This window comes from Eutrigla gurnardus (genome assembly GCF_963514095.1).
Source record: "Eutrigla gurnardus genome assembly, chromosome: 22".
Lineage (NCBI taxonomy): Eukaryota > Metazoa > Chordata > Actinopteri > Perciformes > Triglidae > Eutrigla > Eutrigla gurnardus.
The window spans coordinates 19,301,908-19,446,086 of NC_139933.1; the positions used below are offsets into that span (position 1 = coordinate 19,301,908).

The window sequence follows — 144,179 nt, forward strand, 5'->3', positions numbered from 1 at the left end:
AGCCTAAATACTGGACTCCACCTTCACTGATTGGTCCCGCAGCAACACCTGGAGTACAGGATAGGAGGAGGAGAAAACCAGGAACGGAGCGAAGGGAGCCCCTGCCTCAAAGGAAGGGGCCACCGGCCCTAGGGCCGTAACAATACTCACCCTGTTGATGGCCATGACTTCAACTACTGCCGATGACGATCCATGGCAAGTTGATTCCATCGCTGGCACCCAGCCATCGCAGCTACAACCAGACCAATATGAGGAAGCTTCTCCGGATGACAACACCGCCACCGCCGTCTGTCGATGCTCCCAGCTGGTGAGTAAAGATCCAAATGCTCCCAGCCTCAGTGATTGGCCTGTATCCAAAATACTGGGAACTTTGTTTAAACACCACATATTTTAAACATACAAATTCTTTCTGGCCCAAGCGTACCTCCGCCCAGTGACCCAGTGCTTGAGGCACTGTTCAGCATCCAATCCTCCCTCTGCGATTTGAATGACATGATTTCAATGCTGGAAAACAACGCCAGGCCTGCATCTTCGTCGACCACTCCATCAGCATCCACTTCTGCAGATGTCTCCGTCGCACACGAACGCGAACAGCAACACCACCAGGCCCCGTATGATGACGTCATTCCCGAGTTCACTCCTAGGAGGACCCTGGCGACTGCCGTAACTGTAGCCACAAGCTCGCCTTTCTTCCCATCATCGGCTGCCATCTCTCATCATCTGAGGAGCCAGATATTAGCAGGTAACAACATTAATCTTGTTAAGATTCTGCTGTGCTCTGAGCTGTGTGACAGGCGCGTCGTGGACTGTGGCGACATATCCGTCGCATTAAAAGTTGCAGACCCTAGACTTTCCAAGACTCTGACTTTTGCCGAGTTCAGTGTAGCCTTTGGTGTATACATGGAAGTTATATGTGAAGTCTATACGGCTCGCAGAGCTGAACTCGATACGCATCTTGCCATTATTGCAGACCTAGCTGTATCTTATGGCGGAACACTTTTCTATGAGTATCAGAAGTCGTTTTCAGCAAAGGCTGCTATGTTCATTCAATGCTTTAACCAAAACTGGTCCGTGGTCAACCTCGCGCTGATAAGTAGACACTTCACAGGCCACCAAGTCCTGTCCTGCTCCATCTGTGGCTCTCTCGCACACTCTACTGCCCTGTGTTCCAAAGCTAGCACTCGTTCGTCAAACCTTGACCCAAGCCGTAGGCCTGCCCCCAGGTGAACACTCCTAATACTCCTCTTTGTTATAATTTCAATGAAAATATTTGTAGAATGTATAACTGTAAATATCTTCATGCCTGTAGCTATTGCAGGGATGCCCACCCCAAGTCTGTGTGCCCGAGAAGAACCCACTTCATGAAAGCAGAATTAAATAAAGCCGTCTTCTCCCATCAATGTTCCCAGGCTGTGACGAGCATTGAAGAAGCATCCAAATCGTTGTTTTGTCAATTATTTATTGACTGGTCTTGTTCAAGGTTTCTTTGCTGGACTGTTACATTTACCTGCTGTGTCTTTTACTTGTAGAAACGTATTGTCTGCGATAAAGGAGCCTGAAATAGTGGATGCCTTGTTGGAAAAAGAGGTTAAAAAAGGTTTCATGATAGGTCCATTCGATAAGTCTCCTTTTTCTATTTTTAGGATAAATCCCATCAGGATAGCCACTCGGAAATATTCTGGCAAAAAACGTTTGTCAAGTAAAAAATTTATTTTTGCCGTTAATGAAACACAATACATCTTTTGATAATTTTGTTTAAAAAAAAAGTTCAGACAGAATAATCAAGAATAATCACGCCAGCAGCTCGTGGTTTTTCGGTTGACACAGGACACAGCGCATACGCCATGAGATTCTCTGAATCTTCTGAAGCGTCGCTGTCGGCAATACTCAGTGTATAAATGTAGGGAGTAAAAGTAAAAAGTCATCAGAAAAATAAATACTCAAGTAAAGTACAGATACCTGAAAAATCTACTTAAGTACAGTAACGAAGTATTTGTACTTCGTTACTTGTCACCTCTGGCAATAGCATATTTAGAAATATAGTACATTTCAGAAATTCAGGTAGCCTGTAGGTAGGTAGACCTTCTATAAACTAACTGTAAAATAACACTTTGTTTTTTTAAGTAAAACACAATACTTTTAAGTACATTCAGAACATTGGAAACCCTGACTATTAGAAAACCTCTCTGTTGGCGAGGGTTAACCCTCTGACGCTAGCTACCACGCTAGCACCCACGCTAGCTGCTATATGTTTTGCATTGAGGTGATACTTGAGGCTCGATGTGCTGCGGTGATATGCTAATTCCTTGTTGCATAGCTTGTACACAACCATGCTCTTATCAACGCTTAAATCCGCTCGTTTTTTAATAAAAGAATTTCCCATCCACGGGGCTAACCAAAGCGGTCTCATCAGCTACTTCGTTGATGTTCACTGTGGTTTGTTGTTGTTGTTGTCATGAACGCTAGTTGGTGCTCCAGTATAGTCGGTTCGCCTGAAACTCATCCAGTGAGAAACGTTCCGCGGTGCAGAAATAAGTGCGATTAAAATGTGTCAATTTAAAAAAAAAATGTAATCTTAATTAACGCGTTAAAGTCCCGGCCCTAATGTATACATATATGTTTATATATATATATATATATATTAGGGCTGTCAAAGTTAACGCGTTAATAACGCGTTAATAACGCGTTAACGCAACATCCTCTTAACGCCGTTAATTTTTTTAACGCGCGATTAACGCTCGGTATTTAAAAAAAAAAAAAAACGCGCATTGTATGATTTATGGCCGTCGGTGGCACCTGTAGTCTTGATCCAGAGGGAAGGTGCCTGTCCACAGGCAGCGGTGTTTCCCCGCGTCCCATTCATTGTCTATGTGAAAAGCCGTGCAATGCATTCTGGTGGCGTTGCGGCGAATGTCGAGAGACGGCGCGCGAGTTGGCCGCTCCTCATTTGCCTAAAGTTGAAGTCGAATCTACTTTATGCTAATCAGAGGCGCCGGGCTCGACTCGCCGCCTCGGGAACGCTCGCGAACGCTCGCAAAAAGTTGTTGTTTAAAGGAGAGCGCCTGTCAATCATCCTCTAGTGGCAGCCCGCCAAGCGTGCAATACTGGGAAGCGGCGCGTCCACTCGCGTTTAAAATCGATTTGTGAACGGCAAATTCACCTTCAAAAGACTGCCAGATGGTTCAGTCGATAAGACCAAAGTCATCTGCGCGTACTGTGGGTATGAAATGAGCTACCATAGAAATACGTCCAGTCTGAGATATCACTTGCAAGCCAATGCACTTATATCCTAACTGTACTTATCTCCTGTTACACTATCTCCTGTGACATGTTCACTTTAATTGTTTGTGATATATTCTTATAACCCTGTTTTGATCCCATGTTTTGGTAAGGGGATATTTGAAGTGTTAAATAAACATTTTCATAAATCAAGTATATTTGCCCTTATGTTGTTAAAAGTATTAAGAATATGAAAAAAATACATTAAGGGTACATTTAGAAGAAGAAAAAAAAATGTGCCAAAAAATGCGATTAATTTGCGATTAATCGCGAGTTAACTATGGACAAAATGCGATTAATCGCGATTAAAAAAATCAATCTTTTGACAGCCCTAATATATATATATATATATATGTGTGTGTGTGTGTGTGTGTGTGTATCTATATACACTCACCGGCCACTTTATTAGGTACACCTGTCCAACTGCTCGTTAACGCAAATTTCTAATCAGCCAATCACATGGCAGCAACTCAATGCATTTAGGCATGTAGACATTGTCAAGACGATCTGCTGCAGTTCAAACCAGCATCAGAATGGGGAAGGTGATTTAAGTGACTTTGAACGTGGCATGGTTGTTGGTGCCAGATGGGCTGGTCTGAGTATTTCAGAAACTGCTGATCTACTTGGATTTTCACGCACAACCATCTCTAGGGTTTACAGAAAATGGTCCGGAAAAGAGAAAATATCCAGTGAGCGGCAGTTCTGTGGACGCAAATGCCTTGTTGATGCCAGAAGTCAGAGGAGAATTCTGTGGACGCAAATGCCTTGTTGATGCCAGAAGTCAGAGGAGAATGGCCAGACTGGTTCGAGCTGATAGAAAGGCAACAGTAACTCAAAAAACCACTCGTTACAACTGAGGTATGCAGAAGAGCATCTCTGAACGCACAACACGTCGAACCTTGAGGCGGATGGGCTACAGCAGCAGAAGACAACACTGGGTGCCACTCCTGTCAGCTAAGAACAGGAAACTGAGGCTACAATTCGCACAGGCTCACCAAAATTGGACAATAGAAGATTGGAAAAACGTTGCCTGGTCTGATGAGTCTCGATTTCTGCTGCGACATTCGGATGGTAGGGTCAGAATTTGGCGTCAACAACATGAAAGCATGGATCCATCCTGCCTTGTATCAACGGTTCAGGCTGGTGGTGGTGGTGGTGGTGGTGTAATGGTGTGGGGGATATTTTCTTGGCACACTTTGGGCCCGTTAGTACCAATTGAGTATCGTGTCAACACAACAGCCTACCTGATTATTGTTGCTGACCATGTCCATCCCTTTATGACCACAGTGTACCCATCTTCTGATGGCTACTTCCAGCAGGATAACGCGCCATGTCATAAAGCGCGAATCATCTCAGACTGGTTTCTTGAACATGACAATGAGTTCACTGTACCCAAATGGCCTCCACAGTCACCAGATCTCAATCCAATAGAGCACCTTTGGGATGTGGTGGAACGGGAGATTCGCATCATGGATGTGCAGCCGACAAATCTGCAGCAACTGCGTGATGCTATCATTTTAATATGGACCAAACTCTCTGAGGAATTTTTCCAGTACCTTGTTGAATCTATGCCATGAAGGATTAAGGCAGTTCTGAAGGCAAAAGGGGGTCCAACCCGGTACTAGCAAGGTGTACCTAATAATAAAGTGGCCGGTGAGTGTGTATATACAATGTGTATATATATATATATATGCAGTTTTGTTCAATCATTATTTTGGTAAGTGTCATTTCTTTATGCATGTTACATTGTACAGGCACCGAGAATGGTGTTTAATTTTGTGCGTGAAGTCAAAACGATGGGGTCTAATTGTGAGTTAAATAAATCTGTTATTGAGTACAACTTGATCCTCTTTATTCATAGGTGTTCATGTTCTTTGTGATCAGAGCCCCTGAAGTCTGGGGGCCAACACTGCAAGACATTTTTTATTCTCCCAGCAGATCTCAGCATAGTCTAGCAAAGGTGCTGCTCAGTGGCAACTGAATTAACTCCTCCGATATGGTTCATACATGTATGTAGTATATAGCCTATGTGTATTTACTGTATATCACATGCCATAGTGTAAACATACTCTTACAAGTAAAAGTTCTGCATTTGAAATCTGATTGAAGTAAAAGTACACTGGCATTGACATCATGGTAATGTAATGTATTGTGATGCTAATGTCAAATACATTTATTTGACACCTTTTTAGAGAAGGGGTTGTAGCCGATTCCGTCTGTCCAGGGACCATGGTCTCTGGCACGGACCAGTGGTCACAACCACTAGGGGCACTAAAGACACTGGTCCTGACCAGCTCCTCAGTGGTCACGACCAGTAGCTCTGTGGCACGGACCAGCTGGTCTCTGGCACGGCCAGTGGTCACAACCACTAGGGGTGCTAAAGATACTGGTCCTGACCAGCTCCTCAGTGATCTGCCCTGTGGTCCCTGTGGTCTGTGAAGCAGCTTTAGTATTTTCTCCCCTTTCAAGTCGTTTTGGCAGCACTGTTAGCTGGATAAATGTCAGAGATCATAATCTTTTGTCTATAAAATACACTATATCAGAATTATTATGATTAATATTGTTATTATTATTGATTATGAAGATCCGTGTGGTCAGGACCAGCTGGTCTCTGGCACGGACCAGTGATCACAACCACAAGGGGCGCTAAAGACACTGGTCCTGGCCAGTGGCACAGTAGTCATGACCAACTGCTCTGTGATCTGTTCTGTTGTTTGGACCAGCTGAGTCATCTGTGGAGTGTTTGTTTGTTTGTATTTATTTTTTATACAACTTTTCCCTTTTCTCACTGTGTTAGCAGAATAGCCTGAATGTGAGAAGCCATAATCGTTTGTCTATCCAATGTTATTGATCACTTTTAATAATCATAAATCATAATAACAATGATTAAATTATTATTATTAGTCGTAGTTGTATGAGTAGTACTTTCAATTATGCAGGTCCGTGTCAATCGATCAGGACCACTTAGTCTAACTCCTTATTGGAGAGAACTGAAGATTCATTTTCAGTTGGTTTTTCGATCATGCCATGGCTGCATGATCACTGCCTCTAAACCAGGGGTGCCCAACCCCGGTCCTGGAGAGCCCCTGTCCTGCATGTTTTAGGTTTCTCCCTACTCTAACACACCTGATTCGAACGATTTTCAAACCTGTGACAAGCTTCAGTTGCTTGATAACGAGCGCATCATTAGAATCAGGTGTGTAAGAGCAGGGAGAAACCTAAAACATGCAGGACAGGGGCTCTCCAGGACCGGAGTTGGGCACCCCTGCTCTAAACCAATGAAATGAAGGAAACGGTTGGTGATTAAGTTCCTGGCCAATCAGGAGCAATTTCCAATTTTGTGCCAGGTGTGATCATATGCCATATGCTCGTTCTAAATCCACGAAGAGCAAATATGGTCTTGGATATCTATTCACTTGGATTCCCAGGCCCATTCTGTCACGCCGGTGAGGTAATGTCTCGTCTTGGGTTTTTGTCTTGTCATTTCCTGTCTTATTTTGAAAATAACTCCCTTCTCGTTTCAGGTCACTTGCCCTTCCTCATGTGTTCCCTGGTCTTATGTCATCCCTGGTCCCTGATTGTTGTCACCTGTTGCTCGTTATCCCTCTGTGTATTTAAGTCTGCGTCTCCCCTTGTCTTGTGCCAGTTCGTTCCTGTCTCCAGTCACGTCATGTTCCTCGTCACCTCCAAAAGTTAAGTTGTTTTTTTGTAGTTTAGGTGAAGTCATGTTTTCCTCCCAGTGAGTGATTTTTTGTTCATTTTTATTTTAGAAATAAAGCCTTTTTCCTGCCACTGCCCTGCATCTGAGTCCTCCCTCCATGCCCCAGGTGTGACAGAACGAACTGGCCAGTAAGGACCCAGCAGAGCAGCAGCAGCAGCTAAGAAACATGGACCCAGCCACCTCCCTTATGGAGCTCAATGAGGTTGTGGACAACCTCCAGTACCTCCAAGCCTGCCACGACTTGGCAGACACCAAGGAGGAGAGGAGGATTGTCCGGAAGGAGGCTAGGGAGCTGGTTTCCTTCAGGCGGTGGCTCAGGGGCTCTCTGCCTGACTGGGTTATACACCTGGTTTCCGCCCCTGAACCCCGGCCATCCTCGGCTCCAGCCATGCCACCAGCCCAGGCCTCAGCCACAGCCAAGCATCCAGTCCAGGCCACAGCCAAGCATCCAGTCCAGGCCTCAGCCACAGCCAAGCATTCAGTCCAGGCCTCAACCACAGCCAAGCATCCAGTCCAGGCCTCAGCCACAGCCAAGCATCCAGTCCAGGCCTCAGTCACAGCCAAGCATCCAGTCCAGGCCACAGCCAAGCATCCAGTCCAGGCCTCAGCCACAGCCAAGCATTCAGTCCAGGCCTCAACCACAGCCAAGCATCCAGTCCAGGCCTCAGCCACAGCCATGCATCCAGTCCAGGCCTCAGCCACAGCCAAGCATCCAGTCCAGGCCTCAGCCACAGCCAAGCATCCAGTCCAGGCCTCAGTCACAGCCAAGCATCCAGTCCAGGCCACAGCCAAGCATCCAGTCCAGGCCTCAGCCACAGCCAAGCATCCAGCCCAGGCCTTAGCCACAGCCAAGCATCCAGCCCAGGCCTTAGCCACAGCCCAGCATCCAGCCCAGGCCTTAGCCACAGCCAAGCATCCAGCCCAGGCCTTAGCCACAGCCAAGCATCCAGCCCAGGCCTTAGCCACAGCCAAGCATCCAGCCCAGGCCTTAGCCACAACCAAGCATCCAGCCCAGGCCTTAGCCACAACCAAGCATCCAGCCCAGGCCTTAGCCACAGCCAAGCATCCAGCCCACGCCTCGGTCACAGCCAAGCATCCAGCCCACGCCTCGGTCACAGCCCTTGTCTCGGCCTGTGGTCTTCAGTCGGCGGCTCGGCCGACACCTGCCAGTGGTCTTCAGTCGGCGGTCCGGTCGACACCTGCCAGTGGTCTTCAGTCGGCGGTCCGGTCGACACCTGCCAGTGGTCTTCAGTCGGCGTTCCGGTCGACACCTGCCATTGGTCTTCAGTCGGCGGTCCGGTCGACACCTGCCAGTGGTCTTCAGTCGGCGGTCCGGTCGACACCTGCCAGTGGTCTTCAGTCGGCGGCCCGGTCGACACCTGCCAGTGGTCTTCAGTCGGCGGTCCGGTCGACACCTGCCAGTGGTCTTCAGTCGGGGATCCGGTCGACACTCTCCAGTGGTCTTCAGTCCGCGGCCCGTCCGTCACCAGTCCCGGCGGAGGATCGTCCGGCACCAGCCCAGACAGGGGACCGTCCCACACCTGCTCCTCGCAGCCTATTGGGGGTTCGCCTGTCACCAGTTCCTGTTCCGACGGGGGACCGTCCCGCGCCTGCTCCACGCAGTCTTCGGGAGGTCCGCTCGTCGCCCGTTCCTGTTCCGACGGGGGGCCGTCCTACGCCTGCTCCGCGCAGCCTCCGGGAGGTCCGCTCGTCACCTATTCCTGTTCCGACGGGGGTCCGTCCTACGCCTGCTCCACGCAGTCTTCGGGAGGTCCGCTCGTCACCCGTTCCTGTCCAGACGGGGGGCCGTCCGACGCCTGCTCCACGCAGTCTTCGGGAGGTCCGCTCGTCACCCGTTCCTGTTCCGACGGGGGGCCGTCCTACGCCTGCTCCGCGCAGCCTCCGGGAGGTCCGCTCGTCACCCGTTCCTGTCCAGACGGGGGGCCGTCCTACGCCTGCTCCACGCAGTCTTCGGGAGGTCCGCTCGTCGCCCGTTCCTGTTCCGACGGGGGGCCGTCCTACGCCTGCTCCGCGCAGCCTCTGGGAGGTCCGCTCGTCACCCGTTCCTGTTCCGACGGGGGTCCGTCCTACGCCTGCTCCACGCAGTCTTCGGGAGGTCCGCTCGTCACCCGTTCCTGTCCAGACGGGGGGCCGTCCGACGCCTGCTCCACGCAGTCTTCGGGAGGTCCGCTCGTCACCCGTTCCGACCGGTGGTCGTCCTATGCCTGCTCCACGTCGCCTTCCTGAGCGGCCACGTCAGCTAGGTCGTCCTCAGGCCCGGCCTCCTGAGCGGTCCCGCCCGCTAGGTCGCCCTCATGCCCGGCCTCCTGAGCGATCCCGCCCGCTAGGTCGCCCTCATGCCCGGCCTCCTGAGCGGTCCCGCCCGCTAGGTCGCCCTCATGCCCGGCCTCCTGAGCGGTCCCGCCCGCTAGGTCGCCCTCATGCCCGGCCTCCTGAGCGACCCCGCCCGCTAGGTCGCCCTCATGCCCGGCCTCCTGAGCGACCCCGTCTGCTGGGTCGCCCTCATGCCCGGCCTCCTGAGCCCCTCCTCCTGGCCCCCTCCACCCGCCCTACGTATCATGGACCATAGGGACATCTGGGATCCGTCCCTTAAGGGGGGGGTACTGTCACGCCGGTGAGGTAATGTCTCGTCTTGGGTTTTTGTCTTGTCATTTCCTGTCTTATTTTGAAAATAACTCCCTTCTCGTTTCAGGTCACTTGCCCTTCCTCATGTGTTCCCTGGTCTTATGTCATCCCTGGTCCCTGATTGTTGTCACCTGTTGCTCGTTATCCCTCTGTGTATTTAAGTCTGCGTCTCCCCTTGTCTTGTGCCAGTTCGTTCCTGTCTCCAGTCACGTCATGTTCCTCGTCACCTCCAAACCTAAGTTAAGTTGTTTTTTTGTAGTTTAGGTGAAGTCATGTTTTCCTCCCAGTGAGTGATTTTTTGTTCATTTTTATTTTAGAAATAAAGCCTTTTTCCTGCCACTGCCCTGCATCTGAGTCCTCCCTCCATGCCCCAGGTGTGACACATTCCAACGATCTGTGTAAGTAATCTTTGACTTTTATTATGTTTTCATTGTTATTCGTCGAGATATGCTTCCGTGATTAGACTTTTTTTAGATTTGAGCCATCTTGTGTGTCTTTGACTATAGCCTAACTGAAATTTATAAACAGTAAATGTCAAACCAGTGTTCTTAACAGATGTCATTCTTAAAGGAATTGAAAGAAATGCTGGACAGTGGGGAGAGGAAATCCAACAGGATGTTCCTTTGGCAGAACCCTGGGAAACATGTAAGTTATATTTTTTTTAAGTAATTTCTTAAAAGTGGTAATTTTGTCAGTGTATGATTAAATGTTTTTTTACCCTTACTATGTCCAACAGATGAATGACCTCATTGATGTGATAAAGCCAACATTGTCGTTGGATTACAGCCTCCTACCAACCATTGACTTCATCATTGATGTCATGGTGCCAGAGGTATGTTCCAATTTTAGTTGAACAAAGACAGAGGGCCCTAGTTTCGTAGACCAGGCGCAGTCAGTGCGCAGCGCACCTGCGCCACGCCAACGGGGTGTGTCCGCCTGGACTTTGCAAGTTTCGTGCACCGCGCAGTCTAGAGCAGGCACGCCTCCCGTCACTCCCACCTGCGCAAGTGGGAAAGAGGGAGGAGACGAAGGCGTGAGTGGGAGACTAGGAGGAGACAAGGCATGGAGTGGGATTAACACAGCCGATTCAGATCTTCACCAATCAAATGAGCTCCTCTCCTCACCTTTAATGCGCCAGGCGAGGTTCAGTGCAAGTTTCGTCACTTGACAACCCAATGACAGAAGCAGCGCCGCCGCACCCACCACGCTCATCACGTGCTGTGCGTGCGTATAGTCATAATAAATATAATGCCGATATTATATCACTATAGAAATTGTAGGCACATTTTAGGCATGTCTATCACAAAACAGGGTCGCAGCAGGAGACATAATAGACGAGCCGGCCGGGCCATTCATCATCATCATCACCGTCTTCATCATCTGTGCTCCACAGCTGCACCGGATTCCCCGTCCAACATCAGAACGGCGGGACACCGGGACCTCACATGCCGCTCAGACCAGCTGCAGCCCCAATTCCGGTTCGAGCTCGCTGTTTCTCCACGGACACAGAGGCTGCGGAGGTGCGAGACCAGGCACGAGCTGCTGTATTTTTTTTCAGAGAAAAGATTTTTTCAGGCATCGACGCATTTTATTAGGAGTTGATAGATATGAAAAACAGGAGAGAGACAGGGAGGTGTTTTGGTCCGAGATGTCCAAGTTTCAGCTGTGTTAATGCAGTCACGCTGAGTTTCCGTTCCGTGTGCCATCCACCTTTGATCTGACGTCAGATGTGACGGGACAATCTATATAGATATAAATGCACGTGTTGATTCAATTAGTTGCATTAAATAGTGTTTGTTGTGATTATTTATTGCAGTTGAATGTGCCTGGAACTATGGAAACCTGCCTGTGAGGTCTTGGTGACGTGAGCCAAACTGCCACTCCGCCAGCTGTAATTCACCTTATGCCAAGAGTAGACCAGGTTGGAACTGGCGGGCTTTCGGCGCAGTCTCTTTCTTTCTCTTTCTTTTTGCCACAAAACTGCCACAGCGCCAAGCTGAATCTGTGACGCCTCCCCCTGCGCAGGCGATCCACCAAACTGCCAAACTGACTAGGGTTCTCAACGGGTCAGGTCGGCCCGACAAACCCGACGGGAACCGCGGGTTCGGGTCTAAAATATAAGTGACTCGGGTCGGGTCGCACCTCGGGCTTAATTTTTTCCGCTCAGTGAAAAAAAAAAAAAAAAGTATTAATCATCGCTGCTGTTCACCGTAAAGTCTGGCTGCTGCGTGTAACGTGCATCATGGAGATGGGCGGGGGCAGACCTGACGCCGCTGCGTGCACGCCTTGAGCCTGGAGAAGTAGATGGAGTTGGTGAAAAGTAAACTTGCCGCAGGTGAATTCACTGTCAGGCCGCGAGCCGGGTTCGGGTCCGGGCTTTAAAAGCCACGGGCCGGGTTGGGTCGTAATTTTCAGGCCCGTTGAGAACTCTAAAACTGACCATGCGTGTTAAATGTTGTGATTTGATGGCGCCCTTACTTTGTATGTTACGGTACCTTATTGTGGCATTCTGATCTTTACGGTACGCACAGGATGTGACGTAACCACGCTCTCTGAAGCGCCAGTTCTACCTCTCCAGGCGGGAGTGAATGTAAAAACGAGAATAAATATGCCAGCAAGCTAAAGACATTACAGCGACTACCTCTTGCTTTTTCTCCACTACGCAAGGCTGTGTACTAAATGCTTGACAGGTTATGGGCCCAGGCAAAGTTGGACACATGGACAGCGTGTCGGAAGAAGTTTAGAGTTAAAGTGAGTAAAGCTCGAAGAAGTTTCTTTTTTCGATGACTAACAGAATGGCAGCGCCGGCTCCACAACTTCTTTTTGACGGCTCAGAAGACAGATATGACCTGTGGGAAACGAGGTTCATTGGTCATCTACACATTCTAAAATTCTTTAGACTTCTGAAAGAGACTATTTTGAATGAGCTAACCGGCGGCAATGCAGATCAGATAGCAGCGGACAGAAGGAAGAATACTGACTGCTATGCTGAGCTGATCCGACTGATTGATGACATAGGCCTGTCCATAATAAGACACGAAGCAGCGGATGATGGCAGAAAGGCCCTGAAAATACTGAGGGAACACTACTCGGGGAAAAGTAAGCAAAGGATCATCAACCTCTACACGTCATTCACCAAGCTACACATGGCAGAAGGTGAGAGTGTTACAGATTACATCATAAGGGCAGAGAACATAATGATGGCCCTGAAAGATGCTGGTGAAACCATGAGTGATGGATTAACTGTAGCCATGGTACTAAATGGGCTACCAGACTCCTTCAAACCCATAGCAGTTCATGTTACACAAAATGAAGACAATGTGACATTTGCAGACTTTAAAAGGAGACTGCCGGTTTATGAAGAGAGTGAGAAAATGAGTAAGACAGAGTCTACCGATAATGTGATGAAGACACATGTTAAACAACAAGGCAGAGGTCCACCCAAGGCACACGCTGGCAACAGGAAGGATGAAGATGCCAATGTGACGTGCTACAGGTGCGGAATAAAGGTCCACAAAGCGAGAAAGTGTACCAGAAAAGTGTGGTGTGGTTACTGTAAAAGTAATACACACGAAGAATCCCTGTGCAAGAAAAAGGGGGAACGAGACGGCGCAAGAAAGGTCCAAGAGGAGCGGGACAGCGACCAGGAGGACCATTTCTTCAAGGCAAAGAACACAAAGAGTGAGAGACCACCAGGCAACGTGAAGATGAAAGGCATCATGGTGGACGGAGGTGCCACGTCACACATTGTGAATGACATAGAGAAGTTTAAGAGTTTTGATGACAATTTTCAACCTGACTCTCATTCAGTGGAGTTAGCTGATGCAACAAAGTGCACGGGAATAGTACAGAGAAGAGGAACGGCGATGATCTGTCTGCAAGACAGCGCGGGACGACAGCACAGAGCACAGCTGCGGGATGCTCTATACATGCCTTCTTACCTGCATGACATCTTTTCGGTGGCGAGAGCCACAAATGGAGGAGCGACGATCACCTTCCAGAAAGGGGACAATTGCATGGTCACAAGGGACGGTAGCAGGTTCGACATTCACGAAAGTGGTAATTTGTATTACTTGCCTACTGTTCAAGATGATGTTGATCAATGTAAAGTATGTCATGATGTACAAACCTGGCACGAAATCTTGGGGCATTGTAATTATGAAGATGTGCAGAAATTACAAGGTGTAGTGAGAGGCATGGAGATAAGGGGGAGTGTGGCTAGACCAGCACAGTTATGTGAAGTGTGCACAAAGGGCAAATTCACGCAGATGAGAAACAGGGAGCCTGACAGGAGGGCTAAGAAACCCTTAGAATTAGTCCACACTGGACTAATTGCCGGTCCCATGCAAACACCTAGCATAGATGGTCACAAATATGCTCAAATCTTTACTGATGACTACTCAGGTACTATGCTGGTGTACTTTCTAAAGTCCAAGAGTGATGCAGTGCAAGCAACAGAACGGTTTTTAGCAGATGTAGCACCAATCGGTGAAGTCAGGTGCATCAGGTCCGATAATGGGACTGAGTACACAAGCAGAGAGTTCGAAGCACTGTTAATCAAGAATAGGATTAGACATGAGACGTCTGCACCCTATTCACCGACCAAAATGGCACGGCCGAGAGAGGGTGGCGGACCCTTTATGAGATGGGTAGATGTTTACTGTTGGAGAGTAACTTACCTAATAAGCTATGGAACCACGCTGTACAGCAGCTTATGTGAGGAACAGATGCTATTGTAGGCACACGCAGAAAACGCCATACGAGCTGTTCACAGGGAAAGAACCAAACATTTCCAAAATGCAAAAATTTGGATCAGTGTGCTATGCTTATCAGCAGCAAGCAAAAAGGAAGCTAGGTCTAGCTAGCTTTTCCCTAGGTGTGAGCAAGGTGTTTTTGTGGGCTATGATAAAAACAGTCCAGCCTACCTGGTGTACTACCCAGAGAAAGAGAAGGTTCAGAAACACAGATTGGTTAAGTTTACAACCAAAACGGTAACAGAAAAGGAAACACAAACATGTGAGTCATACATGGGGTATGGTGATGGGGGGCCACACCCCAGGGTAAATGACAGAGACATTTCTGTTGGTGATGATGACAATGTTGAAAATGTACCGGGTAGAGTCACAGAGACTGTAAACAGAAGGAACCCACCGAGAAATAGGAGGAGACCTGTTCACTTACAGGAGTTTGAGACTGAGGATACAGTGGACAAACTGCAAACATGCGTGGACTCTTGCTACAGAGCAGTATGTGACATTCCTCAAACATACAAACAGGCCATGTTGTCAAACAGGTCAAGGCAATGGAAAAATGCCATGGATGATGAGGTGAAATCACTGGAGGAGAACGAGACCTTCACCCTCACCCAGTTGCCACCGGGCAAACAGACAGTGGGGGGAAAATGGGTCTATGCACTTAAAAGTGACATTGATGGTTCGGATAAATACAAAGCGAGGTTCGTAGCGAAAGGCTACAGTCAGAAACAAGGGACTGACTACGAGGAGACATTCTCACCCACAGCAGACATGACGAGTGTGAGAGTGATCATGCAAAAGGTGGCACAAGAGGAGTTAGTGCTGCACCAAATGGATGTAAAGACAGCCTATTTGCACGCACCGATTGATTGTGAAATATACATAGAGCAACCAGAAGGCTATGAGAAAGAGTCAGCCACAGGCGAAAAGCTTGTGTGCAAATTGCACAAGTCTCTCTATGGCTTGAAGCAGCCCGGTAGAAATTGGAATGCAATGTTGCACACATGTTTAACTGAGAATGGTTTTGTACAGAATCCCGCTGATCATTGTGTGTATTCAAGAGAGAAACATGATGAGAAGGTGATGTTAATTGTATGGGTTGACGATCTCATCATAGCAGCTAGCAACAAGGGTGTACTCAACAGAGTAAAAATGATGCTCACTGAAAGATTTCAAATGAAGGATCTAGGAAAGTTGAATCATTTTCTGGGAATCGATTTTGATTCCCAGAAAATTGAAATTTGAACAGATGGTAAAGTCAAAATGTCTCAAAAGAAATATGTTAACACAATTCTAGAGAGATTTGAAATGCAGGATTGCAGGTCCAGAGAGACTCCATGTGAGCCTAAACTAGAGTACACAGAGGATGCAGAAAAATCCTAGAAGGTTCAGGGAGGCAGTGGGTAGCCTGATTTACTTATCCACCTGTACTCGACCAGACATCAGTTTTGTGGTTAGTAAGCTATCCCAACACTTTAATGAACCAACACTAGAACACTGGAACACAGTGAAACTGTCAGGTTTAAGTTTTCAGTGGACCCGAAGGCAGAGACCGGAGACTGAATGTCTGGGAGCAAAAGGTTTATTGCACAGAAGTGGTTGTTGGTTAGTGCAGGCGAGGAGGCCAGGCAGGCAGGCAGGCAGGCAAGCAGGAAAACTGAGTGGAGGCGCACCGGAGATTCTCTGGAGGATGAGCCAGAAACAACAGGAATTAGAATGAGCAAAAAGTACAACAGCGTACGTAGATACTTAGATACGTGGTACCAGCGATCACCGTGATAGACGGAATAATCTGGCGCTGAAGTTGTGGAGAGACCGGGTTGATATAGTCGGGTGATGATGATGATGAGGGACAGGTGCGCCGCTCTGCTACTGCCGCCGCCACGCCCGCCGGACACACACAGGGAAGGAGCTGGTGAGGGAGGAAAAGGAAGGGGGAAAACAGACAGGGAAAACACAGACAACCAGTCTGCCACAGCGGAACCGTGACAGTACCCCCCCCCCTAACGGGTGCCTCCGGGCACCCTACCAGGCTTGTCTGGAAACTGTCGGTAAAAGTCACTGAGCAGGGTGTTGTCCATATTAAATGAGCGAGAAACCCAGGAGCGCTCTTCGGGACCATAACCCTCCCAGTCCACCAGGTACTGGAACCCGCTCCGGAACCTGAAGCCCGCTCCGTCTGTCCGTTCGATTGAGGGTGATAGCCTGATGTGAGGCTAACCGATGCTCCGATGGCTGAGCAGAAAGCCTTCCAGACCTGGGAGATGAATTGTGGGCCCCGGTCTGACACAATGTCCAGGGGGAGACCATGGAGTTTAAACACATTCAGGACCAGGTGGTTAGCGGTCTCCAAGGCTGAGGGGAGTTTGGGTAGGGGAACATAATGGACAGCCTTAGAGAAACGGTCCACAATAGTAAGAATGACAGTGTTACCCTCAGAGGGAGGCAGTCCCGAGACGAAGTCCACGGCAATGTGTGACCAGGGTCGGTGAGGAACAGGGAGTGGTCGCAGTAAGCCGGCTGGAGCACGATGAGAGGCTTTACTGCGGGAACAGACGGAGCATGCAGAGACGAACTCCTTAGTGTCAGCATAAAGCGTGGGCCACCAAAACCGCTGACGGACGAGAGATAACGTTCTCAAAAAACCAGGATGGCACGCCAGCTTGGACGAATGTCCCCATTGGAGGACCCGGGACCTGGAGGGATCCGGGACAAACATCCTGTTGGGCGGACAGCCGTCTGGGGGAGGGTGGATGCGCTGTGCCGCTCTGACGGAGCGCTCAATGTCCCATCTGGCAGCAGCCACAACCCACTGTGAGGGAATGATGGACTCGTCAGCGCCCTGCTCGTCGGAGGGGGAAAACTGGCGAGAGAGAGCGTCGGGCTTAGTGTTCCTGGAGCCCGGGCGGTAGGTGAGGGTAAAACGGAATCGTCCCAGAAACAACGCCCAGCGAGCCTGGCGCGAGTTTAACCGCTTAGCCGAGCGAAGATAGGTGAGGTTGCGATGATCGGTCCAGATGAGGAAAGGAACAGCCGCTCCCTCCAGCCAGTGCCTCCATTCCTGGAGCGCTAGGACGACGGCCAGCAGTTCCCGATTCCCCACATCGTAATTACGTTCAGCTTGAGAGAGGCGACGGGAGAAAAAGGTGCAGGGATGAAGCTTTTGGTCCAGGGGAGATCGCTGCGACAGCACAGCTCCAACCCCGGAGTCCGAGGCATCCACCTCTACGACGTACTGGAGGCCCGGATCCGGGTGTACCAGCACCGGAGCCGTGGAGAACAGCTCCTTCAAACGGGCAAACGCCGCCTCCGCTTCAGGTGACCAGCAGTAAGGGAGCTTGGTGGAGGTGAGCCGAGTGAGTGGAGCAGCCTCCCGGCTGTAGTTCCGAATGAAGCGGCGGTAGAAGTTTGCAAATCCCAGGAAGCGCTGGAGCTGTTTCCGGCTCTCGGGAACAGGCCAGTCGGTCACCCCCTGCACCTTGGAAGGATCTGCCCTCAGCTGCCCCTGCTCGACCACAAAGCCCAGGAACTCCACGGAGGTTGAGTGGAAGAGGCATTTCTCCGCCTTGACAAACAGTTTATTCTCCAAAAGTCTTTGCAAAACGGTCCGGACATGCTGAATGTGCTCCTGCAGGGAGCGGGAAAAAATCAGAATATCGTCAATATAGACAAAAACAAAACGACTCAGCATGTCGCGGAGAACGTCATTCACCAGCACCTGAAACATTGCTGGGGCGTTGGTAAGTCCAAAAGGCATAACCAAATACTCGAAATGTCCCAGGGGAGTATTAAATGCCGTCTTCCACTCATCATTCTCTCGTATGCGTAGCAGGTGATAAGCACTACGTAAATCCAGCTTGGTGAAGATTGTGGCCTGGTGAAGGGGACCAAAAGCAGAGTCAATGAGGGGTAGAGGATACTTGTTTTTAATAGTAATGTCATTCAAACCTCTGTAGTCAATGCAGGGACGGAGCGATCCATCCTTCTTTCCCACGAAGAAGAAACCTGCTCCCACAGGCGATGAAGAGGGACGGATGAGTCCTGCGGCGAGAGAGTCCCGAATGTAAACCTCCATGGCCCCCCGCTCCGGCCAGGAAAGATTGTAGAGACGACTGGACGGAAGTGTGGCACCGGGAAGTAAGTCTATTGCACAGTCATACGGACGGTGAGGTGGGAGGGACCGTGCACGGTCCTTGCTGAAAACCTCACCCAAGTCATGGTAGGGAGGAGGAACCGAGGTGAGGTCAGCAGGTGTCGGACAGGGAAGGGGTACTTGGGCGCCAGAGGGGGCAGCAGAGTGGAGGCAGTTGGAATGACAGTGCACACTCCAGCCCCTGATCCTCGATGTAGACCAGTCAATTTGGGGATTGTGCAATCTCAACCATGGGAGGCCGAGAACTAGAGGCGACTGGGGTGAGGGGATTACAAATAACTGAATCCTCTCACTGTGGTTGCCGGACAGGAGAAGTGTCAGAGGGACAGTACGGTGCGTTACCTTAGCCAACAGTCTGCCGTCGAGTGCGAAAACCTCCTTAGGTACAGGAAGAGGGAGTGTGGGGATGTGAGCCTGATCCACTGTGTCCAAGTCGATAAAGTTGTCGTCGGAGCCCGAATCGATGAGCACTGACAGGGAGAGGGTTTGAAGAGACCAGGAGAGGGTGCTCTGAAGCAGGATACGAGAGGGGGGAGGTGGTAGCAGTGGTGGTTCGGCTCATCAGCGCTCCCCTGCCGCGTGATGAGCCCCGGCTTTTGGTCGAAGGGGGCAGAGGAAGAGGCCATGACCGGCCTCTCCACAATATAGGCAGAGCCCGTCCACAAGTCGGCGTTGGCGCTCAGCTGGGGCGAGATGCATCCGGCCAAGCTGCATTGGCTCCTCCGCCATCGGGGCTGGGGGGGAGTGAGTAGCAGCGGGACGGGAAGGCACAGCTGGGGGGTTTCTGGGCTGAGGGGAAGCAGGAAGGGACCTAAGGGATCGTTCCCTATGTCTCTCTCTAAGCCTATTATCTAACCGGATAGCTAACGAAATTAATTCCTCTAGCGATGAAGTGTCATCACGGGCAGCCAACTCATCCTGGATGTTGTCGGCCAATCCCCGTAAAAACACTCCCTGAAGCGCAGCCTCATCCCACCCCGTCTCCGCAGCCAATATCCTGAAATTAACAGCGAAGTCGGCTACAGAATCTACTCCTTGCTTGAGAGCTAACAACCGATTAGAGACCTCCCTTCCCCGTACTGGTTGATCAAAAATCTTGAGTAGCTCGGCTGAAAATAGGCTAAAGGAGTGACAAAAAGGGGCCTGAGATTTAGAGGCAGCTACAGCCCACTGGGATGCCCTGTCAGCTAATAAACTCTTAACAAAAGCTATCTTAGCGCGATCAGTAGCATATGTGCTGGGCTGCTGGTCGAAAACTAGGGAACATTGATGTAGAAACTGCCCACACTGACCTAACTCCCCGGAATATCTTGCTGGAATGGGAATGAAAGGCTCACGAGTAGAAGGGGAAATATTCACCGGGGCAGGTCGAGAATCAGTTGGTAGCGGCAGGGGGTTAGCTCCTGAAGCGACGTCCGATAGCTGGCTACACACTTGGTCCAGGCGAGTGCCAAGATGAGTCACACTGGTGGTCAGCCCACGTAGTGCCTCCATAATCTCACGGAGAGCCTGCTCATGTTGGCCGACCATTATTCCCTGAGCCGAAAGGGCGTTGCGGAGGTGCTCGGTCTCTGCCGGATCCATTTGGCCAGATTATTCTGTCAGGTTTAAGTTTTCAGTGGACCCGAAGGCAGAGACCGGAGACTGAACGTCTGGGAGCAAAAGGTTTATTGCACAGAAGTGGTTGTTGGTTAGTGCAGGCGAGGAGGCCAGGCAGGCAGGCGAGCAGGAAAACTGAGTGGAGGCGCACCGGAGATTCTCTGGAGGATGAGCCAGAAACAACAGGAATTAGAATGAGCAAAAAGTACAACAGCGTACGTAGATACTTAGATACGTGGTACCAGCGATCACCGTGATAGACGGAATAATCTGGCGCTGAAGTTGTGGAGAGACCGGGTTGATATAGTCGGGTGATGATGATGATGAGGGACAGGTGCGCCGCTCTGCTACTGCCGCCGCCACGCCCACCGGACACACACAGGGAAGGAGCTGGTGAGGGAGGAAAAGGAGGGGGGAAAACAGACAGGGAAAACACACACAACCAGTCTGCCACAGCGGAACCGTGACAGAAACATGTTTTCAGATACCTCAAAGGTACAGCAGATCAGGAGTTATGTTTCAAAAGAAATGAGACAGAAAAACTAGGTTTGAGAGTATACAGTGATGCTGACTGGGCGTCAGATGTGGCAGACAGGCGAAGCACATCAGGGTATTGTGCCAGTCTAAGTGAAGGGAGTTCTCTGATCTCATGGAAAGCAAGAAAGCAAGCAACTGTTGCTTTATCTACATGCGAGGCAGAGTACATGTCTCTGGCTTCAGCCATGCAAAAATGTATCTACCAAGAGCAGTTACTAAAAGGCATTGATAAATACCCATATGCACAAACAAAGGTGTTCGAGGATAATCAAGGCACTATTGCACTAGCCAAAAATTGTTTACAAATGAGAAAGGGAAACCATTTGGTCCCTATTGTATTTTCTTTTTCTTGTATTGAATTGTATTTTCCTGCAAGGTAACCTATTTGAGCTGTGGGGGTGTTAAATGTTGTGATTTGATGGCGCCCTTACTCTGTATGTTACGGTACCTTATTGTGGCATTCTGATCTTTACGGTACGCACAGGATGTGACGTAACCACGCTCTCTGAAGCGCCAGTTCTACCTCTCCAGGCGGGAGTGAATGTAAAAACGAGAATAAATATGCCAGCAAGCTAAAGACGTTACAGCGACTACCTCTTGCTTTTTCTCCACTACGCAAGGCTGTGTACTAAATGCTTGACAATGTGCAAGGCTGCGCTGATCGAAACTTGCATTACGCAGGCTGCGCCACCCTGCACTGCGCCACGAAACTAGGGCCCATAAAGGTATCCATAAATGTCACCATTCTAACAGAATGTAGCTTACTGTTACTTGATCACCCATACATATAATTACATCTGTTAATTTAACATTAATGAAGCTGGTAATGTGTCCTCTTGTTTGTTTGTTTTTTCCTATGTTGTCCTGAACTAAAATGTTTTATTTTATGCAGACGACAATTGACATCCTGCTGAGATTGGAGGGTTTTTCCAGGGTTTATGCAGAAAAAATCCTTGGAATGATCATTGAGTGATTAGGTGCTGGATCAATCAAAAAAATTCAACTCTTACTTTTGTTACTGTACTGTAGGCTACTTAAGTTGAATTTTTAATTAAACTTTTACATTTTTGTATTTCCCATTGCTGTTGCTTTGTCACTCAACTCTACATTTTTTTCCCTCCACTACATTTATTTGACATTAGTTTCTAGATCAAGATTTGATACAAAGGGTAATGTGACAAGCTAAAATGCAACACATTGGTAAAGTTTAAACCAGTCAGGAAGACACAAACCTGCATAATCGATAGTAGTAGTCCTACAACTACGACTAATAATTTAATCATTGTTACTCTGCCATCAGGAAGAAGACTCCGTATGCCAGACTGAAGTTATCATTTGTCCTGACTTCAATCAAGCTGTTGAACAACTTAACTGTTAAAATGTAGTGTGTTCCATATTTTGAGATGTTTTTATAATTGTTTTTTTGTGTGTGTTGTTTCTGTGAAGCAACAAATTATAGCACTGTGCCCAAGGCAAATTTCCCTTCGCGGACAATAAAGTTATTTCTATTCTATTATGATTTCTATTAATATTAAAAATATTTGTCAGACAAAATTATTATTTTTATTTATTTTTACATTTATTCAGCACAGTGTTGCCAACACAATGAGAAAAGGGAGAAGGTGTATTAAATGTACAATAACTACTCCAAAGACCACTCGGTAAGACAACAGGCAGATGACAAGGACCACAAGTGTCTTTAGCGCCCCTAGTGGTTGTGACCACTGGTCCGTGCCAGAGACCAGCTGGTCCCGACCACACGGATCTTCATAATCAATAATAACAATATTAATCATAATTATTCTGATATAGTTTATTTTATAGACAAGAGATTATGATCTCTGACATTTATGCTGCCAAAACGACTGGAAAGGGGAGAAAATACTAAAGCTGCTTCACAGACCACAGGGACCACAGGGCAGATCACTGAGGAGCTGGTCAGGACCGTTATCTTTAGCGCCCCTAGTGGTTGTGACCACTGGCCGTGCCAGAGACCAGCTGGTCCGTGCCACAGAGCTACTGGTCGCGACCACTGAGGAGCTGGTCAGGACCAGTGTCTTTAGTGCCCCTAGTGGTTGTGACCGCTGGTCCGTGCCAGAGACCATGGTCCCTGGACAGACCACGGAATCGGCTACAACCCCTGCTGTGTCATAATCCCATCTTGGCAGCCCTGCCCCTTTTCGTGTGTGTGTGTGTTCCCCTGTGTCCCCTCCCCCGTCTGTTCGGTGCATGTGGGCGTGGTCTTCCCTCCACAGGCAGCAGGCAGGTGAAACCACTTGCAATCAACGCCCTTCAAGAGCTCTGGATTCCCTCCTGTTCGCCGCCAGATCGTTTCGTCAGTCTACGTGGTTGTACTCATTCCTGGCTTACTCAGTTTCCAAGTTCCTGTTGTTGCCTCCGTGTCCAATTCCAGCTTGTGTAGCTAATGCCTCTGTGCCTCTCCTGCTCTACCCCAGATCACCGTGCCGACGTAGTCGCTGTGGTTCGAACGGCCTACTTACCTGCAGATTAAACCTGCATGCCATCTCATCCGGGATCACGGACTTCACGATACCTTCACCCTCATCACTCCTCGGGACCCTGGGACCTCGCACCACTCACCTTCCCCTCGCACTATTTTTGCACCTGGCTGTTCATTAAAGAGACTTTGTTTTACTATAATTCGTGTTTGAGTCGTGCACTTGGGTCCAGATCCATGCAGTTCATAACATGCTGCCTTTTAAAGTGGGGTAAAAATAAAGTACTTACAGTGTTTTACTTCCAAAATGGTTTAAAGTAGCATATAAATGGAAAACCACAAGCACCTCATTGAGGCGGATCTACAGGGGGGCAAGGGGGGGCAGCTGCCCCCCTGCTGTAGAGCCTTGCCCCCCCCCAGCTGCCCCCCTAACTTTTGGGTTCTTAAAACTGTACTTGTAAAAACAAACCGCCACTATGTCCAAAAGCTTTTCAAAGCATTGAAACAAACAATAAATTGGCCAAAAGTGAATAATTGTAAATATAATCTTAGGCCCCTGCCCCACTTAGCTACGGCCCTGCATCAAACGTGCGGAGCAGCGTTCGCAGTCCGTCTCACACAGCGAGTCTGCTGCGGTGGAAAGAGTGGAGCGACTGCGCTGCCCCCGAGCATCTGAAGGTAGTTTCCCCTGCTGAAGTTTTAACACGCCAATTTAACCTAAAGTTACATTTGTAATGAATGTCATGTATGCTAAAGCCTTTAGCACTATGTTGGGTCCTCAACATAGTGCTTTTAAAGTAGGCGGTACAGTACTTGAGTAAATGTAGTTTTGTTGGTTATGCTTCACCACTAATTTGGGGCAAAGTTTTAATTGCAGCGTGTATCGTTCAGCTAGTATGAAGTGTTGTCGTTAGCCTGATACTCCGCGCGTCTCCGTCTCCACAACAACGTGTACGCACGCGCACTCGCATACAACGCGGAGCAGCAGGACGGCGGAGAGGAGCGAGTACAGACGGGGGAAGTGACTGTAGCAGGTGGGCCACTGCCAGTGTTACCCACCGCCTCTCTCTCTCGGCGGACCGTTGACACTTTAGAAAGAGATAACTCGCAGGAACTGGTAGCAAAACGAGAGGACATCACGTGAGGACGACACGACGCCAGGTTTAGCTCGGCAGTACTAACCTTTACAACGGCGCCAGGAGTCCATTACTTGTTGAGGGTGCGCGTGTGTGCGTGCGTGCGCAGGTGTTTTCTTCAGTGGAGGTGGCATGCAGGTACCGACATGGAGGAGGATGGTCCAGTGTCCCGTTTGCCGTTGACACTGTTTGACGTTCTTCTTCACTCTTGACTGCGGTGACCATGAAGGACACGGGGGAATCCAAGGACCACCAACTAACGGTGAGTTCACTCTGCACCCATGTAGCGTTCAAGGTTGCTTCTGACTTGTGTCCAATTGTTAATATCGCCACATGAGTAAACATAAAAACTCTCTATCTTGGAAGGCGAAGAAAAATGGAATCAGATTTAAAAAAAAAAAAAAACCCAGAAAGAACAGACTCAAGACCATAACGATGCAGTCCAGTACTAGACCAGCACCCACTAAGACCCCATTTCCAACATTATAACAACATTTAGACATCACAAAAGCAGAACTTTTGGCTGAACAGTTTGCATTTCATTGTAAATGTGTACCTAATAAAGGGTATTATTCTGTTTCTAAAAAAATATATTTATTTAAATTTATATTTATTTAAAAAATATTTGATGTTTCTTTTTATATTCCTTTAAAAAAAAAAATTTTTTTTTAATGTTTTTATTCATTTGACAGGTAAAAGTACATACAATGAAAAATAAGCTTTTTTTCCAAAAACAACAACCACTTATTCCCTCCCTTTCCCAACCCTCCCCAATCCTACAAAATTTTGTTACAGATCAGTAATAACACACATCCTTCCTTCTTACCTTTCTTTTTATATTCCTAACTGTGTCCATTGTTGGTGTTGTATTTTCGATTCCCCGGCTTTACACGATTTGCACTTCAGTGTTCGTGCAGCTCATATCTGAATAATTGAAGTGGCTTTTTCGGTTGCCCGGCCTCTCCCTTGTCCAGCATGTAATACACTTTCTACAGGGTGTTGACGCTTATTATGCCCTCGCATTCCCCGTTTAACTGCACACGCATGTCAGCCTGTTCTTGGAAAGAAACCCTACAGGATAAGGACATATAACAGAAGGGTGGCCGTGCATTAGTGTATTCATGTCATATTAATATATTGTTAGTGGATTTTATATATGCCAAATAGTGTTCTTAAGGGAAGGATCATTTCCCCTCTGAAATTACAGGTGTCTGTTTGAGTGCACTCCAATTACTTTCTTTCATTTTTGGAGGAGAGATTGACATTAATCAGCCATGAAGTGATTAAAAGCGGGATATGGAGTTTAATTGGATAGTCAGTCTTCACCCATCTATATTCCATTCCTACACCTATTAATCACATTGAAGGTGGTGGTAATGACTTATTGTAGCATGTGCTCGACAGAAGGCAGTCTCCAGTCCGCACACATACGCACATTTATACCTGCAGTTGCATCTATGGTAGTTGGAATATGGTATAGTTGTTATCATTTACCTAACTTGCATGTGTGACCTGTGGGACTGAAAACAAGAAAGAGAAAAACATGTGAAAACCAGGATAATATGCAAAAATGCCTGGCAGTTAATAGGATTGGGTTAAGCCCAGGGCATACTTCATTATCTAATCTTATATCCTGTGCTTGACATTCAGAAATGTACCAAAAATGTGCATCGTTTGTATCGTTTGTATTGTATTGTGCTTCCATGAATTTGTGCTTCTTGTTCAATGAGGATATAGACGGTTATTCCTTACTCTGGATGAAGCTTCAATTAGATTGGATCCGTAGTGTATTTTTTTAATAAACCTTCCCAACCTGGTTATATGCCTCACTTTCAAATTCTAAATCTGCCTTTTTTGTACTGCATTTTGTAATAAATCTCAAACTAAAATAATCTTGATGTAATCCTGAAGAAGGGCTATATCCTAAGACTTGACCAAGCGACTTCAGGCCACAGCAGACGTTATTCACCTAGTTTTCACAATTTGTCAACAGATTCAAATTATTGGACTTCCTCTTCAAGAAAACTGCATGTTTCAAGAATGTCACACAATTACTGCAACTAAAAAATAAACCCCATTTTTCTCCTGTACCACACTTTCTTTCAGCTCAGAACAGGTCTAAAAACAAATATATGTACATATTCAATTACAACTCTAGCAAGAAGCTAGTGCTGTTAAGGCTGTCACTGTTGTTCCAACCCATCAAGGATAAGGTCATTCATTTTCTAAATGGTCATTTCAATAAATAGAACATGTTTGTGATTAATAAATTGAAGGAGGAGGACTAAATTCCCACTATGTGCCACAGGTTGCCTTGAGGATCCGACCGCTCAATGATGCAGAGCAGGAGGAGGCAGCTACGATCATGGCCCACAGAGTGGACGACCAGGTGAGCCAGCCGTCCATTATTTTTTTGTCCGTGTCAGTAACCTGTTTACCTCTCTGTGCATACAGTATGCATGCACCAGAGTGACGGGGTCAGCGTGCATGCTCATGTCGGCTGTCTCTGTTTCAGAGCCCTCTTCCTGCCCGTCACAGGGTCGCACAGATAAGGTGTCTGCTGGGACCTCGCTAAAGCTTAAAAAAAAAAAACTCATTTGTAAAGCTCAAATGTCACATTGCATTTGTAAATGAAAGCCAGATGACTCAGACCTGTAGCAGAGAGAGTGACCTTTCTAAAGAAATTCTTTGGTAAGCAGATGACTGAAAGCTTCGCCATAGTGAATGCCCGGGTTTTAATTGGACTGCAGAGCTGCGTGATGCTTTCGACCAAACAAAAAATCTTGTGCTGATGGTAGTTCGGTCTCCTCGTGTTTGTCGGACTTGTATAATAACAAAGGGCAGCAAGTGGTTATCATCACTGTTATGGATTCACAGCACAATTATGCCACAATTTTCTCTCAGTTAATTGTTTGAAAGAGTGCTGCGTCGTTTTAGTGCCGCTTGTCCGTAACACTGTCAGACTCGCATTAAGCAGTTCCAAAAAATGGAATGGATGCAGCAGAACCAGGATGATTGGCGCATTACCCACAATGCAACTTGACCAGCGGCAGTTCTGTTCGTAATGAAATTGTATTATGCTAGATAGACAGACAGACTGACTGACTGACTGACTGACTGACTGACTGACTTTATTGATCCCAAGCTGGGAAATTAAATTAAAGTGTAGCAGCAGCATTACACACAGTGTAACTAAAGATAAAGAGCACAATAGGTAAAGAAACAATATATAAAAAAGAGCAATATAAAATGTATAAAGTGTATAAATGGCAGTAAATTAAAGTGCAAATTGAAAAGTGAAAAAATCAGGTGCAGTGAACAGATAAACATAATAAGCTAAGGGGCTTGAGGACTGTATTATTATGAATGAACAGAGTTTTAGCTGTTATTGTAGAGTGTGATGGCATGTGGCAGGAAAGATTTCCTGTATCTGTCCCTTCGACAGCGGAGCTGGAGCAGCCTGTGGGAGAAGGTGCTCCGCTGTTTGACCACTGTGTGATGGAGAGGGTGCTGATCATTGTCTATGATGGATAACAGTTTATTCAGCGTTCTCCTCTCCACCACGGACTCAAAAGACTTCAGCCTGAGACCAAGTACAGAGCCAGCCTTCTTGATGATTTGATCAAGTCTGTTGGTGTCGCTGGCTCTGATGCTGCTGTCCCAACACACAGCAGCAAAGAAAATGGCGCTGGAAACAACAGACTGGTAGAAGATCTCCAACATCTTGCTGCACACGTTGAAGGATCTCAGCTTCCTCAGGAAATAAAGTCTGCTCATCCCCTTCTTGTACACAGCCTCTGTGTTAGATTTCCAGTCCAGTCTTTTGTCAATCACCACTCCCAAGTATTGATAGTCCACCACCTCCCCCCTGATCCGTAGTAGCTGTGAAGGCATCCTCTTCTTCCTCCCAAAGTTGTTCACCATCTCTCTGGTCTTGTTGACATTCAGCCGCATTTAATTCTGTTCGGACCACTCCTCAAAGTTGTCTACCAGTGTCCTGTACTCACCCTCATCTCCCCCCGTTATACACCCGACAACAGCTGAGTCGTCAGAAAACTTCTCCAGGTGACATGACTCAGAGTTGTACTGAAAGTCAGTGGTGTACAAGGTGAAGAGGAAGGGAGAAAGCACAGTTCCCTGTGGAGCTCCTGTATCACTGACCACCACATCAGACAGGACACTGCCCAGACAGACAAACTGTGGCATGCTTGTCAAGTAGTCAGTAATCCAGGAGATCACAGAGTCGTCAAGACCCACCACCTTCTTACCCATTAGCAGAGGCTGAATGGTGTTGAAAGCACTGGAGAAATCAAAGAATGTGATCCTCACAGTGCTTCCCCCACCATCCAGATGCATATGGTCTCGTTGTAGCAGGTAGATGACAGCATCATCGACTCCTAAATGGGGCTGATAGGGAAATTGCAAAGGGTCCAGAAACGTCCTCACCTGTGGCTTAAGCTGGGCTAAGACCAGTCTCTCCAGGACCTTCATCACATGCGATGTTAGTGCGACTGGTCTGTAGTCTGCTTGGTTGGATGGCTTCGGTTTCTTGGGGACTGGGACCAAAGTAACTTGGACTGCTAGTAACAGCTGATGTAGTCTCAATGAAGAGCAGCTACAGAGCTCTAGTGACTTCTTTGTAGTTGGACACCACCAAACATTTTCAAACTTGACGTTGTCTGCCCAAACTGACAACTGAGGCAGTTTGTCAGATCCACGCAGCTCTCTCCGGAGCCACACAAGGCTGTTCACAGACTTTGATGTGTTAAGTCTTAAGAGTGAAATGACTGTTGTGCTTTCCCGTTGAAGCACAACAGTCATTTCACTCAAACTGTCAAGCTTTCGGATTTATTGCCATTTCTGACAGCAAGGTTTGCTCTAAGAGCATATTTCAGAGCTTTGGGAGGAAAATCGTGTCTTGAAATGTGTTGCAGCAAAGACATTTATGGACAGACAAATGCCCAGTTGCAGTTGGATGATAGTGATGTATTCTGTTGATGCTTTTAACTCCATTTCAATGGCTATTGCCCCTAAGCGCATTGCTAGCTTAAACACACCAACATTCCACCATTTATTATTCATTTCACGACATTACTGTTGCTAACTTATTATTGTTGCTATTTATGCTGCTGTAGTCACCACTACATTGCTCTCTGGAACTCCACCCATATGATACACAATATAAGCTGATTGGAGGACTATTAGTGAAATGAGTGCCCTATCTGTTTGCTTCCACATTTAACACCCGTCACTTTTCCACCGGACTCAGACTGGACACAGGCATTTTTTAACATTGCTGAGAAAATCACTTATAGCTGCCCTATGAGAGTCACAGTTTTACACACAGGTGCATGTACCAGGAACCTATTCACTATTAATGTTCAATCTCAAAATTTCAGCTCCAACTATGCCTCAGTGTCAATTCCTAAACATTTTGAATTTCCTTGCAAAGGAATCTGGGGCTTAATGACTCATTAATAATAATAATCGGTGTCTACAGACCTCCTTCTGCCCCTTCAGAAGCCCCAACATAATCTTGCCAACCTCAGCATCTAATTACCTTAAAAAACTGTTTTACAATCTTAATTTAAGAGGAAAACAACTTCAAACATCGTGGTCAGAAGAACTGAATGAACTTTATTTGAACTGATTACTTAATCAATTAATTGATCAAGTGTTTCTGCAAAATTTGTGATGGTTTACCTCAGTAGTTTTCTGACATTCTACAAACCAATCGATCTATGAATCAAGAACATAATCAGCAGATTAAATAGATAATGAAAATACCTAATCACCAAACCTGTCCTAAATCCACTAATATGTTGACATGTGAAAATAGGTAATACTAACAAAATGATGCCCGACTCTGTTCACTCTACAGTCTTGTTCTGTTTTCCCTCCAGTCAATATAAGATGGCTATCTAATTTATTTGGCAAGTAAACTGCTTTGAATGGAGGCATGATTGTAATTGTGTTTTCCATCAGAGTGAATCACGACAGGACTGATTCTGAATGAACACAATGTCGACTGGCCATGAGGGCCATACTTGCACAGCAGCAGCGGGTTCGTCTTACACATAGCATATCATTCATAACAAAGGAATTTGGATTTGTCTATTCCAGCAATGGAAAATAATTTTGGATTGGATTTTGGATTGCCAGGTTTAGCTGGGGTTGCTCAGCTCTGAAACGGTCCCTCTTGGAGACCGTTTAGCACTACCACCCGTGTGAGTGTGTGAAGATGATGAAGGGAGCACCTATAATAATGAGCGCCGTGACTGGGAAACATGCCGAGGTGTATCGGCTGATTGAGGCCGTAGAGGGCATACAGGTTGAATCCAGAAAAGTAACAGCATAGCAACAGCAGACAGAGTGGCTCACATTTGCCTCGGAGGGAGATTTTATATCCATGCATGTGTCCGATTAGTTAGTAGGGGCTGCTCATGCTGTTGAAGGATTTTACTACACTTCTAGAAAGAGATAATCAAAGGCACTGAGACAAACTGACTTGTTTGTCCGACCTCTTCTCAGAAGTAATTGAATTACACCATGTCCTTAGGATAACAGCAGACCTTCACCACAAGTGTCTGCCATGACATCATTAAAATTGGCTTGGACACATGGGATTAGAGCATAGCGGTTGGCAGGTAGATACGGTGCTGACACAGCCACCATAACAAGGCTTTGTTATTGTCTCCGGCTCAACCAAACCTGAGCTGTTTCTTTGTGCATCTCCTCCTGTTCTACTTTACTGGCAGTGTGTTGATTTTATGTCTGAGTAGCAAACTGTATTATGTCTGTAAAGCGACTTATAAACGTACAAAGAGATATGCTGTGTGGTCTGTATAGGATTATAATCAGGACCACTCAGGCACGTTCACTTTATAGGATTAGCTGAGTTTACAATATACACACTTGTTATTGAGACAGAGGTGGCGGGAAGCTGCCTATAACTGATGTCTTCAGAAAGGCTTACCTGGGCTGCCTCCGCATGGATGGAGTGGATATAGAGCAGGCTCACAACAGCACAGGGATGCTGTGAGAAAATAGACCACAGGATGGCAAAGCCTGTTTACCTATAGCCGTCACTTACAATATACAGCGAGGTATTGTACCTACAAATAACTTCCATCACTTCCACACGCCGCCCCTCTGCAAACACACGTGCAATTACTTTGTTTGCGAGACAGGCAGACGGGCTGTAGCCATATGGCCGCCTATAGTGCTCAGACAGATTAGCAGGATGCTGGTGGCTGACTTGGCTGACTGGGGCGAGAGTACCCAGATCTGGCTCTCCTGGCAGAAAATAAACAACGTGAAGCTGACTAAGCCTGCAAAGATGAGCTCATTGGATGGGTTTTAGCTCAGGTTAAGCCTTCTGCCACCTGCTCTCTCTCTCTCTCTTGCCCTCCCTCTGGCTTTACACTTCCCCCCACTGACAGCCTCAGGGGATCCAGACCGTTGCCTTTCCTAGACCACCTGACACACTCAATGACACACTCCTTATCCCTGAGTGAGTGTAGTACACAGGTCAGAGGTGTAGCAAAGTGGATTTATGAATGAGATATTAAACGACTCAGGTTGATCTATTTGTATTCAGTCAAGGTCATAATATCGTAACAAGTGGTATTACATTTAGGCATGGTTCAGAGCCAGAGCGAGTCATCCTCCAATCCAAAGATTGGTGGTTTGAATCCTGGCTCCTCCAGTCTGAAGTGTCCTTGAGTGCCCTGAGTAGTCAAAAAGACTGGACATTTACCATGATGTAAGAAAAGCTTCATGGGGAATTCTGGTTGTTAAAATGATGGTGATGCTAAGAAACCAGCCCAACCAGTGTTGTCTGGGACACTATGGCCAGTGAAAAGGACAAAAGAACAACCGTGGTCGTCAGGTGCTGTTTTAAAATTGTATTTCTTAACTTCTTTTAGGTTCTTATTTCAGAAATCCACCAAAGTCTATTTATTTTTTTGCCAAGGCTGGATAAGAAGGTAGTTCTGCATATTATAATACAGGAACATTGTTCCTTCGTGAAAGAGAAAAGGCGGGTTCATGATCATTACACCGGTATGTTTTGGTCCCTTCTGGTTGTTGTATTATCATACTGTGATAGTGGAATGTGACTTTGCAAACATCTTTTAAGTTGAAAGTCTCCCCTGAAAGGCAAAAACTAGCTATGGCTGCTATTATAACATTTTTGGTGGCATTATACATGATTTGTAGTTAATGAACCCAAAATATTTAGACTTACATAATGTACTATGATGTTAAAGCTGATGATTTATTATTGTGGCCAGTATCTGATGGACAAAAATGTTTATACCAGCTAGAGTTCTCTTTACTCTTTCTTCATTTGTTGTTTCATCGTGGCTGCACTGATTCACTCCAATCAAATACATATTTTACTTCAAACTAATATCAAAGTTAAAGCAAGAATCACTGTTAGGTGATGAACAAGCTGTTGTCCGTGTCGGAGTAAAAGACATCCCTCCTGAAGAGGCTAACAATATAAAGTATGTTTATCCCCCAAGAGATAAAGGTGGTTGCCCAAACCTCTTCACTATCACTACCGATTCCTACTGACAAAACACTGTTGTAGCCTTGGAGGTTATGTGTACACTTTTTAGGCATTTGGGACATACATTACATAGATTAACTAATCTAAATTTAATTCATTCAAGCACATTTTTAGCACAAGTACATTTATACAGATCCCAGGTTCCTTATTCTGTTTTTGAGGTCTTGCTGGTGGTGATTAAGTCACTTTAGTAATTAAGTTTTCAAATGTCTTCATACATGTATAATCTAAAATGACTTGCTAGCAAGAATGAGTGTTTACACCTGACAGGATGGGTCTTAGTTCACACTCAAACTTGTTGAGCATGTCTTCAGCAGGGCTGGCTTGTCAGTAGCACACAGGGGAGAATGCTTTATGGTGAGGCCTCATCTCCATGGAGACACAGAGACAAGGTCAGGGTCATTGTTTGTTTTGGTTTGTTTTTTTATCCCTACTCTTCAGTCGTACAGTCCTACATGTGGAACACAGGAAGAAGGCTCTGTTTTCTTTTTTTTTCATGTATGTAGATGAATTGGCTCCAATAAATACATTTTGACGGAACAATTGTTTGACTAGATTGTTGGCACGCTTCTCAATGCAAGATGGGGTAGACTGTAATCGCAGTAGCAATAGATATAATTACACAAGGTATTTATTTATGGCCATCTCTTCAGAGTGAGTAGTGGTTTACAGGTTAAAAGCATTTCCTTATAATAAAGCGAGAACTCGTGACATGTATTAATTCCTGTGTTTATCAAAAAAAGAGACATTGTGATCCCTAAGAGAATGCAGCCAGCAGTCAAACAAAAATGCACCATTTGACTTGACCTTTTAAAACAATAAGCAGCATTCAGCCCAGTCCAAGTACAGTTCTACTTGATAGCAGGATGTCATGAATTGGCACATTTTCTGCCTTTGTGGAACACAAAGCACCTCACCTTGAGTGCTCCTGTGTAGAGTTTCTGCAGGTCCATCAATGAATGGAGATTCACATTGCTTTCACCTTATAGGCTGCACTGCAATGAGCCCGATTCAGCAGGCCGGCTCCCTCCGGAAAACAAACCACCGTGAGTGAGAGGCTTTGTGCTCTCAACATGATCTAATTTGCTGCTGTCAAATACAAAACACATCAGTACATTGTACATTGCACATTGAAGACCCAGGATGTCACCACATACACTCGGTACCAACTCCATGCAGTCCAGGGGACACACCCTAGTTTTTCTCCTGATAACAACAACCTACATGCTGACAGATTCAGCGGTGTTGTGTTTTTAGCTGAGTTAGACCAGAGAATATTCTGTGTTATAATGTAGCCCTGGTGCATTTTATGTGGAGTGAGCTTTTAAATATAGCCTTATAATTCCTACATTGTTTGTCAAGCGATCATATGGTAACCTTTGGAGGCAATTAGGGTTTGCATTTCCTTGAGCGTCGGACACAATGTCACATATTGTTGTCAGCAATAGGAAATTAGTTTGGTTGCACTGTTCAGTTAGCCAACATGAAAAATAATTAGGATACGATTGTGGGTCGTGATCCAAAAAAATGATGACATGATTTTTGGCAAGAATTGGGTATCGAGAATCGTGGAATTTCACTGGTAATGATAATAATAATTATTTTATTTATATAGCATCTTTACAAACAACAGTTACAAAGTTCTTTCGACAGGATAATATACATTGAGTCAGGTACACAAATAAAAAATATAAATAAATAAAATAAAAATAACTAAAAAGTTAAAACTGGGAGGGGCCCTGGTGGAGAACGGACCCTGTTGGAGATGGGGCCCTGGTGGAGAAGGGGCCCTGGTGGAGATGGGGCCCTGGTGGAGAACGGACCCTGGTGGAGAAGAACCCTGGTGGAGAACGGACCCTGGTGGAGAAGGACCCTGGTGGAGAAGGGGCCCTGGTGGAGAACGGACCCTGGTGGAGAACGGACCCTGGTGGAGAATAGGGATGGGACGAAATATCGTTTGGCGAAATATCGCGATACAAATCGTGACGATACGCATCGAGTTTGAAAAAAATGGATCGTGAAATGAAGACAAGATGGCACTGCCACATGATTTGTGTAGTATATCAATAATTTAGTGTGTGTGTTTGTGTGTATGTGTGCGGCAGGCTATACAGTCTATGGTGGCAGTCTGGCAGCACCATCTGCTGGTTAAGTAGCGGAAAACTAAATGAAAAAGAAATAAATTACATCCGAGGAACGGTGCAGGTCACAGCGCATGCTGCAACAACAGTGTTGTTACAACACTGTACAGCAAGCTAACAAACATTAGCACCAACTACCTTGCCCTCAAACTGCCGAACAATGGAGTCGAATGAGGTCGAAATTGAGGACGCTCCGCTGGATACAGGTCATTTGTCTGGCAGTATTTTCTCATTAAAAAATAATTGGCTCGAGTAACAACGTTATTCATTTCGATCATAGAAACAAACGTTAGCAGCACAGCTAACACTAGCAGCATTAGCACTGTCTTGTTACGGGCATCCGGCTGTCCAGCGGCTGGAAGCTAGCAGCATTAGCACTGTCCTGTTACGAGCTGTGCTGCTAATGTTTGTTTCTACGATCGGAATGAGTAACGTTGTTACTCCGCTGTCCGGCTGCCTTCGGCGCGTTTGGATACGCCAACAGCTCCGGCAACCTTGAGTCTGGAGGGGAGGGGGTGGAGGCGCCGCAGTGTTTTGAATTTGACTGTAGTATTGTTTTTGGCCACATTCTTACATATAGCACCTTTAAGAGAGGCTGAGATAACTTAGGGTTAACTAGGGTTAGAGCACTAAGGGAGTGTTCTTGTTTGTGTTTGAACTGTTGGGCCATGTGTTTCCTTGTGTGCAACTGAAACAAAAATAAATAAGTTGTAATTACGCAGTAATATTTTGTTTTGTTAGTTTGTTATTTTGTTTTTTGATATCGGATCGTGACGTATCGTTTCGTGACCCTGGCATATCGAGGTGCATCGTATCGTGAGTTTAAGTGTATCGTCCCATCCCTAGTGGAGAAGGGGCCCTGGTGGCACGATCACCTCTGGTTTTGAGCCTGCAGCCGAGGATCTAAGGCTGCAAAATTATATTGATTTCTGAATATCTGGTATTGTGATATCCATAGTGAACACATATGACATTTTTGCAGTGTACTGTGTGGCTGAATGAAAATTGGACCTGTTTCCTAATGCAAACACGGCAAATTACTAGATTTTATTCTGAGAAAGCTTACTGCTGGCTCGAGAGTGTGGGATGGTGACAAAATACAAAATCCAATTCCCTAATCAGCAGTAAGCTGATGGAAATGATCTCTGATGCAATTCATCACGATAATAGCCCAGTTACAAATTTGGTCGAAAAACGTGAAAAAGAGGACACTTTGTTCTTGCATAGGCTTTTTTTTTTTTACAAGGCAGAGTATTTGAATAGCTTCACAGTTGAGCAAGAGGGGGACTACAAATAGCTACGTCCTTCTGAGCTGTGAAGCTTTAACCTCGGCACACAGAAGAAAGCCAGGAAGGAGACCTGAACCCAGAATGGCAACAGTTGTGAATCAATGAACGAGAAGCAGGGAAGAGTTTATTTTGGGTCACACATGGAAGGCAGTCCTACTTTCTTGCAGAAGTAGGTTAATATGTCAGCACAAATAGACGTGGATAATCGTTGCTTTGTTCATTTTCTCTTGACTCCTCTGCTGCCGAGCGTCACTCCGTCCGATTCCTCTGATCCCTGCCCCTCCCCTCGAGTCTCTTTTACAATGAGGGCTATTGTGTGTGGGTGCATGTTTGTGTAAGTTGTATGTGATCCCTTTCAGTGCCCTGTCTGCTCTTCCTCTCCTAATCTCGCTGAGAGGGAAGGGCGTGGAGGCTCACCACAAGCTGCCCTCTGAAGGAGGCTTGATGCTGGAGTGGCCCCGCTGTGTGTTCTTCTGAACAGCTTTTAGTGCTCAAGTAAACACACGTATTGCCCCGGACTGACCGCTCGGGAGCACAGCCAGGCTGTTGCTGCCAGACCGGCACCAGGACCAGGAGACACCAAGGAATCACAATGATTTCATCATCCGATTTCATTAAAAAACAGTATTATACAATCCAGTTGTTACATAATAACAGACATAATATAGCATTGCTCACACAATACTGTGTCCTTGAACATATTATGAGTCATTCTGCAGACTATAGGGGGGTTAATGAAAAAGAAGGAACTAGCAAAAGGGCTTTTACTGTAACCTCATCAGCTAATTATGTAGCAGATTATGCAATTATCTTTTCCATTTAAGGTGAAAAGCTAAATTGTGAATAGAGCACATCATAAGTGTGCGATCTGTTCTGTGTAACAGAATCAGGAGTATGCCCCCCCTGCTTTCTCATAAGAGCTTACATATATGACATCAATATGCAATCTTTATGGAAGACTGCAGGGATGAAATATCATTGTGGGCCAAGAAACTGAATTCTACACAAATTAACAACTTTTATAGCGGGGATACAAGAGAGCTAACATTAGGCTACAAACGAATGACACCACGGTCCCATGAGCGTGAGTACTCAATGAGGCCCTGAAGACAGACTAGCATGATGACGTTTTGTAGGCTCATTTAGCCACTTGTTTTCACATTATCTACTGACATATTTAATATTGTAAAACTCCATTTTAAATCTCAAAAGCCCATTTCAAAAAGCCTAGACTTCAAGTGACGTAAGGAAAATACAAAAGGTCATCATACTGACTAGTCGGCCTAGTTACAACCTTGTTGTATAATTGTGCTCATGCAACAATGGTGCAGTTCATTTATAGTCATTTATAGCGTTTTGTTATGTTTGCCGATTGCATTTGCATCATAGTCAAGCACTCTCTCAGAACCCAGGGTCATCCCGACTTATTAGAAGCAAAAAAACAGACAAAAATTGATGTTGCCTAGACCGAGATATGTGCCTGGCAGCCTTCCAGACTCACTCCAATGCTAACCCATAGGGGCAAGTTTTATCTGCTTTTCTGGGCCTCAGAAAATAATTCCAAGACCTATGCAACACAAGTTGGGTCCGTACGAGACACAACAGCGCTCGTTTTGCTCAAGTAGTGTGGCGAAACGACCTAAATATTTTGCATGGAGTTACTCACCTCAAATCACCCCGTAGACATTAGCAGTAGATTGCCGAGTGCGCGCTCCTCCCTCCTAGTCACCGCAGAAACGAAAATGTTTTCCTCATAGTTCTGATTTTGTATCCATAAAGAAACGATCGAGCAGTGCAGTCGTCATGTCCGTAATAAATCCATGAAGCTGTTATGTCCATATGTATGACTATGTTACAACATAGCAACGATTGCTTACAGCTAAGCAGCAGCCCGTAGCCAAAACAATGCAAGTCTTGCGCAAGTTCCCGTCTGCCGTCCTCACTCTGGAGCTGTTTTCAAGCCTTTACAGTGACAAATCTTGGACAGTCGCGCAAGGGTCACTTGGTACACCTGGAATCGAAAAACAGCGACAATGGCAAGTACTAGCTAGCTAGCTTTGGAGGCTCTTGCTCGATCTGATGAGAGACTGCAGTCTGCACACACGCCTCCCGCTTGTGCTATCAACACAACTAGCCTACTGAGACTGCGTGAGATTTGTTGTCGCTGTAGCAGGTTCAACTGTCACAAAGGCTAAGCAATCCTACTATGTAGTTACACTGTCATATGGACATGACGGCACTGCTCGATAGAAAGAAGTTTGTTACTGTACTGGCTTGAAAACGGCTCCAGAGTGAGGACGTCGGGAGACGGCAGACAGGAACTTGCGTGAGACTTGCATTGTTTTGGCTATTGGCTGCTGTTTAGCTGTAAGCAATTGTTGCTCTGTTGTAACATAGTGATACATATGGACATAACATCTCCATGGATTTATTACGGACATGACGACTGCACTGCTCGATCGTTTCTTTATGGACACAAAACCTACGAGGAAAACGTTTACGTTTCTGGGGTAAGTGGGACGGACAAGTGCGCCCCGGCACGTTACTAGCTGTAAGCAATCGTTGCTATGTTGTAACATAGTTATACATATGGACATAACAGCTTCATGTATTTATTACGGACATGACGACTGCACTGCTCGATCGTTTCTTTATAGATACACTGCTAATCTACTGCTAATGTCTACGGGATGATTTGAGGTGAGTAACTCCATGCAAAAACACACATATTTATGTCATTTCGCCACACTATTTGAGCTAAACGAGCGCTGTCGTGTCTCGTACGGACCCAACTTGTGTTGCATAGGTCTTGGAATTATTTTCTGAGGCCCAGAATAGCAGATAAAACTTGCTCCTATGGGTTAGCATTGGAGCGAGTCTGGAAGGCTGCCAGGCATGTACAGATCTCAGGCTAGGCAACGTCAATTTTTGTCAGGTTTTTTGCTTCTAATAAGTCGGGATGACCCTGGGGGACAACGAAAATGGGGTCAAAAATGACCGGATTTCTCCTTTAATTCCTAAAGACTAATTAAACTGAATGAGAGCTAAAAAAAGAACATACACACTGAAAAGAAAGGAAGAGATGTGATAAACGGAGTGCAGAATAGCAGGAAGAGCAACAGGTGGCATATCAAGAGATGGCACTGAGTACAGACAGAGCTGCAGTTCGGAATCGAAGGGTGTTTACAAAGACAACGGGTGCAGTCGAATAGTCTTTTTTGCTTGGGAAGGTTCCTAACTGAAGAAGTGACCCGGAAGTAAACAAGTGGCCGCCATGATAAGAGCTGTTCAAATTCTCTAAATGCAAAGGAAAGGAGCTCCAATGCTTCCTTTCATATCTCCTTTAGCATTGGATGCAACGGACCTTCCTAGACGAAAGGAAAGGAGATTACGCCGACCCACAATTCTTTGCAAGAGCAACATTTAAAATGCAGCACACCTTGGCCGTTCATGAAAACAAACGATATGTGCATTTACATATTTAACAATTACTTTCATGCAGACATATAGTAATTGGAATAGTGATGATAAATGTGCGTGGACAGTGATAATAATTGAATGGTATTTTTTTTATTTATTTCAATCATGTTACAAACTTGACAAAAACGAAACTAAAACCACAAATGAAATGTAAATACAGCAAACGGTCAAACAGGAAGGAGGAGCTGCTGGAACTGAAGCGGGTCAGTGAACCAGCTGTTGATAAAAACCAAGATGTGGAGAAGTGGACGACGTGTTTTTTGTAGTCCATTATTGTAGTTTCTCCAGCGCAGACGCACGTCAATCGTCGGTGCCGATCATCAGCTGTCAATCATCAGCGGCCGCATTTTAATGACGTAGCTTAGTGAAAGTCTGGTCGGATTCTCTGAGCACCGCGGCCGTCTTTTCCTAAATCCTTTTGAGTTCTCCTATCGCCTTTCCTTAACCCTGTGACGTTTTCCCCAGAGGTCAAGGAATAGGAGTTAGGAATAGGAGTTAGGACCTTATTTTTTGACTATTCGACTGCACCCAACATCTCCCATATGTCTCGGTTTTGAAGGAACCAGTGGGAGTTAGTCTCTCAGGGTGTTTTCTGGGTGATACTCCAGTCATAACAACATGTTGTTGGTCTGGTAAGGCTCGACCATGTGACTGCCTCCCAGAAAATGCAATGCTGGAAATGTAAGCATGAGTGTGAACTTATTGCTTGTCCCATAATTTGAGGTTATACAACTAAGCTAATTGCATTGGTAGTGTGGGAGTGATGGTAGCAAGGCAGTGGTTGCGAGGCTGTACTGACCTGTCAATCAAGGTAGCCCCGCCCTAAAGCATAAGCTGTTTTATCGTCTATTTGACTCTAAATGGGACCATAATTTACTAAATGATGACATGCTGTACTGCAGAAGACTTGAAACCATTAACTCCTATAAACCCCACCATTAACCCGCCCCCCCCCGGGTTAATGGTGGGGGACCAATGTGCTGACGGGACCAATTATCTCATCAGGCGAAACCTACCGCACATGACGAATATAATAGAATTGTTGCAAACTATACTTGATACTAGGGCTGAACGATATATCGTTATCGTATCTATATCTAGATATGGACATTCAAGATATTAATATCGAAAAAGCAACGATATTAACGATATAGATTTCCCCCGCGCTCGCCCTGCATGTAAAGCTCTGGCAGTCACAATAAACTTCATTTTTACGATTGCCCTTGAATGCACCGCTATGGCCAGCCAACCACAAACCTTATTTCATGCTTGCTGTGGATCGACAGCTGAAGCCAACCAATGACGAACATACAAGGGCGGGACTCCCGCCGCGGGAGTGAGGGAGACGGAGACGCAGACACACAACATACGCAGCGGGGAAATCAAAAAGAAAGAAAAGTGAGACGAGTGCGGAAGATAATGCGGCCGGTGGCGGTGCCGAATCTGAATTGGTGCCGAAACATAAATCATCCTCCATTATTTGGAGTTATTTTGGATTTAATAACGATGATGTCAACCAGAGCGAGGTGTTGTGCAGGTCGTGTTTGGCGAAAATTGAGTGTATTGCAATGCGTTCAGTAGTGTTACACCGTATGAGTCGGCGTCCACCAGACATAAAGACATAAAGACATTACAGACGCTATAACATACCACATTGCAAAAGACATGGTACCCGTGTAGACAGTCTAAAATGTTTGATTTTTTATTTGATTGGTGACTTTATGTTAATGTTGATGACTGGCAGTGAGTTATCATCAGTAAAACTGCAGTTTCCACATTCTTTTGTATTATGATGTTTTTATTTTTCTGAAAAATATTTTGTTTTCACCGAACCCGTAGTCATATTCGTATCGTATCGATATCGAGATATCTAGCATGAATATCGAGATATGAAATTTTGTCCATATCGTTCAGCCCTACTTGATACGCACACTGATATCTTAAGGGTACTTAATGTTGCCACTCGGCATACTCCAAACCTGTGTATGTTTTTCATCCACCCAACGATTGTTTTTTCCGCTGTGTAATGAGCTGTACTGTCTTTATTTCAGGTGCCCTCTTTCTAGTGTGTGAGCTGTTTTTTTTATCTTCCAAATCAGAGTGCAGTGTATAGTTAAGCCCTGTGAAAAGTTCATTGCGTGCTGTGACTGCCAAAGACTAGCAGCTACCCGAAAACACTAATGGCCTCTCCTTTGTTTCACACGGACGGCATCTCCCCCTCTGTCATGTCCGACAGAAGCAAAGTGGACTAAAATGCCTGAAAATAGCATGCTGTCGAGCACCCCTCTGCTATTCCTGATGTCACTGGTACGTGTGAACATGGGACACTGTACCTGGCTCCTTGCACAGCTTGCTGCTACTACCGTTCTGAAAAGACCCTCCACAGGCCATTTCTTAGCAAAGGTTAAAATCATGTTCTCTATGTACTAATAGATTAAAGACATAAAAAAACACGGAAAAACCAGCTATAGAGAGATCTATGAGTATGAGTCAGTACAGCTATGATAATATACAATTATAACACTATGTAATGTTGCTTTTATGACATATTTTTACTGTTAAATAAGAATGAATAAAAGCAGAACTTCCTCTGAATAAACAGAGAACTACAGGGTAATTATGAGTTTATGTATGTTTATTTCATCTAATTTTGTTTTGATGCTGTAGCTCGAAGTGTTTTCAAGCCCATGGAAGTCAACATTTTTTGTTGAATTGCGGAAAACGTGTCATTCACTGTTTTTGCCGTCAGTCGCCTAGCAACAGTCTTCTCATGAATTAGCCCACCTGAAAGTGAAGCCTGCCAACTTCCATAAAGGACTCATACAGCTGCTCTGCTCAAACTGTTGATCCTTCATACTTGTTGGCCAGACTGATCTCATGAAGTGGCGTATGTATGACACACCAACTCGTATGCCATTAACGCATAATCGCCTTTTCGCGTGTTTATCAATGCCACTTGGACTCCATTGACTTAAATGACAATTTTCCTGCCCTGTAAATTGTGACATAACCCTAACTGGCGATCATGCGTGGTGATAACACGCCATAATGGAATACGAGTTGGCGTGTCATACATACGCGGCGTAGACATACGTACAGATAACACACCAAGTGCCGTGTATATTTACGAAAGGTCATGATGCCACGTTGTTTTGGGAGACTGCTGTTCCAACATTACAGTATTCATGTTCATCAGTCATCGTTGTCTTCGCTTCATAATGATCTTACCTGATAGTTTAAGAGAGTTTTTTTTTGGCGTATGGACATTTTTGAACAAGGTCACATATTAATTAGTCTTAGGTGAAGGCAGCCTTGTCTTTAAGATTCCACTAGATTTTAATCCTGAGATTTCCTCCTTTGACCTCATTCTTTTATGCCAAAAGTGCAGCTTCCTCTTTAAAGTTCTTCTTCTGGCACTCAAATGGTCAGCTTGTGGCTCGATGTTGACCCGCAAAGCTGTTACTTCATTCTGTTTAGTGTGTGTGTGTGTATTGTCCTGGGAATTGGCAATTGTCCTAGTTTGTATATTATAGCCGACCTCTGGCCTCAAGGCTACCTCTGAACTTTAATAGCCGGCAGCCTGTGCTGGCATCAAGCTACTGAGCCCGCCTGTTGGTGTTGCCTCAGCTGTTTGTTGTTTGCGATGGCACCAAGTGGATAAATAACAGCTTTGCTGCTAATCAGCCTAATTATCTCTGCCGAGGAGGTTGTGCTTTCGGGATCGTCTTTTATTCGTTTTCAGGATAGCAAAAAAAGGATTGTGTGATACTTTTGCACAAGTATAAAGTATCACTTATATGAGATAAGAAAATCTGGTACTGTTTTTATTATTTTATTTTGAAGGGGGACTACAATAGGGCAGCCTGCAACCCCCTCCAGATCTTCACACTTAATTGAGATCCGGGGGGGTTCAATGAATTGCTTTCATGGTTGACAAATTGCTGCATTGTTCCTCTTATCCTTTGTAACCATCTGTGCCTGTGCTGTCCAATAAAACATCTGTGCAACATGCCGACAAAATGGAAATGATGAGGGTGATGAGAAAGGGATGAAAAATGGCAGGCAAAAGAGAGAAAGGGAGGGCAGAAGAAAGAAGAAAGATAGGAAGGTGATTTTCCGTCAAGATATCTTGTTGCGTAAGTGACTGAGAATCCTATTGCAAGTGTGTGCAGATGAATTACAGCATCGGACTGTTCTGATGTGGCATTCGTTTGCCACAGCCAGACATCTTATGTAACCACAAATGAGGAGCAGGCCTTGCCATCAAGCACCCTGTATCAGGTACACCCGTCAAACACACACCTCGGACCATCGAGAGCCCCTGAAACGGGATATACAGTCACATTGTTGCGGTGCAGAGAGGGCAGCTCTGAGCTTTTATCAGATAACCACCCGCAATTGTGCCCGTTGGACGTTCCAAAGCTTTGGTTGCGTCTCTGAAAGGGCAGCCTGAAAGGTCGCCTCATAAAGGTCACTGCCTAGTCATGATTTCTTTCTTCTTGTGATCTTGATCCTTTGTGCCTTGCGGGTTCTTCACACAGATGTCGGCGCTAAACAACATCTCTGGTTGTCATTGTGCAACCAAAAGATAAGGGACGCATGGGGATATGCAGAGCCTACCTGTGTAGATAGTTGCCCGAGGATCAGTGTTCATTTTTAATGTGAAACCAACCATTTGCAAAGGATATTTAATACTCTGATAGAGGGCATTTGTCATCCCATTCTCCTGTTAATGACCAGGTGTATTTTCATGCAGATCCAATTACAAATAGTTTGAGGAAAAGATGCAGTTTCGATATGGCACACTGGTCTTTTAATCCATCCAATCCATCAGTGGTTCACCTCATGAGTTTGTAAAAAATTCCTTCTCCATTTGCTGTCTACTTCTCTTTGGGTTTTTCTTTTTCTAAATATCAAGTATCAAGCTGTATTTGTAGCAGCTGCTTATGTGACTAACTATGATCTCGTTAATTACACTTAAAATGTTTAACAAGATATTTCTTAATTGCTGGCATTGAGAACAGATGGAAGCCTGTGTGTTGATCACAGAAAATAAATATTTTACTGCTACAAGACAGGGAACCATTAATTTAGCTTCCAATCAAACTTTATATGGACTGTAGGCCCTTTAGATGATTGAGATTTCTAATTGCCCTTTTGTCATTTTATTAGTGATCCAAGCCCTCATTTAGCTGTAAGCAGTGCCTATAAACGCAGTTGATGACTACACCACGGCTTACTTTTGTTGGTCGTCTTGGCAGCATTTGCCACTTGGCACACAGCAGTGGAGCGGGTCCGGGAGAACCAACCAGGGCAGGCTGGCTTGTGAAACCGTACCACATCCAGGCTTTGAATTATGGATCCGCAGTGGGAGCTAGCAGCTCTATAATCAGTAAAATGGCCAACTAAATCAACCCCGCTGCTTTAACAACCAGAACAGCAGGCCCTGTTGATTACGAAACCCATCAACCAAGAAAGGTGCTGGGCAAGGGTGCTCCATCGCACCCCACTGCTTTCTTTATGGCATTTAGGCTAACTCCATCACGCTAATTGGTTTCATGTCGCTGCATGAGCAAGCTGTTGTTTTGACTTTGGCTGATCCTTGTGAGGATATGAATATTTCAGGAGCCACAGTGTGTAAATTCATGCTCTGACTATTTGTTTTGTCAACCCCAGGGTCACGTTGAAATCGAGTCAAAGCCCTGCATCCAAATGAAACGTGGCTTTCGCTCGTGATGTCCACTGTGAAAAAGGACAGCATGATTACAACCGCTAAAAATGAAGCCACGTTTACAGAGGCTGTCAACCAGGAAATTGCTTTCCATTTCACCCAATGTGGTTTTTGGGTCTCTCTGGCCCGCTTGTGTCAAAACCTGACATCTCCCGCAGTGCCGGGCCATGAACTAGTCAGCAGTTATTGGTCCCAGCAGAACGAGCAATAAGACCCAGCAGAAAATCTGACCTTGAAGTCACACAACTGGAACATAGCTGAGAGGTTCGCTTGTTAACCGAAGATCGTCATTAACAAGCCGAACCGGTGAACTAGTTGCTGCTGATAGGAGTGCAGATATAGTGGCTAAAGGTCATACAGGATTAACCACCAGCTTAGAAATCTCACTGAGAACTCACGCTGTTTCTATATTGTAGTGTAGTAGTTAAAACTGTCAAAATAATTGTCTTTTACTTTCAAGAGATTGGAAGGTTAGATTTATATGAGGTAAGAGAAACGGATAAATTTAGCAAAAAGACATACATAGCAGATTAATGTGCTCTTGTGCCCGATCTTCGTAGAGTAAATAGTCTTCATAGAGAGTCACAGCCAACTGTCCCAGTAATTAATAATTATTGCCATAGTTACAGTTTGCCATAGTTCATTTACAGCGACACCAGAACTTTAATCTTATCTGTGTTTGCTGTATAGAGTGGTTGCTGTGCAGCAAGTAAGAGGGTGTGATCGGTCAGCTTCCTCACGCTGACTGATGGTCCTCGGGTAATTCATTGGTAATACCAGTCCTGGGAGAATAGGGCTATAGAAATCCCTGGGCAGTGTGTGATGAAGATCCTTTTATAATTGTTTTGTAATATCATTAATCTACCAATGATGTTCTCGGTGTATAATTTGTTCTATAGAGTTTTAAAATATCTATAATATTTTCTCTGATCAGAAGCTTCTTAATTGAACAGAGAGAAGAGTATGCTGAGAAGGGTAAGTCTAATCACTGGGAGGTTTCCTTTATTGGCATCAAAACCCAGGACCACGCCCAGTCGTCCAGTCTTATGTTGCCACAAAGTGTGCTGTCATTAGAGCCAGCATCTTACAGTCTTATCAGAAGACATATTAGTGGTATCGAATCTGCCCAAGCAGCAGCTGCTGTGTGTGGATGTTGGGTGGAGCCATGGAAGGTACTGTAACTCAAGAAACACAGGCAGCAGATGGGACGAGGCGAGAGGTGTTATCAACACCCTTGGCCTTAATGATTTTCCCAAGTGCATACACATAGACAAAACTGTTCATGGATGAGCACCCTATTAGATACCTACTATGCATGCAATTATGTAAGAGCATTGTTGTTCACTCATCAGCCTTCTCAAGGAACACAATTACACACATGCACGCACCATATATATAAAGAGGCGATGTTCACACTAAGCCAGCTATGTTTGAAAAGGCATATTATAATATATTATATAATGCATTTTCTCTTTGCAGCCAAACTTAACTGTCAGGTTTTTATATCACTGTGATCTACACAGTGGCACCATAGTCACATTTTAGTGTGGTAGAGGACATTGAAGCTTGATGTTGGATGACATGTAGAAGCTTTGTGCTATGCAGGCATTGTCAGCGATCTGTATTTATGAGGCAAATGTGTTTTTTGGGCTATAAAATCAAATTGAATGTGAATGTTGTCAACCTTTATGGACATGGTCTTGGTGTAGCAGCTCAGGAATTGCTGTTTGCCTTGGAAAAGAGGTATTATATGAGTCCTAAACACATTACTGCTGTATGTTTGAACAACAACACAGGAATGAGACGGAAACAGCAAAATTGTGTCTTTTGCTATCATGTGGAGTGTACTGAAAACTGTAGGCCAGTTACTGCTAACCGGATTATGTTATCATTCTCAGTTTTAGCGATTCAGGAGATGCTAGCTAATGCTGATTTTAAGACATTTACTTTATGCTTTATTTATTTAGCATTTGGTCAAAATATATTCACGAAAAACCAGAATGTGCAATAATGGCCTATAATATTATATCAAACAGTCTTGTGTATTTTCTGTGAGTCCCGTTTTGGGAAGACTAATAAGTAGAGCTACAGCTATCGAATCTTGTTGTAATTGAGTAATCTACCGATGATTCCATTGATTAATCGAGTAATCGGATAAAAAAAATAAACATTGATTATAGTTCCCATATACACTGTTAATTTCTTAACACATTCGGTCAATAACGATAAACACAAGTAAACATGAGAAAAAAAGAAAGGAAAAAAAAGCTAAAGATGAATGTTATTTTCTTTATTTAAATCTCAACACAAACAAGAAATCAAAACCTAAATTGTTTACAAATAAACATAAAATGCTGGTCTTTGGTGATATTATAAGCACTGTTAAATGTACTATCATTTCTGACTCCTCCCTGCTCCGGTTTGTGGCTGTCTGATGCTGAGACCCTGCGGGGGAGGGGCTGCTCGGCCCATCACGCACCTGTCCCGGTACCGGTTGGGTTTCTGGTGCCTTTTTAACGATTCTGAACGATGACAGTAAAAGCAGCGTTCCCAGCCTGGCTCTGGCCGTACTGCAGAATGTTGGCCCGCCCACGCGGTGAACCGGAGACTGGATCAAACAAAGTCTTCTTAAAACTACGCCTGACCGGACTGCCCGGTTCACAACACCGGTTCAGACAGAGACAGTGAGACAGGACCGGTATCTTACGGGAGGGGAGACAGTGAGACAGGACCGGGCGTCTTACAGTAGGGGAGACAGTGGGACAGGACCGGGCGTCTTACAGGAGGGGAGACAGTGAGACAGGACCGGGCGTCTTACAGGAAGGGAGACAGGTGTTACGGGCACAGCAACTTTCTGTACGAAAAGAAACATCGACAGTTGCTCCATTTTTGATGCTCAAGTCACTCCGCCTGATTACTTTTCCTCTCAAACATTCAGTGAAGAAGAGACGGGGGTCAGAGCCAATCACAGACGAAGGCCAACCCCTACTCGGCCTCTGATTGGCTCTGACCGTGGTGATTCAACTCTGTATGCTGTGGGGGAAAAAACATTACACTACACAAACAGACCCGCTGAATGGAGCACCAGTGCGACCAAGGAACATATCTAGCCGCATTTTTGGTTGCATGTGCGCCCAAAATGGTTGCACTCTGGAGCCCTGACTTCTCCACAAACGGTCCGTGTGGAACAATGATCCCTGCTGAGCAGCCGCATAATGCCGAGAGAGGTATTTAACGAAGCTTCGAGACAGAGTTTTTGCCTCAAGCATTTTTTGTTATCTCGAGTTACTCGAGTAACTCGGTTTCAGCCCTACTACGACTCTGGTGCATTGTAAGGGACTACATTTTTTTAGATGAATACTGTCATAAACCTAAAAGCATACAAGTATAACAGTTAGTGCAGAGGGGCACGTGATAAAGCGTCCGCGATAATGTTGTCTTTCCCTTTAATGTGTCGGATGTCAAGATCGTATGCCTGCAGAAACAAAGACCATCTTACCAGTCTCTGATTTGGACACCTAAGGGACTGTAAAAATGTCAGTGGGTTATGATCAGTATACACACTCTAGGTTTCTCCACCGGCTACATATACCTCAAAATGTTGCAGGGCCCAAATCAATGCTAATGCCTCCTTCTCTATGACTGAATAGTTCAACTGGTTTTAGAAAAGAAGCTGACCGGTCTCACCACCCGCTTTTCATCCACCTGAAGCAAGACGGCACCTGCACCCACCTGACTGGCATCTACTTGCAGCATAAATGATCGATCAAAGCGTGGAGCTGCTAACACAGGAGAAGAGCACAACAAGTTTTTAACGTTTTCAAAGGCTAGCTGACAGTCAGATGACCAAACAAACTGTGCGTTTGCTTTCAAGAGCTCAGTTAGAGGACACACAACAGAAGAAAAGTTTTTACAGAAGCTATATATAGTATCCTTCTAAGCCCAAGAAACGCTGTAACTCCACTGCTTTAACTTTAGCCTGGACTGGGGTCACATGACCTTGACCCACCACATGGCCCAGGTACGTCACTGTTGCTCGAGCGAACTCGCTCTTCGCCAGATTTATAGTAAGCTGCGCTTCAGACAACCTCTCAAATAATGCACGGATGCACTGCAGATGAGAATGCCAAGTGTTGCTAAAAATCATCAGGTCGTCTAAATAAACGGAGAAACCCTCCAACCCGGTCACAACACGATTCATCAGCCGCTGAAACGTAGCTGGCGCATTCCTTAAGCCAAATGGCATAACTGTATAAGAATACAGACCAGAAGAAGTTACAAATGAAGATATATCCTGTGCACGCTTGGACAGTGGCACCTGCCAATATCCCTTAAAGGAACTTAGGGCAGGATCAAGAAATAAGACTCAACAGTGACACGACGGCCGTTAGGGTAACTGCAGCCATATGCCAAGCCGGCGCGGGAGCGCGCATGAACTCTTCAGTGCAGCTGATGCTGTGACACGGTTATTTATTTACTCGCTGTTCACGTGACTGTTTACTACAAGACCTCCGCACATGCCTCCGCGGAACTACGTTGGTAGCATACATCTGCGAACAGCATCATGTCAAGCGACGAAGTAAGTAAACAAGTGTTTATTTTAGTGTAACTTTAGGATGTTTCTTTGACAACATTAGCGCATTCATTCAGCAAAATGACAGTTGTAATGTAAAGTACGTTTACCTTACACTGGCCAAATGGTAACTAAAGTTCAAACTTCACCAGCCACGGTGAATAACGAGCTAGAGATAACCATTGTTTTGTGACTGGTGAGTGAAGCTAATGTGCCTGCCACCAACGTTATGGTATTTGAAGAGCATTTGGCTTTGTGGCTGCAGCTAATTTCTGACTGTGGTAATTACCAACATAGCTAATATTTATAACATTGGATAAAGCTTGCTAACAAGCTGACATAAGTGTACAGTCATTATCGTGTAACAGCAGTAGTATGATTCAATGTCTCAAGCCAAGTGTTATGTGCCAGTGTCACTGAGATAATTTGTGAAACCATTTCCATTATAAGACAATATAAATGGTATGAATAGCACTGATGAAAACAAAGTAAATACAAGAAAAACAGAAATGTCAATATGTCATAACTGGTATTATACTAAGTTGAATCAGAATAAAAATAACATCATATAAAATCATAACATCCCTTTGAGGATTACTAAAGTTATTCTTATTATTATTGTTCTCAATGTTTTTGTTTCAGGATTTGGAATTGACTCTGGAAGGAGTGGCACACATGTTCCAGATAGAGGGCAGCCTGCTTGGTGCACCTGCCTGAACTGCCGACGCATGCCAACCCAAATGGAGAACTTGTGCTGTCGGCAGGCTCCGGACCAGTGTCTGAGCAGGAGTGCCCATCTGGAGATGTACTGCCTGGATGAGGGTACAGGATGACGTGGAACGACATCTTCGCTCTGGAGGACAGCCAAGATGTGGGCAGCGATAACAGAGAGTTTCGGTTTGCTGCCTACCGGCAATTTACGATATGGCAGAATGGGCGTCTGGGAAGAGGGAACCGGAGGCCGATACCGAGCTGCTATGTTATTCGCATCCGGGCCAAATTCCCTGACCCTTTTGCGAATTACACAGGTTACAAGGAAGCTCCATTTAGGGTGCCGGACTGACAATTTCTACAATACCTCAAAAAATTACATTTTTCAGGCAAAGATTTCATCCAAAAATAAAAACCATTTATGTACAGTCTATATTTTTATATTTATTTTCAAAGTTTACAGAAAAACAAAGTATTTTTCAAATTTGCAGTATGTACATAGTTTTATTTTGTATTTATTTTTTGTATGTTTATAATAAAATAAATGTCTGGTAAACAAGACGGTCTTGTCTTCTCTCTTCTCTTGCTCACATCTCTGGATCATGTAGCTGAGGCCTTTATGGAGAGAAGAGAACAGTAGCGTTAGAACACATACCAATGCTCCAACTCCAGCCATTAGAATATCTTCCCTGTCAAGATAATGTCACCAGTGTAATCAGTGGTGTGTGTGTAGTTGGGAAGTGTGGCTAAATACATGTCAGCACTTCATGTTATTTTATATTATAATATTTTTCAATGTTTTGTCTATATTCTGAAAAGATTGAAATTCCTGAAAACATACTAACCCCTCAGACACTGGTTCGATTGGTGATGATCGATGAGAGATTTTAGCAGCTGTCCGCTTGCTGGGTGTTGATGTTCTCATCTCCTTACTTCCCTGAGTAGCTGCTTCAGGAGTTTGCTTCTTCTGGTAGCTGGAAAACAGCAATATTTTAAAAAGTTACAGTCTGAGTCAGCAAGCTGGCTGTGACTTTGCTACCTTGGTGTCTTTTCTCTTTGGCCAGAACAACTATGGCCATACAATGTTTGCCTGCAACAATAATAATATGAAAATACGCGTCTCAGTCGTTCGGTAATATTGTGCGCTTCACTTTTACAAACAATTTCTTCTGCTTTACATACAACGCAATGTATAATGTCTGGAGCAATCTTGTGTGGAAGGTACAACACAAGTCAAAAAAAAAAAATGCTAAAAGCTCTCTCTCTGAGCTTGTTTACATGCGATTGTGCACTTCACGGTTAGCTCTGAATGCCTTTTATTCAGCTACATCACAACAGTATCGTCAACACAATAGCCCCTAACACACAGCCTGTAAATACCGTTACTGTACCCCCTAAATACTGTATTTCCCAGGGACGGGAACGAGACGGGAGCCGGTGCTGTGTGTATGATATAGCTTTATCCCCTACACTCACGAAGCAGCCGGGGAGCCGGCTCGCTGTGTGTAGCTAGCGGCTAATATGACTACACAGACACGAACAAATCGTTAGCCTGTTGCTACAGCCAGCTGCTAACGTCACCTCCCGGATAACAGTTGGGCTTTCGGTCCCATATATAAAGGGACATATTTATAACTATTCGGTTTCAGACTAAAGGACCGTGGACAATGCGCAGTCTGTAATTATTCAGTGTTACACAGCGTTGGACTAAGTTACATGTTAGCAGCTAACGCTACTTTGCACTTTAGCTCATTCCGAGTCCTCGGTGATCTCATAAGATTTTCAAATCAAGCCGTAAACATGACCTGTAATGTATTCTTACCTGGTTACTAGGAAATTAGCCATGTCAGCATCTGTTTTCAGTCCGAGTTCAAATTGAAGCAGCCTCCATGAGTCGAACGCATATCCAATGTTTATCCGGGTGCCAGGCCGGCTTTGGTCATAACTTCGTTTGGACTCACGACTTGCCGCTGATAAAACCTTCGTTTTCTTACTTTTTAGTGGACTTTGTGTGGTGGTGGGTCATTTTCCGGCCGAAGCAGAGTCCATTACTACACATACAGTACTTGAATCCACCGCGCTTGTCTTTTTCCGGTCTCCAAGCCGTCGAGTACGCGCATTCAGCGTCATTTGACGTCACGTCCGCCGGACTGCGCGGGAAATTCGGACCACGAATTGCAGTACATCATGCAGCACACAGCCTGTTCAAGGCAATGGGGAGATATGTGTGTGGTCTCATTCTTTTTGGTTTTGAACGCTTCATCACCCATTAGCATTAAAAGACTTAAAGTGAATGTTTATTTTTTCACAAATCCTGCCCTAAGTCCCTTTAAGCAAATCAAATTTGCTCACAAATTTAGACGACCCAACCTGATCTATACAGTCGTCCATTCTTGGTAACGGAAAGGAATCCACTTTTGTAACGGCATTCACTTTTCGCAGATCTGTACAGAACCTCAGCGTTTTGTCAGGTTTAGGCACCAAAATGCATGGAGAGACCCAACTGGAGAACGAAGGCACAGCAATATCATTTTGGAGCATATATTTGATTTCAGCATCCAAATACTTGCGCTTCTCCGGTGGCATGCGATAGAAACATGGAAATTTACCCAACAGTTCAGACAGTTCAGTGCGTTTAGACTCAGACAAATGAGAGAGCGGCATATTCAAGTTACCAAGAGATTCTGAATTTTTCAACCGCCCATACAGCAAAGTCTCTGGCTCTGGCACCCCGTCTCCCTCATGTGCACCAGGCACAGAACCCACAACCAAAACTGGTCGCACCGACTCATTTCCATTCTGCTCTGCATCAGCATCAGTTACCCTCTGGTAATACTGTTTCAGCAAATTAACATGGCAGAGTTGTGTTGATTTTTTACGCCCTGGCGTTTGAATTACATAAATCAAGTGCGAGATTTTCTCTGTGACTGTATAAGGGCCTGTATATTTTGCATGAAACGGCGACCCCACCAGCAGCATAAGCGCAAGGACCTGGTCTCCTGGAGCAAAAACACGACGTACTGTGCGACGATCATATGTGTTTTTCATTTTGCTCTGAGACGTTTGCAATTTCTCCCTTGCCATCCCACCAGCTACAAACAATCGATGTCTAAACCCGTTTACAAAGTCAATCAAATTTTGGCGGCTCTGTATCCACCCATCCATCTTTAAGTACTGACAAAGGCCCTCGCACAGAATGTCCAAAAACCAAATAATTTGGGCTGAAGCCTGTACTCTTCTGTACAGCTTCCCTCGCAGCAAACATTAGCCACGGGAGCCCCTCTTCCCAGTCCCCATCCAACTCTGTGCAATATGCACGCAGAAGAGATTTCAAAGTCTGGTGGAACATTTCCAACGCGCCCTGGCTCTGTGCGTGGTAAGCTGAGGACTGGTTATGTTGGATGTGCAACACTTTTAACACCTGTGCAAACATGTGAGACGTGAAATTAGAGCCTTTATCACTCTGTACAACCTTCGGGATACCAAAAACTGAGATGAACTGAGTCAATGCCTTCACAATGGATTTAGTAGTTATGGACCTCAAAGGATATGCAGCAGGATATCTGGTGCTCTGACACATTACAAAACTTCTACTGATGTTGACGACCTGGACATGAGGCTAATTAAGAAAGTATTAGATGGAATCATTTCACCCCTGACATACATTTTCAATCTGTAATTTCAAACCGGGACGTTTCCCACCAGAATGAAAGTTGCCAAGGTTGTGCCACTGTTTAAGAATGGTGACACACACGAGTTTACCAATTACAGACCAATCTCAATACAAAAATCCTAGAGAAGCTATTCAACAATAGGCTAGACAACTTCATCAACAAACACAAATTGTTATGGCTTCAGAAGGAACCATTCGACTGCCCTAGCTTTAACTGAGTCTGTGGAAATCATTACCGACGCTATTGACCAAAAACAATATTCCATAGGAATTTTCATACACCTGAAAAAAGCATTTGACACTGTTAACCATGATATTTTAATAGCTAAACTGGGATATCTCTCCAGTTTAGCTATTAAAATATCATGGTATTAGAGGTGTATATATGGCATTAGAAGTGTAGCACTGCAGTGGGTCAAGAGCTATCTACACAAGAGATCCCAATATGTCAAAATAGGTGATAACACATCGACTAGCTTGGACATAGTCTGTGGGGTCCCACAGGGGTCAGTTCTGGGTCCAAAGCTGATTATACTATACATAAATGATATATGCAAAGTGTCAAATACTCTGAAATTAATATTATTCGCGGATGATACCAATATTTTCTGTTCGGGGAGTGACTTGAACCAACTTGTGGAAACAGTAAATCAGGAAATGGCCAAACTTCAAGTGTGGTTTAATATAAATAAATTATCACTAAATCTTGGAAAAACTAAATACATGCTATATGGAAAAAGAGGCTGCAACAACAGTCCTTACATTCAAGTAAACGGAGTTAATATTGAGAGGGTCCGTGAGAATAAAGTACTGGGAGTGATTATCGATGACATGTTAAGTTGGAAACCACACATAAGACAATTACAAAGGAAGTTGGCCAGGAGTGTGTCCATACTTTGGAAAGTACAAAAAATACTAAATCAAAAAGCACTTCATCTGTTATACTGCGCACTAGTCTCTCCGCACCTGCGATACTGTGCAGAGTATTGCAGGTATTGATCCAGTTGAACAAAGGAAGGTACGAACTACGTTAAAATCCTTTTCCTTATCGGTCACAGGTGTTAGACAATGGAATGTGTTAGAAGAAGAAGTAAAAAAATCAGCAACACTAAGTGGCTTTAAGAAAACGTATGTAAATTCAACCATTGACCGGTACAGATTATTGCATGTGAGTTGATAAAGGTCTGAGGCACGAATCAGCGAATCAATCTGTATGCACTGGACTTAGCTCTCTATACCACCTACTGCTGTAACATGTTATGTCACAAGTAAAAGAAAATGTTATGTCAAATAAAAAATGCAAAAGATATGAAAATATTATGAGCATATTATTTTATCCTGGGTTATCGCTTTGTGTTTACCATGTGTATTGTATTATTTGAACAAAGATGTGTGATGATGATGATTTAACTGGCATGCCCGAAATAAAAAAATAAATAAAAAAAACGAATAAAAAAAATTACCGTTAAGAGATATTTACAGCCCGACTTAGAGCACGGTAACGGTCCCACACAATCCACGATCAGATGCTGAAAAGGTTCACTTACAGCAGGAATAGGTTGTAGTGGTGCTGGTTTAATGCCCTGGTTTGGCTTACCCATCAACTGACACACATGACATGTTTTTATATAAGAGGACACATCTCTTTTCATGCGTGGCCAAAAAAAATGCTTCAAGATGTTTAAATATGTTTTTCTGACACCAAAATGCCCACAGTCATCATGAGCAGCTTTTAGCACCAAGTGACAAAATTTTTCCGGCACCACCAACTGAAACACGGCATTTCCCATAAAATCGTTGCACAAGGAAACCCATCTTCTGAAGCAGGGCTCCAGACTAACTTTTTTTTTTAGGTGCACCAGCACAAAATGTAGGTGCACCCACATTTTTCATTGCGTCTCCTTTAAGGCCAAAAATCGCCTTTTTATCGCTCTCCTTTTACATAATGACAGCCCCTTATGGCCTAGGTTAACTGCAGCACCATCGGCACCCAGAGCAACCGTTTTCTCCAGCCAATCTGCACACTGATGCCCAAGCGCAGCAAATGCTTGCTTTGTGGCAGCATAAATTCCTCAAGAATAAAAAGATCATACAGGTCACTAGCCTATAGATTGCAAATGGAAAACTGTTTATCTGATCTTAGCCTAGCCTACTTATATTTTTACTTAGGCTATTCATTTTTAATATTAGGAATAGGCTACTATACAAGTTCCTATTCATGATCTCTCATGCTGTAATGTGGGCCTTCAAACACTGTGCGTGTCCATGCTCCACCTCGACATGTCCAATTAACATGTTTCCCCAAAATGCGGCAGTAGACAATAACGCACTTCTTCGTAGAGACGTCTGTGTCGCCGTCAATCATGAATGACTTGTATGTGGCGTTTCCAATCTACGCAGCTGTCTTGTTCTTTAGTGTGTCGGCATTTTTTTTCATCAGAATATTTTCAGACTTAAATTTAGTGAACAGCAACTCCTCCTTTGCAATATTGTATGCAACGTTGAATTTTATAATAATTTCAGATTCCTCAGCGGACCTGATTGATACAGCCTGACACTGAAATGCAGCTGGGAGAGGGGCCACTTTATTAACGCACTTATCACGGCATGTAGTATGCTTTTTGGACAAATTGCGCTTTTTCAACGTCTCGATGATTTTTTTTTCACCCGAGCAGCGTTAGGTGCACCAGTGCGACCTACAATTTTTTTCAGTCGCGCTCATAAAAATTCCCTGTGAAGAGTACTCCATTTTGCAAAAAGTAACCACTGGCTGCATCATTTATCTCAGAAGTGGACAGAACACTGTTAAATATTTCTGTCAGGGAGGAATCATTTTGCTGTTCCTTCAACAACTCAGTTTGAGAGACAGACAACGGAAAATCAGCCAGTGAGGGAACCTCCAAACTGACGTCATTGCACCCATCAGGCAACGCCTCCGACTTCGCCATTGCGCGTGTGACCGCACAGGCTGAAAGAACATCGGAGCTTTCGCCAGAGACAGCATCAACTGGACAGAAAGTAGATTAAGCAGATTTCCTCTCTCGCCAACCTGCGTCATCAAGCACCGTGCGCTCTCTAAAATTGTTTTTAATGGAGCAGCACATATTCGTCTGCTGATACAGCAGCCTCAGCAGCAGTGATGTTTCTCTCGGTAATGTACGTGGTGACATGACTAGGAAGCAAATTTTTAAACTGCTCCAAAACAACTAACTCACAGTTTGTCAAAAGTTGTGATCTCGAATGCAGTCAACCAGTGTTTAAAGTGAAGTGTCAAGTCTCGTGCAAATTCAACGTACGTTTGACCACTTCTTTTCTCCCAAGATCTAAACCGCTGATGGTAAGCTTCTGGCACAAGTTTGTAAGCCTTATGCACAGCTGATTTTATTTTTTCGTAGCTGGAGCTGTCCTCTAAACTCAGAGACAAATAAGCCTCCTGTGCTTTCCCTGTCAGGACACACTGCAACATTAAAGCACAATCGGAGTCTGGCCAAGGTATCTGGATTTTTTTCACTGAACTGAGGCAGCAACCGCAAATTATTTATATCAAAGCGATGCACACTCCGATCAGAGTAAGACCCACTTTCCCCTCTACTTTCGGACAGACGTGACAGCTTCGCCTTCTCAGTTTGCTGACGAATCACTTCCAATTCGAGTTGTTTTTTAACCTCCAATTCTTGCTTCCGCTTTTCATGATCCATCTGCAACATGAGAAGCTCTTTCTGAATGTGGAAGAAGCTTTTCCTGATGTTCCGTTATAATCCCATTTTCCACCAATGCCGATTTTAAAGTACATTTAACACTTTCTTTGAGGCGTTTATCACCCACAGCTACAGAATAGTGCTCAGCTATCTTAATTAATTGTTCTTTTGTACATTTGTACATTTATCGTTTACCGCCAAACAAATGGAACAAAGAAACCGGATGCGCCACTGGCGCGTAACCGCACTTTACGCACACGCGCACCAGCCGGTTCCTGTGCCAATTTACAAAATCAAGCCCCACAGTAACAACTATAGCCAAGCAAATACACTCAAAACACAGGCTAAGTTCAAATAGTCACATTTAGCAGAAGTGTTGCCAACACTAAAGCAAAGTGCGCGACTACTTACCATAGTCCGAAAGGCTGCTATTTGAACCAACCAACATAATGTTTTAACTACTTTACATGGCACAAACGGGATCAAAAGCTGGACGAGCCCCCACTTTGTCATAAACCTGGCTCTAGGTCATGACAAAAACTGTGAAGAGACACAAAATGCTAATCGTTTAAGTGATTTATTAACAAAAGTCGTAATAAAGTTAAACTAAATACAAATATGAGGTGTGGAAGTCAGTAAGATCAGTAGTGTGCATGTGGGTGTGTATGTAAAATGTGTATAGGGTATTGTGGTGCAAAAATAAGTGGCAAGCAAAGCAGCAACAGGGCTTCTGGTGTCAGCAGGGTAGAGAGTGAGAGAGCTCCAGGAAGCTGGGCCTTTTATTTCCTGTGGAGCATCGGGCCCAGGTGCTCCAGATCAGGCTGCATCAGCTGAACCGTAGGCAGAATGATAGCCGTTAGGAGACAGACACACACACACACACACACACACACACAGCTAGCAGGGCCGTCACAATACACCTTAGTAAAAACTCAAAGGACTTGGACACAGTACGCTGTTTCTTTGCTACTCCTTATTTGACAAACAAATTCTTCTGACCATACTCGCATTGGCTTTGAAGGTCAGCAGATTGTTCAAGACTTATTTGGCTTAAGATCCTCTGATACTGAGAGAAGTACCCCCTTGTTCACTATATCGTTCTGGTAAAATGTGATCGGAATTCGTAATTGGAGCTGGACGGCATGCAAAGAAATGTTAGAAGAGACTCGGGAAGTTCAGAGAATAGGGAGAAAGGAGGGGTGTGGTTGTAGTAGTGAGAATCAGAAAGCATCGACTGCTGCACATCAGACTCTCCGCTCCTCACGTCCTCTCCTTGTGTCTTCACTACAGTTGCTCCTGATCGTCTCCATGTCTGTAATGTAGAAAAACAGCACAAAAAGACATATTTTCAGCCCAGTAAAATGAATAAACTCAAAAGACAACCAAGTGTTGCATTGCCTTTCCCCCTCTCTATCTCTCCTCTTGAATTTCAATTGAGAGGCTTCAAAGTGAGCGGCTCAGTGGCTGATGAGGTCATCAAACAAGCTGGGTGATTCAGCGCTACAGGTCTCATCGGGCTATCTCGGCCTGCCGCTGAACAAAGCTGGTCGTCTAATAATCCCGGAAAACTTCCAGCTGCCTCATTGTCACATCTGAAATAAACTTCAGTGTACTCTCCCTTATTTTCTTTATTATTATTGGCTTTTGGGCCAGTTGCACATCAGGACATTTAAACCCACGACTCTGTGAGGGGAATCATTTTCCGTTAGCTGTGGGCAACCTGCCGAGCTGATTGCACTTATTCTGATTGAGTGATCAACAGCATTATTATATTTTCTTCTGCCGCCATACCACTAAGAATTCATCCCTGAAATGTTCCTTCAGAGAGCTGTGATTTACCACCGATGATTGTGGGGTTAGGCATAGGCTTTGTCAAACAACACAATTGGAACAATGAGACGTGGCAGTCTCCTTGTATTCATGTACAGCATGAACACACACACTGCTCCGACTGTCACACGCTCCAAACAAACAGATTTCTTTAGCAATGGCAATCTTCTGCTGATCTCTTTCTACCAGATGCTACACTATAATGTCCTTGACATGAGGGCTAATGGTTGGGTATTTATGTTAAAAATTTGAATTGTGGATTAAGAAATACTGACTGCAAAGTAGAGAAGTGCATCTATCTGTGAACCACTGCAGTATAATGAACTTAGCTGATAAGCTAAGCTGTAACTGTCTGATGTCTTTACATTTTCCCGATATACCTCACATGCGAAGTCTTTGAGGAGAAGTTGACGTCAGCATTCTGTGTGAGCTGGAACCGCCAGCTGATGCTCCAGCTGTGCCTGAACCTGCTGATTTTTAAACAAACGGGAAATTTGCGAAAACTAACTCCCAGCGATGCTGTAATTTTCTCCTCTGTGAGCTGACAAATTTAATTGGGACATTCATTTTTATATTTTAGCAACGCTCCTACTGTCCCTTTGTTCATTACTCCTATTTTTTTCAAGCTGAACCTCAGCTCATTGACTTGAAAGAACATTTGCTCACAGCTCCACCTTTCCCTGTGATTGACATAAGACATGTCATCAAGGTAATTGGCTGCTCAGATGGCAATATGGGTTTAAAGACTTTCTCATCCATTCTCTCGTCCCTGTTTCCCATCTTTGCCTTCCTCATCATCATTAGATGGTGGTTCTGATGGACCCCATGGAAGACCCAGACGACATCCTGCGTGCCAACCGCTCCAGGGAGAAAACGTATATGTTCGATGTGGCGTTCGACTACTCAGCAAATCAGGTCGCCCAAGAGGATAAAGCTTAAAATAACACAAAACAACTGAATTAAAATCACAGCACAGCATCTGTGCCCCCTTGAACTTTCACATTAAGTTTATTTTCTTCTTCCTGTGCAGGAGGAGGTGTACCGAGCCACAACCAAAGGACTGATTGAGGGCCTCATATCAGGCTACAATGCCACTGTGTTTGCCTACGGACCCACAGGTTTGTGTGTGTGTGTGTGTGTGTGTGTGTGTGTGTGTGTCTATATGTGTGTGTGTGTGTGTGCTCACACCTGTGTATGAACCCACAAAGTTAAATGAGCCCTCTTGTCTGAATGGAGGGATATCATCCCCCTATTACATGTGTTGGCTTTCTGGTGCATAATCTCTGGTCAACCTCTCTCTATAGCCCCGTTTAGACTGTCTTTTTGTTGCGGGAGTATTCTGCTATTATTCAGCCCCGTCATCATTCTTAACGATCGCCGAGGCTGAAAGACGTAACAGAATATTACGCCTCTAAGACGGCAACAGAGGTCATCACAGAGCCGCATCAGAGGCGAGATGAGGCGATACGGCATTCTATCTAAACTCCGAGCACGGAAAAGACATGACGAAGTGAAGACGCGTTACCAGAGCAACACGCCGACGGCGGATTAAACAAGCTCAAAGCTTAGATCCGGAGAAGATAAAACTGAGCTAGTTGCTCGTAGGAGGCCACCGTTATACACATCGATATGTTTATGATGCAGCAACTTTGCTTGTTGAAGAGTCGTGTAAATATGCAAGCTAGCAAAAGTTCACCCTTTGTAGTTGTTTTGATGCATCGAGCTAATCAGATTTCCGACGCCCATTGAATACGTCACACGGCTGCCGAGTCCAAAGACGAGACCATCTCACTCGTTCTGCAACATCGGGGTGATATATAAATGCTGACACCGTTGCAGCGTTAAGCCGCAAATAAAGTCTAAACGCTCCAAATCACAGGATATTTTGACTCGCCTTCCACCATTACGGCAGATTTATTTCTTTGTCTTTTCTTGTGGGGAAGTAAACACAGGTGTGTGTGTGTGTATGTGTGTGTGTGTATGTGTGTACACGTGTGTGTGTGCCTGTGTGTACGTGTGTGTGTACGTGTGTGTGTGTGTACGTACATTAGGGTGCATCAAATTTGAATGGGAAATTTTAATTTCAAAATATCAATTTGGCTGGCATTGCATTTTGTTCCAATTACTATAAAAATGACTTTTGCAAAGTTTTGAGGAAATCCATTGAGATTTAGGGGTGCCACCTAACACAAAATTTTGTGAAATTTAAAAAAATGTGCAATTAGTCTATTAGTCAATTAGTCGTGCGTGTGTGTACGTACGTACGTGTGTACGTGTGTGTGTGTGTGTGCGTGTGTATTTGTGTGTGTGTACGTGCATGTGTGTGTGTGTGCGTATGTGTGTGTGTGTGTGTGTGTGTGTACGCGTGTGTGTGTACGTACGTGTGCATCCTGTCCAACAGTGTGGTCAGGCCAGCCAGGGACTAATTAAGACAGCACACCCAGAATATTCCGTCATACGGACACAGTAAACACTAAGCTTAGCATTAACTTTCATTTGGCGGTTTGGCTTAAAATCTATTGGTTAATTTGGTTAACGATGAGTACAATAATGAGTATGAAAAACGGTTTTCATTCACGTTAAATTGGTCAAATGTGAAGTGTTTGTTTTCTGTGTTCGGCGACGTGGTTGGGATGGATCCATCTCGGCGTGGCTGTGCCTGCTGCCATGGACTACTACTGTTGATACTATTGCTTCTGTTAATACCACCACTACTGTTAATGCTACTACTACCATACTACCAACACCAAATGCAGTTGGAACCCAAGGGCCTGGGCTGCACGAGATTTCTGCCTAAAAGTCTATTAAGGCAGTTTTTTCTTGCCACTGTCGCTGTAACGCTTGCCCCTGGGTGATGTTGGGAATTTGAAATTGTGTCGACTCTTGAAATTTTGAGCATATTCTAGTCCTGCTCAATGTGTTAAGTGTCCTGAGATGACTTCTGTTGTGATTTGACACTATAAATAAAATTTAATTTAATTGAATTGTTCAGGTTGTGGGAAGACGTACACCATGTTGGGGACAGACAAGGAGCCAGGGATCTACGTCCGAACACTGAACGACCTGTTCCGTGCCATCGAGGAGACCAGTGACGACATGCTGTACAGCATCTCCATGTCCTATCTGGAGGTCAGAATTTCATCTTCCAGACATTTCTCCTCATCACAAGCTCACAGAATCATCCAGTTAAAGCACCAGCGATGACATATGTGACCAGCCACGGCAAAACCAGGAACAAGTCGACCTTGGGGCATTTTGAGTTATTCACAGATTCTGGAAGTGTAGTTTCTAAGCTTTCCAATGATGTCTCACACATGGAAATCATGCTTCTCTGAAAACCGTACACTGAGAAAACTGGCGAGAAAGGAAACACAATGGTGCTCATTTGCATCTCATTCAGATAAGCCCTCCCCCCTACAGATGTCACTCAGTGATATCTGGTATCTGTTAGCATGCATGGCAGAAAGTATTGTAGTGGTTTGAACAATGGTTATCAAAAGCAGTTATCATGTAGGTAATGTTGATGTAGTGTTATTTTCATTAAGCACTTTACTGGAATTTAATTATGAGGTACTTTATTGAAATGGAAATGCTTAAAGTATACAATGTAAACATTTGAGGAAAAAAATCTTACAGTACAGTCAGTAGTAGAATTAAGTGAATTTAGTCCAGGCCCATTCTCCTCAAAGTGTTTGATTATATCAGTCAGGGTGTCTTTGCCAATTCTGAAAAGGAAAACAAAGAAGTTTCACATCATGTGTCATGCTAACAGGCACCGTCCAAGTAGCTAATGCTAATGATTTAGCAACTAGCCTATTGTCCTCAGGTAGGCTAGTTGCTAACTCATTAGCATCACAGTCAATTCAAGCAATGCCAACAGGCTCCTTGGCACCTTACTGTTAAATCAGATGCCCACATTACAAGCCAAAAACCTCCCATTACAGCTTAGTTTCGATGTGCATATAATTTTAAAACGACAGTACTGAGCTAGCTTAGCCAGCTAAGCAAAGTAGATAACTTGGATGTTAACGGAAACTCACCCCATAAAAAACTGAAAAGTATTCCTGCAGACTTCGTTGCCTGAGATGAAATAAGAGGTCTGGGTGCACTTTCTTTTCGTCTGCGGCTTTTTGGCGGATGCAGTCATCTCCGAAGTAACTACTGTACGTCCGTTTGCTCTCTTTCGGCAGCTAAAGAATCCATCCTTATGCTGTACATAAGCTCTTGAGAAAGTTTGTCGCTACATGAATGTCTTCCAAGGAGAGCGTTCTCCTTCCGTAGCATTTGCAGTCAGTTACGGATTTCCTACATTTCGCTGTCTATATCCCCTTGAAATGTTACCATAGATATAGCGTCTGATATGTTACGCTCCAGCTCCTCTGCTGTGAGTACAGGGTGCTGTATAATTAGCCATGTGTTTCACTTCTAACGTGCAGCTGATTGGCCGAAAAAATAACAACAGCGCGTGAATGGCCAATGGTAATCAGTATGGAAATTAACTGGATCGCCATACACGCCCCAGCAAAGACACAGACAACGGCAGATTTTTTCCGAAACTACAAATACAAAATGTATACTTTTAAGGCAACTAATACTGTTATCTGAAACATGGAGTGGCTTCTTCATGATCTCAACTTGCATATTCTGCAAAAAAAACGAAAATCACGAATTTTGAAAAAAAAAAGCTTATTTCGTTGTTTACTCGAAATCGTCCCAGCCGACTTGTTGCTGGTTTTGCCGTGGCTCCTTATTACTCGAAACACTGTCTCCATTTACTCGATTGCTCACGCTGGGTTTAAAGATTCTTCTGATTTCTTCACGTTTGAACCGGCTCTCGTATATCTCTGTTTCTGTCAACGACACAAGCGGAACTACTTTAACCTTCATGTGTTCATACTGATAAGATCTGAGGTGGTTAGCTAATGCCACTTGCAGGCAGATGCTACTGGTGTCTGTTTACTTTTGCCAGGTATTTGTTTCCCATTTGAATTGAGCAGAGTGTGCATCCTTATCAACAGTCCTGTCCTCCCACATACAGATGAATACTCTGTAGAACTTTAATTCTGCACAGGTAGATAGATGTTTTTCTTTTTTTATCTTGTTTTTTTTGTTGACTTTTTTAGGTCTTATGTAAATCACTTTGAATTGTTGATGAAAGGGACTGTACAAATACACTTCCCTCGCATCCAGTTAAAACTGCTAACCAACGATATTTAAACCTAAATGTGTATTAAGAGGAGATGTAATGTAGCCTGCCTTGTCTCTCCATTATAATCAGATTTTTTTTCTCACCCCTTTTCATACTTTATATATATGAGTCTGGGTTTGGCAGTTGCCAGGACAACGGTACTTGTCTGACTGCATTGTACCACGTGTAAAGTTTGGTGGAGGGGGATTATGTTGTGGGGTGGTTTTTCAGGAGCTGGGCTTGGCCCCTTAGTTCCAGTGAAAGGAACTCTGAATGCTTCAGCATACCAAGAGATGTTGGACAATTCCATGCTCCCAACTTTGTGGAACAGTTTGGGGATGGCCCCTTCCTGTTCCAACATGACTGTGCACCAGTGCACAAAGCAAGGTCCAAAAAGTCATGGAGGAGAGAGTTTGGTGTGGATGAACTTGACTGGCCTGCATGACCTCAACCCGATAGAACATCTTTGGGATGAATTAGAGTGGAGACTGAGAGCCAGGCCTTCCTGTTCAACATCAGTGTCTGACCTGACAAATACGCTTCTGGAAGAATGGTCATTTTTTTTTGTATGAAAAGGGGTGAGGAAAAACAATATATACACAAAGTAAAGGCAGCGTTCCCAGCCTGGCTCTGGCCAAACGACAGGTCCTTAAAACTACACCCGACTAGACCGCCCGGTTCCCGACACTGGTTCGGACGGGACAGGACCAGTATCTTATGGGAGGGGAGACAGTGAGACAGGACCGAGCGTCTTACAGTAGGAGAGACAGGTGTTACGGGCACAGCAACTTTACGTACGAAAAACACCATCGACAGTTGCCTTCATTATTTATGCTCAAGTTACTCCACCTGATTACTTTTCCTCACAAACTTTCAGTGAAGAAGAGACGGGGGTCAGAGCCAGTCAAAGACGACGGCTGCCCCTACTCAGCCTCTGATTGGCTCAGACTTTGGTGATTAATCTCTTTATGCTGTGGGGGGGGAAAACATTACGCTACACACACTGTAAGAAAAAAAAAACGTAAAAAAACGGTCAATGACTGGCAGCTACGGCTGCCAACCAAAAACCGTAAAATTAAAGTAAAATACCCTAATTCAAATAAAGTGCAAAAACATTATTATTACAGAAAATTTCATTAAATGTTCTGCAAAAATACCGTTATTTTACAGATTTTTCTTCAATTTTTTATGATCAAACACCTTTAATAAAGTGTAAATGATATAAGTTCTGCAGGAAAATACTTTTATTTTACAGATTTTTCTTCAATTTTTATGATCAAACACCTTGAATAAAGTGAAAATGCTAAAAGTTCTGCAGAAAAATACAGTTATTTTACAGAATTTTCCTAAATTACTACAATCAAACACCTTTTAATAAAGTGAAAATGCTAAAAGTTCTGCTGAAAAATAGTTATTCTACAAATATTTCTTAATCTTTTTACAATCAAACACCTTTAATAAAGTGACAGTGCTAAAGGTTCTGTAGAAAAATACCATTATTCTACAGATTTTTCCTAAATTATTACAATCAAACACCTTTAATAACAGTTAAAAACACCTTAAAAAACAGTCAAATGACTGGCAGCTACAGCTGCCAAACAAAAACCCTAAAATTAAAGTACAATATCTATAATAATACATCTAATTCAGATTAAGTAACATTTTCATCCTGCTGCTCAAAGATTATTGTGAAATATCCTCAACTCAAAACATACTTAGGAAATTCAAAATCGATACATCTAAAGGCTTTCACTGTTTCAATTAAAGTAGGTCGCGAAACTTAATTATAAATAAAATACACATCAATATTGATTCTAAAACCCCTTTATTTATTGTATTGAGTTGTAAATTTACAATATCAACCAATTATTCACAAACAGTTCTTCAGAGACCCCCAAGGAAGAATTGAAATACTAAAAATGTAATTTCTCCATGTGTCTATCTTGTCTGTTAGCTGTACTATCATGACAAGGTGATGGCGTTTCACTTTTGAAACAGGTGGAGAGCTGCTGGGCTGAGGGGGTGGTTGTCAGTTGTTTTTTAGCTTGTATTTTCCAATTCAGTTTTATATTGTTTTCCACAATGTTCTCCTGTCCCTGGGGGCTCTGTAGTTCCAATAATATTTGTAGTATTTGTGCACATGCATTACATTCTTAATTTAGCCTATTCAGCCCTCTTAATTTAACCTTAAATGTACAGTGTATTATCAAATAAAATCAAAACATACCACAAAAGGTCAATTAATCTGTACCAGAGGTGACAGTGCAATGTAGCAGATCAAGAAGAATCCTCCTCCAAATTGCCAGTAATCAACTGGATCTTTGGTGCACCTGGGGGAGGGGGAAAGGAAAAAGGACAAAGTAAGATCCACTGAAAAGTCCTTACTATAAAAAGGCAAGGCAAGGCAAGGCAACTTTATTTGTATAGCACATTTCATACACAAGGCAGACTCAAAGTGCTTCACATCATAAAACAAAGTGAGAAGAAAAAAGAAAAGAAAAATAGAAGAATTAAAAGAAAATAATAAAAATTTTAAAAATGCATTACAAAAAGAAAATAGAATAAAAACATATTTGCAATAATTAAAAACAGTGCAGACATTAAAAGATTTAGCAGAAAGCTATGGTGAACATAAAAGTTTTCAGTCTAGTTTTAAAAGTGGTCAGAGTTGGGGCAAGTCTTACATCTTCAGGAAGTTTATTCCAGCCATTTGTTGCATAGTGACTAAATGATGCTCTCCCGTGATTGTTGTTTACTCTGGGAATCACTAACAGATTGGTCTCAGAAGATCTTAGTGGTCTAGAAGGCTTATGTAGTGGGAGCATATCAGTGATATACTTCGGTCCTAGACCATGTAGTGATTTATATGTGAGCAGGAGGATTTTGAAATCAATCCTCTGACATACAGGGAGCCAATGTAAGGATTTAAGAATTGGTGTAATGTGCTCACATTTTTTGGTCTTTGTAAGAACTCTAGCAGCAGCGTTCTGAACAAGCTGTAGCTGCCTGACAGTTTTTTTTCGGAAGACCTGCAAGGAGACCATTACAGTAGTCTAGCCTACTAGTAATAAAGGCATGTACAAGTTTTTCTAAGTCTTGAGCTGACATGAGCCCTCTAAGTCTTGCTACATTTTTTAGGTGATAGTAGGCTGATTTTGTTACTGATTTAACGTGACTGTCGAAATGTAAATCAGAATCCATAATAACCCCAAGATTTCTGGCTTTGTTTGAGGTTTTCAGGGACAGAGAGTGAAGGTGTTGAATTACTTTAAACCTTTCTTTTTTAGCACCAAAAACAATTATCTCAGTTTTGTCCTCATTTAGTTGTAGGAAGTTTTGGCACATCCAGTCTTTGACTTGCTCAATGCACTGGCACAGAAGATCTATGGGGCGATAGTCGTTTGGTGATAGTGCTACATATTTGGGTGTCATCGGCATAGCAATGGTGGTCAATGTTATTATTTTGCATGATTTGTCCTAGTGGGAGCATGTAGATGTTGAATAAAGTTGGCCCCAAGATTGAACCTTGGGGGACTCCACACGTTACATTGGTAGGTTCTGATACAAAGTCGCCAATGGAAACAAAATAGTTCCTATCTTGTAGATATGACTTGAACCAGTTTAAGACTGTGCCTGAGAGCCCCACCCAGTTTTCCAACCTGTCCAAGAGTATTGAGTGGTCGACAGTGTCAAATGCAGCACTGAGGTCTAATAGCATTAATATTGAAGTTTTGCCAGAGTCTGTGTTAAGACGGATGTCATTTACAACTTTAATAAGGGCCGTCTCGGTGCTATGAAAAGGTCGAAATCCTGACTGGAAGTTGTTGTGGCAGCCAGTTGAAGCCAGGAAGTGATTTAGTTGTTGGAGGACAACTTTCTCAATTATTTACTTATGAAGGGTAGATTTGAAATTGGTCTGTAGTTGTTGATAATAGAGGCATCTAGGCTCCGCTTTTTTAGAAGAGGTTTAATGACTGCAGTTTTGAAGGCCTTTGGGAAATTGCCTGATTGAATGGAGTTATTAACTATTTGCAATACGTCTATTGATAGGCAGTCAAAAACATTCTTAAAAAAGTTGGTAGGTAAAGCATCAAGGCAGCAGGTGGATGATTTTAGATTTGTCACCGTTTCCACTAGAGTTTTAGAGTCTATGGCATTAAAGCTTGCCATCATTGCTGTGTTACTTTTGCCTGAACAGGGTGGTGATCCAACTTTTTTGTTTGAGATATTGATGGCGCGTCTGATGCCTTCAATTTTATTAGTATAAAAGAATGCAAACTCATTGCATTTCTGCGTGGAATGGAGTTTAGCTGGTATTTGTGTTGGGGGGTTGGTCAGTCTGTCAACAGTTGCAAATAGGGTTTTCGCCTTATTAGTGTTGTTGTTTATGATATTGGAGAAGTATGTTTCTCTCGCACTTTTTAAGACTAAATTGTAGGCCCGGAGGCTCTCTTTATAGATGTCATGGTGAATATGAAGTTTAGTACTCCGCCAGATTCGTTCAGCCTTCCTGCACTCTCTTCTCTGGGCTGTCACAACAGCAGCTTTTCTCCAGGGTGCCTTTTGCTTACCAGAAATTGTTTTAACCGTAGCAGGTGCAATGACATCTATGACATTCAGAATTTTGGAATTAAAGATGTTTACAAGATCATCAGCATGACATGGGTTTAGAGGTGGTAACGAGGAAATGGCATTTTTAAAGAGTACATTGGCATGTTCATTGATGTACCGCTTTTTGACCTTATTTGATTCTGTTTGTGTGTCAGGAATGAAAGAAATATTAAAGAAAACTCAGAAGTGATCAGACAATGAAGGATCAGTCACAAAAACATCAGAAACATTGAGACCTTTTGTGATAATCAGGTCCAGGGTGTGTCCCTTACAATGAGTAGCCTCTTTCACATGTTGAGAAAGGTCAAATGTGTCTAGAATATTAAAAAGTTCTTTTGCACCCTTGTCATTCAAATCATCAATATGAAAATTAAAGTCACCAGTTATAACTAGGCAGTCAAAATCAGTGGAGATGCTAGACAATAATTCAGTAAAATCATCGAAAAAATTTGACGAATATTTAGGTGGCCTGTAAATAATTAACAGGAGAACTCTGGGAGAGCATTTCAACACAGCACAAAGATATTCGAATGATGGAAAAACACCAAGGGACATCTGTTTCCCCTGAAATGTATTTTTAAATATAGCAGCAACCCCTCCACCTCTTTTCCCAGATCTACAAACATCAATAAAATTATAGTTGGGGGGTGCTGTCTCGATCAGAATGCTTGCACTGTTATTTTGTTCTAGCCATGTTTCAGTTAAAAACATAAAATCAAGTTTAGAAGTGGTAATAAAATCATTGACTAAAAATGATTTGTTATTAAGAGACCTTACATTTAGCAGACCCATCCTGATGGTGTTATTGACAGGCTTTGAGGTTGACTTTGATTTTGAGAGAACAGGAATGAGATTGTTTAGGTTAGCAGTGTGTTCAAGTTTCCCAATGTTTACTCTCTTAGTAGTCACAACAGGAATGCAGAAGGTGCCATGTTTTGATGTAGGCGACCTTGGGTCCAGCTGATAATGCGGTCTACTGCTGAACCCTTTTCTGTCTCAGTAATATTCAGGGCTGCTGTCAGGGTGGGGAGGGGGTGGCCAAAAGGGAAGAGGTGGCCATAAGGGAAGAGTCTTGGAGGTCTTGGATTTTAGTGACTTAGTTGCAGCTTTGAGAGAGGGGGTCTTGGATTTTGGTGACTTCGTTGCAGCTTTGGAAGAGGGGGTCTTGAGTTTTGGTGACTTAGTTGCAGCTTTGGAAGAGGGGATCTTGGATTTTGGTGACTTCGTTGCAGCTTTGGAAGAGGGGGTCTTGAGTTTTGGTGACTTAGTTGCAGCCTTGGGAGAGGGGGTCTGAGTAGGGCGGGGGGTAGGTGGGGGTAGCTCCTGGAATTCCAAGGGGGAGGAGGGGAGAGAAAGGTTTATTGGAGGGAGGGAGAATGACGAAGACCTGGATTGGGATTTGGGAGGGGTGGGGGAGGGATCCACATTCAGTCCTCCTTCGACGTTGTTGATAATCTGAGAAGGGCGGGGGGTAGGTGGGGGTAGCTCTTGGAACTCCAAGGGGGAGGAGGGGAGAGAAAGGTTTATTGGAGGGAGGGAGAATGATGAAGACCTGGATGGAGATTTGGGGGGGGTGGGGGAGGGATCCACATTCAGTCCTCCTTCGACGTTTCTGATAATCTGTGTTTCGTCTTCCCTCTTTGTTGGTTCCTCTCGTCTCTTGTCCTTGGCGACAGATGGATGACGCAGGCAGTAAGACATGTTGGTGATGAATAGCTTTGCCCCTAGCTTATTTAGGCAAAGTCCGTTTGTCTTAAAAAGATGCCTGCGGTCCCAGAAAAAGCGGAAATTGTCAATAAAATGCATTGGGCGAGCAAGAGATGCAGTTGAGAGCCATTTGTTGAGCCAGAACAGTCTACTGAATGTCTCAGCTCCTCTCCCGGTCGGGGGCAGAGGGCCACTGATGAAAACCTCAGCATTCACAGAGCTGACTGTTTCAAAGAGTTTGTTGAAGTCCTCTCTCAACTCTGTTGATTGTTGTTTTTCAATGTCATTAAATCCAATGTGCAGAATGATATTTTTCACAGTTGGGTGTGCAGCCACAATTTCCAGGATTCTTTTTTCCAAATCAGACACCGTATCCTTCGGAAAGCAGAGTACTTTGATGTTATTACTGCTTTTCATATCTTTTACAGAAAAGTCACCCACAATCAGATTTTCAGGCCCTGTCGTTAGCTTTCTCTGTGGCTTTAAGTTAGCAGGTCTTACCCTGCTGCGTGGTGGTGGGGGGTTATCCAGGCAGTCAGAGGGGGATCCATGGTCCTGCAGCAGTGGAGCAAACCTGTTCTTTAGTTGAACAGTTGTTTGCTGGGGAGGTTTCTTGGTAGCTCTCCTCTCCCCAGCTGTCCGCTGCTGTGTCCTACGAGGCAGTGGGGTTGAGGAGGCGCTGTGCCTGGATGGAGATGGTAACGCAGGCCAGCCGGTCAGATCACAGATATCGGGGCGCTGGGTCCTGCCAGATATCCGTTCTCCCATGTCACAGGGAAATGGTCTTCCCTTTGGCTTCGCACCAAGTGTGTTCCAGGGAGGATTATCGCTGGTAGATTTATTACCGTGTACAGGATCCTCCCGTTTATTCATAGCTTCATTATTGCTACTTAGCTGGGTTCTAGCATGCTCCTGTCCACTGTTTTGAGTCAGTGCTAGAGTGGTGTTGTTCCCACAAAGTCCATTCACTTCTACATTTACTTCTAACCGATTCATTTTTGTTTCCAGCAGTAAAATCTTCTGTAGGAGTTTATGGTAATCTTCCGTAGAGAAGGGAGGCATCTTCTGCTAATTACCTTTAGCAGGCTCAGGCTTATCTTGTTTGGTAGGCCTCCTCGCGTAGCATTGAGGAAGTCGTAAAAATATTGAAAAATGCCCGTTTTATCTCAAAGAAAATATAATCCCACTGGTTTTGTAAATATCCAGGAGCTGCTGCTCTTTGTTTCTTATTGAGGAGAAGCAGATAGCAAAAAATAGCAGAAAATCGCAGGCAGGGGTGAGAGCAAAGAGGAAAAGCGTCTGCACTGTAGCAAAGCCGGAAGCTCAATTTTAGTATTTTATTTATTTTTCTATTATTATTAGTTGGTCCAGAGTCATTTTTTTTTTGCCCATAGATATGGCCGTGCCTGTCCTGGGCTGGAAACTGTTTATTTTATTTGGGTTTTGTTTTTTACCTCGGAGTGGCCATCTCTCTATTATTCCTATCTCGGTTTGTCGATACAATTCAACCAATCCAATCAACGAACAAACGTGCTGGCCAATTACAGGGGTTGGGAGGCGGGTGATTGGAGGCGAATAATCAAGGCTCTAATTATGCTAAAAAATATATATATATTATTTACGTAACGCAGAAAATGCCCTCGCCTGGTATGTGTGTCATGAAAACTGTGTGTCTGTGTGTGTGTGTGTGAAGTGAGACAGACGTTAACATGAGCTACAGACATTTTTTGTCATGTTTCCTGCACTAAACACGGGTTCTCCTTCATCTCAACCACATTTACTGCTCTCAGCTTGTATGCATAAATAGCTATTCATTATTTATTAGGATTTACAGCTGATACCGACGACAGTAGTGATCATACAGGGTCACGGAACATCTTCATGTATAGATGATCTTAGGCTGATCAAGTGACCGCACAGTAATAGAACAGAACAGCGAATCTGGCTAACTGGCTAAAACAGCCCAGCAGAAAGTAGGACTAACTTTTGTTCAGTAACATGATTTGACTCGTGAGTGGTGGCACTAGAGCCCTAGCAGTAGCGTAACTCCTGTTGGTGATTATGTGTGATTATAATGCTTAACAATCAAAATCAATAATTATGATATCATATTGGGTGGGTTGTGGTGGCTGGTTTGAATTATTGGGTGGGTTGCAACCCACCCATCCCCCCCATAAATTACGCCTATGGTCAGCAGTGCAATGCCTTCCCGTCGCAGAGATTTTGGCTGAAGCTATATTAGAGGATTTACGGTATGTAAGAAGCCCTGCAATGTATTTGACTCACGGCGAGTGTCAAGAGATGGTGTGCCGCCGCCTCCTACAAGCTTTCGAAAATCTTTTAAACTGACCATTGTCGATCTAAAATAAAGACAGATTCAGCAACTGCATAGCTTATTTCTCGCGTAAAATGTTTTCAGAAACACATTTCGGTGAACTATTGTCGTAAAATAAGAGAAAGTTTCCAAACGAGCCGCCATGTTGGTCGGTTTGAAATCCGGGAGCAGACAGGACAGCTGTGAAAGCGATCGTCCAATCAGGTGCAGCCATGAAGTGTGCGCGTGATTGTATGGTTCTGTTGATTGAGTAATTATTTTTGCCTTCATCACCGGATGATGAGTCACATTTATGGCAGCGGGCTGATGATCGTGGTTCGGGCTGGGACGACTCGTCAAGTAGTCGATAATCAACTACATAAATATGTTGAAACGAAAATGTTGCGTCGACGCGTCGTCCCAAACATACGGAAGCGCATTCACTGGATGAAAAAAAAAAATGAGACGCCTTATCTCGTAATTAAGAGAAAAGATCTCGTAATTACAAGATCAGGATCTCGTAATTAAGAGAAAAGATCTCGTAATTATGAGAAAAGATAAAGAAGAATGAAGAATGAAAATTAATCTGCTATTACCACCTTCTCGGCTTGAGACACTGGGAAATTCTGAGGTTTCTTGAAAATGAGGATGGTATAAATATTAGTATGTCAACACTGCGCATGCATCTCAAGACGTTGGGATTGTTCAGGCGGAAAGCCCAGTCTGACGTGCTGGATGTCGCTCTCTTTCTGCAGGAGCAGTTGAAACAACACAGGATGCTTCATGGATACAAATTCATGAGTGAAGCGGTGGCCAATGTGGCAAGTTTACTCATCTCATAACTACGAGATATTTTTTCATAATTACGACATCTTTTCTCATAATTACGAGATGATCTCGTAATAGAAAAACCCGACATTTCCGGTGTCTGATGCTTCACAATAAAAGCTTTAACAAAACAAAGTAAGGCGTACTTTTATTGTGAATCATTTATAGGATAACATAATGTGTTGATTCACGTTAAACCCAATCCTTCATAGTCGTATGCCATACATTTGATTATTAATAATAATAGGCTAATAACAAAAAGAAGGAGTACCAGAAGAAGAAACTGTTTTGATGTCTCCCTCTTTAATATGTACCGGTTTTATTTGAGGTTGATAACAGTACATTTCACTACGCAGATATTGGTCTCATTAGTTTGTGCCAAGTGCCATGTTAAAGAAATGTTTAAATATTGAAATGTTAACAAGAAATGTTTTGATATCCATATTGTGTGAATAGTTATATTGATCAAGTAATGTGATATAATTGATAACTGAAAAATAAATCGTTAGATTAATCGTGAAAAAAAGGATTGCTAGATTAATCGTTTGAAAAAGAATCGTTTGGGACAGCTCTACTTGTGGTATCTCTGTGTGCCTGCTGAGCTGTGGTTCCAAACCTCATTACTGAGAGCCAGCTACGGCTCAGGCTGTGTGTTGAATGAAAAAGCCATTAATAGCACTGGATACGATGTAGTGGGTTCATTTGACTCTTGATAGCAGTAACTGCGCCTCACTGGAGTGACTGTGTTCCCATTTAAAGAGGTAATTTTGGGGGCTTTTCTTGACTTAAATGTAAAGAGGTTTTAAGTATATATGGGTCATAGGGGCCCTGTGGCGTCTTGTCCAGGGTGTACCCTGCCCAATGACAGCTGGGATCGGCTTCAGCCCCACCGGGACCCTGAATACAGGATAGGCGGTATGGTACTACTATTTGAACTTTTAAGCTTACCTGGAGCAACTACTTCATTTTTGTAACACGTGAAACGTTCTGTCGTGCGAACCCTGAAAAATTGCTTAATTCAGCATCTATTTAATGATTTTAAGTGCATAATTTGTCCATCATCGTTTCGCTCCCAAAAGTCATTCTGAAAATGTTGTCAGCATGACTATTAAGAAGAATGAGTCAAGAATGAGAGAATTAGAGTGAGAGTGAAGTGTTGGGAGAGAAAGAAAAGAAAAGGATAAGAGGCAGGTGATGAATATAGCTTTGAATAAAAAGAGAAAATGTGAAAAGAGCCATAGCCTTTCACTGAAAATGAAAATGGCACAGCCTAAGCATGTGTTTCATACAATTTTTGACTATTGGGAGGAGGGTTTGAATCCCAGATTGAAATTCCGTTTTTGTGTTTTCGGTACGCTATTATTATGTTCAATGACAATGTTTTTTAAGCTACGCTCTTTAGCAGCTCTCTGGGTGAGTGGAAGTGAATGTTCCTATTAAAATGCCAATTACAGAGTCAGATTTTCTCTGACCCATAAGCGATCTCTTCAGGTTGAATACTGCCGCGTGTGACGTGTTTTTTGCTTGGTTTGCTTGTGTTTCCAGGGAGCGATCCGTTGCCACCGCCGGCTTGCCACAAAGAGGTTAAATGCCATTTTACAACCTGACTGAACGACGTACACACATCTGCTCCTTCTCTTTGTCAAAGGAATTCTTTCTTTCACGGCAATCTCTAGGACACACACAGAGAAACACGTGCAAATAAATATACTTGATAAAAAATGGCATATTCAGTTCAGTTTTAGCTACTGTACGCCAACATCATGGATTGCAATAGAGGGCTGCAGGGATGATGAATCTGTGTAGGCCAACCTGGAAGTCAGCAGCATACTGGTTCCCCTCGACAAATGGATTCTAGATTATTGCAGAAATTAAGCTCTGTAACAAACAAACATTTGATAAACAAGATAATCTTCACAAGTGAAGAGTGAACACTATCGGCAGAAGTAAAAAGCTAACATGAACTCACCTACACGTCGCACGACTCCACCACGATGCTAAAGGTGGACTAGTATCCGCCATGATCATCTCAATTAGCCATCTGTCAGAAACGTAAAAGCTTAAAAATTCATAAGTGTTGTATTTTCTGACGTGTTTTAATGTCGTAGAACAAAATGTCGAAATCTCTTCAAATCGTGTCAACCAGACTTTATTTCAGGCATCCAAGCAAAAAGCCATTAAAAATGAATTGACTTTGAGACCAAGGAACTGGAAGGTTTAAGGAAGTATAATGCAACAGGTTATGTGGTTGGTTTATAACCTTCACAGTTTGTGGCCGGGGTATGCTTGACAAATAAAAAACGTCCTAATTACTCCAACCTCCTCAGCAATTTGTTATCCGGTGATCACTTTCCAGGACGGAGCTATTTATGTGTGTTTAGGTTTCCCTGCACCGTCAATGTTGGTTCAGAGAAGTCACCTGAATTTACTTTTTTTGTGCAAACGGAGCACTGACACAAGGTGATGACAGCCTGCCACCCAACAAGCTGTGGTTTCCAAATGACAAGTTTCTGAAAATACAGCACTTGATGTTTTTGTACCAGGCTTCGGTCTGTGTAGGAGGCCCGAATGCCTGAATGGAGCCTTTTCAGAGGATGCAAACAACCTCCCGTTGATTCATGTAGATACCTCAAAGGAACATGATTTTAGGTGTGCAGTCATCTGACACGTACTTTACATTGTAATGTGTGTCTTTTCAGATTTACAATGAGATGATCAGAGACCTGCTGAACCCATCCTCTGGTTTCTTGGATCTGAGAGAAGATTCTAAAGGAGTGATTCAAGTCGCTGGCATCACAGAGGTGTCTACCATCAATGCACAAGAGGTTAGACCCTGGATGACACAACTTCTCATTTATTTGAATCAAAACATTCAGATTACGTGCAGTGCATACTGCACACGCGACAAAGAACTTTTCCTCTGTGCGTTTTCAGATCATGGAATTGCTGATGAGGGGCAACAAGCAGCGCACCCAGGAGCCGACGGCCGCCAACCAGACGTCGTCTCGCTCCCACGCCGTGCTGCAGGTGGCCGTGAAGCAGCAGAGCCGATGTCGAGATGTCATGCAGGAAGTCCGCTTCGCACGCCTCTTCATGATCGACCTCGCCGGCTCCGAGCGGGCAGCACAGGTGCGTGCGTACTTACTCCGTCAGGAGGTTTCTTAACTTTGTGGTTTTGTAAGTGGACAATTTACTTTTGTGCCAAACTCAATTTCACTTGGCAAATGTGCCTGTTAAATACACTGCTGCTACTATGGACCTATTACTCACATTAAAGCCTTAAAACCACAAGGTCCGCTTTGTGAGAGTCTGCTCACCGGGGATGCTTGGCAGCATATCTTTACGGTCCAGAGGATTGAGGTTCCCATACACCTCTTAATATCTGCCATTATGGCCTGCAATGCAGTTTACCCGAATTATACACCAAACTTTTGGCAAATGGGATCACACTACTGCTCATCACAAAACTGCGATTGGTATTCATGAAAAGTACATGGAGGTAAAGTGTGACTAATTTTCTAAATGATTAAAGCAAATATAAATAAAATCACATAGATTATGTAGGGAGGTAAAAAAAAAAAGGACTTTCATGATTTCCAAATAAACCCTTTTTACAGCAGAGATAATTTCATGGTGTTAGCTGCTCTGTGGATAATATTGCCTCTGGTGTCACACCCGTGCAAGCAATACTTGTGTGGAGAAGAGCAGTCCACGCTGTGCTGTCAGACGAAACGAAGACGATCCATGAGCCGATTTATTTTCCGGGTTTTATCATTGCTTTGACCTTCTCTTTTTAAGCAGTCAAGTGAGGACGTTGAACACTATTTGTTCAGTTTGTTGTTGGCAGCTTTTTAAGCCGAGTATGTTTTTGTCAGGTCGGATAAATAGTTTGTCATGATAACACCATCACCTCGTTGCATGGTGTGAGAACAACATGCAGGTCAGAGAGTGAGGGAACTTACCGTGGAGACAGGAGGTTCACAGCCACACTATTGATGGCCTCCATTAGGTATTGGGCAGAACAGAGAGTTGTTTGTTGCTTGAAGCAACAGGGAACATTTGCTCTGCCTCTAAATAGGAGCAGTGCAGTGGTGAGTATAAAATTAGGGAGGTAGTGCCATCTTCTGGGCAAGAATGGAAACATGACGATTACGTCTTCAGAGGTGAGGGAGCCCTGCAGGTGACAGGGCTGAAAGCACCCGCGGCACTACCATTGGGACTGGGCCCACCCATTTTGATGACCCAGTGCTTTAGTGAGTAATGAGTGATTAGGCGCGTTTCGAATCAAGCATGTGCATGCATTTGCCTCGCAAAACCAGGCATTCTGGGAAAAAAACGTCACAAATGCTGGTGATAACTTCCCTTTGCGACATGTCACATGACTTTAAAAAGTTGCGGTATCTCCAGGGTACCTCCCTTCGCATGCTTTTCTCTGCAGATGGTCTGAAATAAGTGCGGACATAAGACACTCCCCTCAACGTTGCCCTAGTTGGTTAGAATTATCACGTGGTATTTCCCACGTGAGAAAATTCCTCAGCCTCCGTCAACAACGGGACTTCAAATGCCTCGGCTCGAGTTTGTCAGCGACGAAGAAAGCCAGCGCCACTGGGCAGGCCATATTCTTTGTGCAAAGTCCGTGAAGTTTCCCCTGGAGCGATCGTTTTTGTTATGTATACAATTATTAATAAAGTTTAAATTAAAAATAAATAAAAAAAAGTCTGTGAAGTGCACCTGTGTCCGACTTGATGTGGTGGGAACTTGGCGTGTTTATGACGAGTTCCGGCGGATCCTCTCAAGTCTCGTTCATGCATCGGCGCAAATGCATGCGATCCGAAACGCAGCCAGTTTCATTCTAGCAGTTCATCCAATAAGCAGCCTGAGGAAAGCTTCGAGTGAAAGCTTCTCAGCCAATCAGCGACTTCTACCCCACAGGCTGCATCGTCACCAGCAAGTGATCCAATGAAATTAATAGGCTTGTTCGGGATGGTCTTGGCTTGACTTGACTTGACTTACCACGCCGACGAGAGCTGCAGGTGTCTGAGGGGGCGGGCTCTAAAAGAGACGGCAGCCAAACGCCGTCAAGTCGGACAACAAAGTCAACGTGACTATAGTGCTCAAGCTATAGAACACAGCAGCAAACCAAAGAGGATATGTTTTATATATATATATATATATATATATATATATATATATAAAACATATCCTCTTTCATATATATATATATATATATATATATATATATATATATTACACACACACACACACACACACACACATACATATATACATAAATACATACATACACACACACACACACGCAAGGCAACATGTGGAAGGCATTATTTTTTCCCAGTATATTTGTATTATCATTCTATGTTTGTATTAACCAGACCTCACATATAATAGGCCTACTCACAACACAATGCACGGAACTTTAGATCAAGCCATGAGATCAATGCGACCAAAATAAAAAGTATAATTTCACCACAAGGTGGCCGCCGAGTGCAGACCTGAACACACGTCATTGAACTTTTAACCAATGAGAACGTAAGTTATGCCTATAACTATGGATCTATGAGACCGAACGATGACCGTCACCACGGTCATTACCTTGAATGATGCCCTCATCTCCATGTCATGTGACTGACCTTATGAGGCGTAGCTCCCCGCCCATATAAGCCCCAGGTGAGCACGCCGCTTCCTCCTGCTGGAACGCCTCAGCCGGTTCTGAGCGACAAAGAGATGGTGACGGTCATCGTTCGGTCTCATAGATCCATAGTTATAGGCATAACTTACGATCTATTTCGACCTCACTCAGACCGTCACCACGGTCATTACCTTGGATGACTAGTGCCAGCAGTGTCGCGAAGAGCAGAGGACTCCCCTTCCTCAGAACCTTGCCCAGCAAGCGAAAGCAGCACAGCAGAACCCAAAGGTGCAGGGGACGCCACGTTGACCCGGTAGAACCTGGAGAATGTACAGGGGGTGCTCCAGGTCGCCGCCGCACAAATCTCAGACAGCGGAACGCCCTTTAAGGCAGCCCAGGAAGTGGCAACACCCCTGGTGGAATGAGCTACCACATGCCCCGGGAGTGGGATACCCTGACCCGAGTAGGCCTCAACGATGGTACCGACAATCCAATGGGACAATCTCTGTTTAGACACAGGATGACCAACTGTCTGTCCCCCAAAACATACAAATAACTGAGAGTGCGAGCGCCTCAAAACCTGAGTGCGTGCAACATAAGCTCTCAACGCTCTGACCGGGCACAACGCAGACAACCCAGCGTCCGTCTGACCAGGCCGAAAGGCGCTGATTTCAATCACCTGGTTGACTGTTTGAGGGGTCACCACCTTTGGCAGAAACGAAGGGTTCGGCCATAGAGACACCCCAGAGTCGTCAGCCTTCCACCGCAAACAAGTGTCACTAACAGACAAAGCATGCAGTTCACTGACCCTCTTGGCCGAGCACACAGCCAGGAGAAAAGCCGTTTTGTAGGTCAAAAACTTAAGGCAGCACTGATCCAACGGTTCATACGGAGCCTGCATCAGGGATCTCAGCACCACAGGGAGGTCCCATGATGGAGCCCTGGGTATCCTGTGTGGGCGCAGCCGACACGCCCCCCTAATGAACTGAGAGACCAGTGGGTGTCTCCCCACTGTTGCACCATCAACCCCTTGATGAAAACAAGAAATAGCAGCAGAATAAACCTTGATCGTGCTAGGAGTCCTGCCCGAGTCAAAAAGTGACTGCAGAAAGGCAAGAACCAGATCAATCGGACAAACGAACGGATCTACCTGTTTGTTCCCACACCATGCCGAGAATACCTTCCACTTCTGGTCATAATTAGACCGAGTGGAGGGAGCCCGAGCATTACCCAGGGTCCTCAGGACGGCCTCCCCTAAGTCGCGAGGGAGGGACTGAGAAGGGGCCAGGCCCAAAGCTGCAAAACCGCCGGCTTGGGGTGCCAAATTTGACCCCCTATCTGGGAGAGAAGGTCTGCCCTGATTGGCAGGGCCCAGGGCTGGCCGTGAACCAGACGGAGAAGTGTGGGGAACCAATGTCTCCTGGGCCACCTGGGGGCTACCAACAGCACCCTGTAGCGGCCCTGAGCCACCCGGTTGAGCAACTGAGGAATCAGAGGGAAAAGGGTATAACAACCCTTCCGGCCAATCGTGAGACAGCGCATCCAGCCCCAGGGGGCCCCCCTGACCTTCCAGGGAGAACCACATGCTGCAGTGGGTTGTCGCCGCTGATGCAAACAGGTCGGCCCGAGCCCTGCTGAACCGAATCCACAAGAGGGTCACCACCTCTGGGTGGAGCCTCCACTCTCCTGGGGGAGGACCGGTCCTGGACAGGAGGTCTGCGGCCTGATTCGCAACTCCCGGAAGGAAGACTGCCCTGAGTGAGGCCAGATGTTGATGAGCCCAACACAGAAGGTCCTGTGCCACCTGGAGGCAACGCAGAGACCGTGTCCCTCCCTGATGATTCACATAATACACTGTGGCAGAGCTGTCTGTCCTGACCAAAATATGTCTGCCCCGCAGAAAAGGAAGTAGAGCGATCAGGGCAAGGTGAACTGCTCGTAATTCCAGGACGTTGATGTGCTCGCCATCCCAGGGTGGCACCCAATGCCCTTGCACCGTCCTGCCCTCCCAGACTGCCCCCCAACCTGTGAGGGAGGCATCCGTGGTTACCACCGACCTCCTCGATGGGACATTCCCAAGCGGAACTCCTTGGGATAGAAGGTTCTCGTTCCTCCAGGGACGTAGTGCACTGAGACATGTGCGTGTAACCCGAAGTTTCACACGTCTGTGCAACTTGGGGTCGAGTTGGAAAGCGTTCAACCACCTCTGCAGTGGCCGAGCCCTGAGGAGACCCAAAGGGACAACAGCTACTGCAGCCGAAATCATCCCCAGGAGCCTCTGAAAGTGGACTAGCTCCAGCCTCCTGCCAAGACGAAACTGGTCCAGGAGGGCCAGAATTTTCATCACCCTCTGAGGGGTGAGGGACGCCAACATCGTGAGGGAGTTCAAACGGAGACCCAGAAAAACCGCCTCCTGCCTCGGTTCGAGGTTGCTCTTGGTGACATTTATTTTGAAACCCAAGGACTGCACATGTGAGACCACTCTCTCTGTGTCTTCCAGAATCTGGCTGCGGGACGGAGCGCAGATCAGCCAGTCGTCCAAGTAGGGGAGGATCTTTATTCCTGCCAACTGGAGAGGAGACAAGGCCGCCCCTACCACCCTGGTAAACACCCGTGGTGAGAGGGAGAGGCCAAATGGCAGGACCTTGAACTGATACGCCTGCCCTCGAAAGGCAAAACGAAGGAAGGGTCTGTGCAGTGGATGGATTGGCACGTGAAAATATGCATCTTTCAGGTCCACTGATGTGAACCATTCGCCTCCCTCCACGCCTTCCAGGACCTGAGACGTGCTTAGCATCTTGAATGGAAGAACTTTTATGTACGCGTTCAGTCGCCTGAGATCTAAGATGGGACGAATCCCACCATCTTTCTTCGGCACCAGGAAATACGTGGAATAAAACCCAGCGAGCTGTTCGCCTGGAGCGACCTTCACTATGGCATCCTTCCGGAGAAGTGCCAAAATTTCCTCTGACAATACCTGCGCCTGGGTTGGGTCCCTGACAAAAGTCATGTGAACCCTGGAGAAAGGAGGGGGGCGCCGCCGAAACTGTATCTTGTACCCTTCTGACAATGTAGCCAGTACCCAAGGGTCCGACACAGTGCGTTCCCAGCTTTCCAGGCAAAGCCGGGAACAAGCTTCGGCGGCTAACCCCCCCGTCCCCCTAGGCGACGCCCCCCTGAGGTCCTGGACCTCTGGGGGGGCGCTTCCTCTGTGGTGGAGCTCTAGGCGAGGACTGTGACTGGGACCCCTGGCGTCGCTGCTGCGGTTGCCGAGATGTACCCGAAGCCGGGAACGCTGACCCCTGTCGCCTGCCATGCACCCATGGCTCCTGGCGAGTCCAGGATGACTGAGGGGCAGGCTGGGAACCCCTAGGTTTCCACCTGGCAGCAGCCGCTCTGCTGAACGTGCGCTGAACGGACTCCCGTGTCCGACGGGACTGTTCAGCCTTATCCAGCACACCCTGGGAGCCCGGGTGGAACACACATGCCGGCACTACTGGCATATGGGTCAACTCCTTTCTGATGTTTTCTGGCAGAGAAGTCTGTGCCAGCCAAACCTGTCGTCGTGCCATCATCGCCGCCGACATGGAAGCGCCAACATCCCTTGTCAGTTGAGAGTGGGTGACAAGAGCAGAGTCAATCAGGCCCATGGTGTCTCTGTCGTCTGGATTGGCCGTTCTCCGAAGGGCTGCCAACAGAATAGCCAGAGCATTCCCAGAACGGGCTGCTCGTGTGGCCGCATTATACACCCGACACACCAGTCGGTCAGTCTTCTCACACTCCTTCACTGGACAGTGCGGGTTTGTAGTCACACGCTCCGGCCCTAGGGATGTCAGGGCCGCCATTTCCCGCTCTACTGGAGGCATATCCCCTAACCCAGTCTCTGGATCATACTGAGTCTTAGCCAACCTCCGACAACCAGTATTAAACTGTGGAGCGCCACTGGGGGCATTCCATGTCTTCTTGAGCATCTGTAAATAGTCCCCTGCCACAGGGACAGAGACAGGTCGTTGAGAAGGCTGGGACTGTGAAATACCTGCCCAAACCCCCTCCACCGGGGCAGGAGCCTCCTCCGGAACATCAAGCCCCACAATTTTTGCTGCACTCAGTACTCTGGAAATGACGTCTGTGGGCGAGAGGTCCCCCTCCTCCTCTGCGGTGCTGCGACTGGACGCCACCTCAGGGTGAGTGGACCTAGGCCGGTCCGATGCAACAGCACCCTCAGACAGATCATCACCCCCCAGGGTTGAATCCCTGTCTGCATAGAGAGAGAGAACATCAGGGGAGGGATCCTCTGAGCACTCACGCGCTGATGCGGGTGCTGCAGCAGGACATTGGGCCTCCACTCTACCCAGCCTGTCTGACAAACCACGTATGGAAGCCAGGATCTGTTGCTGAACATCCACTGGTGGATCAGTCAAGCTACTAGCCGAGCTAGGCCCCGACTGCACAGTGTGTTTCTTGCCTGAGCACCGCTTGTGGCCAGGGGAGCGGCCCCGTTTCCGCTTCCGCGAACTGCTCTTTGAAGCATGTCCTTCCTCTCCAGGCTCCTCCGCCGGAGGTTGCACCACTGACGCACGACTGGACTGCTCCAGCCCCGTGGCCCTCCGAATGCGCACTGCCATTGGTAGATCAATGGCTGCCGCACAGGGATCCTCAATATCTTGCAGCAGATGTGACATGCCTAGGCAGCTCAGGCATTCACGATGACCATCACAGGGGTCCATAACCACCTGACAGAGCCGGCACAAATGTGGCGCCATTATGGCAAAACCCAACAGCTACGTATAGCCGATAAAGGGAAAGGAGAAAATAATAATAAGGCTGCTCACAGCAACCCCACTTTCGCCAAACAGCAAAATAAATAAAGTTTATCTTTTACAGTGTAACTTGTACGAATAACTCAAAGCGACTGTAATATATACAGGGAAAACCAAAATGCAGGGAATTACCTTAATCTACCTGCTGCTTTTTCCCTCTCCTATTTTTTTTATTTTTTTTATTCCTTATTTTTTATTTTTAAACAAAACTGGGCACCTCCACTCCTCAGTGTGCGCGAACGCACGGGAGGGGGACCTCAAAAAAACCCCCTCACTGCGAACAGCAAGTCAATGGGGAAGCAACCAAACAAACAAACAAAGACAGATGTTTCTTTTTTTTGTAAATGTTTCTTTTTTCTAATCGATCTCAACGAGCCGTCAGGCTCTTTGCAATCAATCGTCTTCCTGAAACAAGGAGGAGAGAGAGTAACGCATACAACTCTCTCTACTACATGTGATCACAAACTCGACAGCAACGCGGAAAATCCACATTCAATCCTCAGGGACACAAGGCACCTGCACACACGTGACGGATTGTAAGAAGTGGAGTCCGACCACATACCACTTACCTGCGAGTCTCGGATGAGGCGAGTGAAGCAAAAAGGAAGCGGCGTGCTCACCTGGGGCTTATATGGGCGGGGAGCTACGCCTCATAAGGTCAGTCACATGACATTGTTGATATATAGGTCTCAAGGATAGGGAGATGAGGGCATCATTCAAGGTAATGACCGTGGTGACGGTCTGAGTGAGGTCAAAATAGATCCATTCCGCTGTAGCGGAGGTGTGGACAAGCCAGTTGCAGCCACCGTGGACCGTGCTGCCAAGCGCTGCAAGAAGCGCCTCTTAAAAAATTGTTCCCGCGATGTTTTGGGTCACGTGATATGGTCGCGACCCTGTGACGTCTTTGCAGTCGGCTGCTAAGTCGGACACAATTCTAGCCATCATGCATCGCTTTCAACCCACAATACATCACGTTAGGTAGCGCGCTGCAGGCGGCTACATCAAGTCGAATTCGCCTAATGTTTGCCGCGCAAGCTTTTCAAGCAAGCTCAATGAGACAGACGCAGACGGTATCTATTAATTAGCTAAAATGAAACTCAAAGCAAAGCAACTTGTTTTCATTCAAATTCAGTAAGAAACGCTCCGAGTAGCAAGAGGAGGAAACTCCTGTCATTTTAAGTAACGCTTTACAAATGACGAGTTACCATCCTGCTCGGCCGCCCTCTCCCCATCCAGTCCTCCTGTAGCCGCCCCCTTTGTACGTTCAAAAGAGATAAATTAGGCTTTCTGCCAAGGTGTATTCTTTGTCGCTTAAGGCATGAGCTGAGGACAGTGACACAAGAGCCACACAGGTAGCTACTGAGTCGCATGTCCTCAGTGCTGCAGAAAAGCGCTGAAACGGAGATGAAAGGGAACCCTTTTTATTTATTTTTTGCTTATTTTAACTGGCCCATCCAGTTTACGCGACATACGCGAGTTTCATTATAAACATTTAGCGAAACTTTTTCATACTCTCGCGTGAAACTCGCGTCACGGCATCGGCTGGGTAAACACGGAAGTAGCGTCTACGCTGCGGTAGCGTTAGTAGCCGAGGATAGAAGCTATCAGGCAAGTGTTCTTTTAAATAAACTCCTGGTGTACTTACAAACTTTCAAATGCCTTGTTTTGTGAGTACAGACCCTATGTGTACTACTGCAGAAGTTTGGTATCATTCCATGCATTATTAGTGGGGTAATTTACGAGATATACCCTCTGTAGCATAGCGCTAGTACTAAGCCATTCGGCTGATAGCGGCTATCTTGACCAATGCTAACCATCACTAAAAATGCTTCAGAGGGGGTATTTGGCTGGATGTCATGGTGGAAATTACCTAGGCTGCATTTTACTCCGAACCATCACTTTAATAGGCAACAAACATCCTTAGGTATTATTTATTAAGGCTTTTAAACTGAAAACTTCAGCTGATCTGTTACAGTGTTTTTGGATCGCATTGAACAAGTTAATAAAGAAGAACCATGTGATTGCAAAGTTCAACCTGTGTTGCATTTAATCCTCATCCCTGTGTCAGTTGTCTGTTTAAATGTCTGTCTGTTTAAATGCATGTCTATCTGTCAATCTATTAGACTCAGAATAGGGGTCAGCGGTTGAAAGAGGGGGCCCACATCAACCGCTCCCTCCTGGCTTTGGGCAACTGCATCAACGCTCTGAGTGACAAAAATTGCCACAAGTATGTCAACTATCGAGACAGCAAGTTGACACGTCTACTGAAGGTACAGCAATTTAAGAATGATAAACTTCAGGATATCTTATCTATATTGAGTCTGATTCATGTAAATTATTTTCTTGTGATGTCTTTGATTGACAGGACTCGTTGGGCGGGAACAGCAGAACGGTTATGATAGCCCACATTAGCCCCGCCTCCGTGGCGTTTGAGGAGTCTCGTAACACGCTGGCGTATGCTGACCGTGCCAAAAGCATTCGAACGCGGGTGAGAAGTCCAATTTCATCATTATTTTCTTGCCTGTCTTTTTGTTGAAACAAATATTTTGTTACATATTACATTTTTTACCCCAATGTTAATATCGTAAGTATTCTTGTCATTGACTTTCTCATTACTGTTGTGCTCTAGGTAAAGAAGAACCTGATAAATGTGTCATACCACATTGCCCAGTACACCAACATCATCTCAGACCTGCGCTGTGAGATCCAGCGGCTCAAGAAGAAGATTTCAGATCAGGCGAGCCGCCAGCTTAACTCAGACCGGGCCGACATCCGTCATGTCCAGGGTAAAGTCTTCCTCCCCCAGCACATGAAGAATATCTGCCGAATGAAGCCATTTTCTAGTATCTACGACTATTTCCTCATTCTCCTCCTCATCATCATCATCATCTTTCCTCATCTCTCCAGCGGAGGTCCAGGCCCATTCCAGTCGGGCTGAGATGGACCAGCTGAGGGAGCAGCTCCTGGATGCCTTCCGCCAACAGATGGATATCAGGAGGAGCTTAATGGAGCTGGAAAACAGCAACATGGAGATCCAGATCGACACATCCAAACACCTATTAACCATTGCAGAGTCAGTGTTACATCTTTCTTTCCTCCACTATCTGACAGCACACATACAGTAATCTGTAATCCCTTGTGTGACACTCATGAATACAGTTAGTTGACAGAAGGGTTGAGAATTGACTGACACTATGTTCAAATGTTTGTGTATCTTTCTCCTATCAGCTGGGAGCAGGAACGGAGTCAGCGCAGGAAAAAGTGGCGCGCTGAAAGGAGAAAGGAAAGTGTGAATAAGGATGACAGTGAGAAGGACTCTGACTCCCCGGAGTCTCCTCCGGACAGCACCGAGACCCAGCAGGTGGTGTTGGCCCGAGAAAACCTTGTAACGCTCATGGCCGAACAGAAAAAGATCCAAAAACAGAAGGTAGGATTATTTGTTCATGTACTATTGTTTGTTTCTATATATTACAGAATCTGATGATTTTCTCCTTCTTACTGGCTGAGATTTTACATCTCTTGATAGATGACAAATAGAAAACTAGGCACACATCTTAGACTGTCCTTCTCATCCTCAAGGCGTTGCTTGAGCGCAGATTTGTGGAGCTCCGGGACCGGGCCCGGCGCCTGGAGGAGCTGCTGCCTCGGCGTGTGAACTCAGAGGAGCAGCGCGAGGTTCTCTGCCTCCTCTGCAAGGTCCACGAGCTGGAGATCGAGAACACGGAGATGCAGTCGAACGCGTTGCTCAAGGACAACGTCATCCGGCACAAGAACTTTGTGGTGCAGCGCTTTGAGCAGCACAGACAACTATGTGACGAGATCATCCAGCAGCAGAGACAGTTCATTGTTGGTGAGAATTATTGCTGTCTTACCGTTTCTGCTTGAGTGTGAATTTGAGCGTTATGAAACCCAAATGGTACACCTCACCATTGTGTTACCTGTCTGCATCAGTGACCTCAGTGCTTATTATGCAATGGCCTTGAAGGCCAGTGCCATTGTCTTTAATTGGATGCGTGCTGCAACAGGGAGCCAGTGGAGGTCACGGTGGAGGGGGGGGTCACATGGGAGAATTTGGGTAGATTGAAGACAAAGCGTGCTGCAGTGTTCTGGATACGCTGCATTGGTTTAGTTGCCAAGGCTGGGAGTCCAGCCAGGAGAGAGTTGCAGTAGTCAAGGCGGGAGATGACCAGTGCTTGGACCAGGAGTTGTATTGCATCCTTTTGTGAGGAAAGTCCGGATCCTGCGGATATTGTAGAGGGCAAATCTGCAGGATCAGGCCACAGCAGTGATGTTGGGGGTGCAGGATAGTTGTCATTGAGGATTACACCCAGGTTCCTCGCAGTTGACGAAGGCAATACTGTGATGCCCTCGACAGTGACCGACAGGTCCATGCAAGGGCAGTCTTTCCCTGGGATGAAGAGGAGTTCGGTTTTATTCAGGTTAAGCTTGAGGTGATGTGCAGTTGTCCAGACAGAGATGTCAGCCAGACAGTCCGAGATGCGAGTTGCAATGTGGGTGTCGGAGGTTTGGGGAAAAGAGAGGACCAGCTGGGTGTCATCTGCGTAACAATGGTGTGATGCGATTACAGAGCCTAGTGATCCGGTGTATAATGAGAACAGAAGCGGTCATAGGACTGAGCCTTGAGGGACACCCATTTCCAGAGAGCAGAGTTTGGACATAGAGCCATTCCATGTGACCTGAAAGGTGCGATTTGTCAGGTATGATGTGAACCAGGTTAGTGCAGAGTCAATGATACCAAGTTCAGCCAGGGTGGAGAGGAGGATTTGGTAGTTGACTGTCTCGAATGCAGCAGATAGGTCGAGGAGAATGAGAACGGAGGAGTGGGATGAGGCTCTGGCATCTCGCAGGGACTCAGTCACTGCGAGGAGGGCCGTCTCAGTGGAGTGAGCAGTCCTGAATCCTGATTGATTAGGGTCAAGGAGGTTGTTCTGTGAGAGATAGGATGAGAGTTGGTTCTAGGCGGCACGTTCCAGGGTTTTAGAGAGGAATGAAAGAAGAGATACAGGTCTGTAGTTTCGGATGTCAGCAGTTACCATTGAAACCCCATGACGTATAGTTCCTTATTATCAAAGAGACATTTGTTTCATTGCAAAGGCATTTGTGATATTTGTTTCCTCAAGTATATATCTTTATTATGGGATTGGGAACCTGATCTAATTTTTTATCCTGATCAGCTGATGTTTGGGGAACTACCCTGCCACAAAAAAATATTCTGCAGATTAACCGCCATTGAATATTCGGGTTTTTGGTTTAGCCACTGTGGATCTGCTGAATTGCTTGTGTGTGCTTGTGTTCCAGACCACAGACTGTTGGTCCCTCCACATCTCCAGGAGCTGTATGAGATGTACATGAGGGAGCTGGATGAGAGGAAACTGGACAGAGCCATGGCCCTGGATAAGGTGACCACCAGACACACCGTCAAGGTAGACCCCTGCATGAAAACTATAAAATAATATAAAAATGTATTAAGGTGGCCAAGATGAATATTCATACTAATATTTCATAATCACTTCCAGGAGGGCTCTCTCCCCAAGATCACACTGCCTGTTCACGGTCGTGACAACATGCATGACGCCGACTCGGACCAGGAGAGTGTACGCAACGTGTGCACTGATAACAGACGAGGCCAAGCCAAGATCCGTAGACACACTCTGCCGCCCATTCTGCCTGAGCCTGAATTGTAAGAGAACTTCTTGTTCACATCTTCACCATTCAGAATGTAGAGAACATTTACAGTAATGGTTACTTATCACAAAACCTCCATGCTCAGTCCATTTTTCCGTATTGTTCTTTCTCTTTCAGTGACAATAACAGAGTGTTTAAGAGCACTCATGCCAGGCAGATGAAAAACTCTGCCGTAGTGAGCCCGCCTCCCATCCACATAAACGGCAGGGGCAACCGAGAGGTGAGGACCATTTTGATAATCAGCGTTTGCCTTGATTCTTTAAATTCCACAAGCTATCCCTGAGAGGTGACTCACGCTGTGGATTTATAAAGTCTAGTCAGGTGTTGCTTCTTAGTTCAAGCAATATGGGTTCCTCTTCGAGTTAAACTCCCACTGATATTTTCATCTTGTAGAGCATTTTAATATTCAGCTCACGTGTCTCCAAAAAAGAAACTCCATAACTTTAAATAATACCACCTCCAAATAATTTTCTCTCTATGCAAATGGATCAGGAGGGTAACTCATAGACGAGACGAACTAAGAAGAGTTATGACTGCTAGAATTCAATCGCCCTAAAAATGTATTTCCGAGAGGCACAGAATTGAGGCAGATGGCGTTCAATCTGACCTTGATTGAAAGGACTGCAGCGAATCATAATGTGGCACTCTTCATCTTCATCCTCATCTTCGTCATCTTCATGTTTGCAGCTACAGCCGCTGGCTCCTGAGAGCTCTCTGAGCTACAGCCATCTCAGCCACAGTCTCAGCAGTCACCTGGACTCCTCACCTGAGAGCAGCGAGGCCGGGGCGGACATCCCTCTTTCACAAATTGGTAAGAAGTTCAAATTAGTCTATTTGCCGTAGAGGTTAGGGGAGGGACAATCAACTAATAATAATAAAGTAAAATAACGAACATGTCCCTGTGTTTCCACAGAGCGCCAGCAGATCCTAAAGGGGGTCCAGAACATAGTAGTGAAAGCCGCCTGTCGGCGCTCAAAAGCCCTGGAAGTGGACGCCCTGCGCTTACCCCCTCCCCCCTCCCCCCTCGAGCCCAAGAAGCAGAAGAGCAGCCTCTCTTTGAGCGAGGCCCTCCCAAGAGGTTTGCCAATGCGGCACGGCAGGCAGCCAAGCCCTGAGCTCAGACACGCCACCTCGGACGATAACCTGTCCAACAGCACGGGGGAGGGGCCCGGCCTGCAAGTAACCTGGACGCGCCCACGTAACCGGCAGGTTGCCAACAAGAACCAAATGCCCCGCGAGGTGGACTTTGAGGCTCGCCGCAAGAAGAGGCGCTCGCGCTCTTTTGAGGTCACTGGTCAAGCAGTGAGTAGTTTCCAAATTATGCATGCATATACTGTGTATATATATATATATATATATATATATATATATATATATATATACACACACACACACATATACACACACATATAACAACATGAACTGTAATGCACAGTCAAAGCCCGTTGACGTATTCACACACAGACACTAACAAAACAGAAAAGGACTGTATTTCCAGTGTCAGATTATTTAGTCAATTTATTTTGCATATAACTAATTCCTGTCACTTGCAGCTGCCTCAAACCAAGACAACCACAGCTCAGAGGTTCCGTCCTCTGGACAGCACATCAGATCACCATCTCCACAACAAGGGTCAGCCCCAGGCTCCCATACTACGCCCCCAGTACAGAGGGATCCCACCCCTCGCCAAAATCAGGGCACCCCACAACACCCAGCAAACAGGTGTGCCGCTGTCACTGCCATTGTAGACTAAGGGATGTTCCTCTCTAGCAACCTTTTTTATTGAGCGTTTGTTTTGATATGCCCCCGTCTTTCTACAGGCTCCAATGCAGAGTCCTCTACAGCCCACATGAATAACGCGAAGCGAGGCCCCCAACTGCGGCAGCCCCAGCCCCTCCTCTACATCACCACCACAGGCACCGGGGGCCAGCGCACACGCAGACACTGAGACATCTCCCGGATGTATCCTCAATACCAGCACTAACACCCAAACCAGCCGAGCCTGGAGGGGAATCCAACAGATAACCCCTCAGTGACTGACATTCGGCAACATTGTGAAGCAGTATGATGGAGACTAACCTAAGAGAGTAGCTGGACAGCTGCACACAGGTCTCCCCCTGTTTTGTGGACACTGAGCGAGGGTGCTAACAGGCTCTGAGGCCAACCAGCCGACGCCAAAGATTACGTACAGTGTGTGTTCTGTTGTGTCAAGTGTTTCCACTTTAGCTCGCTGTCGTGCGGAATTGTGTGTTATGCACAAGTCAGGATGGTGTGGAGCTCACGATGAATGCAACACGGGACTAATGTTTGTGCATTATGAGTGTATATATACACATATATACATGGTTTGGTAATGTTCAGTGCTTATTATGAAGCACTAAGCTAATGGAGGTTTTTTTTGGGGGGCTCAGTATCATTGTAATGATGTAAATGACAATCGGGGAAACTGCTGGCTTTATTAGACAAAGCATAAAAAAGCTGAGAGGATATTACACCAATGGCAATCTAAAAACTCTATAATGAGAAATGACCTACTGTCAAGTTGTTTCAGCATCTGTTTTCAGCAGTTCAGTATCTTGTAGTTAGCTGTTTCCAAGTAAAGATTCACTCATATTTCAGTAAAAACAAAAGCTTGATTGTTGTGCACTTCTGGATTCAAACTCAACGTTGTATTCTCACACACCAGGGTCTATGCCTTTTCTTACCTGTGTCATGTCTGTGTAGATGTGTAGAACCTTGACTTGCTTTTCCAGATTAGTTGGCTGTATTTTTAAGGAATTATTTAACTGTTGCCTTTTCTTTTATGTTGTTGTAATCAACATTGTTTTCATAATTGGTACTTTCTATGCTTATTTTTGTACATTTTTTTTATTTGTAGCTAAATAAATTCAAATAAGAAGTGAAAAGGTGTTGTCCCCACACACACACACACACACACACACAGCCAGTGCAAACACACACTTTTATTGCAGCCAATTTTTGTTTGTAGAAGCAAGAGAAAAAGATAAGTGTTGCATTTGTAAACATGACAACCTTTCATCAAACATTTTGACAAAGAGTATTGTTCAGTGTTTATATCAACACATGTATTCAGGAAATATATGTTTCGAAGAGTTTGGGAGTTATGCTTAAGACTGATTCTATAATGTCGGGGGAGTGCAAGTTTAGTGCTTGGACTCTCATCAGGATGCTTTCAGTTCATTGTAATATTCTAAACGTCCACTAGATGGGGTACTTTGGGCAAGACACTATTAAGCTTCCAAGTAAGGACTTCTTAAAAACTTCTCCTAAAACGGACACTTGAGTAGTCAACTTCGCTTTTGCAAATTTGGGATCATGCTTATTGTGAAAATACTTCTATGGCTGATAATGGAGGTTGCATTCCTTATTTTACATAATATCGTAAGCCTTTCTTTCTGTGCTATTCTATTAGTCTATACAAAAGGACTATTATGTTGGCACTATTACGAGAATACAGGTCAGGATGAGTATGATAAAGTTGCCGGAGTATGAATCTGTCACTTGAGTCTGTGTTCTATCACAGTGGCTGAAGGGTGATTTGTTTTCTTATAACACGCTTTTGGCAGCAAAATAAGAAGATCACCCTGAAAAAGCTCACTTTCGGGCACTAATATACCTATATACTACAACTGTAAGTAGTTTGTGGCCAACAACACATAAACATAAAAAGCAGCCAACAATCCCATTATATTTGGATAAGGCTGAATCGGAAATACCGCCTTCTTTTTTTTTTACTAACAGCGTTCTTAGCCAATGGGGAAGCACGTACTGTGTGGTTGATATGTCCCTCGGCCAATGAGCGGCGATATTCCGGCTCTCGGGCGGTAGTGCACGTATAGCTGATTTGCAACCCGCTGAAGCGACAGCGGAGAAGGAGGGAAAATGTCGCTTGGTTCGCCGCGGACCGTTCTAGGATCAGTGTTGTTTCAGGAATATTCAGACGGCCATTCGGTGAGTGGGAAAGCCGTCACTAGTTGCATCCTAGGTTGGCGGTTGAAGTGGTCTGCCCCGTCCAGAACCGCAACCGTTCGCTACAGTTTTTTGTACCATTTTTTGGAGGCAACGCTTCGGGGCCTGTTGTTCAGACCAAACCCAGCAACAGCCGCGTCTGGCAGCCATGATGAATGTTAGTTATGATAAATGTAGCGTTGTGGTTATAATTGCGTCTGAGTTCGGTCGCTCCCCCCCCCTCTCACATAGCGACCAAGTCCACATTTGTAACTGGGGTGATTTACACCGTTCTAAAACGGCCGGCGATGAGGGAAAAGCTGATCTTTATTTGTTATTTTCCAAAGTTATCAGTTACAATTCCGCGAGATCCGAGGAAGAGATTCAAACAGTTAAATCGCCGCCCGTGCACGCCAATCATCCTTTACACCGTTTATAACGTGGACGAGTTTTAATTGTGCCGCGGACACTCGGAAGGACACCAGACGTTATTGGAGCTGTAATAAAGAGATCCTCTTGCTGCGTCTCGTCCAATCACAGCACGTTCAACACAAATACATGTGACGCAAAAACGGACCTTCTAACCTGCTTGGCTTTGCTTTTTTGAATTTTTGGTCAAATCTAATGCGTGCTCAGACTAAACAACAAAGAATATTAAGACATAACCCCCCCCCCCCCTATTTTTTCCTCAGGTGGTCCATTCCATAAGTACCAAAGGGTCCCTTACAAAGAGAGATGTACACAAAACATTGGCTACATTTTTGATTAAAATTGATTTAAGCATACTTCTACTTGATTTAATTAAAGTATAATTGATTCCGCTGTATTCATTGCTATACAATAATCATGTTGGCCTGTTAATCCTAGTTCCTAATTTAATTCTTAGGCCATTTAACTGAAAGCACGTAACAGTTTGTTTATAGTTGTTTCAGGAACACTAACTATTCACGTCATATTAACATGGATTTTGCTTTTAAAAACACCATTTAGGTTGAATAGCTAGTATTCCAAACCAAATGCAGTCATTAGATTTCATTTAATATTTAGGATTATTTGGTACCAAACATGATTCAACAGAGATCTACAGTCCAGGTGAAGTAAGTACCTATGATAGGAAATCATTTCTGAAAACAGTGAACTACATATATAGATCCCGACTGAATGACTTCCACTGTCAGCATTTCATCAGTTTGGTACGATCATGTTTGGAAGTCTAAAAGAGCAGCGTTATTTAATAATTGTATCCTGTTCAAATTTGGTAAAAGGTTAAGCAGGAAGTCAGATTAAAGCCCTTTAGCGCCTATAAAGCATGTACGTTAACACTCTGTGTAGATGGGGTAACAGACAGCAGTGAGATGCCCAATGTGTTGTAACTGTTTTATTTCCCTTCTTTTCTTTCAGGGTGAAACCTCTGCTGCCGTGTTGCTATGAGAGATACCGTTTTACAGAGAGAAGCGTTTCACCGTGAGAGGCCTTACCTTAACTATGTGGTGAGAGTCCGCTTCTACTCCCCTTTTGTCAGGTCCACTTTAACCATTTCTACTTAAGAGGCGAGGTGTATCCTGTAACACCACGTGGGCCCCTAAGGTAACCTGATCTGATAATTAAAGCCTCCTGAGCATTGTCCCTCAGATAGAAAGACATGGACCCATCCACTCGGGTGGTGGGTCTGGATGCCCAGGGGAACATGGTTTTCACAATGGTGAAACCAGTAATGGGCATCTTTCAGGTGTCTTCAGAGCAAACAGGTAACGTTGCCCAAGGGGGCATGGGGCTACAGGGCTTACCGGAAACCGCATTGATCCTCCCTCAAATGCAAGGCCATGCTCCGCTTGACCAGAACCAGATGGAAATGCACACCATGCAGCCTCATGTCCAGATGCCCCAGATGCATGTTGTTGCCCCGGTCCAGAGTGAGGTTGTGGCCCAGATTCAGGAACCGCCACCAAACCCCAGTGCAGAGTCAGAGTCCGTCACTGTCCACATGCCTTTTGCGGAGGTGTCGTCACTCCTGGACCCCAACATGAAAGGATCCAAGGCTCGTAAGTGGCTGGTTGTTTTCAAGTCATGTACCTCAATAGCAAACATATTACAGAGTTCTCTGAATTGAAAACTTTTCTTTATTTTAGGGAAATACCTCATCTCGTATGACGAAATCAAGCGGCGCCTGCAGGCCCCGGAGAAGATGTCTCTGCGCTCCTTGGCAGCATACACTCGGGTCAGCAGAGGCCCGGCCAGCAAGAAAACTCTTTTGGAGTCCCTCAACGTCCTCGGCCTGACACCGAGCACAACCACCTCCGTGTCCTCCTCTTTCTCCAAACTCACTGAAGGTAACAGAGATGCGTGTGGTTGTGGAGGGATGCTTGAGTTTGTTAACATGGAAAAAAGTGCAAAAGCAGATTAAACCAAGTTTTGATTTGTGTTTTAGGCGACACCTGTGCTTTGTGTGATGATATGAAGGACTTTGCCCACGACTACATCGACTACAGCAACATGGCGAAGCAGCTGATCCCAGAGACAAACACGGTTCAACACTGGTCTAAAATGATTGAAACGAAGTATGTACTGTGTCCACGTTGTTACGGCCCTCAAGTCTTCTTTTCTAATGAAGCTCTGATAAACCACCTCTGGTTCTGGTGTCTTTAACTTTCATTCTTTCACATGGCCATCAGGGGGCAGTCGCCCCTCCTTGTTGCTACAGAAGTCTGATTGTATAGACATCAATGTCAACATTGTAAACATCAGTTTATGGTCTCGATCGCTAGTTTCAAGTCTTTGTCAAAACATGATGTTCATTGAGTACATTATGGTCCCATTAAAAGTAAAATAGATGATAAAGCAGGGTGAGACTGACACACCTTAGCACTTGATACCTATCACAGGGTGTTTTCAGGTCATTTTTGTCACCTAAAATGACTCGTCTTTGCTCCACCCTCTCGTGTAATTTTCAGTTGCAAAAAACCAAGATGAACTAAAGATTTCAAAACCAATAGGTCACCCACTGCTTATGTTATAACACTTTTTTTCTCTCAGGAACCACCTGGAGGATATGAGAAAATGTTTCAAGGACCCGGTCAACAGCGGCGCGTTTGACAACGTCACTCATGGTCTCGGTCTGGGAATGTTGGACGTTGCACTGGACATGATCGTTATGGTCATCGAACAGCAGATTCGGATCCTGTCTGGCGCTGCCGCGTCAGACCCGGCCGACTCCGGTCCGCCGATGCGGCGTATCCGGAGACGCCACCGCAAAGCCCGCACCGATGGGGAGAACGCTCTCAAGGTATCTGGAGGGGTCAAGGAGCAGGGGAAGGCAATTTCAAAAGGCAAGGGGCGGGGCAGAGCTAGGAAGAAGATGAGGCAGGAAACTGGAGCTGCGGTTCCCATGGAAACCCAAACGGAACAGTGCAAGCAGGACAATGTGGAGAGTAATGTCCTTACCCTAGTGTCTGTCGGATATGAGACTGTTTCGAGTGGTCTCAATGTAGGTGGAACTGTTTGAGACCGGGTCACATGATGGGTCCAAAGGAGCAGTCAGTGGGACACAGTCTCTGCACTAGTTGAGATCATGTGAAGGAGATTGTAGTTGTGGTGAGCTCAGCATCAATGTGTAATGTGACATCGGGACGTCCAACTTAAAAGTTGGTTTGATAGTTTGACAAATAGTAAATATGTAGCTGGACCCAGTTAACTTAGCTTAAAGACTGGCTCCGTCCAATGGTAACAAAATCAATCTACTGGAAACTATAAAGCTTATCAGTTAACACCGCAGTGTAAGAGGTGGTTTCATGTCACATGTTGTTTTCTGCATTAATCAGGTAAATAACATTTTTTGTTTCCTTATCAGGGGGCGGGCTGTCCTTTGGAAACACTGACGCTAAAGCACATTTTCCCAAAATGCCTAACTATTCCTTTAAGTGAATCATCTTGTTTCTATAGTAGCAAGTATTTTTATGTGTGCAGCCTGAATCCAATTCATATATTATTATTTTTTTATGCAATGTTTTCAGTGAACAGACAGAAATCCCCCATCTACATGCATATAAATGTAAAGACGCAGAGTAAACCTATCCATGTGCAGGTGTTCCAGTCCGTTATGTAGAACAGATAATATCAGAGGTCTGGTGGTACAATGTCTCCTGTTTCCCTGTTGTATTTATTGTTTAGATTTGTAATTAAATATCTATCGTTCTCTACTAGTTTGTTGAAAATAACCATTTTTACTGGAACCTCAAGAGTCCAGTGAAGGTATAAATATTTCATTTTCATAACTACTTCGACTCTGTTATTGTCCTTTTCATAGTTGTCATAAATGGAGAAGCTCTGAAGTAAGTGTGCACAGGTTTCTTCAACAAAAAGCCAATGGGGATTTTCCTGCACATTTTTGTTCAGCAAGGTATTCTTCACAAATGGCTTTTAGGATTTTTAAAGTGCAAATTCAATCAGCAAGTTAAATTGTACATAAGTAAGTAAAATGTGTATGTGTATGTGTGTACACACATAAAGCACATTTAAATACAGTTTACACTGACCAAATTGCCATAGTGCAAAAGCATGAGAACATATAACAATATCTATGTCATAAAAGGGCAGGAAAAGCCAGGGAGAAGAGATGTACATTTAGGGCATTATAGATGTGTTTTGAGTCTAGATGTAAAACTGGAGATGGAAAGAGCATCTCTGATAGAAGGCGACAGTTGGTTCCAAAGGCATGGTGCAGCCACAGCAAAAGCGGTGTCACCTCTCTGCCTGAGTCTGGTGTGTGGAACATGCAGGAGACCCATGCTACTAGATCTAAGGGACCTGGGAGTTGAGTGGTGGTGAATGAGCTCTGCGATGTAGGATGGGGCCAAGCCATTTAGGGCTTTAAAAACCATTCGTAGAATCCTGAAATGTATTCTGTGGTGAATGGGAGGGAGGAATAGGGGTAATAAATAATAAAACAGCCCTAAAAACGGGATAGATACGGTGATGAGTCTGAGCTGGTAAAAACTGCTTTGACACTACAGCTGAGATTTGCTCGTCAAAGCAAAACATTTGAGTCAAAAATGACACCCAAGTTTCCGCTGTAGGATTTGACACGGGGGTGAAATTACTAGGGCCCGACCGATATTGATTTTTGAGTGCCGATGCTGATGCCGATTATTTTCAGAGAAAAATTACGATAACGATTTAATCGGCCGATTATAAAAAAAAAAAAAAAAAAAAAAAAGCATATAAAACGTATTTTTTGATACCTTAAATATACTTTAAACACGTTTGACGATGATGTGAATTGAATGCAGAACCTTTGAGTGTTTTAGAATACATTTACAGTCAAAAATGAGTGCAAATACAGCCTTATCTTATTGTCAATAAAATAAAATAAAAAGATCTTAAAAAAAATGAGTGCAGGAACTTATTTTTATTGGTAACATAGTTCTAACAAAGTAGTACAGGACAGTACAGGAAGAAGAACTATTTTGAAGTAGTCCCAAACCTTGCTATGAGTCTTATCTGACATCTGTAAAAGGAAAAAAATGTCATAAATATGCATTGGCTTAAGAAATAAAGTTTAAAAAAATATTTCTTAAGTTACTTGGGGCATTTTGAAACTCGGATATAAAGCATTTTCCATCTGCAAGGCTTATACATAAATATACCTTATTTACAAATTATGCATTTATAATAAGCTACCGCAATCAAATGTAAAATAAATAAATAAATAAATAACTCCCAATGTGCTGCGCTCGTGAGCAGTGACTAACACGTGCGCACTGAGCAGTATGGTCTCACCGTTAGAGTCTACAGTATAACAAATTAACATGGCCTCGGACCTAAAGAAAAACAGGCACAACATGCTCAAACAACGCGTCTTGTGTACATTGGTGAGGTGAGCGCGCAGCTGCCTGAGCGAGCGTGCTTTCATGTTGTACGGTAAAATTCAATCTCCTCTTTTTTACTCCGGCTAAAGTTGCTAGTTAGCAAGGCTAGGTTAGCTTTACTGTATTTGAAGGGTAGTGGGTGGTTAGGTGTACTTTTCCTTTTTTTTAAGCATGACCTACACGTTTAAAAGGACCAATTGTTCATTACACAAACTAGTTATAAACTTACCGTGGGGGGAAACTCTGCTCGGTTTATCCAATGAGCTCAGCACATTCAAGCTACATGCGCTCCGGTGTTGTGTCCAAAAATGAGTGCGGTGGGTGAGACTGAGAGCCTTTCTTAAGTAGAATGGAGTAGGAGCGCACTCTGCTGGATACTAAGCGCAATAAAAAAATTAAAAAAATCGGTTGTAATGGGCGTCTTTTGGCAGATGTTGATTATTTTCAAAAAGGCTATAATCGGCCGATTAAATCGGCAGGCCGATGAATCGGTCGGGCCCTAGAAATTACCAAGGTTGGACGTGGGTGGGGCTCTAGATTTAGAGGGGCCAAAAAAATTTACTTCAGTTTTATCATTATTGAGTTGAAGGAATTTAGTTTCCATCAATACTTTTACCTCCTCAAGGCAGTCAAGGAGGGTGTGGAGCGAATCCCCAGATCTGAGGGGAAGGTATAATTGAGTCATCTGCATAGAAGTGGAATGAAATATTATGTTTTCTGATTATGTTGCCTAAGGGAGCATGTTTAGGCAGAAGAGGACTGGGCCTAATATGGAACCCTGGGGGAACCCCGGGACACAGGAGCAGAGGATGAGGAGAGCTGGCCAATAGACAATCCTAACTTTAGGCTGTCAAGGAACTACATCAGGATTGCATGTGTACGCAACGAGTTTCACAACGAGGCTGTGAAACCAGTCGTAATGACGTTTTGTACCACTCATTAGAAACCCCTTTTTTTTTTTAAATCTCCCAAAATTCACAAAAGGGGCATCTACTGATGTATTTAATATCGTAGAACAATAATATCTTACAGTCTTACACACTTCTCTGTGCCTCCATTAGAGCGGTCACCCACGCAAAACCACATAAGAACGGTGTCTGTCCCCCGACCAACCGAATTAACTCGGTCCAACAGAAGAGTGATTTCACATGAAAACCTAATAAAAATTACCACTTCCGATGTAGTACAACAAAATAAGAGAATTAAATGTGGACTCTTAAACATTAGATCTCTCTCATCTAAAGCAGTATTAGTCAATGATTTAATATCAGATAATCATATTGATTTAGTCTGCCTGACTGAAACCTGGCTGCGTGATGAAGACTATGTTTGCTTAAACGAAGCTAGTCCTCCCAGCCATATTAATACTCATATATCTCGAGACAGCAGACGTGGAGGAGTTGCAGCCATTTTTGATTGAAGCCTGTCAATCAATCCGAAACCAAAACTAAATTATAACTCATTCGAAAGCCTGATTCTCAGCCTTTCGCACCCAAATTGGAAAACAATGCAGCCAATTCTGTTTGTTATTGTGTATCGTGCTCCTGGTCCATATTCTGAATTCTTATCTGAATTCTCTGAGTTGCTATCAAGTTTAGTCCTTAAAGGAGTCATCACCTGGAAATCGCAATTTCTCTTGTTAAAACATGCATATCTGTGTTTGACCTCAGTTGAAACTTGCCTGAAAGGCTGGAGTTTAAAAGTGGCGCCGTTTTTTCGCTTCTGCTCTTTTTCCGAACAGGAATAGCACACAAGGGTGTGCATTCCTAAAGCACGAGATTTTGATTCTGCGCCTTCGGTGACGTCACCGTGGCGGCTACTTGCATAAGCCCACCCCTCTTTCACCACCCAACCCCGCCCCGTCCGCTACCTGAAATCGCCGAAGCGCCGCCATTATGTTTTGGAGTCTGCATGCAGGCAAGCCCCCCCGGCTCTGTCCTTCCTGCGGCGAATCAACGCGCGCCTCATTACATATTATACAATGCACATCCGGACCAGTCAAAACCTCGCGCGTAATCTCGCGTGATAAAATCGCGGTACGAAAAAGGGTCAGAACAAGCTCAATGTTTGATTAAAATTTTTTTTTTTTTTTCTAATAAGTTTTACGAATTGATCCAAAGCGATCCAAGGGGGGCTGGATACGTATAAAACCAGGTGATGACTCCTTTAAATCAGATAAAGTTATTATTATGGGGGATTTTAATGTCTATGTGGACATTGTAAATGACAGCCTTAGTGTAGCATTTACTTCATTAATAGATTCTATTGGCTTCAGTCAGAGTGTACATAAACCAACTCACTGTCATAGCCACACTCTCGACCTCGTATTATCTTATGGCGTTGAAATCGAAAACTTAATAATCTTTCCTCATAATTCTTCTTTATCTGACCATTACTTGATAACCTTTGACTTATTGCTGCTGGACTTCGCTCCTCTAGGAAAAAGCTACTACTCTTGGGGCCCTAGTTTCGTAGACCAGGCGCAGTCAGCTCTCAGCGCACCTGCGCCACGCCGACGGGGTGTGTCCGCCTGGACTTTGCAAGTTTCGTGCACCGCGCAGGCTCGCGCAGGCACACCTCCCGTCTCGCCCACCGGCGCAAGTGGGAAAGAGGGAGGAGAAGAAGGCGTGAGTGGGAGACGAGGAGGAGACGAGGCGTGGACTGGGATTAACACAGCCGATTCAGATCTTCACCAATCAAATGAGCTCCTCTCCTCTTCTTTAATGCGTTAGGGGAGGTTCAGTGCAAGATCCGTCACTTGACAACCCGATGACAGAAGCAGCGCCGCCGCTCCCACCATGCGCATCACGCGCTGTGCGTGCGTATCATAATAATAACAATGCCGATATTATAAAAAACAGGAGAGAGAGGGGCTGTTTTGGTCCAAGAGGCTGAGTTTCCGTTACGCGTGCCATCCGCCTTTGATCTGACGTCAGATGTGACGGGACAATCTATATAAATATAAATTCACGTGTTGATTCAATTAGTTGCATTAAATAGTGTTTGTTGTGATTATTTATTGCATTTAAATGTGCCTGGAACTGTGGAAACCTGCCTGTGAGGTCTCGGTGACGTGTGCGCACTGCCGCCGGTCAGCCAAACTTCCACTCCGCCAGCTGTGATTTGCCTTGAATGAATGGACTTTATTTGCGCCTTGCACCGAGAGTAGACCAGGTTGGAGCTGGCAAGCTTTCAGCGCAGTCTCGGCGAGGCTTTTTCCCACGAAACTTCCGCTACACCAAGCTGAATCTGTGACGCCAACCCCTGCTGCGCCGCCACACCCATCTTGGCGCAGGCGATCCACCAAACTGCCAAACTGACCGTGCGCAAGGCTGCGTGGGTCGAAACTTGCATTACGCCGGCTCCGCCACCCTGCGCCGCCCTTCGCTGCGCCACGAAACTAGGGCCCTTGGTGTCTATCGGCTAGAGCAGTAGCTAAGTTTAAGGAAGTAATTCCGCCAGTCTTGAGTTCACTTTCATGTCTTAATGAAACGGAGGACTTGTATGTTAATCTTAGTCCCTCTCAGATCGATTCTCTTATAGATGAATCTGGAAGCCTAGTGCGAATGACTCTCGACTCTGTTGCTCCGCTAAAACAGAAAACTATAAAGCATAGGAAGTTAGCTCCCTGGTATAACTCCCAAACTCGCAAATTAAAACAAAAAATGTGTTAACTTGAAACCATCTGGCGCTCCACCAAACTGGAAGAATCCCGCCTAGTCTGGCAAGACAGTCTTAAAACATACAAGAAAGCTCTCTCGTAATGCCAGAGCAGCCTACTGCTCATATTTAATAGAGGAAAATAAAAACAACCCTAGATTTCTTTTCAGTACTGTAGCCAGGCTGACAAAGAGTCACAGCTCTACTGAGCCATGCATTCCTAGAGATCTTAGTAGTAACGACTTTATGAACTTTTTTAATGATACAATTCTAGCTATCTGCGACAAAATTACTTGCATCTTGCCTTCAATTGGAACCGCGTTACCCTCAAACTCAGGAGTCTTAGAAATAGCATTAAGACCTGATCAACCTTAACCAACTAACGTCAATGATCTCTTCTTCTAAACCTTCAACCTGTCTCCTAGACCCGATACCATTCGAGGCTACTGAAAGAAGTCTTACCCTTAGTTAACGCATCGCTATTAGATATGATCAATGCGTCTTTATTAACAGGCTATGTGCCACAGTCATTTAAAGTAGCTGTAATTAAACCTCTTCGTAAGAAGCCTACTCTAGATCCAGGGGTTTTAGCAAACTACAGACCAATATCAAATCTTCCTTTTCTCTCTAAGATCCTTGAGAAAGTAGTCGCCAATCAGCTGTGTGACTTTCTCAACAATAACAGTCTACTTGAGGACTTCCAGTCAGGATTAAGAATACATCATAGTACAGAGACAGCTCTGGTGAAAATTACAAATGACCTTCTTATTGCTTCTGACAAAGGGCTGGTTTCTGTACTTGTCCTGCTAGATCGTAGTGCTGCGTTCGACACCATTAACCATGAGATTCTAATATGTAGACTGGAAAAATTAATTGGCATCAAAGGAACCGCATTAAGCTGGTTTAAGTCCTATTTATCCAATCGATCTCAGTTTGTGCATGTCAATGAAAAATCCTCCAGGCACACTGAAGTTAAATACGGTGTTCCTCAAGGTTCTGTGCTCGGACCAATTCTTTTCAACTTGCTTCCTTTAGGCAACATTATTAGAGGACACTCTATAAACTTCCATTGTTATGCTGATGATATGCAATTATATCTATCAATCAAGCCTGAAGAAACCAATCAGCTAGAGCTATCACTCTAGGCATGTGTTGATGACATAAAGTCCTGGATGACCTGCAATTTCCTGATGTTAAACTCCGATAAAACGGAAGTTATTGTACTTGGGCCTAAACTCCTCCGAATCTCGCTGTCCAAAGATATAGCGACTATTGATGGGATTGCCATCGCCTCAAATGCTACTGTAAGAAACCTTGGAGTTATCTTTGATCAGGACCTGTCCTTTGACTCGCATATTAAACAAACGACAAGGACAGCCTACTTTCACCTGCATAACATTACTAAAATTAGGCCAATGCTGTCTCAAAACGATGCAGAAAAACTCCATCAAGCTCCTCTTCTGTGGAACCGTCTTCCGGTTCTGGTTCTGGTTCGGGAGGCAGACACTGTTCCCACATTTAAGAGTAGGCTTAAAACCTCTTTGACACCGCTTATAGTTAGGGCTGGCTCAGGTTTGCCCTGAGCCAGCTCTTAGTTAAGCTGCTATAGGCCTAGACTGCTGGAGCATTATAGTGGCACACTGAGCCTCTCTCTCTCTCTCTCTCTCTCTCTCTCGCTCTCTCTCCCTCCATCTCTCTCGCTCTCTCTGTGTATGTTCCCCCGGAGTCCCTGTGCTTTCTCGCCTAGCAGGTCTCCCTGGACCGTGATGGAACCTGATCCGGACTGCACCGATGCTGTGGTCTTGTTTGACTCTTACCGCCAGTATTTTTAATTAAAGTAATTGACTAAAATCGGCATCTCTACTGTTACTAACTTGACTACTCTGGCTATGCTTTCTGGTCCAGCAGAGTCCACTGAGATCCTGACCGATGCAGACTTCTAACTGGCCTGACGCTGGAAACACCACATTGTAGCTCCACCTGCCCACTGTGTGACTGCTCAACTACTCCTGCTTTTTGGTCTACGGCGACGTGGTTGGGATGGATCCATCTCAGCTTGGCTGTGCCTGCTGCCATGGACTACTACTGTTGATACTATTGCTTCTGTTAATGCCACCACTAGAACGAGATATCTGCCTAAAAGCCTATTAAGGCAGTTTTTTCTCGCCACTGTCGCTGTAACACTTGCCCCTGGGTGATGTTGGGACTTTGAAATTGTGTTGACTCTGGAAATTTTGAGCGTATTCTAGTCCTGCTCAATGTGTTAAGTGTCCTGAGATGACTTCTGTTGTGATTTGACACTATAAAAAAAAATGTAATTGAATTGAATTAATATCTTAAACTACAGACCTTATTGATTGACCATCAACATAATCACATCCAAAACCCTTTGACTTCGAGACAAGAGAAGTGCAACGATGCTAACTTATTTCTAGTCTTTAGGATTAATTCCTGCAGCACTCTAAGTAAGACGAAAGAATGTTTAATATATTTAATTTTACAGTCACTGTAACATTGTAGTATTTGTTTAATAGAGCTCTGGAGAGAAGAAAGGTAAGGACATCATTCTTTTTTCTTCTTTTTCAAACCAGAAGTCGGGGGAAGGCGAGAATAATCATTCAGCATAGTTCAATTATATGAGGACATCAGGTTGAAGAAGAGACAACATTTTGCATTTTGGGAAAAACGCCATCTTATAATGCACTTGTCTACAAAAACAAAAGGTGCCCACCTGTCTGTTGTTGTTGTGGCCTCGGATTTACTAGAAGCAGAAAGGTGTTGTGGGAGATTTTAGGGCTGTAAGAGTACACACAGCAGAGTCAGCCAAGTGCTAATACCTTTACCTCCCCCCCCCCCCCCCACACACACACACAGAGAGAGAGAGAGAACGGCTTTAGAGAGGATTTGCCTCGCATTAACCCTGAGAGGAGACAGTCTGCTGGAGTGCAAGGTGGGAAGACGTGAGAGGTGTGTACGAGATTCAAGGCAACTGTTTTCTTTTCCATGAAACGACAGGATGCATGATGGGAAGGGAGTGTGTCAGTGGGATTAAAGGGAGAGGCCGCGCAGGATGAAGTAGGTTTAGTCAGTAAAGCAGCTGATGACTCCAGACACAAAAAAGAGAGAAATGTGGAGACTAAAAAAGTGCTGTGTATTGTGCAGGAAGATGGCGACCTGAGAGGGTGTCAGCGCCGGCTGCTGCACAGCACGGGATGGGACACCCTAATGTGCCACTCGTCTACACTTACACGTGTTCCCAGCTGGAGAAACGCAGATCCAGTCGGCTGCAACCCTACACACCGAATGGTGAGTGGAACCACACCGTGAATAATGTCCCACAGTGTGTGCATTTCAGTAAAAACTATGTCATGCTTCACATTCATGCATGGTGCATCCAGACGTGACCACATTTGGATGCTGAGCAGCTTAATTTAGTTAAGTAATTTCATAAAGTTTAAGGATTATCTGTGTTTTTTTTAATGGGAGGAAATGTTCATTCACATTTTCACAGCAGGTTAAAAAGCCTCTGAGGGCCACACACCTTCATCTCCAAATAAGGATGATAAAGGTGCAGGTTGTCCCGCCCTGACAGGTTCAACAAGGCTAACAGGGTCCTCAAGACTTGGGACCCACACAGTCCTGAGATGAGGTCTAATCAGTTTAAAACTGTGATGGACTAACCACCTGTCCGTCTCTACATGTCAACCCTGTGATAGACTGGTTACTTGTCTGTCTCTACATGTCCGCCCTATAATAAGTGGTTGATGATGGATGGATGGATTAATGGATGTTGATCAGCCATTGTGTCGAATTCAATTCTTAACAGCAAATTGAATTATATCAATTGTGTTGAAGTATCTGGTCAGTTCAACGGTCAGTTGAACAACAACAACACATTCTAGTTGGGATTTAACTATAACCAGATGTTTCATGAGCGAAGGTGTAAGGAATGTTTAGGTTAAGGTAAGATGGAAAGAGGCTCAGTTGTAAATCAACCTTAGATATCTGATGAGGCCCTGAGACATAAATTAATATTGTCTCTCTTTGTCTGTGCGTTACACACCAGCTATAGGAAGGAAAAGTATTTTTTTGCTGCCGAAATGGCTAAGGTACACATGACAGTACAAAATGTAGCTTTAGGATGGAGTGCCTGGCAACCTCTCTCTTCCATTGGAGGAGAAGAGGAGTCCTGGCACATTCCTCTGAGAGGTGACAGGAGCAGCTCCTATTTAATCTGCCGAGAGTGCTGAGAGAAGAGGAAGAACCAGAGAAAATAAAATGGCCCTATATATGTCTCTGATGTCAAACCTGTTGATGAAGATGAGTTGTGAAATATTTCTGTTAAATTAAATCAGTGGTAAAGATTTGTTTAGACCATTTGCTCATCTACTGTAACATACAATATATATATTTTTAAATATACTTCATTTTACACTTCTACCGCACTATATTACAGATAATCAATATTATATATAATGCTTCACAACTAGTTGCTATAGTTACTCTACAGATAATGAACTGCAAGCCAGCTTTACATGAGTGTGATGTATTAGGACTGTGCCAGATTGTCTTTTGTTTAAGGGCTTGTCGTAGTTTAGTTGCAAATAATCTGATTTTATTATTATTATTTTATTTTATTATGATTTATTTTGACATGATTCAAATTTAAATATGTTCAAATGTGTCACTGGTCAGAACACCCTGGGTCCCAAAAGTTTGAAAACCAGTATGAAAATCAATTAGCAGACTCTTGAAACTTTGGTGCTGCTTGCAATGACATGTTATACAGATATTTGTGGTCCCAAGAGGAGGAATCCTTCTGACTTTTCCTCTAGCACCACCACGACGTTGACACTTTTGAGCTTTGAGTGTAGTGTCTCAAAAAACGACATGGAGGTATTCCTGTCCTCCTGAGTTTGATACATAATAACTTTTGACGATCCCTTAACGTTTCATCTAGAGATTTCAACCAATAAAGTCAAAACATTGGATTTTCCCAGTACTATGATTAATGACATCCTCACTGACCTATGCTGTGCTTGGTTTAGCATGTAGTAAATGTTAGCATGCTAACACACTAAACTAAGGTGGTGATCATTGTAATGTATTTGCAGGATTCTTTATTCCTGTTCTAATGGAGACTACACACAGTATTTTCTCTCTATGTTTTATGAGCATGACTTTAAGATTTCCCGTGCTCCTACACAACATCCATCCCTCTTACTTGTGGACCGTTGTATGACTGTGTCACCATTTCTCTCCCCAACAGACAACCTGAACAACGCATTGGGAGCCATCAGGATCCTCGGTTTGGAGCAGATCGCAGACGAACTCAAACCCCATCTGAACACAGTGCTCATCAACATTAGAGAGAAAAGTGAGTTCATTTACCCCCTTTTACTCTGCAGTATCTTTGGTCTTTCATCCGATTTCACGATTTTTAATCACAAACTGCAGACACACCAGTCAACTTACACATTTATGTCTTTCCGCACATGTATACCTTTAAGAGATAAGGCCTCCCCACGTTTCAAAAGTCAGCTACACCCTAACAGCTCACCCAATTGTTTTCTCTAAAAACCATGGCAGTGAGAGACGGGGAGCTGTGGGTGAAGAAGCAATGAAGGGATCAAGGTGTGTGACAGGTTTAAGTCCTCAGTAGATGTTAAGCTGTATTTGTGTCTCCTGGTGACAGAGCAAGAGGGGGGATCGAGAGGCAGAGGAGGTAAAGGCTTTGAATAGTGAGGCTGAAGCAGATTCATGTCGGTGCTGCTCAATCATTAAACGAGCAAATCATATATTCATTTTGAACACCATGCAACTTCGTCTTCCAAGGCAACATTTCTTTGGCTTTATAAAGTGATTGTTTATTGTATGTTATTATTGTATCAGTGTTGTGTTTAACAAATGTACTTCTGCTTGTGTCCAGAGAAGGGCGCAGCCGAGCAGGTGGTGGTCAGTGGGATCCTACCAGTTCTGGCCCTGTCTCTGAGGAGCCGAGGGCCTCTCACCCTGCCCACTGCAAAACTGGTGGCTGAACTCGCCAAGGAATGTAAGTTATTCATACACATGTTGCTCTTTAATTTATTAAATGTGTTATTTTAGCCGCCACCCCCCCCCCCCCCCCAACTCTCAGAGGTCCAATTCCTGTTGGCTGTCCTTAAAGCCTGCTGTATCTTCGACCTCCATTTTTTTTAAATAATTAGTAGTTTTGCTACTAATTGATTTCCTTTTTGTTTCCTGTCAGCTGTGGTTTGTAAAGGTTTCAGCGACGCTGGTTTGGTCACAGCTTTGCTGTCTGTGCTGACCAGTCCGGACCTGGAACTGCTCTTTCACGCTGCAAAAGCCATCTCACACATGTCTTATGACAGCTGTAAGTAAAATAAACCAAATCAATGTGAGACCATTGCCTACTAGACTTGAATCCTCAACCAAGTTCCACTTTGAATTTTGCATTGTTTCACATAAGGTTTGAAAGTGCAACCGATTTTCTGTCCCCCTCAGCAAAGCTGCAGGAAGTGCTGCTACGTCGAGGCGCGGTGCCTCGCCTCGTCGCCATCCTGCTCCGTTTCCCCAACAAGGAGGCCCTGGAGGAAGCGTGCCTTCAGGCCCTCTGTAACCTCAGTGGCATGGGAGTGGCGGAGGAGGGCGGCATGGTCTGGGAGAGGGGCGCGTCTGTGAGGCCGGGGGAGTCCGTCTTTCACGGCGTCTCGCCTCACACCTGTGGCTTTGTCTCCTCCATGACTCTGGTGAGCGTGTCCCGATGGGCGCCGGGTCAGTACGCAGTCAACATCGAGGTTTTCCAGCGATGCTCCTCCTCCTTCTGGAGCCTCCACAGGAACCAACTGAGCGCTCGTTGGTTCCCCTTCTCCAGCCTGGGAAGCTGTTCGAATCTCTACAAGGTGATCAAGTTTTCTATGAGGAATGTTCCCCGAACCAAAAGTCTGAAGACTCGGGTGTTCCACACGTTCCTCTGACTGCTTAAATAAGTGTCATATAAAACCCTCATCACACCAGAGTCTCTCCAGTTAAACCAGCAATTATTGGTACGGACCATAAACCTGGACGTGCAGACTTGGACTTGTCTCTTCTGTTGACTTTGACCTTTTACTTTTGTTCTGCTCGTTGGCATTTTGACTTTGACAACTACCGGCTGAATGTAAAAAACAATCAGTTGCAGCTCATGTCAGTGATTCTGTTTGTGTTTTCTGCAATAGTTGAATCAGGGATGAGGAAAATTGCTACCAGTGAAAATGATGTATCCAAACATGAATTGTGATGGCATCATTGCTGCGTCACTGATTTCGTTTACAATTGCTTGAAATAATTGTGAAATTCTTTTCTAAGCAGCAATATCGATAATGTTATTTAATACAGTGAAAGGTGATACATTTTTGATTATGGCCCACTCAATTTTCTTGATCTTTGCATTGCACAATAAAATACTGTGACTTTATGTGTGTTGTCTGTTATCTTCGATATTCTGTTGATATATTTTGTGTGCTAAAATAATTTATGTACTGTTAATTTGGGCGCACAAATTATTGAATAGGGTACAAATTATATGTAGGCCAATACGTGATAAAAAACATACACGAGTCAAGATTTCTTGTCATAGGGAGCGTTCGGTATTTATGGAATGGACCACCGGAGGAAAGGGGGGGGGGGGGGGGGGGGGGCTATGTCTTTATAGGCTCGTTGGAGACAGATTTAACTTTAATTGCACAACATGGCCTTTTATCACCTGTCCTCGGTACATGGGGGGGGGGGCATATTGAGTTGATAAATTGCCCGGGGGCTCATATTAATTCTGCCATGTCGATTGCAGGGTCATGTCATCATGTCAAAATAAATGATATCACCGGGGGGGTTATGCATAAATTGATCAGAGGTCTGAAAATCCCTCCGGTGGGTCTTCAAATAAATAACCTACAGTCCCTTACTGGAGATCTCAAATCATAAATCTGTCTGACTTTTTTTTTTAAACAAGAAAACCCTCCTCTACAATAACCAAGGTACAGAATGAATGTTGAATAAGTGACATCCTTTTCATCTTGTTCAACCTGTCACTTTCAGTTTCCTACATCATATCATTTGCCTGGAAACTTTTGGGCCGCTGTGTTAAATTGAGCCCCAGAGGACGACAAGCTGAGAGGCCACATGTGACATGATGGATCTGATCATGAACTTGGGCACTGGGCTCTGCAGTTTCGTTCAAATTGGTTTAAGGCACCAGGGAAAATGACTAAGTTGCGAGTGCAGGCTAGCCAGCAGGCTAACGCCCCGAGGCTAACATTACAAATTACTAAATTTGACCTGCCTCACAAACTTGCAAATGTCCTTAATTGCCTCTTTTTATTCCTCTCCTTAACACTGTGTCAGAATTGTACAATTTTGAGCAAAAGTATAAATGTAACGCTCTCACAATTCCCACAAATGATCCAAGACTTTATATGCTCACAAAAGGCCTTTTTCTTTTCATTCCAGTCACAAAGTTAAAATCCATGATAGTGTAACCCCTATAAAAATACAGGTTTACTATTAGGGCCCGAGCGCCGACGACGTCAGGCTGCAAAGCCCTATTGTTATCCGAATGTTTCTTATTATTCTTACGCAAAGTAACTCGCGTTTTGGAGGCCTCAACATTAAAAAAATTAACCAAATTGGTGTCTGCGCAGAAATTACACAAAATTTCGATATGGTAGTGGTTTGGCATTCGGCCACGGAAAAGTTGCTCACTAGCGCCACCTAGCGTGGAGATTCACCAGTCCCGCCACATCGTAACTACGATTGACATGAAATTTTGCACACATGTGCAGACAAGTGTCCTCTACAAAAAATCCTCTTGGAGCACCAAAGTCCGCCTAGCTAAATTTTCTGCCATCTTGGATTTTATGAAAAATGGGACGTTGCTCATTCCTCGGACACCGTTGATCCGATTTGGACGGAATTTGGTGTGCATACTCGTTACACCTAGCTGGGGATATGGTCCAAAAAAATATTGAAATATTGTTTTAATCAGAAGATATCGGTCAATGAACATAAGAGGGTTGTGCCACCAAAACGCAATTAGTATAACTCCATAACCTTTGGCCCAACAATTACGAAACTCGAAACCTATGTTGCCATAGCTTCAAAGAACATACATGTCAAGTTTCATCAAAAATGAGTAATGTGGGGCGCTTCCAAAAAATTCAAAAAATTGCCATTTTTGGCCGTTTTTGGCCATTCACAGGGGTCGTACTTGATCTATAACCGACTATACCGTTGATCCGATTGATACCAAAATTGGATATATGGTTAGAAAGGCCTTAAGGACAAAAAGTTACCCAAAGATGCTCCAAAAGTTTAGAGGCGTGACCAGGGCGATGCCATGACTGTGCTACTATTTTGAACCTTCGCCAAAGGCATCAAAGCTGTTATACCTTCAGTGTTTCTTCTCCGATCTGCTCCAAAATATTCAAACTTGATAACAGTGTCGTCCTGAACACATTTGCACTGAAATTTTGACTCACAGTCAGTGCGCCACCTAATGGCGACATGAAATGTCACTGATTTTATGCCCTTTTTCTGAGTAACAGCCCCCCCTCTAGGTTGGGCATACACGCACTAAATATTTTTTCCTAGTTAGCCCATGTGGAGATGTGACCTGTTGAACACCAGATCAACACTCATGAAACTTTCCACACCTGCTAATGACTTCACATGCACCTCAGACAGCTGTCAGTTTAACCTTCGCCATAAACATCAACACTATTATAACTCCAGTGTTTCTTCTCTGATCTGCTCCAAACTTTCAATACTTGATTAGAGATCCTTCCTGACCATGTCTGCACTGTGATATTGACTCACAGTCAGAGCGCCACCTACTGGAGACAGAAAATGTCATTGTTTTTGTGACTTTTTTCAAGTAACAGCCACACCTGGATATTTTTTGACTAATTCCACTCATTTCAGCTTGCAAGGAGGACACAGGGGGAGGAGGAGAGATGTCAGGAAGGCATTGACATGTGTGTGAGCTCTGTTACTGAAATGTAGTTTCACTTGTGTCCACAACTGCACGTGACAAATAGATGGCTTTGAATGTCGATTGCTTGTGTCTAAACTTGCGCCACGAGGAGGCGGCCGCAGCACAGGTAGGCGGCTGCGCCGCTGCCGTGTGAATTCATGAAGAGAGTTAGAGTTGCTTGATGTGACCACAGGAAGGCGCTTTTATGCATGCTGGGAGGAAGACAGGCTAGAATTGCTCCGATACGGATGCTGCCGTGAAATATTGCCGAGCAAGATTGTCGATGTTTTGTGAAAGAGTACGGTTTTATTTTCACAGTACGACTCTGTATGATTTTTGAGTTTTCCCGAGGGAGTGCTCGCACAACTGTAGCCGGAGCAGACGCTTTGTTTTGTGTTCTAATCAAGGACTACGGTGAGTTGTTTTACTGTGTTATGGCGATACGCTACGATGCTCAGTTCCTAACGGCTAATGAGATGTGAATTTTCAGTTGTTTATGAATGCAGGATGTTAAACACTTATGCCATAAAGCCAATCGGAGTTGATTGTAAATCTTCTTAAGATGTTGTAATGAGTCAACATGCTAAGTTTTGAGTTGGAAAAAGTGCATTTATTTTACGAGTGCCAGGGTAATTTTCACTGCTTCATTCCGACGCCATGTTCAATGTTAGTAAGTGAAAAGGGGCTCAGTGTGTGCTAAAGCGAGATCATATGTGCACACACAGGTTTTCGTTGATTTTTGTAATATAAATAGTGTGTTCAAATTCATTTTTGAGTTGATGAAAGAGGGGGCTGCACGGTGGTGTAGTGGGTAGCACTGTCGACTCACAGCGAGAGGGTCCCGGGTTCGATTCCTGGGTCGGCCCTGGGTTCCTTCTGTGTGGAGTTTGCATGTTCTCCCCTTGTAAGCGTGGGTTCTCTCCGGGATCTCCGGCTTCCTCCCACAGTCCAAAGACATGCAGGATGGGGATAGGTTGATTGATGACTCTAAACTGCCCATAGGTGTGAATGTGAGCGTGAATGGTTGTTTGTCTCTACATGTCGGCCCTGTGATAGACTGGCGACCTGTCCATGGTGTACCCTGCTGTGAAAAGCGACGGTCGCCTTTTCCCCGAGCCTACCGGGTTGCCCTAAAGACACACATAGAACGTCACCATTGCCACACTACACTTCCTAGCATGCACACATACCAGCTGCCGTCGCGGCGGCGTTACACCCCTGGAATAGCGACAAATGCACTCGGACATAAACAACTACCACACACGTCAGTTCAGTTAACAGCATTTATTGTACAAAACAACACAGCGAACAGGGAAACACTGATTCCGCTCCATAATTCACTCCGTAACAATACATTTCCTCGAGAAACAAACACACCCGACTACTCACAGTCTTCCGGTCCGTCCGCATACTGGTCCGTGTGGCAGCGCGCGCCACATCGGGCCAGTTCCTTATCTGCTGTCCCGGGACGGTGGAATGGGGTTTGCGAGGGGCAGGGGGGGTGATGTGTAGGCGTGCATACGGCATTGGCGTTGGTGAGGGTGATGTGTTGTTTTTGTATTGCACTGTCTGTAGGGGTGAAATATAGGGTGTATATATAGAGGGGAAAATATATTTCAGCATGGTGAGGATATTGGGAAGGCTACAATACGATATAGGGCATCCCTCTCCAAGTGGGCTCTCCCGATAAGGGGCTGATGGGTGGGCCTACTTAAGGCGAAGGAGGGGAAGGGCCAAAGGGGGGGCATTTTCAGATGCGGCAGCTTGCGGAGAGGCTGTGTGTTTTTCCCCCACTGATAGACCGAAAGTGAGCCTGGCATTACCTTTCAATGGCTGGTTTGTTTAATTTGTCAATTCAGTATTCTGTTCATTTTTTTGTTGTCCTTTTGTATTATGTTTTTGCACCTCGCACCTGCAACATAAACTCCATCACTTTGTCATCTAAATTCCGTGAGCTGCCTCCTGCTTCAAGCATTTCATCACCATTTTCACCTCCTGGTTGTGTTCCGTCCCGTATGTGAGTTGGGGGTGCGGTACCTCTTTCCCACAGTTGGTGGCAGTGGTGGGATTGTGGCGCCCTCCAAGAAAACTAAAAAGAACACCGGAAGACGGGAGCTGATACGGCAGAGGATGTCCATCCGTCATCTAACCCGGGGGAATCCACGGCGTGAGCCGGATGAGGAAGAGGGTGGAGCCCGAGGAGGTGAGCCAGTGGCTGATGATGCGGCAGAGGACACAGGGACACTGAACCTGGCGTCTCTCTACCACCTCCTTCAGAAGACCCTCCAGAGTCAAGAGCGAGAGGCCCATAAGCAGGAGCAGAGATGGTGTAGCATGCAGGTGCAGCTGAACAATGTCCGAGATGAGATGGAGGAAGAGCGAGGGCGTAGCGGGGATGGACGTCGGCCAGAGGGAGGTGGCGTTCGACTTCCAGAGGCACCACCACCAGCAGCACCGCTGGATCCAAGACTTGGACCAGCAGCCCCAGGAGACCCAGCAGCACCGATTCCAGCCGCCTGGACCAGGGCAGCAGTACCAAAGCTGGAGGAGGGAGATGACATTGAACAGTATCTCACCACCTTCGAGAGACTGGCAGTGGCCTATCGGTGGCCAAGAGCTGATTGGGCTGTGTACCTGGTACCTTACCTGACAGGACGGGCCCGGGCTGCATACGTGGCGATGGATATCGTGGAGGCCATGGACTACGACAAGGTGCGGGAAGCCATTCTCACCAAGTACGAGATCAGCGAAGAGATCTACAGGCAGCGGTTCCGTGATCCAGAGGTCCGACCGGGAGAGACCCCGAAAGAGCTGTACAACCGCCTGAAGGACTCGTATAGAAAGTGGATCAAGCCAGAGGGGAAGACTGTTGAGGAGATCGGAGAGCTCCTCATCCTGGAGCAGTACCTGCGGTCCCTGGCGCCTGAGGTGCGAGTGTGGGTGAAGGAGCAAGACCCGACGACTGGCCAGCAGGCTGCCGAGCTGGTAGAGGCGTTCCTGGCTGCCCGACAGGGGCCGAAGACGTTCCGGTTCCAGAGCTACAGCCGACCACCATCCGGGGGTAAGTCTGGGGTATTCGGTATGGGAGTTGGTCCTAGAGGGTCTGGACAGAGCAGGACACCAAACATACAGCCTCACACAACCCCCACTTCACAGTCTAGACCGCCATACAATTCACCTTCTACCTCACAGCCTAGACATGCCCTAGCACCCACAGCCACACCGAACAGAGGAAGTGTGGTATGTTACTACTGTAACCACGTAGGCCACATTAGCCGAGAGTGCCCCATCAAAAAAGCCAAAGAGATGGGCATGTGTAGTGTACCTGAGCCATCCCGTAGTGCAGCTAATGAGTGTGTTGGTAAAGTTCAGACGGTCCAGGTTCAAGTCAATAGCAAAGCTACTGTTGCTCTCCTAGACACAGGCAGCACACAGACCTTAGTTCAGCCCTATCTGATAGACTGGCCAGAGGAACTGGGAAAAGGGCAGATCAGGGTTTGCTGTGTGAACGGAGATGAGCATGTATATCCGGTGGCAGAGATATGTCTTGTGGTTAGAGGGCAGACTTTTTGGCTTACGGTGGGGGTGGTTAAAGGCTTGAGCCATCCAGTAGTGTTGGGACAGGACGTGTTCATACTACCGGAGCTAGTACTGTCCACCACACCAGTTAGCATGGTGGCAACTCGGTCTCAGGCTAAAGCTGATGCTACCAGGTCCCTGCTAGACATGATGCCTTTCAATCAGAGTGACATTAGCCCACCTGAGCCGGTAAAGCCTCACAAAAGCCGCAGACAGAGAAGGAGAGAGAAACTGCAGGGCACAGTGCAGAAGCTGGGAGACAAGTTGGTGGTTCCTGAGGTGCCAAAGGGGGATTTGTGGGAGATGCCAAGTAATTTTCAGGAACTGCAGAAGGACGATGAATCCTTAAAAGAGACATTTAGCAAAGTGACAGAAATTGATGGGGTGAAGACTGGTGTAGCTGGAACTTTATCTGGAGAGTACTACTTGATGCGGGGAGGGCTATTGTATCACCAACCTGAAGGGGGCAGCAGTGAGCAGTTAGTTGTCCCTAAGTGTCTCCGACAGAAGGTTTTGATGTTGGGTCATGATGTTCCTTGGGCAGGGCATCTGGGCAACGTTAAGACATTGGAGAGGATAGCTGCACGTTTCCACTGGCCAGGGTTATACAGTGAGGTGCAAATGTACTGTAAGTCGTGTCCCACCTGTCAGCTTACTAGTAGCCACAAAGTCAGACCTTCCCCTCTACACCCACTCCCTATCATAGGGGTCCCCTTCCAAAGAATAGCCATGGACATAGTTGGGCCCTTGGAAAGAACACAGTCAGGCCACAGATTTATTCTCGTTGTGTGTGATTATGCTACCAGATACCCTGAAGCTTTCCCCCTGCGCAAAATCACAGCTGGCGCGATTGCGCGTAGTCTACTGCAGTTGATCTCTAGGGTAGGCATACCACATGAAATCCTCACAGACCAGGGCACTGCATTCCTATCTAAAACACTCAAACAGGTGTATAGTTTACTGGGGATAAAAGGGATAAGGACCACTCCCTACCACCCTCAGACTGATGGGCTGGTAGAAAGGTACAACCGAACCCTGAAGAGCATGCTAAAGAAGTTTGTTGCAACTAACGGCAAAGACTGGGACCAGTGGCTGCCATACCTCCTTTTTGCACATAGGGAGGTGCTGCAGGCATCCACAGGGTTCTCACCCTTCGAACTGTTGTATGGGCGTCAAGTCAGGGGCCCTCTGGATTTGCTGCGTGAGGCCTGGGGAAGTCCTAGACCCAGCGAGACCAACAGCATACTCACCTACGTCCTGAAGATGCGGGACAAAATGGAGGAGATGTCCAGTCTGGTAGAAGACAACATGCAGCAGGCCCAGCAGACCCAAGCCCGGTGGTACGATCAGTCCGCGAGGCAGAGGAGCTTCAAGCCAGGGCAGCAGGTTCTCTTGCTGTTGCCAACGACGGAGAACAAGCTTCTGGCACGCTGGCAGGGGCCGTACCGGATTATTCGTCAGATGGGGCCGGTGACCTATGAGGTGGAGATGCCAGGAAGGCGTAAGACCAGGCAGGCCTTCCACATCAATCTCCTCAAGGAGTGGCATGAGCGGGAGCGGTCGCTCAGCCATCAGCTGATGGTGCGAGCTGTGGTGGAGGATGAGGAGGCTCCAGAGCAGTTCTTTCCTTCGCAGGTCCCCACCACTGAGCCTGACCTCTCGCACCTGACTGTTGAGGAAGCGCACGAGCTGACGGCCATCATCCCGGAGGGGCTGTTCTCGGAGCAGCCGGGGCGCACCTCAGTGGTGGAACACGACATCCAGCTCAAAGACTCCAAGCCAGTGAGACAGCGGATGTACCGAATCCCCGAACGCTTGTTGCCTGCACTCCAGGAGGAGTTGGAGGTAATGAAGCAGCTGAGGGTCATTGAGCGGTCCTACAGTGGCTGGAGCAGCCCGGTGGTTCTTGTTCCAAAGAAAGACGGGAGCCTCCGCTTTTGCATTGACTTCAGGCAGCTGAACGCCCAGTCCAACTTTGACGCCTATCCCATGCCGAGGTTGGAGGACCTCATAGAGCGTCTGGGAAAGGCTCAATTCGTCACCACGCTTGACCTCTGTAAAGGGTATTGGCAGGTCCCGTTGGCTGAAGGAGCGAAGCCATACACGGCCTTCCGTACCCCTCAAGGTCTGTACCAGTTCACGGTTATGCCGTTTGGCCTGCAGGGAGTGCCGGCATGCTTCCAGAGGTTGATTGATCGGGTGCTGGACGGCACCGACACCTTTGCTGCGGCGTATCTGGACGATATCGTCATCTATAGCGCCACCTGGGGGCAGCATATGCAGCATATGCAGCATCTGGGAGCTGACGATCCAGCCAAAGAAATGTGCCCTGGCTCAGTCAGAGGTCAGGTACCTCGGGCACATCATCGGAGGAGGGGTGATTAGGCCTCAAAAGGACAAGCTGGAGGCTGTCCGCGGCTGTCCCCAACCCCAGACCAAGAAGGACGTGCGGTCTTTTTTGGGGCACGCTGGATGGTACCGGAGATTCATCCCGAACTTTGCTACCCGTGCAGCACCTCTCACTGATCTGACCCGGAAGTCGGGGTCCACAAAGGTCAGGTGGGAGGAGGTGCATGAGGAGGCTTTCCAGGACCTGAAAGCAGCATTGCTCTGTGAACCAGTGTTGCAAAGTCCGGACTTTGAGAGACAGTTCACGGTGCAGACCGATGCCTCTGGAGTGGGACTGGGGGCAGTTCTTCTCCAGGGGGAGGCCAAAGAGCAGAAGCCTGTGGCGTACATTAGCCGTAAGCTCTTTCCCCGCGAAACCAGGTACTCTGTGGTGGAGCTTGAGTGCCTGGCCTTAAAATGGGCTCTAGAGACATTCAAATATTACCTGTTGGGCAGAGACTTTTTACTTGAAACCGATCATAGGGCCTTGCAATGGTTGGGGAAAATGAAGGACACTAATGCACGTATTACCAGATGGTTTTTGTCTTTGCAGCCATTCAAGTTTCAGATAAAGTACAGAGCGGGGAAGCAGAACCCGGTGGCAGACTTCCTGTCTCGTCACCCTACTGACGAGTCTTCGGAGGGGGGAGGAAATGTGAAAAGCGACGGTCGCCTTTTCCCCGAGCCTACCGGGTTGCCCTAAAGACACACATAGAACGTCACCATTGCCACACTACACTTCCCAGCATGCACACATACCAGCTGCCGTCGCGGCGGCGTTACACCCCTGGAATAGCGACAAATGCACTCGGACATAAACAACTACCACACGTCAGTTCAGTTAACAGCATTTATTGTACAAAACAACACAGCGAACAGGGAAACACTGATTCCGCTCCATAATTCACTCCGTAACAATACATTTCCTCGAGAAACAAACACACCCGACTACTCACAGTCTTCCGGTCCGTCCGCATACTGGTCCGTGTGGCAGCGCGCGCCACATCGGGCCAGTTCCTTATCTGCTGTCCCGGGACGGTGGAATGGGGTTTGCGAGGGGCAGGGGGGGTGATGTGTAGGCGTGCATACGTCATTGGCGTTGTTGAGGGTGATGTGTTGTTTTTGTATTGCACTGTCTGTAGGGGTGAAATATAGGGTGTATATATAGAGGGGAAAATATATTTCAGCATGGTGAGGATATTGGGAAGGCTACAATACGATATAGGGCATCCCTCTCCAAGTGGGCTCTCCCGATAAGGGGCTGATGGGTGGGCCTACTTAAGGCGAAGGAGGGGAAGGGCCAAAGGGGGGGCATTTTCAGATGCGGCAGCTTGCGGAGAGGCTGTGTGTTTTTCCCCCACTGATAGACCGAAAGTGAGCCTGGCATTACCTTTCAATGGCTGGTTTGTTTAATTTGTCAATTCAGTATTCTGTTCATTTTTTTGTTGTCCTTTTGTATTATGTTTTTGCACCTCGCACCTGTAACATAAACTCCATCACTTTGTCATCTAAATTCCGTGAGCTGCCTCCTGCTTCAAGCATTTCATCACCATTTTCACCTCCTGGTTGTGTTCCGTCCCGTATGTGAGTTGGGGGTGCGGTACCTCTTTCCCACACCTGCCTTTGCCCAATGACAGCTGGGACCCCAGACCTCCCGCGACCTTGAATACAGGATAAACGGTAGACGATGGATGGATGGATTGTTTTTTTTGTTGGTTGCCGAGTGCTGGATCTGCGTCGAGTTATCAGCTGTGATTTCAACCGGGTCTTCCGTCCGAGGCGTGCCGGGGTCGAAGGGGATACCACATCCTCCACCTTCATAGCTGCATGGAGAGTCGCATGCACGTGGAGCCTGAGCAGCGCAGTAACCATTCATTACACACATACTACCAGGGTAGCACACACACACATACTGAAAAGACTTGGACTGACACGACTGACACGAGTACGGATTCACCTGAACTTTTGACTGGACACATTGAACTTTGATATCAGAACAGCTACAAGCTGGGGGCGCTAGAGAGCCCGAACAAGATGGCAGCATAGCGTGACAGCTCCCTACAACCTCGCACATAAAATAGCCCCAGACCTTTGCAAACCTGGTCAACTGCATAATATAAACTATGCCTAAACCCCCAGCAGCAAAGGAGTGTGACACCTTCTCAAACGCTCGCAAAACAAGCTCACGAAGCGCAAGGATATCATCTCCGGCCGAGAGTGTCGAAGCTAGTAACATGCCTATGTTACATTTTTTTCTTTTACTAGTCTGTTAGTCTTATATTGTTTTTCCCTTTACTTTTACTGTATCATGGTCACACGAATCCAATATAACATGCAAAACTCGGTATGTCTAGTACACTTAATGTAATAACGTTTAATGTCAGAGGCCTTGGCCACCCAATTAAAGGGATAGTTCGGAATTTTGGACATAAGACCTATTTTCCAACTCAACCTGTGTGTTTGAGACGTCTGGAGACGTTTTCAAGACATTTCATCAGTTCTTCTATTTGCCGAGTTCACTTGTGCTATGGCTAACGCAAGTCAATGATTCTAGTTAGCATGGCATTAAAAACAGTCTTGCCCACTCCACAGTGCACCCCAGGCAAATCAATTAAAACACTAGACTGTCGATGTACATATCTGTGTTGATAGAATAATCAGCCAACCCACAATTACGCACCGCGAACCATAACCTCTGCTCTGTCCGGAGAACCGTAAACCCTCGGACGCGTTACGGGGGATTCCCTCCTGGCACCACCAGTCTCCGTTTGTTCGGTCCCGGTTCTCAGCTCCAGCGGGGGCTATCTCAGTCTCCACAGATGCTCGTTCACTTTCTGCCCTTTGAGCATCCCTCTCACGCAATTCTTCCTCTGTATATTCAGGCTCGTACAGGTACAGTTGGGTTTGGGTGGGAAAAAAACTCCTCATCAGAGTCTTCAAAAGTTTCAGTATATTCTCCAAAAGTGGCCATTTCTGTGAGATTGAAGAAACTAGCACTGCGTCTGTAGCAATGACAGCAGGTAAACAAACTATTATAGAACCGGTAACTTATAAGTGCTAGGTGATATCAGTCTGCCGCTGCCATAGCCTACTAGGAAGTATGACACGCTGCTGCTGCTGAGACATAAATCCTTAAAAATGCAAGGTTGGTTTTATTTCAAACATTCTATCAACACAGATACGTACATCGATAGTCTGCCGTTACAATTGATTTGCCTCGGGTGCACTGTGGAGTCGGTATGAGTGTTTTGAATGCCATGCTAACTAGAACCATTGACTTGCGCTAGCTATAGCACAAGCGAACTCGGCAACTAGAAGAACTGAATGAAATGTCTTGAAAATGTCTCCAGATGTCTCGAACACACCGACTGAGTTGGAAAACAGGTCTTATGTCCAAAATTCCGAACTATCCCTTTAAGCGGAAGGGAGTTCTTAAAAAAGGAAAAAGTGGACATAGCTTTCCTTCAGGAAACTCATTTGTCCAATGAGGAGCACAAGAAACTCAAGAGAGATTGGGTCGGACAGGCTTCTCTAGCTTTACCAGCAATAAAAGGGGTACAGCAATACTTATTCATAAAAAATTACCTTTCATACTTAAGGAGCAATATAGCGACTATGAGGGCAGACAAATACTAATTAGGGGGACGCTATATGGACAAGAACTGACATTGCTGAACCTATATGCACCAAACGAGGATAACCCCCAATTCATGATGAATATGATCACCTTATTTAATCAATATAATACAGACTTTGGAATGGTTGCCGGAGATTGTAATTGTTGTATGGATAGTAAATGAGACAAATCCTCAACCACACTGTCCAACCCCAATGCTTCTAAGACTCTGAGGTTAGCCTCGGCTGATGTAGGCCTGGTCGATTTCTGCAGAGAACTTAACCCTACAAGGAAAGACTACACTTTCTATTCCGCTAGACACAAATCATACTCCCGATGAGATTTCTTTTTTTTTTTACCCCAGGATAATCTCTCATCCATAGTTTCTTGTGATATAGGGCCCATTCTTGTATCAGACCACTCACCAGTCTATCTGCGGTTATCCCTTCCCCAGCAGACAAATCAAACCAAACAATGGAGATTTAATGCCTCACTCCTCACAGACGTTAAAGCTTGTAATAATATTAGAAAATGGTTAAAGCAGTACAGACAGGATAATGCGTCCTCCCCTGTTACTCCAGCAGTGATGTGGGATGCAGCTAAAGCAGTAATTAGGGGGCAGTTGATCTCTTACTCATCTGCAAAAAAATTTAAAATCTATTATTAAACAAACAGACCAACTTAAGAAAGAGTTAATCAATTTGGAACAATGCCATAAACAATCTCCTACAGAGGAAAACTTGAGAAAACTAAATGCAGCCAGAACTAATCTTAATCTCATTCAAACAGAGCATATCAAAAAACGTCTGTTCTTTACCAGACAGCAATATCATGAATATGGTAACAAGCCAAGTAGACTCCTAGCCTATCAACTCAAAAAAGAATGTGCAGAAAACACAATAAAAATGTGCACGTAATGCGGCAGGCCAGTTGAAATATGATACACAATCAATTAAGTCCTCATTTCTTTTTATTCACAGCTTTACGCATCAGAAAATCCCTCCGCAACGGATATCCACACATTTTTGGAAAAAATATCCCTACCCTCTATCTCAGAGGACGAAAAGGCGCAGTTGAGTGCTCCATTCACCCCAGAGGAGGTGCTACAAGCAAACAAGTCAATGCCCTCCGGAAAAACTCCAGGTTTGGACTGATATTCCGTAGAATTCTATAAGGCTTTCTGGGTGCAAATCGAGCCACTTTTTATGCCCATGGTTACTGACAGCGATAATATCATTAATACACAAGAAGGACAAGAATGCTGCCAAATGTGCATCATTTCGCCCAATCTCATTACTTCCAGTTGACTTTAAAATGAATTGCACGTAGGCTGGAAGACCTGTTGCCCCAGATTATTCATCCCTACCAGTCCGGCTTTGTGAAAGCACGCTATGCATCTGACAATATCCAGAGACTATTAAATATAATTGACCACTCGGCCCTACACAACAGAACAGCCCTACTACTTTAACTTGACGCAGAAAAAGCGTTTGATAGGGTCGTGTGGTCATACTTCCACAGGCAATCCGCAAGCCCAAATATGTATAAATGGTACCCTCACTGAAAAATTTGATTTGTTTACAGGGTGCCGGCAGGGGTGCACTTTATCTCCATTTTTATTTAACTTGGCAATTGAACCACTCGCAGAAGCCATACGGGCTAATGAAGAGATTGCTGGTATCAATATCGGGAAAACAAAGAACAAAATTTCACTATATGCTGATGATATAATCCTATACTTAACCAGCCCTGAGCAATCAATCCCAGCAGTATTAGACCTTATCACTAAATTTGGAACAATATCAGGCTACAAAATCAATCTGACAAAATGGTGTTTCAATGGTGAGGACAAGAATTGCATGCAGGCCGGTATCTTTATTAAAGTGAAATAGTGATCAATCACCCTCATGCGCAAATCATACATTAAAAATAGCCCAATTTTACACATGATCCATGATTATGACAAAAAAACAAAACAAAAAGGAAATGCATGGGAAAAAACAGCATTTTGCCAATATTTTAGAGACCCCCCCAAAATTTCACTAATCATGTTTTCAGGGGAGCTCATGTCTCATTAAGGGGGGCTGAGACCCCCCTGGCTCCCCCGTAGTTCGCACCTTGAATGCACTACATCAACAAAAGCATATGTAGTTTACAACACTCTGCGGGCTTGGCAAGATATAAAGACGTTTTGTGGGAATTTTGGCAAAATCTCCAGGCTTTCCCCCTCATGTTTAAACCCAGATCTGCCACAATCTATTGGGGGTTTCTTGTTTGCAAAGTGGAGAGGAAACGGTATACATCAATTCCAACAACTGTATGCCGAGGATACACTCAAATCCTTTGCTGACGTAATGTCAGAATATAAAATTCCGAAACAGGACTTTTATAAATACTTACAAATTCGCCATCTAATAAACACCCTAAAGGGGGAAAAACGCCTGTCTTTAGGGCTGACAAATCTTGAGGAGATTTTGGTAAAATCCACATTATTAAAAGGAAAAATCTCTGTAATCTATAGTGCTTTGTTGGACCATTACAGTTCTTCCTTGACCCCACTTAGGAACATATGGTAGAAGGATATGGGACGTGCTTTTGATGAAGATCAGTGGGATACTATATGTCAGAATGTTTTTTCCTCACTGTCCTGTAATAAAATAATCGAACAAAATTATAAATTCATGCACAGGATGTACCTTACTCCACTCCGCTTAAGTTAAATGTTCCGTAACTCATCCCCCAGATGTCATCGTTGTAAAACATGTAAAGGGTCAATTATGCATGTTTTTTGGGAATGCAGGACATTAAAACATTTCTGGAAGGAGATACATGATCTAACTGTTAAGATTGTGAAAACCCCGCTGGATATTACACAAATACGGTACCTTTTTGGTACGGAATTGGACAAGACACTGGACACCACTTGCAGGAAGAGGATTACCATAATCTCCTATATAGCAAAGAAATGTATCTTGCTTAACTGGAATCAACAAAGACCCCCATCATTTAATCTGTTTAAACGAATCCTAAATGAAACTTTAAGACTGGAATAACGCACATACGCCCTAAAGAACAAGGGAGATGCCTTTCCGAAGGATATGGGAACCACTTATGGACCTATGACACTATCCTATCATAACAGGGTTTGGCATGTTTACATGACATTCACAAAGGATGAACTGTGATCTGTGACCATGGACTGATTTGATTTAATTTGCTGTATCTTATTTATTTTATTTTCTCTGAATGTTATGTTACTGAAATGTTAAAAATTAATAAAAAGATAATTGGAAAAAAAGAACAGCTACAAGCTGAGAGGACAATTTATTTTATTTTGTTCATTATTTTTATATTTTTTATTCCATTGGGGATTTTGAATCTCAACTGATTTCAAATTGATTTTGATGTTGTGAGAATAAACGTACTTGTGTTTGATACATTCTTACCTTCCCTCGCTCCTTGAGACAAATTAGAACACAGTGTCTATCTTAAGTGGTCTTAGTAAATCACAGAGACTTACAATAGGAAATACTTACATACCATGATGCTGATTACACAGCATGACTACATCTGTGGAGAAGCTTTCCCTTCATGGTTCAATCCCATATGATAGAAAAAAAAAGATATGTGTAACTCTGATGATTTGTATGTGAAATCCATAACCAGTGTTACAGCTGGATAATACAGTATGTCACACCTGACAGGTGGATGGACGGCTCACTAACACAGAGTCTGAGAGAACTAACTCTTCGGTGTGCATAGACAACTCTTTAGATGTTTTACTTCTTGTGAAACGTGGGAGTTCAGTGTATAAAGCCATGCGCAGCCTTTCTGAACAACTAGAGTTTGACACTAGATGGCATGCATGTGCTTTGTTGAAACCTTTTCTAGTGCACTATTAAGAAATAGCGTGTGTGTAGGCGAGTGTGTGTGTGGCCCGAATGCACTTGTCAGTGGACATACTTAAGATATTTGCATATATTTAACTGGTTTGCTTTCCATTTGCTGCTTTGTAAGTGGTTCGTGATAGTGTCGAAGTGCACTGGAGCGCTTGCCCTTTGACTGATAATCTGGTAATCATTCTCCCATTGCATTTCCTCTAATTACGTCTCTTATTGGTTCCATCCTGCTCCACACTGCAAAAATGGAATTTCAAGAAAGTAAAAAAAGCCTTGTATCAAGAAAATAAGTCTTATTTTTTGTCCAAAAAGAATATTAATCTTGTCAAGCAAGTTTTGCATTAGAAAAAATATCTCATTTTAAGAAAAGTATGCCTTACTTTTTCTTGATAAGATATTCCAGCTAATTTTGAGCTAGAATGAACCAGAAAAAGAGTATAAAAATGTTTTACGATCAAACCCAGCGGGGCACCAAGATTATTTGCCTTATTTTAAGAGTAAGACCATTTGCACAACATCTCAATTCAAGAATGCCATGAAACAAGGACAAAAGTTTATTATTAATATTTTCATTTTCATTACAGGACAGTTGCTTGGTGAGATTGAAAACCATATGGGATATTATGCTGCAAACCAGCTGCAACATGATGTTTAGTTGCTATGCTGCTACAATAACTGATGTATTATTATTTTGATAGTGAGGTTCAAATCAAAACTGGCTTTTCAATCTGTTTGATTATGATGGATCTGGAATGCAGAAGTGCCCTTTTTTTTTGGATGTTGAATTGAGCAATTGTATTGCAAAGTTAATAAAAAAAATTAACTGGGGCGGTCGGTGGCGCAGTGGATAAGGCAGCCGCCCCATATACGGAGGCTCAGCCGGTGGCGCAGTGGATAAGGCAGCCGCCCCATGTACGGAGGCTCAGCCTCGACGCGGAGATCAGTGGTTCGACTCCCGGCCCGGCAATCTCCTTCGTGCATGTCTTCCCCCTCTATCTCCCCTTCCCCACTGTCTCTCTCATAATAAAAATAAAAAAGGCTTGCATGGTACTCCAGCCATAAAAAAAAAAATAAAAAAAACTGAGAAAGTTTTGGTATCTTGATTTAAGACATCACTTTTATATTTGTTATGCTGTTTTAAGAAATTATGTCTTATTTTAACTACTTTTATGCTCATTATCAATCCCAGATTAAGGTGTAATTTCTTAAATTAGTAAAGAGACTTAAATTCTAATTTTGAGTAATTTAATCTTGAATTAGTGTTTTTTTCATTGCTTGTTTTAGAAGAATTTGGATTAGTTTAAGATTTTCTGTCTAGTTTAAAGTCTCATTTTAGTCTTTCGGAGCTAAGAAATTTGGGCTTATTTTAAGAATTGCTTGTCAAGCAAAAAAAGCTTACCCCATTGGCAGATTTTTTTGCTTGATACAAGATAATTTGATTGAATATGAGAATATTTTACTTCTTTCTAGAAGGGCTGTTTTTGCAGTGCAGGCGGCGCCAACACAAGGGCACGTCCTCCAATCAATCCTAACGTTATTACTCTGGGAACCACTTCAATATTTGATGTGTGAGAGCAGAGGCCTTGGAATTATTTACAGGTGGACAAACTGCACACACACACCTATTCTTGACTAACTTTGACTAGTTGAGAATTGGTTCACTGTGCACTTGTTAAAGTGGAACACAAACATATTTACATGATAAAGCAGCATTATAGGAGATAATTAGTGTGTTAACATCCATCTGAATCAAACCAAAAATATCTTAAACCTTTTAAAACAGAGCTTAAAGGTTGGGCACAATGCCATTATAGGTCATGTCTGAAATAAAACAAAAATAAAACGAATACATCTCAAATGATTCCTCAATTTATTGAGTCATTTAAACATTTTACACAACCATTTATTTCATCATGTCTCCTATTTACTGAACACATTGGAGGTCCATATGGAACAGGATATAAATACCAAAAGTTACCATACTTTATTGCCACACTGCTGTCAAGAGGATACTTTTTTTAAGCAGCTGTTCCCTCATTGCACAAACACAAGATGCGTCAAACACATAAAGCCTTTAATCAAAAGCTCTCCTTCCAGTCCCAGGAAGTCTGCATATATTACTTTTAATATAAGTCTTATTAATAATGCATGACGAACTTTGCATCATATGCATCATATGCCCTCAAACCCCTTATAACACAACCGAAGACTGTTTTATTGCTTGTCTTTGCAAATGAGTCATTTAAACTTTAATCCTCTTGTTGATTTCTTGAAGAAACAACTGCATGTAATTGCATCAGGATTTAATGGCACTGAGATTAATTTCTCTATTGTGGCCTCGAGTTATTCTTGGCCTGCAGCATCTTTCAGCGGTAAACAACAGTGATCCAACTTGTTGACTCACAACACACGCTTCACAAAAGATCGTGGCAAACAGACAGAGAGAACATTATGACATCATTGAACACACACCTACACACACACACACACACACACACACACACACACACACACACACACACACACACTTACGCTGTAGTCACTTTGATAGATCCATCCTCGGGGGTTGTCTTTAGACATAACATGTTTGATTGTCAAGCAGATGAGATGATGGACCCTTGGTTCTATGGCTCTCTGACATGCTGTCGCTCTTTGCAATTCTCACTCTGGACCTCTGCGACAAGTCGATGACATTGCATCAGCAGAGACTTTGCAATTAGCATGAATCAATCAATGCCTCTGTCAAGAGGAAGCCACTTTTTTGGGGGGATCCACTTTGCTGTATTGTGTGCCTTCCTGAGGGGCCGTGGTTTTTTGTGCATTTAAATCCATTGTTGCGGATGTTTTTTCTGATCTTCCGTCTGTGATAAATATACGTAGAAAAGTCAATCATGTTAGTGCAGGGCTACCCAGAGCGTCCACGGCTACCCTTACTGGTCCCATCTGTGGGGGGGCCGTGGACGCCTTGACCTCTTGTCAAAGAGAGCTTATTTAAACCCAAATCCAGGGGAAAGTGAGACATTGATAAAGATGCTTGAAGAACAATACACAGTCTTTAATCTCATCTACATATTTCAACATAGCTGCCACAAGTAAACTGATAGAAACACTGTTAATTTTATTCAATTAGGTTGCCAAGTACTAATCGGTTTTTAAATGTTGACAAGTACTATTTATCGAGGACCACAAATCTGTGTAAGACTGGAGAAAAACATTTTGATATAATAACGCTGCAAACGGGCACATCCGTTTGGGTCCTTCTCCTGCAACCTGCACTCCAAATTGTAATAACCGTGACATCCATGATGTCCAGGGATACCCGACGTGAAAATGCCCCATCAACCACCTGATGGCTTCACTCCACCACCACCAGTGTCTAGACTCCTTTTGCCACGCATTGCTAACGGAGAGTAGCCTTGTGGTTTTTCTGAAAATAATAAGCCTCTGCAATCATAAGTTATCTCACACACATACACACACAAAAAAAAAATTGTCAGTAAAGTCACAATAAAAGCATAATAGAATCAGAGCTGATGTCGTCTATCCATTCAGAATGTGAAATCTGCGCCTTTTTTATATTCCAAAATGTTTTTGTTGCCAATTTTGGTGTGATGTAATTTCACATTGCTTAGGAACTAATAAAAGGCCCAAATAGCGATTTGTTTTCTCTGTTCCATCACATGGATTCACTAACGGAAATAAAACTCCACCTCTTCTTATAACAGTGAAAATAGTCCATTTCATTTACATCCAGACCTCAGCTGACTGCTAACACACCTGTGGCCACCCCCTGTCACGGCGGCGGCAGGTTATGACAAGCAGATGTTAAACTTGACACCAAAGAGCCCGCCGCCGTCCCAGACAGCTTATTTTTACCCGGGGATGTCAGGGAGCCAAATGGTCGGTTCAAACATTGGCTCCTTCACGTCTATTTTTGCACCCACATCACAAGCGAACGCGGCACAGATGTAGCGCTCTCCTGCTGCTCTGAGCGACAGAATAAGGCTAGTTCTGGAACAGGCAACAACAACTGCGACCAAACACCGCGGCGGCGCCACTTCAGGCGCGAGTGCACGTACGTGAGTGTGGCGGCGGGTCGGTGGGATGGGCGGCCATCTGTCCTGGTCTATTATGTCCATCACAGGAGGGCCATTCCACACACACACACATACATATATATATATATACACACACACACACACACACACACCCCCCTACAGACATACCTACACACACACACACACACACAAATACAAATACCTACACACACAAAAACACACACACACACACACACACACACACACACACACACACACACACACACCTACAGACATACCTACACACACAGACCTACAGAAATACCTACACACACACACACACACACACAAATACAAATACCTACACACACAAACACACACACACACACACACACACACACACACACACACACACACACACACACACACACACACACAGACATATCTACACACACACACACACACACACACATACACACAAACACACACACATACACACACACACACACACATACATACACACACACACACAGGTTTGGTAGGAAAGGAAGTACACGTTTGGCTGCCTTTTGTTTCATGGACGTTTTGAGGGAATAATAATAATAATTCCGACATCATCAGCAGGGGGAAAGCGGGAACATGGCGGCGGGATGGGAGGAAGGGCAGAGCGGTGACACACAGAGATGACACAGCAGATGGCTGATTGGAGATTATCACCGTAGGAGGAAACACCAGGAAGCCAATTAGCAGGAGGGGACAGTGAGGCGGGAAGAATCAGTCTAATATTCTTCACACTTGATCTTGATCTCGTGTTTGAGATTTGAGTCCCCAGCGTTTAAGAGTGTGGATCTCACATGATTTATTTATATATTACAATGTTAATTTTCCAGATGTACAGAGACACTTCCTATCTAAATGAGATTGTGTGTGAGTGTGCGTGAAGATACAAGCGTGTGTCTGTTCGCTGATTATGACTGAGACCTCTGGGACGCTCTTATAATCAATGATAACATGAGTGTGCGGGAAAGATAGCGAGGGAGAAAAAAAGACTGAAAGATGGAAGCAGAATTTGAGATGAGTCACTCGCTAAGCAAAGAGAAAAGAAAAGATGACATCAGCAGTGAGACAGAAGTGACAAAGAAAAACTCCTATTTTTTTTTTCTCCATCATATTTTTCTGCGTCTGCTTCAGTAAAAGTCTCGGCGTTCCCCTCAGCCCCGTGGATAATCAGAACAATAGTGTTGCTGTCATTTTTACTGAAGAATGATGACTGTGTTAGTAAGCACGGCTATCACTTTGTTTTCAAATGACTACAGCTCCTCTGACAGGCTGGACAGCTCCTCCTCTGGGGGAAAAATTAGATCAAAAAGTTCCATTAAAATAAACTTGACATACAACATGCACATATGACGTCCGAAAGAGCAACAGCTGATGGCACGATGCACATACATGAGTGGAGTCACATCTGACTTTCCTAACGCTCTTTCCGAGTAGCGATGACTCACCAGGAGTTAAGAGCTCTTCAAAACACAAAACAAACTCCTCGTTTGAAAGGAAACCAGAGAAACGCAATCAAGCTCGCCCAATTAGTCTTGAATGTCGAGGAAGCGGGACTGTGTGTCAGCGAACGTGTGAAGGGCAGACAAGAAGAGTGAGAGGGGCTTTATGCTAATGATGGTGCTGCTCGTGTCCTGGAGGAGACAAACCTGAAAAAAGTTAAGAAAAAAACACGTGTGAACCCCGGAGAAGCACTTTGCCTTGACACCGGGATGATTGACTGCTCGGCAGCTGAGGATATGCAAATTGATTTAAAAATGTTTCTACGGTGCAAGGTTCAAATTTAACTTGGACCAAATTGGAAAATTACATTGGAAGAATGGGAGGAGGGAAACAAAGCACAGAACATGAATGGAGAAATTCATTTAAATTCATTTTTATGGGGGGTTTAGCTCAGGAGGTAGCCGGGGTGGCTGGCAACCGCAAGACTGCCGGTTCGATCCCTGGCTCCTCCTAGCTGAGTGCCTGGTGTCCCTGAGCAAGACACCTCACCCTAATTGCTCCTGACGAGCTGGCTGTCGCCCTGCGTGGTCCGTCGGTGTGTGAATGTGTGAATGAATGGGTGAATGTCAGTCATTACTGTAAAGCGCTTTGGATAAAAGTGCTATATAAATGAGGACCATTTACCAAATACATTTGAGAATGAATATATCATCAGTACTACGGCAGTATACACAGGCGTGCCCGAGAGGGCAATATGGCATCCTTGCATTTGCAGATAAATACTACAGTTCAACCTGCTCCATATGAGGGCTACTTTTACATGATTTATCCTCAGCGGAACATGAATCCCTGCATCTACTTTCACAGCCACCAGCCTAATAGTTGTCAAGACATTTCACTCAAAACCTTCAGCAGTCTCCAGCTTTTAACCCAGAGGGCCCTAGTTTCGTGGCGCAGCGCAGGGCGGCGCAGGGTGGCGGAGCCGGCGTAATGCAAGTTTCGACCCGCGCAGCCTTGCGCACGGTCAGTTTGGCAGTTTGGTGGATCGCCTGCGCCAAGATGGGTGTGGCGGCGCAGCAGGGGGAGGCGTCACAGATTCAGCTTGGCGTAGCGGAAGTTTCGTGGCAAAAAGCCTCGCCGAGACTGCGCTGAAAGCTCGCCAGCTCGCCAGCTCCAACCTGGTCTACTCTCGGCGCAAGGCGTAAATAAAGTCCATTCATTCAAGGCGAATCACAGCTGGCGGAGTGGCAGTTTGGCTGACCGGCGCGCAGTGCGTACACGTCACCGAGACCTCACAGGCAGGTTTCCACAGTTCCAGGCACATTTAAATGCAATAAATAATCACAACAAACACTATTTAATGCAACTAATTGAATCAACACGTGAATTTATATCTATATAGATTGTCCCGTCACATCTGACGTCAGATCAAAGGCGGATGGCACGCGTAACGGAAACTCAGCCTCTCGGACCAAAACATCTCCCTCTCTCTCTCCTGTTTTTTATAATATCGGCATTGTTATTATTATGATACGCGCGCACAGCGTGTGATGCGCGTGGTGTGATGCGCGTGGTGGGAGCGGCGGCGCTGCTTCTGTCATCGGGTTGTCAAGTGACGGATCTTGCACTGAACCTCCCCTAACGCATGAAAGGTGAGGAGAGGAGCTCATTTGATTGGTGAAGATCTGAATCGGCTGTATTAATCCCAGTCCACGCCTCGTCTCCTCCTCGTCTCCCACTCACGCCTTCTTCTCCTCCCTCTTTCCCACTTGCGCGGGTGGGAGTGACGGGAGGTGTGCCTGCGCGAGCCTGCGCGGTGCACGAAACTTGCAAAGTCCAGGCGGACACACCCCGTCGGCGTGGCGCAGGTGCGCTGAGAGCTGACTGCGCCTGGTCTACGAAACTAGGGCCCGAAAAAGCACCTCCTCCGAGTTCAGGGAGTAGAAATAAATGTGTGCCCCGTCTTTGATGCACTGCGCCAACCGTCCTCCGCTGCTTCTTCCTCTGGCTCCGGGTCCGGCTCCGACCCCCCAGCAATCCGGAAAGTTAAACAATCAATAATATGTCTTGCGCCAACATTGAGGCAGCTAACAAATTAGCGCACGCAGCGGCGGCGCCAGGGTGGGGCTTGGTTGGGCTATAGCCCCATCGAGAATTGTGTTAGCCCTACCATTAGCCCTACCAGAAAACCACCAAGAAAAAAACAACAACAAAATAACCAAGAAAAGTGCGGAGTCCAACAGCACCACCACGTCACATCATAACGGCATTCAGGCAGCTGAACTGTCACTGATCTGGGTTCATTAACAGACTGTACTGTCCGTACGTCAACGTCACTCATGTGAGCCCGCTTTTGGTGTATGCTCGACACAGAGACAGTAGGCTACTAGTTACCATCTTCTGCAGTAATACACATAGACCTGATAATATAAGCATTTATGAAGAAAAAAATTTAGCGGAACCTTTTCATACTCTCGCGTGAAACTCGCGTCACGGAAACAGCCAGGTATACGCCGACTGCCATTAAACACCAACGAAGAAGAAGCTGTGTAAACACGGTGCCGTCTACGCAAACAGCGTAGCTTTAGCAGTAGAAGCTATCAGGCAAGTGTTCTTTTTAAATAAACTCCTGATGTACTTACAAACTTTAAAATGCCTCGTTTTGTGAGTAGAGACCCTATGTGTACTACTGCAGAAGTTTGGTAACATTCCATGCATTATTAGTGGGGAAATTTACAAGATATACTGTAAGTACCATAGCGCTATTACGAAGCCGTTCGGCCGATCGCCCTATCTTGACCACTGCTGACCATCGCTAAAAATGCTTCCGAGGGGGTGTTTGGCTGGAGGTCTTGGTGGAAATTACCTAGGGTCCATTTCACTCCGGACCTACACTTTAAACTTGTTCCGGCGCCACTGTGTCACAGCCAGTGTTCCTAAAATTATAAAATTTTGATTTAAATATATTCAACTCAACAAAAGAAACGATTTGCCGTGTGCAGCGCAAAAATATCCGACACATCCAGCACCACGTCAAATTTCATCCGCCATTTCTGACTACACAAAGAAAATTAAGAAATGTCTTTGGCTAACTTCACCATTCTTTTTGATCTAACGTTTGTTGTAAATAAAAGGAAGTGGTTTGCTGCCCTTCTCAAGATATACTACTGTGTTGACTCTGGTAATTATTGTCTGGTAATTATTGTTTGGTATACCTGGCCCTGTACTCGTTCCTAGTAATTCTGATCCTGCTGGTCCTAGTGAGTATTTATAATTATTCTTTAGCCTTATATCCCTTCCTGTATTTGTTAGCCCTTTTGTGCAAAGGAGGGCTACATAAAACTTAAGCTGCAGACTCTTAAAGTTTTAAGATGGTTGTCTTCCAGCTTATTATATTTCTATGACTTGACTTGTGACTTGCTTGACCTAAGCTATGACTTGACTTGACTTGACTTGACTCGACTCTCACAAAAATGACTTGGGACTTGCTTGAGACTTGAGACTTGCATATGTGTGACTTACTCCCATCTCTGAACTGCAGCATCATACACTCATGTGTAAATGTGTTTTCATGAGGTTTTCAAAAATAAATCTCTCTTGAGGAAAGTGTACCCCTGTGAAAATGTATTCATAATTTATGATATTTATATTCAAGTTCATAGATTTGATATGTATATTGTAGTTGAAAACAGCCCTGTGAGAAATTCATAGCAAAGTTCATAAAAAGTAAAAAGTTAATAGAATTAACATTGATGGAGGAGGTCAGGTTATTTCATTCAGAAAGACTATTGGTTAGCTAGCTCATTTAAAATATAAGGAATCGGAATCAGAATCGTTCAAATTCAAACGATACCCAACCCTACTAATGATAGGCCTAAACAGGAGGGCAGTAGTTCTTATTATAAGGATAAATCCTCGCGGCTGGTTTGGCTCATCAACGTTCAGTTTTCCCCGTTACCCTGGCAAGGCGTCCCCCGCACCTACCCCCCCTCAGCTGTGCGATTTTGTCAAAACCAAAACACCAAGGAAGGCTGAAGAATAGTCACCCACTTCTACCGAAGCACTATTGGAAAATATTTATTACATTATATTTAACAGTATTAATAATAATAATAATAATAATAATAATAGTCATAATAAACCAGCCATCCCCAATTAGCGGCCCGCGGGCCAAATCCGGTCCGGTCCGTGCGGACCCAGTGACACGATGCAATAACCTGCCATTAGGTGAAATAAAGAGTTCGGTAAAGTTGGAAATATATTCACAGATTCGAAATTCCGGGATCAATAAATCTGAAGTGAAACGTTTTTCAAACACAAATGATGCCTCTGTCCCATATCATAGACGACGAGCTACAAGGACCAAAACCCCGTTTTTTTTTACAAAAATAAGCTGTGTTCAAGTGTACATTTTTTATCTGTCCCTCGACACAGGCTATGACTACTATATCTACTACTACAACCGACCTAATCATTACAATAATAATAATACTTCTAATAATAGCAGCAACAATAATAACATTTGCACATAAAACAATGTTTAGTGGTCCAATGAAAAAAAAAACAGACAATTTGGCCCTCGACTTGGCAACCTGGACATAATTTGGCCCTCAGTGAAAACAAATTGGGGAACCCTGGTATAAAGGCTCAGCACTGTGTTTTAGTCATTTTTGTTTTTATCTGTTCTTGAATGCTTAAACTCCTCAACCCCATTTAGCATGTCAACATTTGTATCAGTACCAGCAGTTTGTAATAAATTGGTCAGTAATTGATATTTTGGTTCTCAAAATTCACCAAATTGATGCATTAAAATGAAATCTATTCAAAATTCTCTCTTCTGTACTTGAACAGCTACTACTTTACTCAGATGACGACCTAACACTTGTTTCTATTTTTTAGCTCTTACTTTTTAGGCAATGATATGTTGTGGTTTCTTTCGACAAATGTACTTATTGTATGTCGCTTTGGACAAAAGTGTCTGCTAAATGCCCTAAATGTAAATGTAACTGCATTTTGTTTTCTCTGTACTCTGCACAATGACAATAAAGTTGAATCTAATCTTAAAAAAATAATAATAATTTCACATAAAAATAAATGATTTAAACCAATTGAGCCGCTCTGCCAGCATGGCTAAAAATGCTGCTAATTATTAATAATTATTTCACAAATAAAATAACGTCAGAAACAAATAATGAAACAATGTTAAGGAGGAACCCTTCTTCGTTCAAGCCTAAAAAGCCTATCATCGACACATCGTCTCCCGTCCCACCGAGTCAAAATGTGATTGATTGAGGCCCCAGCGGAGCGGCACTCTTCAGCAACCCTCCCAAGCCTAATTAAGATACTCGGCTGATTGCAGACTTGTCTGATTAAGCTGCTCATTATGTCTGCGCAGGGTGAGAGCCATCACACCGGCGGCGCACCATGCTTGGTGTCATTGAACGACACCGGATAGATACAAGCCTAATGGAGCACATTTGATCCCTCTTGAAAACATCATTAACAACCACAGGTGCCTCCTGATCCTCCACAAGTGACATGGCCGCCACTTGAGCACTTGTTTTTTTAATTTTTTTTTATCAGCTGTCCCCAACTCCAGCGTCTCGCCAGATTGAAAGGCAAAGCAGTCAAAGCAGTACCCCTTCTCGTCCTCCTCCCCCGTCTTATTTCTTCTAGTCTCGCCTCATCTGTCAGCGAGTGTCTCCCAGCCATCACTCTGTCTGACAGACGGACTATCTCTGAGTCGTCAGTCACTCTACTGCCTCTCTGCAGCCGTCATCTCCGGCCGGGAGGGACCCTCCCCACCCCCTCCCCTCTGCAACACAGCCGTCGCACCGCAAATGAAGAGAGGCCCCATGTCTCCATGTCTCACGAAATGGGGAGTATGAGAGGGTTTTTCAACTGATTAAAGAGCTTCCCCTTCTCATCTGGTCATTAGCATTGCTATCAATGGTTGTAAAGTGAATTTTGATAGTCAGGATTAGGTTTGACCTTGGAGTTGGAGGGTGTGTTTCTGCTTAGAATTTTATGTAACACTCTGTGCCAGTTGAGATATTATAGCCAGACTCCCATCTAAAGCATGACATTTAAAAAAAAAAAAATCCTGTTGGGCTGCCAACTCTCATGCATTGGCCGTATGACACAAATGCATTTGAGTGGCTTCACACGCTCTCATGCAACACCCCCCATTTCTCACACTGAAGTGTCCATCCAGCAACAAAACAAATCTATTCTCTTATCTGTTATCTCGGGCCGAGAGCATCGGGGTTTTCTCAAACATTATAAGTGTTTGTCACCGCAAAACGCGAGACTCTTATCGGGCAAAAAAAGAAATATCGCCATTAATCTATTCTCAAAGTTGGGTTGGGAGCTGGGTCTATACTAAGCAATAGGGATGCACCGAATATTCGGCCACAAAAAAAAACAAAACTGAAAGTTGTGATGACGCAAACAAAAACCGCGGCCATCGCACGCTTGTTTGGAAAAGCACCAACATGTCTGCGGTGTGGACGTTTCACTGAGATCTATTCGGATCCTCTGCACTTCCTCGGGACTGAGCTTGATCCGCGTGATAAAGACCATTACTTGGATGTGGGATTAAAGCAGCGCGCACAAGAAATGATCCAGGCCGCGATGGATGCGGAGACCCCACTTGGAGATGGAGAAGCGCACAGCGCAGGAGAAGGAGAGCAGAGCGCAAAAAAAAAAGGACTTGTCTCTCTGCGCCAGATGAGGGCCATGCACCCTCATTGTCTGATATGTTCGATGAGACATTAAACATTTTATTTAGATTTTTATTATATACTGTGCATTGTTGTAATGTCAGTGCTAAATAAATATTTTCATACATTTGTAATTGATTTATTCTTTGAATTGCAATGCCTTGATTTTAGTGAGGTTAGTACACATTCATAGCCATAAATGCAATGGGTCCGTGTATGTTTTGGTCATTCGATTTTCAATTCACAAACGGATATTAAAAAACAAAAAATTAGTGATTATTCGACTTTCATTTTAAAGAACTAAAATCAAAATTCAATTACAAGGCGTTTTTCTTTGTCAAGGTCAGAAAGGGAAATTTATTTTCTAGTTATAATAACAAAAATTAAAATCACTACAAGACAGAAATGAAAAAATGCCTTTTTTTTCATATTGTACGACCAGAAGTTGCAGTTTTCTGGCAAGAGCGCCCAACGTTCGCCTTTCCCAGGCTAAAATGTCTTGGATCCTTACTCTGACATGATTTTAGACATGGCAAAACAAGGTTTGCCATCTGCAGAAATCTCTGCACACATATCGCTCGAAAGTGGGGGCGAAAGACGATTTTCTGCAAGAAATGTGAGGAGATTTTGCACTGAAAAGAGTTAGAGGTGGCTAAAGCCATAACTGAGGCAGGAACCTGCTATATATCCCCTTTGCTACCGAAATATATACACTCAACAAAAATATAAACGCAACACTTTTGTTTTTGCTCCCATTTTTCATGAGATGGACTTAAAGATCTAAAATTCATTCCAGATACACAATATTACCATTTCTCTCAAACATTGTTCACAAATCAGTCTAAATGTGTGATAGTGAGCACTTCTGCTTTGCTGAGATAATCCATCCCACCTCACAGGTGTGCCACATCAAGATGCTGATCTGACATCATGATTAGTGCACAGGTGTGCCTTAGACTGTCCACAATAAAAGGCCACCCTGAAATGTGCATTTTTTTTGCTTTATTGGGGGTCTGGGGACTCAGAACCAGTCAGTATCTGGTGTGACCACCATTTGCCTCATGCAGTGCAACACATCTTCTTCGCATAGTTTATCAGATTGTCAATTGTGGCCTGTGGAATGTTGGTCCACTCCTCTTCAATGGCTGTGTGAAGTTGCTGGATATTAGTGGGAACTGGTACACGCTGTCGTATACGCCGGTCAAGCACATCCCAAACATGCTCAATGGGTGACATGTCCGGTGAGTATGCTGGCCATGCAAGAACTGGGACATTTTCAGCTTCCAAGAATTGTGTACAGATCCTTGCAACATGGGGCCGTGCATTATCTTGCTGAAACATGAGGTGATGTTCATGGATGTATGGCACAACAATGGGCCTCAGGATCTCATCACGGTATCTCTGTGCATTCAAAATGCCATCAATAAAATGCACCTGTGTTCTTCGTCCATAACAGATGCCTGCCCATACCATAACCCCACCACCACCATGGGCCACTCGATCCACAACATTGACATCAGCAAAGCGCTCACCCACACGACGCCACACACGCTGTCTGCCATCTGCCCTGAACAATGTAAACCGAGATTCATCCGTGAAGAGAACACCTCTCCAACGTGCCAGACGCCATCGAATGTGAGCATTTGCCCACTCAAGTCTGTTACGGCGACGAGCTGGAGTCAGGTCAAGACCCCGATGAGGACGACGAGCATGCAGTTGAGCTTCCCTGAGACGGTTTCTGACAGTTTGTGCAGAAATTGTTTGGTTATGCAAACCAATTGTTTCAGCAGCTGTCTGAGTGGCTGGTCTCAGACGATCTTGGAGGTGAACCTGCTGGATGTGGAGGTCCTGGGCTGGTGTGGTTACACGTGGTCTGCGGTTGTGAGGCCGGTTGGATGTACTGCCATATTCTCTGAAACGCCTTTGGAAACGGCTTATGGTGGAAAAATGAACATTCAATGCACGAGCAACAGATCTGGTTGACATTCCTGCTGTCAGCATGCCAATTGCACGCTCCCTCAATGCTTGTGGCATCTGTGGCATTTTGCTGTGAGACAAAACTGCACATTTCAGAGTGGCCTTTTATTGTGGGCAGTATAAGGTACACCTGTGCACTAATCATGATGTCAGATCAGCATCTTGATGTGGCACACCTGTGAGGTGGGATGGATTATCTCAGCAAAGCAGAAGTGCTCACTATCACACATTTAGACTGATTCGTGAACAATGTTTGAGAGAAATGGTAATATTGTGTATCTGGAATGAATTTTAGATCTTTAAGTCCATCTCATGAAAAATGGGAGCAAAAACAAAAGTGTTGCGTTTATATTTTTGTTGAGTGTATATAGATGTCCGTCCTCCATAGAGCTGGGTCTGTTTGACGTTCCTGCCTGTTAAAGAGAAGGTTTACGTTGCCACTGTGTACACAATATTGCTGGATTAATACTGTATAATAACTATAATAATTACTACTACTTTTATTAAAGATAGTGCGACTTGTTGCTGTCACAGTCTGCTCACACACCTCATCTCCCAGTACTTTTCCACTGCCTGCCACTCCCCCCTTCATTAGTCCAACTCTCCTCACCTGTTGCACTCAGCTGCCTCTGATCACCAATCAACCCTGTATATAAACTCTGCTAACTGTTCACTCTCTGCCAGATTGTTCTCAGCTCACATGCCAGACTCTCCAGCGGTTACCGGACTGCCTACATGGATTTGACCCTGCCTGCCCCTGACCAACCCATCTTGTCGTCTGTCTGGAGATCACCTCAGCCTTCTGTCCCCGACCACCGCCTTCGTCCTGCCCTTCCTGGTTTCCGTCTGCCTCGCCCCGGAGCTGTTTGGTAAATCCCTGCATCGGCTCCTTGACTCCCTGCCTCGCATTGTCTATTTTCATGATAAACCTCAATCAGCTGGAATAATTTAAGAATGGTAAAGTCATGTTTTTTTATTTTTTAGACAGGACCTACATACGGAAGAAGGATGATGAAGGGGTACCTCGCCATGAAAGGAGTGCATGCTGCAGAGACACGAATTGGAGCAATGCTCAGGGCCCTCATTTATAAAGCTGTGCGTAGGATCCTTACTAAAAGTGTACGTACGCCAAAAAGCCAAGTTTGCAATTTGTACGCAATGTTCCCTTTATAAATCACAGGATCACCTACAAGTGTGTGTACCTGAATCCCGCCCTGTACACGCCCACTTTTTACTATTTTAATGAGCCGGCATGCAATCGTTTCCGTGTGGTGAATCACGGCGACAGGTCAGGAAAAAAAGCGAAGAAACGTTACTTTTCAGAAACGGAGAAGAGACGTGTTGGGGAGGTGGAGGCCCGGAAAATAATTTAATTTAGTGGCCACAGCAGCGGGATCGCGAATAAAAAGAAGCAGTGCGAGTGGCAACACATTGCTACTGCAGTCAACGGCGTCAGTGGGACAGAACGGACGGTGATCTGAAGGTAAATGATGTCTTTCCGCTCCTAACATGGATTTAATGTCTTGCTAGAGTATTTGAGGAAGTTTGATTTTGATGTGACTTTGACGGGGATTGTGTCCGAAAAGGAGGGAGACACAGACGCGACTGAGACCAGAGGTATAAGGGTGAACAGATTTTAAACTTTTTGTATATAAAACAAAACGTTAAATTGTTTTTGTCCTTCCAGAGTCTGCAGCATTGGGTGTAGAGGAGGGTGATGTGAGGAGGGTGACGGGCCCCCGGCACAGCGTCCGGGTCCTGCGCAAAGCAGCAGTGCACCCTGGAGGCATGGCACATCAAGCGGTTGGGTGCTCACTGATGCCGTCCTGCAACTTCAGCGTGACACAATCACCGCCATCAACAACGTTGCAGATGAGCTACGGCAAACGCGCACTGTGATTAATAAAATAATGTTTACAATGAACATTGATTGTTGTCTTCGTTATATTACAAACGCATAACATCCTCACGGATTCTTGCGCCCTGTTGATACCCCTCAAGTCGGGCAGGGGGCCGTGGCTCGGGGTCATCGATAAATTTGCGCTCTCCACGCTTCACGACTGAGCGCGCACAAGCATGCCACTCGCGCATTTCCTCTGCGCTCTGGTGGTTTAAAAACGAGGATAAAGTGTAACAAGTATACGATGGCTTAAT

General features: G+C 44.8%; 3 protein-coding genes across 6 annotated transcripts; all 3 read left to right on the plus strand.

The window, feature by feature from the left end:
* The first annotated feature begins 24,203 nt into the window (after nucleotides 1-24,203).
* kif19 (kinesin family member 19) lies at nucleotides 24,204-93,704 on the plus strand. Its single transcript, XM_084002123.1, has 21 exons — nucleotides 24,204-24,418; nucleotides 24,461-24,545; nucleotides 26,592-26,672; nucleotides 60,789-60,899; nucleotides 61,015-61,102; nucleotides 62,977-63,113; nucleotides 77,332-77,457; nucleotides 77,567-77,761; nucleotides 87,223-87,369; nucleotides 87,465-87,587; nucleotides 87,729-87,885; nucleotides 88,007-88,172; nucleotides 88,328-88,526; nucleotides 88,679-88,949; nucleotides 90,419-90,543; nucleotides 90,637-90,800; nucleotides 90,923-91,025; nucleotides 91,493-91,616; nucleotides 91,719-92,107; nucleotides 92,359-92,527; nucleotides 92,626-93,704. The coding sequence occupies exons 2-21, from the start codon at nucleotides 24,507-24,509 to the stop codon at nucleotides 92,751-92,753; spliced, it is 3,042 nt and encodes a 1,013-aa protein (XP_083858249.1). The 5' UTR covers nucleotides 24,204-24,418; nucleotides 24,461-24,506; the 3' UTR covers nucleotides 92,754-93,704.
* An 881-nt stretch (nucleotides 93,705-94,585) lies between these two features.
* LOC311032803 (uncharacterized protein) lies at nucleotides 94,586-99,048 on the plus strand. 2 transcript variants are annotated; one of them, XM_084039854.1, is made up of 6 exons: nucleotides 94,586-94,777; nucleotides 96,176-96,264; nucleotides 96,504-96,816; nucleotides 96,904-97,104; nucleotides 97,203-97,332; nucleotides 97,808-99,048. In XM_084039854.1, exons 2-6 carry the CDS (start codon nucleotides 96,202-96,204, stop codon nucleotides 98,274-98,276), a joined length of 1,176 nt encoding a protein of 391 aa, XP_083895980.1. In that variant the 5' UTR covers nucleotides 94,586-94,777; nucleotides 96,176-96,201; the 3' UTR covers nucleotides 98,277-99,048. The 2 variants fall into 2 exon arrangements, with proteins under 2 accessions (XP_083895980.1, XP_083895979.1); XM_084039853.1 differs by having other exon boundaries at nucleotides 94,588-94,777; nucleotides 96,176-96,816.
* Nucleotides 99,049-107,212: 8,164 nt separating this feature from the next.
* Nucleotides 107,213-111,742, plus strand: LOC311032748 (rap1 GTPase-GDP dissociation stimulator 1). Of its 3 annotated transcripts, none has more exons than XM_084039747.1 (6): nucleotides 107,213-107,265; nucleotides 107,461-107,604; nucleotides 109,568-109,675; nucleotides 110,228-110,350; nucleotides 110,546-110,671; nucleotides 110,803-111,742. In XM_084039747.1, the coding sequence occupies exons 2-6, from the start codon at nucleotides 107,511-107,513 to the stop codon at nucleotides 111,273-111,275; spliced, it is 924 nt and encodes a 307-aa protein (XP_083895873.1). In that variant the 5' UTR covers nucleotides 107,213-107,265; nucleotides 107,461-107,510; the 3' UTR covers nucleotides 111,276-111,742. The 3 variants fall into 3 exon arrangements, with proteins under 3 accessions (XP_083895873.1, XP_083895875.1, XP_083895874.1); XM_084039749.1 differs by having other exon boundaries at nucleotides 107,233-107,265; nucleotides 107,465-107,604; XM_084039748.1 differs by having other exon boundaries at nucleotides 107,251-107,373.
* Nucleotides 111,743-144,179: the final 32,437 nt, after the last annotated feature.

Excerpts from the sequence above, each read along its gene's own strand:
- kif19 (XM_084002123.1), top strand. The coding sequence starts at position 24,507 with ATGAAGGACACGGGGGAATCCAAGGACCACCAACTAACG. Across the intron at positions 88,173-88,327 it reads CACCTATTAACCATTGCAGA|CTGGGAGCAGGAACGGAGTC; the intron begins GTCAGTGTTACA and ends TTCTCCTATCAG. Across the intron at positions 91,617-91,718 it reads CATCCCTCTTTCACAAATTG|AGCGCCAGCAGATCCTAAAG; the intron begins GTAAGAAGTTCA and ends GTGTTTCCACAG.
- LOC311032803 (XM_084039853.1), top strand. The coding sequence starts at position 96,417 with ATGGACCCATCCACTCGGGTGGTGGGTCTGGATGCCCAGGGGAACATG. Across the intron at positions 96,817-96,903 it reads CATGAAAGGATCCAAGGCTC|GGAAATACCTCATCTCGTAT; the intron begins GTAAGTGGCTGG and ends TCTTTATTTTAG. Across the intron at positions 97,333-97,807 it reads TCTAAAATGATTGAAACGAA|GAACCACCTGGAGGATATGA; the intron begins GTATGTACTGTG and ends TTTTTCTCTCAG.
- LOC311032748 (XM_084039747.1), top strand. The coding sequence starts at position 107,511 with ATGGGACACCCTAATGTGCCACTCGTCTACACTTACACGTGTTCCCAG. Across the intron at positions 107,605-109,567 it reads GCAACCCTACACACCGAATG|ACAACCTGAACAACGCATTG; the intron begins GTGAGTGGAACC and ends TCTCCCCAACAG. Across the intron at positions 109,676-110,227 it reads CATCAACATTAGAGAGAAAA|AGAAGGGCGCAGCCGAGCAG; the intron begins GTGAGTTCATTT and ends GCTTGTGTCCAG.